Raw genomic sequence first — 121896 nt, forward strand, 5'->3', positions numbered from 1 at the left:
CCGGGTCCCATACTCGGTAGCCGAACTCGTCGTCGCCGTAACCGAGGAATATGCATGGCCGGGTCTTTGGATCTAGCTTTCCTCTCCGGTCCTTTGCCACATGCACGTATGCGAGACACCCGAACACCTTCAGATGCCGGTAGGACACTTCCTTACCGGTCCACACTTTCTGCGGCGTGTCTCCGTCCAGAGGTACTGAGGGTGATCTATTTATCACATACGTCGCCGTCGACATTGCCTCAGCCCAAAACCCCTTGGGTAATTTCGCATGCGCCAGCATACTCCGGACCCTCTCCATTATGGTCCGGTTCATCCTCTCGGCCAGCCCGTTCAGTTCCGGCGTCTTCGGCACAGTAAACTCGAGCTGGATCCCCTTCGAGCGACAGTACTCCTGGAACTGCCCCCGGTATTCCCCTCCGTTATCCGCTCGTATCGCTTTCAGCTTCTTGCCGGATTCTCTTTCCACTCTCGCGTGGAGTTCTTTGAAGACGGACAACACTTGGTCCTTTGTCTTCATCGGTGCCGTCCACAGTCTTCGGCTATGATCATCTATGAATGTTATGAAGTACTGGGCTCCGCCATGTGACTTCGTTTCTACCTGACACACATCGGTGTGCACCAACTCCAATGGTGCGCTACGTCTCGTCGGTGGCCTTGAGTGGAAGGAGGTTCGGTTCTGCTTACCGGCCAGGCAATCGGTGCACTTCTCCAGGTGCACATGCTTCACTGGAATAAGGTTGTCTTCTGCAAGCCTCTTCATCCCCTTCTCACTCATGTGGCACAGTCTTTTGTGCCACAGCTCACCGGCAGTGTCGGCTGCCACATTCAGCTCTTCCGGACATAGCCGGGAGTTCATCAGGTACAGTGTGTTGACCTTCCGGGCCCGAGCCACTATCAGGCTTCCCTTGCTGAACTTCATGACACCGTTCCGGATGCTACCCATGTAGCCTTCATCATCTAGCCTCCCGGCCGAGATCAGGTTCAATCGGACCTCCGGAACGTGTCGCACATCCTTCAGCAGCATCTTGCATCCGGTTGATGTCATCAGCCACACGTCTCCTATGCCGGCTATCCGGCACGTACCTTCATTTCCCATCCGGACACAGCCGTGCTCACCGGCTGTGTAGGATGAGAAGTATTTCTTCTCCGGGGTCAGGTGGAACGACGCTCCGGAATCGACCACCCAGGTCATCTCTTCACCGGCAAGGTTCAGCTCCCTCTCTTCGGTAATGAGCATTATCTCTTCTTCACTTGCCGCAAGTGCCGTCGTTCCTTTCCGGTCCTGCCCTTGCCGATCCGAACCTCTCCGGTCCGTGGCTCCCCGGTATGCACCGTTTCTCTCCGGTGACTTCTTCGAATCGGTGTCGTCGGCTCCGTTGTCCTTTCGGTAATGCCGACAATTCTTCCGGAAGTGCCCCGGCTTCCCACAGTGGAAGCATGTGGGTCTTCCTCTTGACTGCGACCGGGTCCCCGACTTCTCCCGTCTTTGCGGACTCCGGTTCCATTGTCTTCCCCGTTCCGATTCGGTGAGCAGCGCCTTCGAGTCGGAGGCCGGTTCTTTATCTCTCCGACGCGCTTCTTCGTTCAAAATACTTGTCTTTACCGTTTGTAGGGACAAGTTATCTTCGGTGCAGGAGGTGCTGAGAGTCACCACCAGGTTCTCCCAGCTTTCCGGCAATGTACACATCAGGATGATGGCTTGCATTGCATCCTCCAACGGGAACTTGATCGCCGCAAGCTGGTTCACGAATCCCATGAACGTGCTTACGTGTTCCACCATACTCTCGCCGTCCCGGTACTTGAGGTTCACTATCTTTCTCATCAGGGAGGTCCGGTTCAACGCATTCTTCCTCTCGTAGAGGCCCGACAGCTTCCTCCACATCTCATATGCGTTGGTGTCGTTCGCCACGTGTTGTAGAACGCTCACGTCGACGTATTGCCGAATGGTTGCAACGGCTTTCCGGTTCAGAAGCCTCCACTCCGTCTCAAGTACCCCCTTGGGTATTTCCGACCTGTCGATCGGTTCATACAGGTCCCGAACAATGAGCAGATCCTCCATCTTTATCTTCCAGTCGGCGTAGTTCTGCGCATTCAGCACCATCATCCCCGGCTGCCCGCTGCTGCCGCCTTCCATTTTCTGTGTTACCGTCGCTCTGATACCAGTTTGTTGAAAAAAGCGTGCTCGGCCACAACCAAGGAATGGGATCAACTCACAGAAAAACAGGAAATACAAAATGCACAAAACAATAGAGAGAAAGGTACACTGGATGTTTTACGTGGAAAACCCTAAATGGGAAAAACCACGGGAGTCCTCAAACTCCAACTATCACTATGAACAGGGATGTACACTGGTGAAGCTACAAGGCAACAACCTTGAGCTCACTGTCTTCGCCACAGGCGGCGGCAATACACAGAGGCAACGACCTCTTCGTCTCTCTCTCTCTCTCTCTTTCTCGGCTGCTCTCACTTCGCATGAGAATTAAGCAACAACGTAAAACTGTTTGCCCTAAGTCATATTTATACACATATGACTTTCGGGCTATTTACAAATATGGCCTCAAGGGCCCTTGGCAAACATATTCACAAATATGTCCCCGCATCCGGATCTCTCTCCGGGTACATTCATCATCCGGCTCCGTAGCCGGGTCTTCGTCATCCGGCTCCGTAGCCGGGGTCTTCATCACCCGTCTCCGTAACCGGGCACTCTTCATCCTCCGGTTCCGTAACCGCAACCGGGCTTGCCGTCATTCATCTCCGGACATCCCATCTGGAGGGACCGAAATCCCAACAGTCGACACATACGAGGACCAAACCCCATATTATACATCACACCTAAGAGGAAAGACCAATTAACATGATCATATGCTTTTTCCAAATCTAATTGCATAATAACCATTTTCTTGATGTGTATGTCAAGCATAATTGGTAGCCATTTGAACATTCAAAACATTATGCAATATATTTCTACCTGTAATAAAACCATATTGAGATGGATGAATAAGTTGAGGTAAGAACTTCTTAACTCTATTGGATAATAACTTTGCAAACACTTTGTACAACCCTCTTCTAAAGAATCGGATATGATTCTTGTCCAGCGGAAGAGATGTGTGTTATGTGTGAGAGACAAGAGAGAAGAGAAGAGAAACACAAGATAGATAAGCTAGAGAAATGAAATACTCAAGAAGAAGAAGATGTATATTCACAAGTAAAATAGAAAATACAAAATGTAGCATTACAAGGAGTCACAACCGACTTAGTATGAAGTATATGGAGGGTGCTTTTTATATAGTCACCCTCTCTCTTCATTAACTAACTACAACAACCACTCTCTCTTGGGGAATGTGAAGACTCATAGTCATGGGGAATATGTAACTCATTAGTTATGTGTCATAGAATCTGATTCTATGACAGATAGTTAATGTGTAGAGAGTGGTGGTATGACTCTTGACGTTTAAGTAATCATAGATTCTCAAAAGGTGTGTTCACATGTTGCACTATGTTGAGCTTGGTTCTCAACACACCCCCTCAAGCTCAACTCGGGTCGGTTTCTTTCGATTGACGTCCGTTTCGGCTAGTATCCGGTTCGGACGATCTCCAGTGTCCGATTCGGCTCGTACCCCGTTCGGACAATATCTGGTTCTCGATTGTACTCCCCCTCAAGCTTCGCAAGTCAAGGATCGTCAATCCAAAGTCTGACATGAATTGCCAAAACTTGGCGGCTCCTAGGGCCTTGGTGAAGATGTCGATTGTCTAAAGATTTGTGTTTATGTGTAGAAGATCTACATCTCCGGCTTGAACACGCTCTCGAATGAAGTGGTAGTGCACTTCGATATGTTTTGTGCATGCGTGAAACACGAGGTTCCGAGACAGATATATACTGCTCATGTTGTCGTAGTAAATGGGAATAAGATCCTCGATGGGAACGCTCAGATCCTTCAAAATCCTCTTAAACCATACGACTTCACATGCAGCTACAACTGCGCCCCTGTATTCGGCCTCCGTACTCGGAAGTGTGACGGTAGGTAGCTTCTTACTACTCCAAGATATTGCTCTGCTACCGTTCGAGAAGACAAATCCAGAGCATTCTTCGAACATGTGCGTGTCAAGCTGATCTTCGGCTTCTATCTCTATTTCGAAGAATTCCAGGTCTAGCAGAATCGGAGTCGAAGTTGTCTTTGGTGCATACTAGCATGCGAACTCGTCGAAAATGACCTCTCGACTTACTCGATATTTTCGAGTTGAGTGGTTATGGCACTTGTACCCCTTTTTCTCCAGTGAGTATCCTACGAGGATACATTTCTCCAACTTCGGGTCGAGCTTTTGTCGTTTCTCGTTGGGGATCTGCACATATGCAATGGAGCCGAATATCCAAACATGTGATAGGTCCAACTTCTTTCCGAAAAACTTCTTGTGCGGAGTAAGTTCGTGCACACTCGATGTTGTACACCGATTCATGAGGTATACGACCGTGTTAGCTGCTTCTGCCCAGTATGACTTCGGCATGTGCTTTTCGTTCATCATGGTCCGTGCTACTTCGACGATGAGCCGGTTCTTTCTTTCGGCAACTCCATTTTGTTGTGGCATATGTCGACACGAAAACTCTCACTGAATTCCTTCTTTCCATTGAAACGCCGAAAATTCGTCGGAGAAGTATCCGACTGAAGACATCGTACATGTCGGCCCGTGGCTTTCTCGACTTCATTCATGAATATTTGGAAGTGTCCGAACACTTCGCTCTTTTGTTGCATCGGGTAGATCCAAGTGTGCCTAGAGAAGTCGTCGATGAAGGTCACATAGTATCGGCTTCCGCCGAATGTAGCCGTCTGAGCCGGACCCCATACATCAGAATGAATTACGTCGAGTACATCTTTGCTCACATTCCGCTCCTCTGGAAATGGTTACCGATGTTGCTTGCCGAATTGGCAAGCAGCACACACGCCCCTCTGGAAATGGTTACCGATGTTGCTTGAATGTCGGGAGCCCAAGGGTGACTCATTTCAATTGTATTGCCTTGAGCTTTTGGAGGTTGATATGGCCAATCCGCTTGTGCCATATGTCAGAATCGGCTTTCGTGCCCTTTGCGAACATGTTCGATTTCATCTCGTGTGAGTCGAGAATGAACATTCGGCCCTCTCTTCGTCCACGAGCGATGAGTCAACCCTCTTTTATGATGAAGCAAACACATTGATTAAATCATGCTTGGATCCCTTACTCAACACTTTGGCCAACCGAGACCAAATCTTCGTAATGGTTGGTACATGCAAGACATTCTTAATAAAAGTTTGGTTACCTTCTTTGACAAATGGGACATTGCCGATGTCTCGAATTGGATGCGTAGTGTTGTCTCTAGTTTCGACATAGCCGGGTTGGTCCGGCTCTCGAAGTTCTTGGAACCATTCTTGATGAGACCTCATATGGTTCCAGGCATCAGAGTCGACGAACCATACGTCTTCCGGACTAGATGCGCTATTCGAAGTAGAAGCCGACATAGAATTTGCTCTATATCTCATCACGAACATTCAAGATGATCGTCATAGTCGGAGTTGGTGGCGTAATTGGTGAGTTGTCAGCTTATGGAAACCAACTCCCGCATCTTCTTGTGGTGATCGATTTTTCCGCAATAGCCGCATTCGACCACGTTTTGTCAGCTCGGACCGGAATGGAAGCTCCCCCTTCTTCCGAAGGTTCCTCGATGGCTTCCGTCTTGATGCTGAAATTGGGAGTTGTTTTCTTAAGTCGGGCCTTGTCCACCTTGTCCTTGGACGAATCGGCCTCTTCTTGTACGACCACGCCCTCTTCGTTCGTCCGAGTGTGAGTAAAGCATGTGGCCTTCCGAGGCGTTGCTCCTTGTTCAAACATGGTTTTCTTCGACCAACAACATGGATTGAAGATCTAAGAAGGAGGGCGGATTCTCCCGTGCTAATATGGCAATCCTCATCCCGCCGAATCGTAGTCGAAGGCCGCCGAGGCATATTTGCACCATCTCATCATCGTCTACATTGATGCTTATCATATCGAGTGAGTCGCAAAGCTCCTTGATCTTCAAGGCGTAGCTCGTGATGGACATATCCCTTTGTTGGATGTTGTTCAACTCTTGGCGGAGTTGAAGCTTTCTCGTGGTTGTGTTGGTGACGAAAATATTTCGTAGATTCTCCCACGCTTCCTTTGGCATCTCAGCTACTCGAATGTAGCCGAGCATGTGGTCGTGAACATATGTCGCCAAGCAATAGATCACTTGGCTTGCCGCTTGCTCCCATGTTGCGCAGTCGGCGTCTTTTGGGTCGGGTCGATTTTCTTGTGCTCCTGTGATGTAACCCCAATAGCCTTTGGCTAACAAGGTATTGGTGCATCTTGTACTCCCAAGATGCAAAGTTGTTTCAATCTAGCTTCTCCCTAGGGAGAGCGCTCCCCATTTGAGTATTCATTGTCGATGAAGATTTCGTCCTTCTTTTCTTTTCCTTCTCTCCTGAATACGAGCTATGTAGTCGCACTACGATAACGATGGACCAGTTCTTCTCGAACATTGGCGTAGAACACAACAAATGCGGATGGGCTAGATTGAGCTGCCAAACCACTCTGATACCATGTAGAGAATCGGATATGATTCTTGTGTAGCCGAAGAGATGTGTGTTATGTGAGAGAAAAGAGAGAAGAGAAGAGAAACACAAGATAGATAAGCTAGAGAAATGAAATACTTAAGAAGAAGAAGATGTATATTCACAAGTAAAATAGGAAATACAAAATGTAGCATTACAAGGAGTCAACACCGACTTAGTATGAAGTATGAGGAGGGTGCTTTAAATACAATCACCCTCTCTCTTCATTAACTAAGTACAACCACCACTCTCTCTTGGGGAATGTGAAGACTCATAGTCATGAGGAATATGTAACTCATTAGTTATGTGTCATAGAATCTAATTCTATGACACATAGTTAATGTGTAGAGAGTAGTGGTATGACTCTTGACCTTTAAGTAATCATAGATTCTCAAAAGGTGTATTCACACGTTGCACTATGTTGAGCTTGATTCTCAACACCTCCCATCAATGAAATAGGTCTCTATTGATGAAATGACTCCGGAGATGGTGCCTTTGGTATCTATTTGATTAATCCCACCTTCCAGCTCTCATGCATGAAACCAGAATCCCAACATTGTTGAAACATTTGTGTGAATGGACTCTTAAGCATGCCAACATACTTCTTAAAACCCTCATCTTTAACACCATCCTAATCAAGGTTTTTACTATTTGGAAGGTGTAACAATATTTTTTCCACCGTAGCTTCTTCAAAATCTGCATCCAATTCTTGACAAATATTTTTATTCATGGCACTCCCAATTACATTATAAAACTCTTATCGTGCTTGCAAAACATCCTCATTAATTATGAACTTTGGCCCAATCAAATTCTTAACGAAGTAATACATAACTCAATAACCTTGATTGGGTCTACAACAATGTCATCCCTTATCTTAATTTGTACCACATTTGAATGAGCATATGGTGGTCTTAATCCTTGAAAAAACATATGAGATTGTGATTGATTATCTATAAATCCCTCCTTTAATTGACGTAGTCTTGTCTATTAATAACTTTGACAAGACAAATTCTTCAAAATGTCCTGTACTTGAACTTGAACATCCAAAAGCTCTTCATCATCCTGATTATCCATCAATAGTACATTGCATCGCGTAAGAATATATGAAAAGTTATCAATCAATTTCTTACGTGTTTTAGCATTAGTCATACCATACATACGATGAATATCATTGATGTTTTGTAGTGTTGTATCCCATGCATACCATCCTTTTGAAGTAACTTGTTCAGAAAACATTCCAAAATTTTGTTGCATACAACCATCAAATAAGGAATGTAATAATAAAGAAGAATTAAACCTCAAAGGAACTCGATGAAGCAATGTTTTGCACATATCTACCCCATGTTTATTAAACTCAAAACATTTGGGAAAATTATCCAATGTCACAACCTCTTGCATAATTGACATATTAAGCATCTCCAGCAAAAAGCACTTATCATGCATAACATACATTCTATCTAACCTACTCCATGTTTCCTTATATTGGATAGACTGAAATGTAAACCCAACCTCATCTTGATGCAACCATTTCCATACATCTAACTTCAAAACCTCTGATGCCAATTTGTCCCAAACTGCTTGCTGAGGAGAATCCATCAAGGAGAATCGTGAAGTAGATTGTGAAGCATCAACACACATATTAAATTCACCCATTAACAAACCAACACGGCCTACTAATAACCGTGGATACATTGAAGACCATAACTCAATGTGTTGATTAGCATTATTGGGTGCATAGATTCTAACCAACCATATCAAATCCTCAAAATACTTGACTTTCATCACCAAAAAACATTCATATGGATCATTCTAGACTATATGTGGACAAAACAAACACGAATAATCATGACAACCCTCGAATAATGATGTGATAACTGTCCTGCATAATATGCGGAATATCCAAGCAAATGTAACACAGATCCTGCTAAATCATGACACTTATGTTCAACTACACATAAAACATCCTATTGTTTATCAAATAAATTATTCCATAATATATATTTCTTATGAGGAGAAAATTGTCCCTCGCACATTCCATGATACCACTTTCATTTAACACCTTTAGTAAGAACTTGCTTTTCTGAGCAACTGTATTCATGAATGTACTAACTACTTGTTCAAGAGCTGTATAAGGATTTATATGTACTACATCCCCTCCAACAATATTAGGGTTTTGTTGTCTAGCTCCACGAGCACGAAGTCCTTGATTTAATTGAGGTCGTACCACCTTTCCTGAAGAATCAAATTTTAATTGGTTGGACAATCTCTGATTTCACACTTGTTTCTACCAAAGATTTTTCTTAAACTCCTCATTCAATCTCAAGTTATCTTTTGGTAATGCCTTACCGTTAGTATTTTTTGTGTCCCTTTGTATGGCAACACCCTTCCCCTTCCCTTTTATCTTATGCTTCACTTGATGCCACTCTCCATCTTCAACATTTGGGTCATCATTAATGCATACTCCATTCTCCTCCCCAACACCTCTAACATGACCATGAACTTTTGGATCTCGATCTAACCCATGAGATGTTCCCTCATCCATGACCATATCAACCATTGAGACAATATCATTCTCAACATCTTCCTTATTTTTCCCTTTGAAATGATTTTCTGGGGATAGTTCACCATGATATTGGCATTCAGCCATAAAATGCCCCAATTTACCACAATTAAAACAATATCCTGCAAAAGTTTCCCATTGAAGCTTAAAACGAAATTGACGAAATCGAGATGTATCTATACTCAACCATCCTAGAAGTTTACAACTTGTATCCCATAACATGCAAAATCTACATTTGTTTAACAAATTAACATGAGGAGCAACCAAAACTTTACCAATTTGAGACATCAATCTTGGTAGTAAATCCCAAAAGAATGAGTTATTGCAATCAACGGTCACCCAAATTGGACATTGTTGTTTTAATAAATCTTTATAATTCACCACCGGAGCCCATTCCATCACATGCACTAATCTTCTATCAAAAAAGATTGGTACCTTTGCCATCAAAGTCATACAGTGTTCTGAGGATCGAAAAACCACATCATAGAAACCTCTTGGACCACATAGACATCCTCAACACAATTAGGCACTATGAATGAATTCAATCACTGCTTAATCCATGATACTAAAGGACGTTTGCTAGTGAAAGACAAAATAACACCATGATCATAGAACTTGTCAAAATTTGCTAATATAGACTTGGTCCTCATCACCACCTCTACACAATCTTTAGCATCTTTCTCAATTTTTTCCATAAAATCGGAAAGCAAAGCCTTAACAAAATCACGACGACTATCAATATTATAATCATATCCAATAACATCTTTCCCACCAAGAATAGTTGAATATGATTTTTTCTAGAGATAGAACTTGTGTTATATCTCTTTGGTGATAATGGATTGGTTTTGGATTTTGTCTCGTGGTTGTTTCCCTCATTGAGGGTTTTTCCGTTAAATCTTGTGTCATCTTTATTGTGTCATTGTGTGTGCTTTGTAGTCCTTTTATTTTGATCTTTACCTCATTATAATCGAGCACAAAAGTGACATGAGTGACACTCTTGTGTGTCTATACCTCCTCAAGCGGTATCAGACCAAAGGTTGTGTTTTTTTTGCTCGATTATAAATGGAGGCCGGTGACAATTTTTCTTGTAGATTCTTGTAAAGATAACTAAACTTAACGTCCAAATAATCCTTGGAAAGCTCTCTAAACGAGCTTTGCAAGGCACCAAAAATCATAAACAACGGAGTTGTGAGTACAAAGTTACATGAGGAGCATGTTTCAACACTATTCTTGGAACGTCATCACTCCTCTCTCTCTCTCTCTATATATATATATATATATATATTGTGAAATGCACATAAGAGATCAAAACCAGCCTAGTTAGCTTCTTACTTCTTACTCAATTTATAATTGATACAAAGGTACCCATTTGGGTTGGCTTAGCTAAAAAGGGTGTGCTAAAAGGGTGGGTCGGCTTAGGTACATGCATCCTAAAAAGGTATGCTTAAAGGGTGGCACAAAGGAACTCATGCACACCACATTTCCCTCCTGAGAGAAACAAGAGACTGAGGAGCAGGAACCGGAATAGGAACAAGAACAAGAACAATGACTTTTCGAAGGAGGGGGAGCATGTTGAAGACGAGTCGTCAGTGCGGAAGATCAAGGAGCATTCGAGTCTTGCTGAATACCTGCGTATGACAGATTGTAGGTCGTGCACAGAGAGAGAGAGAGAGAGAGAGAGAGAGAGACAAAAGACTTTCTTATTTCACAAAGAGACAATACAACAACCAACCTTACAAAAAGGTTGCAAGGTCACTATATATAGTGACCGACTTAGGGCAACTACCCTTTATGCTAATTACATAAATGGCCAAAAACGGGATAGTATGAATACGTCCATTATACACATGTATTCGACACTCCCCCGTAATGGGCGTATACATGGGTTATCTAAGATTACAGGTATAGACTTAGGTTCTCGGACATATCAGCTTTGTTCGAGTCGGCAGGGTCCGAAGGCAGAAGACCGAACTGGTCGGGTCGGGACAGTTGAAGCCGATCATTAAGGAACTGATGTCGGTTGTCGGGAACCATCCTGCTCTGTGTCCGAGTCTAACCGGACTGGTTTGTCATTACGCCCATCTGATGCCGAAGAGACCGAAAACGGTCTGCCGAAAGACACTTGGTCATTCCATCTGCGACATTGTCGGTTGTGGATATTTTCTCTAGACCGATTTTCCCTGAGATGACGCAGTCCCGAACGAAGTGATATCGAACGTCGATATGTTTGGAGGCGTTGTGGTGAACCGGATTTTTCGACAAGGCAACAGCACCTTGACTGTCGCTGTAGACAACTGGAGCCGAGTCATGGTCGACTTGTCGAAACGTGTGCGCCAGCCGACCGAGCCACAAAGCTTCTTTTGCTGCGTCGGACGCAGCTACATATTCTGCTTCGGTCGTTGAGGTCGTTGTGCACTCCTGAAGTTTCGACTTCCACGAGATTGCTCCATTGCCGAATTTGAAGCAGTATCCGGTTGTTGATTTCCGACTGTCTATACAGCCGGCGAAGTCCGAGTCGGTGTAACCGACTACGCCTGAGGTTCGGTTCGGACCGAAAAGAATGCCGTGGTCTTTTGTGCCAGCCAGATATCTGAACACATGCTTGACTGCGTTCCAATGCGATCGGCCAGGATTGTGCATAAATCTGCTAACGACTCCTACGGCATGAGAGATATCAGGCCGTGTCGCGACCATCAGGTACATAAGGGAGCCGACTGCCGGTGCATACGGTACCGACTTCATATCTGCCCCCTCCGGACCGGATGTCGGGCAGTCTCGCTGAGAGAGCCGAAGATTCATAGGGAGCGGGGTTGAAGCAGATTTGGTTGATTGCATGTTGAAGCGTTCTAAGACACGTCGGATATAGTCGGTCTGAGACAGAAAAAGATGTCGTTTATCGCGATGCCGACTAATCTTCATGCCGAGTATGTGTCGTGCCGGACCGAGGTCCTTCATGGCAAACTTCAACCGCAGTTGCCGAATGAGATCGGCAAGTTCGCCCGCGTGGCGCCCAGAAATTAGCATGTCGTCCACGTAAATGATGAGGAAGATGGGTGATCCATCTTGAGCTGTGTTGGTGAAGAGACAATGGTCCTCATCGCTTTTGGAGAAGCCGATCGATTGGATGAAGTCGTCGAACTTCTTGTACCATTGTCGTGGTGCCTGTTTGAGGCCGTATAGACTCTTCCTGAGTCGGCAGACTAGATGTTCTTGGCCAGTTGCCACGAAGCCTTTTGGCTGCTCCATATAGATTTCCTCCTCGAGATCACCATGGAGGAAGGCTGTTTTGACATCTAGCTGAATCAGCTCCAAGTTGTCGGCTGCCACTACGCCGAGTAGAAAACGAAGGGTTGTCATTTTCACCACTGGTGAAAAAATCTCGTCGAAGTCGACGCCATATTCTTGTCGGAAGCCCTTCGCAACTAATCTAGCCTTGTACTTTGGGGTGGTCGAATCAGACGTCTCTTTGAGTCGATAGACCCACTTGCAAGGAAGAGCACGTTGGTTCCTAGGTAATTCGACCAGATCCCAGGTCTTGTTTGCCCGAATGGAGTGCATTTCCGACTCCATCGCCAGATGCCAGGTGGCGGAATCGACAGATGTCGATGCTTCTTCGTAAGACGTCGGTTCGCCGGCGTCGGTGAAGAAAATTCCAGGAGAATACCTCTCCGGAGGTTGCGACACTCTCTCGGATCGTCGAGGTATGATTGGACTGGTCGCATCAGGTATCGAGGTCGGATGGTCCGAAAGCGGATTGTTCTGCTGTGCCGAGTTGGAGTTGTCCGAGTCGGTAGTGTAAGGTTCAGCTACCCGTGAAGTTGACCGTGTGTTGAGAGCAGGGCCTTCTTGAAGGGTCGGCACATCGGAGAATGTTACCCTTCGGACTTCGATCGGTTTTTCGACTGATGGATTCATAGCCGACTCGTTGAACACAACGTCCGAACTTCGAACGATTTGTCTGCGTTCGGGGTCCCAGAGTCGGTATCCCATTTCGCCGTCGGATCCATATCCAAGGAAAATGCATTTCCTGGACCGAGGTGCAAGTTTTCGGCGATCATCTTTCGGAATAAGGGCGTACGCCTCGCATCCGAAGATCCTCAGCTTGTCGTAATTCGGCTTACTGCCGATCCATAGTTCCTGAGGAATTTGAAGTCCTAGAGGTCTACTTGGCGACATATTGATTATGTGTACTGCCGTGAGTAGAGCCTCTGCCCAGAAGCCATCCGACAGTCCGGAGTGTTGAAGCATGGAAACTATCCGTTCTTGGATTGTCCGATTCATGCGTTCGGCAATCCCGTTTTGCTCCGGGCTGTGTGGTGCCGTAAATTCACGTCGGATGCCGCGTTGTCGGCAGAATTTGACGAATTCTTCTGATTTGAACTCTCCCCCATTGTCTGTCCGAAAGCATTTCAGCTTTCGGTCGGTTTGATTTTCTACCATAGCGAGCCAATCGGTGAAGATCGAGAAGACCCGGTCTTTGGTGCGAATTGGATAAGCCCACACCTTTCGAGTCGAATCGTCAATAAAAGTGACGAAGTAAGAGGCACCGCCGAGAGACTGATGCGGCATTGGGCCACAGACGTCCGAGTGGACCAAATCAAGAGGTCTCGTTTCTCTGGGTGCTGATGTCGGGTGTGATGCGGCTGCTTGTTTGCCATACTGGCAATGCTCGCAGAATTGATGGTCCGAGAAGGAGAGTTTGGGGATGTATCCGGCTCTAGATAGGTGCGTGATGCCGGCCTTGCTGAGGTGTCCTAATCTTCGGTGCCATAATGATGACACAGGAATATCCACCAAAAACAGGTTACCCTCTCTGAGCGTAACATGTAGCGGATACAGGGAGTGTATCTTGGGTCCTCTAGCAAGCAGGAGGTTCCCCCTGTGGAGTGTCCACCCTCCCGAAGAAAAACCGGCACGAATGCCGTCTTCATCTAGTTGTCCGACTGAGATCAATGGCCTTGAGAGCTCGGGTACATGTCGGACATTGTGGAGTACAAGTGTAGAGCCACCTGCAAGGTTGAGCTCTACTGTGCCGATTCCGATGATGTCACAGTGTTGCGAGTTACCGACTCGAACTGAGTCGGAGTGACGGATCGTATATTGCCGAAATTGGGATCGATGAGGAGTCACGTGAAATGACACGCCCGAATCTAAGAGCCATGTGCTCGATTCTTCAGTCGTGAGTAGAACTTCTGATCCGACTGGATTTTCGATTGATAGTATATTCGGGTCGTCCGGTAGTACATCAGCTGAGAAGCTGACGTAATTGAGCTCCTCATGCCGGCCACTCTTCTTGTTGTTCTTGTTCTTGAGTGCGCGGCAGTCGGCTTTGATGTGTCCGGGTTTCTTGCAATAGTTGCAGATTCGGTTATCCCGTGACTGGCTCCGTCTTCGCTGATTGTTCGGCGGCCGTGAGGAATCTCTTCCTCGTATATTCGATCGGTCTGTCGAACCTTGTACTACGTAAGCGTCTTCTGTTGAGTCTTTGGCGAAAGACTTTCTCCGAGCTGCTTCGGTCAGGATTGCGCTCGTGACTTCGGAGTATTTAACAGCCGTGGTTGACGCGTTGCACACGGTTGTGACGAAAGTTTCCCATGATGAGGGAAGGCTGCTCATGAGTATCATTGCTCTGAGTTCATCCTCGATTGCCGTCCCCTGTGACGAGATTTGGGAGCTTATGCTTTCGTACTCATTGAGGTGTGCTTGAACCGAATCGGATTCTTTCATCCGCAAGTTGTAGAGGCGCCGGATCAGAAACATCTTCGTTGCGGCGACCTTCTTTTCGTAAGTGTCCGACAGTGTTTTCCACAGTTCGAATGCTGTCGTACACGATTGCACCGTAAAGTATACCGATTCCGATAGGTGCATCCGTATCGTGGCGCGGACAATTCTGTCCAGCTTCTGCCACTCAATTGGTTTGTATCCTTCTGGAGGTTCTTCATTTTCGATGGGATCCATTTGCCCCTTGACTATGAGATAGTCCTGCATTTGCTCCTTCCAGAAGTTGAAGTTCGATCCATCGAACTTTCGTAGACTCATTTCTGACGAGCCGGATGTTGATGCCATCAAATTCGGTTTCGGTTGACGAAGCTCGGTTCGGAGTTGACTTCGAACCTTGTTGGGATGCAGCCGGTTGGCTCACCTGATATCGTTCTAGTCGGATTTGAACCCGAGTCGGTTCGGCTTCGGAACTTGCTCGAATTGACTTCGGTAGCTTGAGGGACAGAACCGACTGGTCTTCCCGAATGTTGCCGAATACCAATTATTGAAACCGATTATCTGGACCGATTCTGCTTCGGGTGGCTGCAGCGACGAGAGAGACAGATCCAACTGATCCTCTCGAATGTCGATCAGCCGGATGAAGCGCGAATTGGGGTTGTTGTCTTGAGACCGATCTGCACCGAGTGGTTACAACGAGCAGCGAGCAGCGTTTAATGACCTTTTCGGATGCCGTTTAACCGAATGGAGCACGATCATGTCAATGATGCACAAGGGGATTTCACCTCGAGCGGTTACGATCACAAGGAACAGAGTACAACCTGATGGCTTACTCCAAGCAAGAGGATCTAACGCGATGAGGTGCAAACCTCGTTTTTGTTCTTCTTCTCTCTTTCTTCGAATGACGCGAATACTGTGCAGGCCGTGATGAAGTGAAGAACCGAATGCTGTGCAGGCGGTGACGACGGCCGACAGCGGATTGAAGGACCGAATGCTGTGCAAGCTCTGATACCAGATGTTGAAGACGAGTCGTCAGTGCGGAAGATCAAGGAGCATTCGAGTCTTGCTGAATACCTGCGTATGACAGATTGTAGGTCGTGCACAGAGAGAGAGAGAGAGAGAGAGAGAGACACAAAAGATTTTCTTATTTCACAAAGAGACAATACAACAACCAACCTTACAAAAAGGTTGCAAGGTCACTATATATAGTGACCGACTTAGGGCAACTACCCTTTATGCTAATTACATAAATGGCCAAAAACGGGATAGTATGAATACGTCCATTATACACATGTATTCGACAGAGCATCTGTTGGAGGTAGAGCTCCCAAGTGGCACTATCCATGTTGGCAGGTTTCGAATGGACATCAATGGACACTTGTGGTGGGTGACGGTGGCATGGATCGATGTAAGCGGCAATGTCCTTCTTGAGGGTCTTGTTGAGGCGTTTAGTGAGGCCATTTGTCTAATGATGGTATGGGGACGTAAACATTTGCTAGACACCGAATTGATCTGCAACGGCATTGACGACATCCCCATGGAACTACCAGACCTTATAGCTGGATGAGGTTAGTGACGGAAAACGAGATAGCAATCGACGAATAAATATCAATCGCTCCTGTGGACTAAGGACCCCCTAGACTTTGTTGAGGTGGGGGACATGAGGGCTATCGTGTACGAGCTGGCAATTGGCGGATGGAGATCAATCACTCATGTGGACTGAGGGCTACCACAACTTGTCTAAGGTGGGGGACATGAGGGCTATCATGTAGGAGGGGGATCAGAGAAACTCGTGGGACAAGAAGTTAATGGGCAACCTAAGATGAGGGGGAAGAGGTGGATGCTTGAACGTGGAGGACTGGTACCCCGCATCTCAACCAATATGTGAAATGCACATAAGAGATCAAAACCAACCTAGTTAGCTTCTTACTTCTTACTCAATTTATAGTTGATACAAAGGTACCCATTTGGGTTGCCTTAGCTAAAAAGGGTGTGCTAAAAGGGTGGGTCAGCTTAGGTACATGCATCCTAAAAAGGTATGCTAAAAAGGTGGCACAAAGGAACTCATGCACACCACAATATATATATATGTTTTTATTGATATATTGTGCGCACTTACGGCTTTTTACACACGAAACCGTTTTCCCCCAATTTTACTTTTCTCTGCACATTTGAGTAAGCATAGCCCCAACAACCACCGATTAGATCCTCTTTGCTCCTTAATCAATCCCATACAACTCCTCACGAGGTTTCCGCTTCACCACGTTGCTGCTCACGACATTATTGTGCTCCTATAGTCTTCTTTGGGCATGTAGACTTTCTGTGCGTTTCTGGGTTTTCTAAGGCATAGGGTTTAGGGAATTCAAAAATAATTGATTGTAAAGAGTATGTGATGCATTGGTCTAGTTTTTATGTCTGAATTGGAGCAAATATTCCTATTAGGTTCACAAATTAGGGGTTTCTTACTCTGAGGGTTAGGGAATTCAAAAATAATTGACTATAGAAGAGTATGTGATGTATTTGTCTGGTTGTTATGGCTGAATTGGAGTCCATATGTCGATATGGTTCACAAGTTATGGGTTTCTTAGACCGAGGGTTTAGGGAACTCAAAAATAATAGATAAGTCAATGTGAAATTAGTTAATTAGCTTTATTAAGACTTAGAAATCATATTTTTGTTGAATTTTTGCTCTTGTTTCTAAGCTATCGCTAAAAGTAGGCAAATGAACTTATATGATTTAGGTATGAAATTGCAAAAGAACTTTGAAATCTTATTTTTATTGATGATTTTGTTGTTTTTTTGAAATTTTGGAACATAATTTCAATTTGGTTTGACGTATTTTGTCATGAAACAATGTAAATTTTTTGATCAGGATTTTGACATCTATAGTAATAAAAAATGCACTTAATATAATGACGCACTTAACCAGACACACAGTTAACCAAATGGTTATTGATATATATATATATATATATATAACTTGCTTAAGCTTAAAACAATCCTACGGATCCTCGATTGGATGTGGAAGACTCACTTGGCTGATCGGATGGTCTCGTTTGACCTTGAGGACGTCTTGAGTTCCAAGAATTTCAAAAATGTTGTAAAAACCTAAAAGTTCTTACATCCATAGAACCTAAAAGAATTTCAACACAGTTCTTACATCCATAGAACCTAAAAGAATTTCAACACAGGGGACAACTTGTGTATGTACGTGTATGTGTACGTGTATTGTGATGACAAGTCATATTGACATAAGGTATATGTAGAAAATGGCTCCCACACATTTAGGGACATGCACATACACTCCCTCCCCTGCCACCATCACTACTACTAAGATGGGGGGAATATTCTCCTCTCGTCGAACCAGCAGGGACACAGAAGTGGGTGACAATGCAGAATTTTGACAGCTCCCATTTTCGACATCTCAAAGTCGCTTTGGACATGGAGGGGGTTTCTGATTTTAAAGCAAGTCCTACATTGCCAAAAACAGGGATTGGGTGTTAAATATTAAGTACTAACTAACTAATATACAGCAGCAGCTTCATTAGTTAGTATTTGGTCCAAAAGCAAAAGAATTAAACATGAAGTGGTGTTGCTGTCTAAGCGTCAAACCTGAAGAATCAAAACCGGCAGATCAACAAACAAGAGAACGATCAGCAGACCCAAAACCGGCAGATCAACATACAAGGGAAGGATCAACAGGCCCAAAACCGGCAGATCAAGATACAAGGAAAGGATCAACAGACCCAAAACCAGGAGATGAACATACAAGAGAACGATCAGCAGACCCAAAACCGGCAGATCAAGATACAAGGGAAGGATCAACAGACCCAAAACCGGTAGATCAATATCCAAGAGAACGATCAGCAGACCCAAAAACGGCAGATCAACATACAAAGGAAGGATCAACAGCCCCAAAACAGGCAGATCAATATACAAAGATAGGATCGACAGACCAATATACACGTAGGGAACAATTGAAGATTATATACAACAAACACTTCCGATCAGCAGATCTGTATAGGACCGTTCGCATCCTGGTAGTGGGACGTTCGGGCAGTGGCAAGACCACCCTCATTCGCTTGATCGTTGGCAAGGAGGGGCCCTGCAATCTTGGGGATAAAGCTGTGGCTGGTGTCCAGGACATCCGCAAAGAATGGCGGTGCCTGCAGGACGAGGGCCTCCCAGAGCTTGTCATCCATGACAGCAATGGCATGGACGTGCGTGGTGAAGAGAATCTCCAAACCGTGAAACAGTTCATCGAGGAGCGGCAGAAGAGAAATGAGGAGTCGGAACGGATCAACCTCATATGGTATGTGTTCAACGCATCCGACAACAGATTCGCGGATGATTGCAATCTCATGCAGATCGTCGCGGACAGTGCCATTCCAATGCTTCTCATCATGACATACAACGATATCCCTCAATTGGTGGATCAACACGTTACGGATGACAATGTGAATCGGCTTCTAAAAGACATCAAAAATAAGAGCAACAGGGACAAAATAAAGGCTCAAATGGTGAGGATCGGCAACAGTGTGAAATTGAACAAAAACACAAATGAAATCACTGGTCTGGAAGACGAGAAAGGGCTGAAGGAGATCTCGAAGAAGTCCATGAACCTTCTGGACGACAAATTGAAGTACACTTGGATTGTAGCACAGGTAGTGGATCTAGAGGCGAAGATGGATGCGAGCATCACACTGATCCTGGAGTCTGCCAAGTCTGCACTACACATCCCAAACCTTCTGGAGGATGATCAGGAGCTGGAACCCATACTGTACATCATACATAGCAATGTATGTAGCATTTGGAGGGTGCCTGAATACCTTAGCTCCTGTCTCTTTTATGAACTGCTACTTGTCGAACGCAATCACGGAATCAAGGTGACACAGAGAGAGAACACGGCCTTCCTGATTCACATGCTGGGAATCCTCATTACAGCCAGGGTAAATCACGAGCTCACAAAAAGGCTAAGCCCTGAAGATGAAGAGAAGGCACACAAGGCAAGCAAGGTGGTGATTACCTACGAGTTACAGCTCCTGTTGGCCATCCTCTTCATCAAGTCCCGGCAAACGAGAGAGAATCGAAATCTCTACAGCTGGGACACCTCGGCGACTTGGGAACATTACCGAGACTTGTGTGCCGAGTTTATGGATCGGTCCGAGGACCACATGCCCGAGTCGGGATTGAACCTGATTAATGTGTTACAGAAATGGACGACCTCGCCCGAGACAATCGCGGACCTCATCAGTGACTTCGCGTTCGAGAACTACAAGCTCTACCTGTTGGACAGACCCTCTAGTCTGAAGTCTCTTTTCGGAAGGACGAATGAGAATGAGACGAATCCGAGATTACATGAAAAAGTTGATGAGGAGGTACGCCCACCTATATATATTTAACTTTCAATTCAATGTCTCCTTGTACATCTAAGTTTGTCTCGTAAATATTCATCCCTATGATATATATATATATATATACATATGTATATCATGTATGCCAAAGTTGTATGCCTGTTGTTTTCCTTGTTCAAGCACACTTATTGGTCGACTCCAAATGTTTCATTTACAACCAATTATGTAAGTTTATTTGACTAAGTATACATAGAAACATGATGAAAACAAAATTTGACTCCCTAGATTCGGTGAATTTGTCTACCCAATGACACTTACTTTCTTAACCTTACTTATAATAATTTACATCATGACTACTAAATCTTCCGTCTTGTAAATTAGGGTGCTCGTCACACCAAAGGAAAGAATGTACTCATCGAACAACATATTGAACCGAAGACAACAATATTGTTTGATCATATGCGTAAGTTATTGTGCTTAATATTGGTTTTATTTCTATAAAGTGCTTACACACATTTGCTTGTGTTTGTTTTATTTCTCAACATCCAAATTTAATTCAGCCCATAACATATAAATAGATTCCTACTCGGTTTTTTGTGGAAAGTATAATTTGGATTAATCTACATGTACTAACCTAATGTGTGCAAATAGCACCCTTATATAAGCTTCTACGTAAAATAAATATATCATTCACATGATACTTGTTTTTTATTTATGTTGTAGTGACTAATAAATGGATTCTACCGAATCAAAATATGGATGACCACGAACTAAGAGATCTTAAAATATCGTCTCAAGCTATCAAAACCTATCAAGGCATTGCGCTCACTGATCTTTACAACAAAATTTTGAATAAATGGAAAGAATATTCTCCTCGGCTTTCTCAGAGCATAGATTATATATTGCTCCCCTAATATTAAACCTTTTTTTTCCCAAACATTGTTCAACTTTATATGTTTGAATTGTTACTTTGCATTGTTGATTTTATGTAATGATTTTACAACCCCAGTATTCAAAACCTTTATATTATAATAAGACTTTAGAATGAAAGCAAAGTGTGATAAATTCCATTAGCAAGATCCCGAGTGCTTGGTACTGATGGAAAGATACCATGCACGGGGATGGCCTGGATTCCCCTAAACCATTCTGCCTCAATGCTTATATTTGGTTAACACATTAGCAACCATTGTTCATCTTGTTCTTGCTCTTACAAACCCATTCAACACTATTTCTTGTCTTCTATTGATGGGAACATAATGTTCTTTGGTATTAATATTTTATTGTGGATGTTTGAACTCGGTCTCCTTTTCCCGACAATAGACTTTATGTATTATGTAAATCATTTACTCTTTTATCATCATTGATATTTATTGTGGATCTTTGGACTTGGTCTCCTTTTCCCTACGACACACTTTATGTATTATATCCTTGTTCTTATGCTATTTACAACTTCTCGCGTAAACCGTCTCAAGTTTAAATCATATTGTAACATTATGGTGAAAGTTTATGACTTCAAATCATTTAGTAACATTTGCATTTAAAGGGCTCCAATTTGAATCATACTCTAGACTATGTTGCATTGCTCCTTACCCTAATGTTTCGTAACACTATAGTTTAATGAAATTATTCTTGTCGAATCGTGTGCTTCATTCATCTCTTGATCCAAAACTAGCCTCTTCAGCTTCAACACCCAAACGCAACAATTATCTAAGGCACATCCACACCAACATTACAAAAATACATCTTTTAGTTGTGTTTCAATTCAATGCATTTATATAATATATCGTGCAAATTTGTTCCATATAAAGTGGGAATGGTTTATAAGGATTCCATATCCTTCAATCTTGGTAAATGATCTAGAAATAGCCAAAGTTATATCTTTGGAGGTTATGTAGACACTCATTTCGACATATGTTACATAACTCTATGGAAACATAGGAGAACAACATTGTGAACAATAAGCTCTTCGAATATACTTCTTGTGCTTTTTCCAACTTGCCACACTTTGCATACAAGTCAAACAATGCAAGGCCAAGCACAATATTCTTTTCCAATAATCCTCTCTTCCGAACTTCCAGATGTATCTCTTTCTCCATCTCGAGGCCTTTCAGGTTTCCACAAGCTTTCAAGATGGAAACAAAACTTATTGCATTAGGAACTATTCGCTCATCACACATTTGCTTGAAACATTTCACGCCTTCATCCCCAAATCCATGTTTGGCATATCTAGCAATCAAGGAAGTCCAAGCCACAACATTTCGCACCGAAAGCTCTTCGAACACTTCTTATGCCTTCTCAAGCATTCCAAACTTGCAATACATTTTCAAAGACAAGACTACCGTTTGACCATTCGTGTAAGTTATTTTCTTAATATTGGTTTTATTTCTATAAAGTGCTTACACACATTTGCCTATTTGTTTCATTGCTCAACATCCAAATTTGATCTTCCCCATTACATGTGAATAGTTTTCTATTTCGTTAATTGTAGAAAGTATAATTTGGATTAATCTATATACTAAGCTTCTACATAAAATATATAATTCACATGATACTTTTTATTTATGTTGTAGTGAATAATAAATGGATCCTATAGAATCAAAAGATGGATGATCACAAATTAAGAGATGTTAAAATATTGTTGGAAGCTATAGAAACCTATCAAAGCATTACGTCTAACCTATATTTGCAAGTGGTGATGAGTAAGGATTCGAGATCAAGTAGCAAAAAAAAAACTATGATGATGTTTTGTAGAGATTAATATTAAACCCGAAACCTTTTAGATTAGAATAGATAACCTTTACTAGTTCACCTCAAGACAAATGTAGCTTCTCGTCTAGTTTATCAATATACTCAAGCCTAAATATATCTTACCCAGCTACCAGCAGAGGACATTCTCCTAGTCGATCTAACTAGGAAATCTTGTTACTCTATTTACCTCTTTTCTAAATACATTCTGTCCTACTCATCGATGATTTCCCACATTGATATCTCATCAGCCCATACGGCCTAGTTGCACAATAGTTCTTCCTCCTTGGGGGTGAAACCATAAAATGTACACTGTACGAATACATGTGGGGAAAAGTGATAATGTGGGATGTGTAAGTGAAAGAGACTGAGTATTTATAGTATACATTGCTCTTGTTCACATATTAAATGTGCTATTTGATTTATGGTAGCGGGGATATTCCTTTTTTGTCAACTAACTTGTTATTTAATATCACTCAAGTCCCTAGATTTAAGCTAAACCCAAATTGTACATAAAAAGTCAATGGAACATACTCAAGACCATAGATTGACACATGCGTGATATTTGTAATATTCGAGAATACAAAATGGCCCAAAGAATATTATAAAACCATTTGTTTTAAGTTTAAATAATAAAAACTATTTAATTCACTAAAACATTAATTAAAGCACTAATAGTTATCTAATTAGGGTTTCATCCAAAAGTAGGGCTTCAACAAAACCAAGTTGAGAATAGGAAATATGGTTAAAATTAGGGTTTTCAACCAAATCCCTAATTGTAGGCCAAGAATAGGATGGGGGGGAGGCAAGGGTGTAATCATCATGCACAGGAGCAAGGTGAAGCTTCTTTGTTGGCTGTTGGCTTGCCTACTAGCAGATTTAAAACAAATCGATTTTTTTAAAAAGAAAAGAAAAGAAAAGGAATACTTGAACATGTATTCGTATTCGTATTTGCATTCATTTGCTTTCATGGGGGAGGGCCCACTAATGCTAATATGTCAATCTATGCTCAAGACTAAATACATCTTAACCAACTACCAACAAAGAACCTTATTCAAGTCGAACTAGCTAGGCAATCAAATTATTCCACTTCCTTGTTTCCTAAATACATTCTGTCCAACTCATCTATGGTTCCCGACATTGACATCTCATCGACCCATATGTCTTGCTTGCACAATAGTTATTCATCCTTTTGGATGCTATCACAAAATGTGCACTCTAAGAATAGAAGTGGGGATTTATTACCAAGAGATTTATCGACACTTCCCCGCATAAAAATGACACTAGATTTTTGTGGGCTAGCCTTTGACATTTTTGTGGGCTATCCTTGCAATGTTTAGTATTGTCTTCTTATTACAAATGGCACCATATATATGTCCCTTTATGCATTAATGGATCCAATCTCTAAGACATTGCACACTTGGATTGAAAAAGGAAAATCAATGAAGTTGACTCTAAGAATGAGTTGCTAGTTCGATATAACCATGTAATTTTGGATTCTCTTGAATTTGTTTTTCTTTGGATCTCAAATATTTAGTTTAAGCCTCGAGAATGTTTTGTCATGGAGGTTTAAACATCGGGTCATTTGAAATAGGTAATATGTCGCATTCTCTTTTTCATATCTTAGTGAGATGTTAAAAAATGCCTTATTTAAGCAGAATTTCGAAAAGGCACGACACATGCGTGTGTGGTTTATGAAAACATAGTGAAAAATAGAACTAACTAATATCACATCAACAAAATCATCCGACGTATATTCTATCTACCATGTTTTTGTCCAAATCTTAGACAAGGGTATATTCGTCAATGCAAGTATAATAGTAACACGAGTCAATGTGCATATTCTAAAATGCATACCCCACTAAATAAGTGACTTCTTCTAATTATGTGTGTGTACATATATTGTCACCCATTTCTGTGTCCTTGCTGGTTCTACGAGAGGAGAATATTCCCCCCATCTTAGTAGTGGAGGTGGCAAGGGAGGGAGGGTATGTGCATGTCCCTAAATGTGTAGGAGCCATTTTCTAAAATATATGATGTTCATATGACTTGTCATGACAACACAATACACGTACAACTAAATTGTCCTCCTATCTTGAATTTTAGTTAGGTTCTGTGGACAATAACAACTTTCGGGCTTTACATCCTACGTACGCTCGATCTAATGTGGTACATGTGAAGCAAGGGGGATGAATATATAGTGGATCCTGCTACAATAATTGACATATTATATGTTCACTACTTTAAGGACTTGATTGGCCCACAAGTGTTAATGACAAATGAGGTGAGTAGAGCATGCTCTGAGTTTTATGATGTGGCTGGATGTATTCTGCATGACCTCATTAGTCATGAATTGGATGCGAATTTCACTGAGGATGAGATGGACACGGTTTTTGAGGCATCTTCCCAGTGATAAGAGCCTTGGTTGGAATGGCTTCACAAATGAACTTTTTAAGTGATATTCGAACATTCTAAAGGGGCCCTTAACGTTGTCGTTTCAACATTCTTGGGATTTTTTTTGGTTGTCTGCCTCAACCTTAGAACGTTGGTCTAATTAAATTAGTTCTGAAGGTGGCATCTCTCGAGTCAATTACAAAAGTATTTACCGAAGTTGCCAAATATGGTTTTATTGAATGTAGGAATATATTGCATAATGTGTTTTCATGTTCTATTATCGGCTTAGGATAACACGGTGTCGAATTTTCGGTCCTTTGGTGATTCGACTCAAGGTCTTGTGGTCGGGGATAAAGCGGGGTTTGCTTTGCTTTGAACTGGTTCGATGATTTCGAACTACAGACTTAAACGGGGATCGAAACTGAGACTGTGCGATTGTGGAGGTGACAGGCCGGCTACAACCGATTGTACACACATGATATGTAGATGTGTACTCAACACAAATGAAAGACAACACAATACTCAGATATTGCCATCACAAGATCTGTTCATTAAGGATCCCAATTAGCCCATTATTGTTTCCTATTGTTACTCATTCCTTGTTAGTGATGCTGTCAAGGCTTACAACAAATGGTGACATTGGGGGCCTACACCTTTGGTAACTAGCAGCACAAGCTTTGGCAGATGATTATTTCATGTTTCTACAAGTCTCATGTTAAGAGAATCTTGAGAAGGGGATGATTATGCAGAACCAATTTACATTCGCTTCCGGATTACATATTAATTGGAGGAAGTCTAGTCTCATATCATGTACTAAAAAGGATTTGGAATGTTTAGGATGGCAAGGGTCCGTGGTGAAGAAAGACTCTATTTTTCTACACTTGGGTATCCATTGTGAATGAATGTTACAAATGGTCAATTGATTGAATGGATGTCTAGTAATTTTAGGGATATTAAGTTCATATATTGGAAGTTACAATCTTGCCCATTTCATGTATGCTTGAAGGTTGCACAATGTATTATGGAACCCATGATATTATATTACTTATCGTTTTTGCCATCATGGACAAAGAAGGCTTTGCATTTTGTTTTACAACCTCTTCGATATTTGTTGTCACAGAAGACGAGGGATAAGATGGGAGTCACATGGGTTGTGTGGAATCATCTAGCAACAACCCATGAGCGCTTGGGGGTAGCTAGCATATTGGACTTATCTATGCATATGATGGCTTGTAGCTTTTCATTATTACAAGATATGTGTTCAAACTCACATCCATGGATATCTATTGCTCAATATTTAATTGAGAACAAGGGTTTAGCACATGGGAATACAACGATTAAGGATTCATGGTGGCAATCACTAAATGGCTATATTTCATTTATGATTCCAAGCTCTTCATGTGTTCAACAGTTCAATGGTTATCTCATGGCAAGAAGCTCTCTTATTATGTGCATGGAGACCATCACCTAGTAGAGAGCGTTGTATAATTCTCTACCTATGGACTGACTCAGAGTCTATCGAGAGAATACAAGACTGACAGATTTCCTCCCACAGGAGTGAAGGGGGAGTTTGTTGGGATATGTCCCTCCAGTGGGAGGAAGATCTGGCCGTCTGGAAAGCCGATAGTCAAGGAGCCGAGTTGACGAGAAACCGGAATCGTGTAAATAGCCAACTCGGGAGACTATGCTCATAAATAGGCTAAGTGTGCGCCCCATGAGGGCTACGTATTTAAATAGCCAGAAAAGTTGTGTAAGTATATATGCAACTAGGAAAAACTTTAACTAGGTGATGAACATAGTTAAAAGTGTGTACTGGAGTTGTAATGCACGAGAGAGAGAGTGAGAGAGAGAGTGTGTGTGAGCCGCGCCATAGTTGTGTGTGTAACAGCAGACGCGAAGAGCCCTGTGCGGCTGATGCACTCGACAAAGTGTTGTATTCCTCTCGGTGTTGTATATCCACTATTTTGTATAGTGAAGTTTCTGTCCCCATGGTTTTCCCCATTTTAGGGTTTCCACGTAAATCTCTGTGCACCATTCATCTTGTCTTTTCTGGCATTTTTTGTAAACCGTATTTCAGTGTGTAGTTCGTCTATTGTGATCTATTCCACATCGATTTCTTGACAGTTACAAGTATTTATACATGTTTGTGGGCTCTACATTTAGTTCCATGCATCGACCCATTTTCATGCAGAAGCTTTTGGAGCTTTCTAGAAGCTTCTAAAAACTCCTAGAACTTGGAATAGATAATTTACTAATAATCTACTAAGATATGGATAACAAGACCATGTATTTGGATGTGTTGTTTAAAACATAACACTTGATTAGATACAAGAGGTGAAGAGCTCGAATCTTGACATGACTATTGTCACATCCGTGACATAAACACCAATAACTTGGCAATAAATAGCATTGTGATAAAACTTGTCAAATTTTAGAAATATCACTCAAAATAGCAATTCGATATTGTATGAAATGATGAGTATTATCTTCCATTTGAACAATATAGGAAACACAATTGTCCATTGCTAGTCCAAGTCGCTTTAGAGCTAATCCCAAAGGCAAATTCCCAATCAAACTCTCGAAATGATGACTTTTGCTAGAAGTGGCAATTTAGATTGCCAACTACGTTTTAAGATTTGCTAATGTCTGTGATCAAAGTTATATATTTTCTATTCTTGTTTGGCCTCAGATAATAGCCATCGAAGAGACTTAACAGAGCAATGATACAAAATATTAGTAGTATATTATAAACATGACGTCTAATTCCGTAAACACCAATCAATTCATGGTTGGTCTTCTACTTGTAAAGGTAAAGGACCTTGTATCAATGAAATATTTTGTACTTGTTGTCATATAAACCCATAATTGGGCGTGATGTGGAATAATTGTCACAGTTCAATAAACTCTAAAATTCTTCAAGATGGAGCCTCAACTATATCTCCCGCCTCGACCCCCAAACGAATCAAGCAATTAAATTGAGAGTGTAATCTCTCCTTTCCAGATTAACAGAATAACTGAAAAGACACAAACACAAGCTCCTTTCGAGGATTAGTAGAGCAAATTCATCAAAAGTAACATCTCTACTAATTACGAATTTAGGTGACTTAGGATCAGGACACCACAACCTATATCCTTTCACCCCAGAAGCATAACCAAGAAAAATACATTTTCTAGCTCGAGGCTCCAATTTTCCTTCACTAACATGCATATAAGCAGGACATCCAAATATTCTCAAATTTGAATAATTAGCAGGTTTACCAGACCATACCTCTTCAGGAGTTTTAAACTCAATTGTCGTCGATGGTGAACAATTCACTAGGAAACATGTTGTGGAAACTGCTTCAGCCCAAAAGTGTTTGGACAACCGAGCATTGGAAAGCATACAACGAGCCATCTCCAAAAGAGTTCGGTTCATACACTCAGCTACGGTGTTTTAACTACTGTGCGATGTCTGGAAATTCCTTCAAACTCGCAAAACTTGTTAAAATCTCCTCCGCAAAATACCAAACCATTATCAGTTCGAAGTCTTCTAATCTGCTTTCCCGTCTGCTTCTCGATCAGAATTTTCCACTTCTTGAAAGTATCAAACACATCACTTTGTGTTTAAGAAAATAAACCTAGACTTTTCTTGAAAAATCATCAATAAAAGTCAAAAGATATCGAGTTCCTCCTTTCGATGGAACTGGTGCTGGTCCCCACAAATCAGAGTGAATATAATCCAAAGAACCTCTAGTCTTATGGATTCCAGTGCCAAAGTTGAGTCTCTTCTGCTTTCCGAATACACAATGCTCACAAAAATCCATCTTTCTGGTACATTGGCCACAAAGTAGTCCTCGTTTGCTCAACAAGGTTAAACCTTTCTCGCTCATATGCCCGAGCCTCATGTGCCATAACTTCGTAGCATTAGAATCTGACATAGATGATGAAGAAACTGCTATAGAAGCCGTCACTGTCGAGCCATGTAATACGTACAAGCTTCCTACTTTTCTAGCCTTCATCACAACCAACGCACCTTTGCTAACTTTTAATACTCCACCTTCAGCTAAGAACTTGCACCCGTTGGCGTCAAGGGTGCCCAATGAGATGAGATTCTTCTTCAGATCAGGAACATGCCTCACATCAGTCAATGTTCTGACAGTCCCATCAGCCATCCGGATCCGTACTGTTCCTATTCCAATAGTTTTGCATGGAGCATTATTCCCCATCAAAACTACTCCTCCATTAATAGACTTGTATGATGAAAACCAATTCTGATTGGGACACATATGATAAGAACAACTAGTATTCATAATCCACTCATCATTCAGCTTGATTGACTTTTCTGTCACAAGGAGCACATCAACATCGCCTCCCACTTCAGCAACAATAGCCTTACCTGCATCCTCATTTCTATCTTGTGGAGTATTCTTTTTTCTATGCAACTTATCACAATTCTTGTGAACGTGCCATGGTTCTTTACAGTGCCAACACACAACAGATCTACTTCTGGATTTAGATCTAGATTTAGGCCTATCTCTATTGTTCCCTTTTTGTTTAGATCTACCCCTTACATATAAACCCTGTGCCTAACTATCACTAGTTTGTCCAGTGATATCGTGATCAATCTTTTCTTTAGTTTCCAAAGAAAATTTAACATCTTTTAGAGAAATAGTATTTTTTCCATACAACATAGTTTCTCTAAAATGTCTATATGAATGGGGTAACAAACACAACAACAACAATGCCTTATCTTCTGTTGGGATTTCGGTCCCTCCGGATGGGATGTCCGGAGATGAATGACGGCAAGCCCGGAGGCTGTTACGGAACCGTAGGATGAAGAGTACCCGGTTACGGAGCCGGATGCTGTAGACCCCGGCTACGGAGCCGGATGACGAAGACCCGGCTACGGAGCCGGATGATGAATGTACCCGGAGAGAGATCCGGATGCGGGGACATATTTGTGAATATGTTTGCCAAGGGCCCTTGTGGCTATATTTGTAAATGGCCCGAAAAGTCATATGTGTATAAATATGACTTAGGGCAAACAGTTTTTTAGTTGTTGCTCATTTTCTGTTTTCCACGAAGAGGGAGCGAAGTGAGAGCAGCCGAGAGAGAGAGAGGAAGGAAGAGGTCGACGCCTCTGTGTAATACCGCCGCCTGTGGCGAGGACAGTGAGCTCAAGGTTGTTGCCTTGTAGCTTCACCATTGTACATCCCTGTTCATAGTGATAGTTGGAGTTTGAGGACTCCCGTGGTTTTTTCCCATTTAGGGTTTTTCCACGTAAAACATCCAGTGTATCCTTCTCTCTATTGTTTTCGTGCATTTCTTTGTATTTCCTGTTTTCTGTGAATCGATCCTGTTCCTCGGTTGTGGCCGAGCACGGACTTTCAACAAAGTGGTATCAGAGCACCGTAACACAGAAAATGGAAGGCGGCGGCAGTGGGCCTCCGGGCATGATGGTGTTGAACTCACAGAACTACGCCGACTGGAAGATCAAGATGGAGGACCTTCTGATTGTTCGGGACCTGTACGAACCGATTGACAGGTCGGAAATACCGAAAGGGGTACTTGAGTCGGAGTGGAAGCTCCTGAACCGGAAAGCCGTAGCGACGATCCGACAATATGTCGATGTAAGCGTCCTACAACATGTGGCGAACGACACCAACGCATACGAAATGTGGAAGAAGCTGTCGGGCCTCTATGAGAGGAAGAATGCGTTGAACCGGACCTCGCTGATGAGGAAGATAGTGAATCTCAAGTACCGGGACGGCGAGAGTATGGTGGAACACGTAAGCACGTTCATGGGATTCGTGAACCAGCTTGCGGCGATCAAGTTCCCGTTGGAGGATGCAATGCAAGCCATCATCCTGATGTGTACATTGCCGGACAGCTGGGAGAACTTGGTAGTGACTCTCAGCACCTCCTGCACCGAAGATAACTTGTCTCTACAAACGGTAAAGACAAGTATTTTGAACGAAGAAGCGCGTCGGAGAGATAAAGAACCGGCCTCCGACACGAAGGCGCTGCTTACCGAATCGGATCGGGGAAGACAATGGAACCGGAGTCCGCAAAGACGGGAGAAGTCGGGGACCCGGTCGCAGTCAAGAGGAAGGCCCACATGCTTCCACTGTGGGAAGCCGGGGCACTTCCGAAAGAATTGTCGGCATTACCGAAAAGACAACGGAGCCGACGATACCGATTCGAAGAAGTCACCGGAGAGAAACGGTGCATACCGGGGAGCCACGGACCGGAGAGGTTCGGATCGGCGAGGGCAGGACCGGAAAGGAACAACGACACTCGCGGCAAGTGAGGAAGAAATCATGCTCATCACCGAAGAAGGTGAGCTAAACGTTGCCGGCGATGAGACGACCTGGGTGGTCGATTCCGGAGCATCGTTCCACCTGACCCCGGAGAGAAGATACTTCTCATCCTACACAGCCGGTGAGCATGGCTGTGTTCGGATGGGAAATGAAGGTACGTGCCGGATTGCCGGCATAGGAGACGTGTGGTTGACAACCCCGACCGGATGCAAAATGCTGCTGAAGGATGTCCGACACGTTCCGGAGGTTCGATTGAACCTGATTTCGGCCGGGAGGCTAGACGATGAAGGCTACACAGGTAGCATCCAGAACGGCGTCATGAAGTTCAGCAAAGGGAGCCTGATAGTGGCTCGGGCCCGGAAAGACAACACATTGTACCTGATGAATGCCCGGTTATGTCCGGAAGAGTTGAATGTGGCGGCCGACACTGCCGGTGAGCTGTGGCACAAGAGATTGTGCCACATGAGTGAGAAGGGGATGAAGAGGCTTGCAGAAGACAACCTTATCCCAGTGAAGCATGTGCACCTGGAGAAGTGCACCGATTGCCTGGCCGGTAAGCAGAACCGAACCTCCTTCCACTCAAGGCCACCGACGAGACGTAGCGCACCATTGGAGTTGGTGCACACCGATGTGTGTCAGGTAGAAACGAAGTCACATGGCGGAGCCCAGTACTTCGTAACTTTTATAGATGATCATAGCCGAAGACTGTGGACGGCACCGTTGAAGACAAAGGACCAAGTGTTGTGCGTCTTCAAAGAACTCCACGCGAGAGTGGAAAGGGAATCCGGCAAGAAGCTGAAAGCGATACGAGCGGATAACGGAGGGGAATACCGGGGGCAGTTCCAGGAGTACTGTCGCTCGAAGGGAATCCGACTCGAGTTTAATGTGCCGAAGACGCCGGAACTGAACGGGCTCGCCGAGAGGATGAACCGGACAATAATGGAGCGGGTCCGGAGTATGCTGGCGCATGCGAAATTACCCAAGGGGTTTTGGGCTGAGGCAATGTCGACGGCGACATATGTGATAAACAGATCACCCTCAGTACCTTTGGACGGAGACACGCCGCAGAGAGTGTGGACCGGTAGGGAAGTATCCTACCGGCATCTGAAGGTGTTCGGGTGTCTCGCATTTGTACATGTGGCAAAGGACCGGAGAGGAAAGCTAGATCCAAAGACCCGGCCATGCATATTCCTCGGTTACGGCGACGACGAGTTCGGCTACCGAGTATGGGACCCGGTCGACAAGAAGATATTCAGGAGTCGAGACATCATCTTCATGGAGGACAAGACACTCGCCGACTGGGAGTCGGAGAAGAAGATGAAGAGCTCCAAGTCGACCGGTGAGGATCAACTCTACAAGGAGCAGTCCCGACCGGCAAGGGACCGGTTAGCACTCGAGGATCCGGCCGAAGACGGTGAAGAAACAGAACCGGCCGAAGAAGATGAAAATGATACCGGAACCGGCCCCGATCCCGAAATGGATTCGGATGAAGAAGAATCGGAAGAACCGGTTACCGAAGTTCCGGAACGGAGATATCCTCTAAGAGAGAGAAGGCCCCCCCGGAGATTTCCGGAACCAGAGCACGTGCTGCTAACCGACGAGGGGGAGCCGGAGAGCTTTGAAGAAGCAAAACATGACACCCAGAGCCGCAGGTGGTTGAGTGCCATGCAGGACGAGATGGATTCCCTGCATGAGAACCACACATATGAACTTGTGGAGTTGCCGAAAGGAAAGCGGGCACTTCGAAACAAGTGGGTGTTCAAGCTGAAACCGGGAGATGCCGGAAACCCCCCGAGATACAAAGCCAGGATCGTGGTGAAGGGGTTCCAGCAGAAGAAGGGCGTCGACTTCGACGAGATATTTGCCCCGGTAGTGAAGATGACCTCCATCCGGACGGTGCTGAGCATAGCGGCAAGCATGGACCTCGAGGTAGAACAGATGGACGTGAAGACGGCATTCCTTCACGGCGACCTCGAAGAAGAGATCTACATGCAGCAACCGGAAGGATTCGAGAAGAAAGGGAAGGAGCACCTGGTATGCCGGTTGAAGAAGAGCCTTTACGGACTGAAGCAGGCTCCCCGGCAATGGTACCGGAAGTTCGACTCCTTCATGACCGACGAAGGGTACCTCAAAACGCAGTCTGACCACTGCGTGTTTGTGAAGAAGTTCGAAGGAGGAGACTCTCTAATACTCCTCCTGTACGTGGACGACATGTTGATCGTCGGACGGGACCAGGTCAAGATACGGATGCTGAAGAAAGCTCTTCACCGAACCTTCTCAATGAAGGACCTGGGTCCGGCAAGGCAAATACTGGGGATGCACATCATCCGGGACCGGAAGAAGAAGCAGTTGTGGCTGTCACAGGAGAAGTACGTGACAAAGGTGCTTCACCGGTTCAACATGTCGGAAGCAAGACCGGTCGGGTCAACCCTCCCGGCAAACTGCAAGCTGTCCAGCAAGCAAAGCCCCAAGACAAAGGCTGAGAAGGAGGACATGATGAAAGTGCCATATGCCTCTGCCGTCGGAAGCTTGATGTACGCAATGGTGTGTACAAGACCGGACATTGGATACGCAGTCGGAGTGGTGAGCCGGTACATGAGCAATCCCGGTAAAGAGCATTGGAACGCGGCCAAGTGGATACTCCGATACCTGAAGGACACGGCAAACGTGTGCCTCCGATTCGGCTCCGGTAAGCCCGAACTCGACGGCTTCACCGATTCGGATATGTCAGCTGATGCAGATACCAGCCGGTCCACATCAGGGTATGTGATGACGTATGCAGGGGGAGCTGTTTCATGGCAGTCGAGGCTGCAGAAGACGGTTGCGTTGTCAACCACGGAGGCGGAGTACATGGCGGCTGTTGAAGCCGGCAAAGAAATGATATGGATGAAGGACTTCATTAGAGAGCTCGGTATCCGGCAGGAGGAGTACCGACTCTACTGCGACAGTCAGAGTGCCATCCACCTTGCGAAGAACGCAGCCTATCACTCCCGGACGAAGCACATCCAGCGAAGATATCACTGGATCCGAGAGAGGATAGAAGACGAGGAGTTCGTGCTGACGAAGATCCACACGGACGAGAACGGGTTGGATATGCTGACCAAGGTGCTCACACCCGACAAGCTGGAAGCATGCCGGAAGAGGATCGGGTTGGAGAGACATCCCATGCCGAAGTGAAGGGGGAGTTTGTTGGGATTTCGGTCCCTCCGGATGGGATGTCCGGAGATGAATGACGGCAAGCCCGGAGGCTGTTACGGAACCGTAGGATGAAGAGTACCCGGTTACGGAGCCGGATGCTGTAGACCCCGGCTACGGAGCCGGATGACGAAGACCCGGCTACGGAGCCGGATGATGAATGTACCCGGAGAGAGATCCGGATGCGGGGACATATTTGTGAATATGTTTGCCAAGGGCCCTTGTGGCTATATTTGTAAATGGCCCGAAAAGTCATATGTGTATAAATATGACTTAGGGCAAACAGTTTTTTAGTTGTTGCTCATTTTCTGTTTTCCACGAAGAGGGAGCGAAGTGAGAGCAGCCGAGAGAGAGAGAGGAAGGAAGAGGTCGACGCCTCTGTGTAATACCGCCGCCTGTGGCGAGGACAGTGAGCTCAAGGTTGTTGCCTTGTAGCTTCACCATTGTACATCCCTGTTCATAGTGATAGTTGGAGTTTGAGGACTCCCGTGGTTTTTTCCCATTTAGGGTTTTTCCACGTAAAACATCCAGTGTATCCTTCTCTCTATTGTTTTCGTGCATTTCTTTGTATTTCCCGTTTTCTGTGAATCGATCCTGTTCCTCGGTTGTGGCCGAGCACGGACTTTCAACATCTTCATCATCAATAGTAACATTGAGATTTTGCAAATCCATGATAATAGATTCAAATTCATCAATATGAGAACTGAGAGATGTACCTTCACTCATCCGTAGTGAATACAAGCATTGTTTCCTATAAAGCTTGTTCGTCAGAGTCTTTTTCAGATAGAGAGACTCCAAATTTTCCCATAGTGCCTTCGCTGTCTTCTCAGAGATTACCTCTCGCAAAACTTCATTTGCCAAAGACAGTTGAATCGCTGAGCGGGCCTTCTTGTCTATATCCTCCCACCTAATGTCCGTCATACCGTCGGGCCTTATGTCTAAAGCCTTCTGAACTCCGTTCTGCACAAGGATTGCGCGCATCCTTACTTGCCAAAGAGAAAAGTTGATTTTTCGATCGAACTTCTCGACATCAAATTTTGTTGTCGACATCTTGACTTAACAAGAAAATACCAAAACTAATGTACTAACAACCAGGGCTCTGATACCAATTTGTTAGGGTGACACTTGGATCAAATAGTACATTAGATTAAATAGAAGACAATAATATGATAATATAGGAGCGGAGAAATAAATGACACGAGTATTTACGTGGTTCGGTTAAATTAGCCTACGTCCACGGAAAGGAGAGTGATTCCACTATAAGAAAATGTAAGAGAGAGTTTACAACAATTAGAGAAATTGTTCTCTAATTAAACCCAACACCCAAGAGAATAACCTCACAATTCTCTCTAAGGAATTCTCTCTCTAAAATGGTGTTCCCAACTCTCTAATTCTCTCAAATATCACAAGCCTACAACTCTTGGTGGTCTCTCATCAAATGACTAAGGCTGCCTATATTTATAGCCCTCACTTCACTAACTTTTGCATGATAATGATGCATGCATGGACCACTATATATATATCCCTCACTTTACTAACTTTTTCATGGACCTTTCTATATACTTCATGTAGTTGAGAGACGTGGCTTTTCATAAACCACAAAAAATAATTCAAGTCATTTAACAGGAAGAATGGTGAGTCCTCAAGACGGAGGGCCTTCCACAGCTCGTCTTCCATGACAACAATGGGATGGGTGTACGCGGCAGCAAGAGCCTCACCGAAGTGAAGAATTTCAACGATTCACGAAACGATTTGAGCCACTTACCAGATAGAATCCACCTGATCTGGTACATCATCAGCGCAGTCGATAACAGATTCGCAAACGATGGTGACCTTATGCGTGTGGTGCGGGAGAGCAACATCCCCATGCTGGTCATCATGACCTACAATGATATCCGCGAGGAAGACCGCGAGCAATATGTCAATGAAGACAATCTAGACTTGCTTCTCAAATTGGTCACAGACGAGAAGGAGAGGTCAAAGATCAAACGACAGATCGTGCGGATCACTAACAAAGTGCAGATCGATGAAAAGACATGTGAAATAATTGGAGAATCAGACACCCAAGGGCTACGGAACGTGTCGAGGCAAATCGAGATGCTTCTGCACAAGACCGCCAAGTTCACATGGATCGCGGCGCAAGCCGTGGACATATGCACCAAGATCCACGCGACGACCACATTGATTTTGCGAATGACCAAGGCGGCTCTTATTGCCAAGGTATTGACGTTTTCCATGAATTCCTTCTCCCTCCTCGTCGTGCTCGGCACCTTGGAGACGAACATCTGCAAGATATGGAGGGTTTCGATTGAGCTCCAGAAGGCATTGTGGAGCATGTATTTTCACAACGAAGGATATCGGATGTTTCTTGGCGAGGCATGTCACGACATGGTGAAGGTAATGAAAGCGTTGGGTGCTCTCATAATGTCGGTAGGGTCCACCGCCATCGTTCCGGTGCCAACTCTACTTAATGTGTGTTAAGATTACCTGTTTACACCACAAATGATAAAACATGAGTTATGAGAATAAAGACAAAATATGAGTTACAAAGAACAATAAGAAAAAGACAAAACAACAGTTACAAAGAAGTAACGGCTAGTTGTTACTTCTTTGTATATATATATGTATGAAGTATTGTTTAGTGATGTGTGTGATACTACATCTAGAGTTGTTACCGTAGGTTCTCACATTGTAATACACTTGTCTTAATATAATATCTTACCTTGTTCTACATTCTTTGAAAACTCTCTTTCTTTCTCTGTTGTCAATCCAACCCATTATGTTCTGAACTTTACTACATGGTATCAGAGCTTAGTTGCACGATCTGAATCTCATACTCCCCTATAACCAACAAAACTTACCACAGATTATTTCAATTAAACAAATCTTAGTACTACCACTATGGCAAGCTCAAGCAGAAAATATACCTTAGAAAAATTAACGGACAAAAACTACAAAACCTGGAAGACTCAAATGGAGTTGTTACTTGATGTTGAGGAGCTCCTTGACATCACAACGGGCGCTAGTCCAGAACTTGTAAAACGAGAGTCAGAAGGATGGCATGAGTGGCGAAAGCTGGATAAAAGAGCTAGACTAGAGATAATGTTAAATGTAGATGAAAAGCAGTCAGAAATTATTCGCAAACTCACATCTGCAACTACGATGTGGGCAAAACTGAAGGAACTATACGAACCTCAAGATGGTACAAATAAACTCCACACCTTAGCTACCCTGTTTAATATGTGTGTTTTACAGGAAGAAGAAGATGTTCCTACCTTCTTATCAACTTGGGAGGCAGCCATGGATGATGCAACTACCGTCGGCAACTGCATCTCAGAAGACATCAAGATTGGATTAGTGCTAAGCAAACTCCCTGAATCTTGGGGATCATTCATCACTACGCATAGTAGCACGGCAACATTGTCTGAGCTACTTACTAAGATCTGCCATGAAGACATTCGACGACTGAAGAAGAATAATGCTCAACCGATCGCAATGGCAGTCTCCATCAATCGATTCCAAAGGGGTCATCCAACAAACCAATAAAGGTACAGACCTGGTAAAGTAAGAAATAATGAGTCTAATAATAACAAAACATACATTAAGAGTGAAGCACAAAAATACTATGGGAACAACTCATGACAAAATGGAAGCTTTAGAATCATCTGTAGATATTGCAAGAAGGAAGGACATACCGATCGAGTATGTTGCCTCAAGCAAGCAGAGAAGAACTCCAACCGACCCCAGGCATATAATGTGGTTATCCAACAAGAAGATGATAGAAATCCAGAATACTCTTTTGAAGAAGCACCTGAACAAAATGGAGAACATGATGAAGAAGAGTACATTCAAGCATATAATGCAAACACATTTGAAGAAAATCAAAATAAGGATGATTGCACCTGGTTCTTGGATACCGGGGCTACTCACCATCTAACATACTGAAAAGACCGGTTGGACAACTATCAAGAGCTCCCAATACCATTGAAGGTCACCTTTGGAGACAAAGATCAAAAAGTGATAGTTGGGAAAGGTAATATCAAATTAAGACTCATTAGTAATCATGTTGTACAAATTTCAGATATATACTTTGTACTTGGAATTGCAAAAAATCTATTATTTGTGGGACAAGTTACTGCAAAAGGAATGATAATCAAATTCAGCAAACAACAAGCTACCCTATACATCCAAGATGATCAACATGAGATAAAAATTGTATGTCCAAAACAAGGGCAACTATATCCTGTCAAGGCAAATATAGGAGAAGCATTAGCTGTTGAAGTACATCGAGGAGTAGACAATGTGTCCCCCACCTATCTATGGCATTGTCGGTTCGGTCATCTACATACACCAACACTCAAGTTGTGTCAAAATTAGAACCTAGTAAGAGGTTTACCTTCCACAATCTTTAAATCTATTGATATTTGCGAAGGATGCATGTATGGGAAAATGGCTCAAAAATCATTCCCACTAAGTAACTCAAAGAGAAAGGAACTACTTCAACTTGTTCACATGGATGTATGTGGACCGATAACTCCCAACTCACTCTCCGAAGCAAGGTACTTTATAATGTTCATTGATAACACTTCGCGATTCACAATGGTTAACTTTCTTAAACAAAAGGGAAATGCTTTCAAAGCATTTTGTGCATATAAGAGCTTTGTTGAAAATCAAACACAACTTAAAGTTAAAGTAATAAGAAGTGACAATGGTGGGGAGTTTGTTTCACAAGAATGGGAAGCCTTTAACGAAAAAAATGGTATATTTCATCAAAAGTCAACTGTCTACACACCTCAACAAAATGGGATAGCCGAGAGAAAGAATCGCACCTTATTAAATGTTGCTAGGAGTATGCTGAAGACGAGTGGAATGACCTCGAGATTCTGGGAAGAAGCAGTAGCCACAGCTTGTTACCTACAAAACAGAACTCCTCACCAAGGTATAGAAGGACAAGTGCCATACATCATGTGGTATGGGTACCCACCTGAGATATCACATCTTCGAGTATTTGGAACAACCGCATTTGCATACATACAACCTGCCAAGAGGACAAAACTTGAGGATCGATGCATCAAAGGAAAACTTTATTGGATATGGGGAGCCATATGGAGTAAAAGCATACAAAATGTACCTTTCCGATACAGGTAAAATAATTTTTAGTCATTCTGTGGAGTTTGATGAGAAAAGTCTTTTTTCTAGGTCATCATATGTAATGAAAGAAACCGGGAGTGAACACCTTACCAAGGAAATCACAAAGTTAAGACTTCCTCAAGCAACAACAATGGAATCTGAAAATGGTGGGACGAACATCATCAACACCGAACTACACAACAATCATGATGCGCCAACAACTAATGCAACAAAAAACAGAGGAGAGAAACTCAACCAACTACCTCATTCTCAGATCTTAACCACTCAAGATGAGGGGTTGGAAACCTCTACTGCAAAAACCGCCACCAAGCCTATGGCCACAAAATTAGCCACGCGAAGTCTCGAACCCAAGGATGTGCTAGTGCACCGCCAACAACCCAACAACTCTTCCTCATCATCCGAATGTTGAAATTGTGAATCTGAACATACAAGTTCAGGTCACCTACAACCCTACACCTTAGAGTATCCTCAAAATCTCAAATTTGGTAGTCAATTTGTCCGCCAATCTGATGCTCGGAGCTCCGAAGGTGAACAAGTGTATGACCGAAGCCTCGAAAGCAACGATCAGTCCATTGCCCAATATATTACTCGAAGCCTTGAACCTGAGCATACGATTGGCAACCACATCCAACCATGTGCATCCTCCATGACTACAAGAAAACAAAGCTCCAGATCTGAGAATATGGATCTCAGCCGCCTAAAAACCTACAATCTCTCCAAAACAACCTTAAAAGACAAAGAAATTAGGGCAAAAAAGTCTAAGGTAAGGTTACTTAGTGATATCTACGCTGCAACTAAGGACGAGGTGCTTGAAAAGTCGACATGTCACTTCGTAACAGAGACAGAGTTTGACATATCCATCTTTGCAGCCATCATCGAAGGAGACAACTATGACACGGCTCCAATTCTCACCTTCAAGCAAGCATTAAAAAGTAAAGAAAAAGACAATTTTGTTGCGGCAATTAAATCTGAATTCTCATCACTCCAAAAGAATCTCACATGGACCCAAAAGAATCACACATGGACATTAGTACCGCGGCCTTGTCACTCCAATGTCATCACTTGTAAGTGGCTTTTTACAAAGAAATATGATGCCCTAGGTACTCTCATGAGGTTCAAGGAGAGATTAGTAGCTCGAGGATTCTCACAAATACCAGGTGTGGACTACCATGAAACTTTTTCACCCACTCTAAAGATGACTGCACTTCGATTGATTCTTGCCATTACAGCATATTTAACTCTTGAACTTCATCATGTTGATGTTGAAACAACGTTTTTACATGGTGATTTAGAAGAAGATATATATATGGAACAACACCAAATATTAGATAATAATATAGACCCTAATTATGTGTGTAAACTTAACAAACCTTTATATGGCCTAAAATAATCCCCTAGACAATGGTATGCCAAGTTTCATAAGTTCCTCTTATCAATCAAATTTCAACAACTTCAATCGGAACCTAATCTATATATAAGGAAAACAAAAACAGAATTCTTACTCTTGGGAGTCTATGTGGATGATTTACCTATTGCTAGGACATCGGAAGACTTGGTAATGGAATTTATTGCAGAGTTATGACAACAATTCCCTATCAAACATCTTGGGCCACTAGAACATTTTCCTAGGATTCATGTAAAAAGGAATCGAACTCTAGGTACACTCTCCCTATCACAAGAAAACTTTGTTGATAATATACTAACCAAGTTTGATATGTTTGAGTGTTCTCCAATCTCCACTCCCCTCACAGTACCATGCAAATTATCATCCAAAGATTCACCACATACAATCAAAGAAACTTACTTTATGAAGAATATCCCGTATCGCCAAATGTTGGGGAGCATTTGATACCTTGTCAGCTACACTCGACCCGACTTATCTTTTGCCGCTGGATACCTGTCAAGATTCATGGAGAATCCAGGAGTTAACCATTGGAAAGCACTTAAAAGAGTATTATGGTATTTGAAGTACACAAGGGATATGACACTTACTTACACATCAAACTCTAAAGCCCAACATTCAGATATCCAAGGTTGGCTATCAACACCACTACATGGTTGGACGGATGCAGATTGGGGGGGGGGGGGGGGGACAAGGATACCTCTCAATCCACCTCTGGCTATGTATTCCTATTTGCAGGTGGTGCCATTTCATGGCGAACAAAGAAACAAGCTACCGTCACCCTCTCTTCCATTGAAGCAGAATACATAGCAGCTACTCTCACTACAAAGGAAGGATTATGGTTGAAGTCCATCATTGATAAACTTGCCATCCTGAAAATTTCTGAATTCAAGTTATGGTGTGACAACCAATCCTGCATCAAAATCACTAAGGACCCCAAGATCACAGAGCAAAACAAGCATATCCGCGCACGCCATCACTTCATCTCAGAACTTCTTGAAGAATCTAACCTCTCTATTGGACATACTTCAACACAAGCTATGTGGGCTGATTTTCTTACCAAGCCAGTACCCAATGCAAAACATTGGAGTTGCTGCCACCATATTGGATTAAGTATTCATCCAAATAGATGAGTTGGTAGTGTCACAACTAAGGGGGGGGGTGTTAAGATTACCTATTTACACCACAAATGATAAAACATGAGTATGAGAATAAAGACAAAATATGAGTTACAAAGAACAATAAGAAAAAGACAAAACAACAGTTACAAAGAAGTAACGGCTAGTTGTTACTTCTTTGTATATATATATGTATGAAGTATTGTTTAGTGATGTGTGTGATACTACATCTAGAGTTGTTACTGTAGGTTCTTACATTGTAATACACCTATCTTAATATAATATCTTACCTTGTTCTACATTCTTTGAAAACTCTCTTTCTTTCTCTGTTGTCAATCCAACCCATTATGTTCTGAACTTTACTACAATGTGTCTGTCACTAGTGGACTCCTTCTCACATGGAATCCTGGTGTAAAGGATCCCAATGAGCAACGTTGTAGCAAGACGACCGTCATGATCATCACATACGCGCTACATCTCCTCTTGGCCATCCTCTTCATGAAGGCACAGCAATGGATTAAGAAGCAAGCCGGCCAAGGCCAAGGCCAGCACCAGACCCAGCCGCATGAGCCATGGGATCCGGCACTCACACAAAACCATTACATGAGGCTCTGTGAAGAGTTCTTGAAGAATATGGAGACCCACGTCCCAGTTTTAGAACAAGGTGGTAGTAGTAGTGGTGGCCCCGCCATTAGCTCCACATGGGACATCGTGTTTAGATCGGACAACGTGGTGCGTTTCATCGACAACTTTGAATTGAAACGATATAAGATGTACTGCCGAGATGCCCACGATCACGATGACAGCCATGTGGTGTCCACTAGACCCATGAACCACCAGGTACCATTCCTCCTCTCCGTCATTCTAGTACTACTAACTTGTCAACTTCGTAGGGTTACATCCCCGATATTAAGGTCCCCCCCCCCCCCGCTAAATGCCTCACATCCACTTATATCATTAAAATGTTATTTAGGTCAATCCAGAGCCTGAGCCTGGATCAAGGAACAATACAAATAACCCACAAAACGAAGATCAAGAGATTCGCGACTACGAACCTTATTATTGTAAGATTCTTGTAAAGAATCGGGTATGATTCTTGTGAAGCGGAAGAGATGTGAGTTATATGTGTGTATGAGAGAGAGAGAGAGATTGAGAGAGACAAGGAGTAAGACACAGAGAATACGCAAGGTAAAAGTATATTAACACAAGAGAAAGACTTAACTTAATACAAGGTGGGAGGAGGGTGCTTTATATAGTCACCCTCTTTCTTCATTAACTACAAGACTCATGGAGCATGGGGAATGTGAAAGGTCATAAGTTATGTGTCATAGAATATGATTCTATGACTCATACTAAATGCTAGAATACAAAGAGGTGGCATAATGGTGACTCTTGACCGTTGGAGTGTCTATTCACTCTCAAGCTGAGTTCACACACTAGACCAACTTTAGCTTGATTCTCAACACGCCCCCTTAAGCTCAAGTCGGGTCGGTTTTAGACGGTATCTGAAATCCGCTTCGACTCGCGTTCCGGAGTCCACGTCGACTCGCATTTACGCGGAGGCTCGGAATCCGTGCTCCAGCTTGCATTGTTGGTAGTTGCGATGGCTGTGCTTCGGCTTGCGGCTTCGCGCGGTAGATCGGCTCTTCGTGGCTTCGTTGCGCAGTTGCGTAATCCACGCGCTATTGCGTAGTGTGCACGGTTTGCGGAATCCACGCGTTATTGCGTAAACTACGCGGTTTGCGGAATCCACGCGTTATTGCATAATGTCTTCAGTACTCCCCCTCAAGCTTGGCTGGTCAGGGATCGTCAATCCAAGATCGATCATGAATTGCCATAGCTTGTCGGCTCCTAAGGCTTTAGTGAAGATGTCGGTTGTTTGAAGATTGGTGCTAATGTGTTGTAGGTCGACATCGCCCGCTAGAACGCGCTCTCGAATGAAGTGATAGTGACTTTGATGTGCTTTGTTTGCGCGTGGAACACCGGATTCTCTGCCAAATAGATACTACTCATGTTGTCGCAGTAAAGGGAAGTTGGATCCTTGATGGGTACACCCAGATCTTTGAGTATCCTTTTGAGCCATACGGCTTCATATGCGGCCATTGCCGCGCCCCTGTATTCTGTCTCTATGCTCGAAAGAGCGACGGTTGGTTGCTTTTTGCTGCTCCACGATATTGCTCCGCTGCCGAGGGAGAAAACAAATCTGGAGGTTGATCTTCTATCGGCTTTGTAGCCGGCCCAATCGGCGTCTGTGTACCCCTCGAGTCGTATTGGCATCGCGGTCTTGTAGAGGATGCCGCAATCCATTGTGCCACTCACGTATCGTAGAATTCGCTTAGCGCAACCCAAGTGAGTATCACGTGGTGTTTCCATGAATTGACTAAGGAGACCGACCGGATAACTGAGATCGGGTCGAGTGATCGTGAGGTAGATGAGACTCCCAATGAGTTGCCGATATTGAGTCCGCTCACACGCTTTGGTGCCGGAGTTCACATCCAGTTTGAGATTGCGATCCAGTTGGGTTGCCGCGGATTTGCACTCAGCCATCCTGAACTTGTATAACAAGTTGAGGATGTAGTGCCGTTGAGAGATCATGATTCCAGCCGGAGTCCGAATTACCTCGATGCCGAGGAAGTAGTGGAGCTCCTTCATGTCCGTCATCTCGAACTTGCAGAAAGCAGGGATTTGACCTTATTGATTTCGACGAGATGCTCACCTCCAATGACTAAGTCATCCACATATAAGATGATGATGATCGGACTAGCAGAATTGATTCGTATGTAGAGGGAGTTGTCCGATTTTGACATACGGAAGCTGATTTGATGAAGATATTGCGTTATCTTCGAATGCCAAGCACGCTGTCGTAGTGTATTTCGTACACTACGTGAAAATAATATAAAATAACCGATTGAATAAATATGAAAAAAACAAGAAGAAGAAGAAGAAAATATCAAAAAATATATAACATGCATAGGGCAAGATTCAAACCTTGCACCTCCATGTTAATAATGTAATGTCTTACCATTACACTAGCATTTCATTAGTGTTAAAAAGTAGATGTTCCACATAGAAAGGTAAGTTCACGCTAGGATAAACTTTAGAAAAACGCATGATAAAAGAAAATGCTACACATGCACATGTAGCGTGCATGAACACTATAGTCAATAAAAAAACGCACAAGTTAGAAAAAGCATGATCACTTTAAATAAAGCATATAGTCTATCTATAGAAAAAGCATGTTGCAAAAGACTCTCTTATCTCTATATAAGGATGAGGAGCACAATGTAATAGTGTGTGAAAAATATTTGGGAAATTGGATATATTTCCTAAAACACCAATTAATATAATTGTGGGATTCACGAAGTTTTATATAATCTATCTCTTTCAATCTAAATTCATATTCTTACATAAATATTGATTAATGTAATACTTGTGGGATTCACAAGGTTTGATCTCTTTTCTATTTCTACTCTAAACTATTCTAAACTATTTCAATTTATTACTATGATTAAGACAAACTAAAACAACTCTACTTGTGGGATTCACAAGCTTCTAATAATCTATACTTAATTAAAATCGCCTCAAATTCTTCCTCTTCCTAGTCCATAACCCCAGCGGTTCCCACCCGACTCACGTAACGATCCGGAGCCGAAAGGCACGACAACACGGTGCTTGCTTGAGGCCGTAGAGTGGCTTCTTGAGTCAGCATACAGCTTTCGGATGGGTGCTCGAGTTGAAGCCGGGTGGTTGTATCATGTACACCTCTTCCAATTCGCCTTGGAGAAAGGCGTTCTTGACGTCCATTTGATGGAGGTGCCACCCTTTCGCCGCGGCAAGCGCAATCACGGTCCGTACTGTCGTCATCTTTGCCACCGGGGCAAAGGTCTCTTTGTAGTCAACTTCGTGCGTTTGTGCTTAGCCTTTTGCTACGAGTCGCGCTTTGTAGCGGTTGACAGAACCGCCAGCGTTGTACTTCACTTTGTAAATCCATCTGCATCCAATCGCCTTTTTGTGTGGTGAGGTGGGAACGAGATCCCACGTCTCGTTCTTGCATAGTGCCTGCATCTCCTCGTTCATGGCTTCGATCCATCGCGGATCCTTGGTTGCTTCGGAAAATGTTTCCGGCTCGCGTACTGTTGCCACCTTCATCATTAAGGCATAGTGATATGCCATATAATCATTGTAGTCGAATCGGCTTACGGGGTCCTTTTCACGAGTGGATCGGCAAAGCTTTTCATTTGCAGAGATGAGGGCTTTCTTAGCTCCGATTGGTACATCGAAGCCGCTAAACTCACTGTCGAGAGAGTGAGTCGACTCATCGTCGTCGAAGCGATCGTGTTCGTATTCCGCCATTTTCGCCTTGCCTTTTTCCATCTTCGGGCTAGGCCATGATGTGCTTTGATCGCTCAAAGGCTATTGTGGTCTACTCAGTCGGGTTGTGATCGGACTTTCTTCGAACATGCGTGTAAGGCGATCTTCATCCTCTATGTCTTGTTCGGCGGATTCCGGGTCGAGCGGAGTCGGAGTCGAAGTTGTCTCTGGTGCATACCAGGATGCGGACTCGTCAAAACCAACGTTTCAACTTACTCGAGATTTTCGAGTTAAAGGGTTGTAGCACTTGTACCCCTTTTGCTCCAGTGAGTATCCTACGACGATACATTTCTCCGACTTCAGGTCAAGCTTTTGACGCTTCTCGTCGGGGATGTGCACGTACGTTATCGTGCCGAATATCCGGGTGCGCGATAAGCCAAGCTTCTTTCCAAAGTATTTTTCGTGTAGAGTGACCTCATGCACGCCGGATGTTGTGCATCGGTTCATTAGGTAGACGGTCGTATTTGTAGCTTCGGCCCAATATGACTTGGGCATATGCTTCTCGTTCATCATGGCCCGTGCTACTTCAAGGATGTGCCTGTTGAAGACAAGGCCGTCAATGCGGAAGATCAAGTAGCATTCGATTGGGGTTGAGTACCTGCGTATGACAGTTTCCAAGATCGTGCACAGAGATAGAGAGAGAGAGAGAGAGGAGGCACAAAAGACTCTTTCTATTCAATAGAAACAATAATACAACCAACCTTACAAAGAGGTTACTAGGTCACTTTATATAGTGACCAACTTAGGGCAACTACCATTTATGCTAATTACACAAATGGCCCAAACTTGAGCTATACAAAGGGATAGTGTGAATACGTCCATTATACACTTGTATTCGACACTCCCCCGTAATGGGCGTATACATGGGTTATCTAAGATTACAGGTACAAACCTAGGTTCTCGGACATATCAGTTTTGTTCGAGTCGGCAGGGTCCGAAGGCAGAAGGCCGGACTGGTCGGGTCGGAAGAGTTGAAGCCGATCATTAAGGAACTGATGTCGGTTGTCTGAAACCATCCTGCGCTGTGTCCGGCTCTAACCGGACTGGTTTGTCGTTACGCCCATCTGATGCCGAAGGGACCGAAAGCGGTCTGCCGAAAGACACTTGGTCATTCCATCTGCGACATTGTCGGTTGTGGATATTTTCTCTAGACCGATTTTCCCTGAAATGACGCAGTCCCGAACGAAGTGATATCGAACGTCGATATGTTTGGAGGCGTTGTGGTGAGCCGGATTTTTCGACAAGGCAACAACACCTTGACTGTCGCTATAGACAATTGGGGCCGAGTCATGGTCGACTTGTCGAAACGTGTGCGCCAGCCGGCCGAGCCACAAAGCTTCTTTTGCAGCGTCGGACGCAGCTACATATTCTGCTTCGGTCGTTGAGGTCGTTGTGCACTCCTGAAGTTTCGACTTCCACGAAATTGCTCCATTGCCGAATTTGAAGCAGTATCCAGTTTTTGATTTCCGACTGTCTATACAGCCGGCGAAGTCCGAGTCGGTGTAACCGACTACGCCTGAGGTTGAGTTCGGACCGAAAAGAATGCCGTGGTCTTTTGTGCCAGCCAGATATTTGAACACATGCTTGACTGCGTTCCAATGCGATCGGCCAGGATTGTGCATAAATCTGCTAACGACTCCTACGGCATGAGAAATATCAGGCCGTGTCGCGACCATCAGGTACATAAGGGAGCCGACTGCCGGTGCATACGGTACCGACTTCATATCTTCCCCCTCCGGACCGGATGTCGGGCAGTCTCGCTGAGAGAGCCGAAGATTCATGGGGAGCGGGGTTGAAGCAGATTTGGCTGATTGCATGTTGAAGCGTTCCAAGACACGTCCGATATAGTCGGTCTGAGACAAAAAAAGATGTCGTTTATCGCGATGCCAACTAATCTTCATGCCAAGTATGTGTCGTGCCGGACCGAGGTCCTTCATGGCAAACTTCAACCGCAATTGCCGAATGAGATCGGCAAGTTCGCCCGCGTGGCGTCCAGAAATTAGCATGTTGTCCATGTAAATGATGAGGAAGATGGGTGATCCATCTTGAGCTGTGTTGGTAAAAAGACAATGGTCCTCATCGCTTTTTGAGAAGCCGATCGATTGGATGAAGTTGTCGAACTTCTTGTACCATTGTCGCGGTGCCTGTTTGAGGCCGTATAGACTCTTCTTGAGTCGGCAGACTAGATGTTCTTGGCCAGTTGCCACGAAGCCTTTTGGCTGCTCCATATAAATTTCCTCTTCAAGATCACCATGGAGGAAGGCTGTTTTGACATCTAGCTGAATCAACTCCATGTTGTCGGCTGCCACTACGCCGAGTAGAAAACGAAGGGTTGTCATTTTCACCACTGGTGAAAAAATCTCGTCGAAGTCGACGCCATATTCTTGTCGGAAGCCCTTCACAACTAATCTGGCCTTGTACTTTGGGGTGGTCGAATCAGACGTCTCTTTTAGTCGATAAACCCACTTGCAAGGAAGAGCACGTCGATTCTTAGGTAATTTGACCAAATCCCAAGTCTTGTTTGCCCGAATGGAGTGCATTTCCGACTCCATCGCCAGATGCCAGGTGGCTGAATCGACAGATGTCGATGCTTCTTCGTAAGACGTCGGTTCGCCGGCGTCGGTGAAGAAAATTCCAGGAGAATACCTCTCCGGAGGTTGCGACAGTCTGTCGGATCGTCGAGGTATGATTGGACTGGTCGTATCGGGTATCGAGGTCGGATGGTCCGAAAGCGAATTATTCTGCTGTGCCGAGTCAGAGTTGTCCGAGTCGGTAGTGTAAGGTTCAGCTACCCGTGAAGCTGACCGTGTGTTAAGAGCGGGGCCTTCTTGAAGGGTCGGCACATCGGAAAATGTTACCCTTCGGACTTCGATCGGTGTTTTGACTGATGGATTCATAGCCGACTCGTTGAACACAACGTCCGAACTTCGAACGATTTGTCTACGTTCGGGGTCCCAGAGTCGGTATCCCATTTCGCCGTCTGATCCATATCCAAGGAAAATGCATTTCCTGGACCGAGGTGCAAGTTTTCGGCGATCATATTTCGGAATGAGGGCGTACGCCTCGCATCCGAAGATCCTCAGCTTGTCGTAATTCGGCTTACTGCCGATCCATAGTTCCTGAGGAATTTGAAGTCCTAGAGGTCTGCTTGGCAACATATTGATTATGTGTACTGCCGTGAGTAGAGCCTCTGCCCAGAAGCCATCCGACAGTCCGGAGTGTTGGAGCATGGAAACTATCCGTTCTTGGATTGTCTGATTCATGCGTTCTGCAATCCCGTTTTGCTCCGGACTGTGTGGTGCCGTAAATTCACGTCGGATGCCGCGTTGTCGGCAGAATTTGACAAATTCTTCTGATTTGAACTCTCCCCCATTGTCGGTCCGAAAGCATTTCAGTTTTCGGTCAGTTTGATTTTCTACCATAGCGAGCCAATCGGAGAAGATCGAGAAGACACAATCTTTGGTGCGAATTGGATAAGCCCACACCTTTCGAGTCGAATCGTCAATAAAACTGACGAAGTAAGAGGCACCGCCGAGAGACTGATGCGGCATTGGGCCACAGACGTCCGAGTGGACTAAATCGAGAGGTCTCGTTTCTCTTGGTGCTAATGTCGGGTGTGATGCGGCTGCTTGTTTGCCATACTGGCAATGTTCGCAGAATTGATGGTCCGAGAAGGAGAGTTTAGGGATGTATCCGGCTCTAGATAGGTGCGTAATGCCGGCCTTGCTGAGGTGTCCTAATCTTCTGTGCCATAGTGATGACACAGGAATATCCACCAAAAACAGGTTACCCTCTCTGAGCGTAACATGTAACGGATACAGTGAGTGTATCTTGGGTCCTCTAGCAAGTAGGAGGTTCCCCCTGTGGAGTGTCCACCCTCCCGAAGAAAAACCGGCACGAATGCCGTCTTCATCTAGTTGTCCGACTGAGATCAATAGCCTTGAGAGCTCGGGTACATGTCGGACATTGTGAAGTACAAGTGTAGAGCCACCTGCAAGGTTGAGCTCTACTGTGCCGATTCCAATGATGTCACAGTGTTGCGAGTTGCCGACTCTAACTGAGTCGGAGTGACGGATCGTATATTGTCGAAATTGGGATCGATGAGGAGTCACGTGAAATGACGCGCCCGAATCTAAGAGCCATGTGCTCGATTCTTCAGTCGTGAGCAGAACTTCTGATCCGACTGGATTTTCGATTGATAGTATATTCGGGTCGTTTGGTAGCACATCAGCTGAGAAGCTGACGTAATTGATCTCCTCATGCCAGCCACTCTTCTTGTCTGATTTCTGAGACTTGTCGTTCTTGTTCTTGAGTGCGCGACAGTCGGCTTTGATGTGTCCGGGTTTCTTGCAATAGTTGCAGATTCGATTATCCCGTGACTGGCTCCGTCTTCGCTGATTGTTCGGCTGCCGTGAGGAATCTCTTCCTCGTATGTTCGATCGGTCTGTCGAACCTTGTATTACATAAGCGTCGTCTGTTGAGTCTTTGGCGAAAGACTTTCTCCGAGCTGCTTCGGTCAGGATTGCGCTCGTGACTTCGGAGTATTTAACAGCTGTGGTTGACGCGCGTTGCACACGGTTGTGACGAAAGTTTCCCATGATGAGGGAAGGCTGCTCATGAGTATCATTGCTCTGAGTTCATCCTCGATTGCCGTCCCCTGAGATGAGATTTGGGAGCTTATGCTTTCGTACTCATTGAGATGTGCTTGAACCGAATCTGATTCTTTCATCCGCAAGTTGTAGAGGCGCCGGATCAGAAACATCTTCGTTGCAGCGACCTTCTTTTCGTAGGTGTCCGACAGTGTTTTCCACAGTTCGAATGCTGTCGTACACGATTGCACCGTAAAGTATACCGATTCCGATAGGTGCATCCGAATCGTGGCGCGGACGATTCTGTCCAGCTTCTGCCACTCAATTGGTTTGTATCCTTCTGGAGGTTCTTCATTTTCGATGGGATCGATTTGCCCCTTGACTATGAGATAGTCCTGCATTTGCCCCTTCCAGAAGTTGAAGTTCGATCCATCGAACTTTCGTAGACTCATTTCTGACGAGCCGGATGTTGATGTCATGACTCTGCCCTAAGTCGGCTACGAACTTTGGTGAAGTGCAGCGGTTTGGCCCACTCAGTGTCGTTCTAGCCGAAGTTGGACACAAGTGATGTTGATTACGGAGAATCGGGGATTTGGTTCGGATTGACTACCGACAACTGTCTTAGTCGAGTTGAACCTAGATTTAACGATCCGACAGTACTTCAAGCCGATTCGGTTTCGGTTGACTGCAACGGTGAGAGCAATGGAACCGACTGGTCCTTCCGATTATTGTCCAATCGAATGAAACACGAACTGGGGTTGTCCTTGAAGTCGTCGTTGTGCAGGAAGCCCACCTCAAGCAGTTACGATCAAGGAAGTAGAGTACAGCCGACTGGCTTACTCCGAGTGATGATCTAACGCAGCGAGATTCAAGCTTGTGTTTGCCTACTTTCTTCTCTTTTTCTTCGAATGACGCAGGAAACCGAATGCTTTGCAGACTAGGATGAAGCGAAAGGCCGAATACTGTGCAGGCTGTGATGACGGCCGACAGCGGGTTGAGGGACCTCGGCTCTGATACCAAATGTTGAAGACAAGGCCGTCAATGCGGAAGATCAAGTAGCATTCGATTGGGGTTGAGTACCTGCGTATGACAGTTTCCAAGATCGTGCACAGAGATAGAGAGAGAGAGAGAGAGGAGGCACAAAAGACTCTTTCTATTCAATAGAAACAATAATACAACCAACCTTACAAAGAGGTTACTAGGTCACTTTATATAGTGACCAACTTAGGGCAACTACCATTTATGCTAATTACACAAATGGCCCAAACTTGAGCTATACAAAGGGATAGTGTGAATACGTCCATTATACACTTGTATTCGACAGTGCCGAATTTTCCCAGACTCCGTTTTGTTGCAGAGTGTGTTGGCAAGTGAATTCTTGCTAAATTCCTTCCTTTCGGAGATACGCCGTGAAATCGTCCGAGAAGTACTCCTTGCCGCCATCTGATCGAAGACAACGTACATGTCGGCCCGTGGCTTTCTCGACTTCATTCTTGAATGTTTGGAAGTGTCCAAACACTTCGCTTTTTTGCCGCATCGGGTAGATCCAAGTGTGCATGGAGAAGTCGTCGATGAAGAGCACGTAATATCGGCATTCTCCGAAACGAGCCGTCAACGCCGATCCCCATACGTCGAGTAGACCTTTGCTCACGTTCCGCTCTTTCGGGAATGGGTGTCAGTGTTGCTTGCCGAATTGGCACGCTTCACATACACCTTCAATCTCCTTCTCTTTGAATGTCGGGAGTCTGATAACGACTCCTTTCGATTTCATTGCTTTGAGTTTGTTAAGATTGATGTGGTCGATTCGCTTGTGCCACAACTCTATGTCGGAGTCGGCTTTCATGCCCTTTGCGAACATGGCCGATTTCCTCTCATGTGAGTCGAGAATGAACATTCGGCCCTCTCTTCGTCCGCGTGCGATGAGTCGGCCCTCTTTTTCGATGAAGCAACCGCCTTGATTAAATCGAATTTGCATCCCTTGCTCTACAATTTGGCCGACGGAGACCAAATTCTTCGTAATGGTCGGTATATGCAAGACATTTTTAATGTAATTTTGTTTACCTTCTTTTCCGAATGGAACATTGCTGATGTGCCGAATCGGGTGTGTAGTGTCGTCTCCGACATAGTCGGGTCGGTCCGGCTCTCGAAGTTCTCAGAACCATTCTTGATGCGATGTCATATGGTTCGAGGCACCAGAATCGACGAACCATACGTCTTCCGGACCGGAGGCACTAGTTGAGGTAGAGGCCGACATAGTGTTTGCTCTATGTTTCATCATGAACATTTTGCCATGGTTGGAGTTGTGTGCATACATTCTGCCAAAATCTTCGTAGTCAGAGTTGTGCCCATACATTCCACCACGGTTGGAGTTGTGTGCATACATTCCACCACGATCTTCGTAGTCGGAGTTGTGCACGTAATTCGTGAGTTATCGGATTGTGGAAGCCATTTCACGCATCTTCTTTCGGCACTCTTCTTCGTGGTGGCCGAGCTTTCCGCAATATCCGCATTCCCTTGCGTTTTGACAGCTCGGGCCAGAGTGGAAGCTCCCCCTTCTTGCGGAGGTTCCTCGTTAGCTTCCGTTTTGCGGCCGAAATTGGGAGTTGTCGTCGTAGGTCGGACCTTGTTCACCTTGTCATTGGCCGAATCGGCCTCTCGCTCGTCCGCATCTTCTTCTTCCGTTCGAGTGCGTGTAGAGCATGTGGCCTTCCAACTCGTTGCTCCTTGTACGCACGTGGTTTTCTTCGACCAATGGCACTGATTGGAGCTCGAAAAAGGAGGGAGATTTCTCCCTTGTTAGAACGGTAGTTCGCATCGCACCAAACCGTGGTGCGAGGCCGCCGAGGCATATTTGCACCATCTCATCATCATCTATACTTACGCTTATCGAGCCGAGCGAGTCGCAAAGCTCCTTGATCTTCATGGTGTATGTTGTGATGGACATGTCCCTTTGTTGAATGTCGTTCAACTCTTGGCAGAGTTGAAGCTTTCTTGCGGTTATGTTCGCCGCGAAAATCTTTCGTACATTTTCCCATGCCTCCTTCGGCGTCTTGGCTTCGCGAATGTAGCCGAGCATGTGATCGTGAACACATGTCGCCAAGCATTACATCACGCGGCTTGCAGCTTGCTCCCATGTCGCGTATCCGGGAGCCTCTTCGGCGGGTTGGTCTTCGTGCTCTCCTTTGATGTAGCTCCAATAGCCTTGTCTGACAAGGTATTGGTGCATCTTGTACTCCCAAGATGTGAAGTTGTTTCGATCCAACTTCTCGGTAGGGAGAGCGCTCCCCATTCGAGTATTCATTATGTCGATTCTTCTTCTTCTTCTTCGTCTCTCTTCGAATGCGAGTTATGTAGCGAAGCTATGATCGCGATGCGCCGGTTCTTGGTCGTCGGCGTGGAGAACAACACACGATCACGATGAGGAGAATGGGCTAGATCGAGCTACCAAATCGCTCTGATACCATGTAAAGAATCAGGTATGATTCTTGTGAAGCGGAAGAGATGTGAGTTATGTGTGTGTATGAGAGAGAGGGAGATTGAGTGAGAGAGATAAGGAGTAAGACACAGAGAATACGCAAGGTAAAAGTATATTAACACAAGAGAAAGACAACTTAATACAAGGTGGGAGGAGGGTGTTTTATATAGTCACCCTCTCCCTTCATTAACTACAAGACTCATGGAGCATGGGGAATGTGAAAGGTCATAAGTTATGTGTCATAGAATATGATTCTATGACTCATACTAAATGCTAGAATTTAAAGAGGTGACATAATGGTGACTCTTGACCGTTGGAGTGTCTATTCACTCTCAAGCTGAGTTCACACACTAGACCAACTTGAGCTTGATTCTCAACAATTCTTAAGCATTCGTTGTTGTTTTTTATCTTCTTTAGTGAACATGCTAATGATATATGCCCTAAATATTAAACGAGGGAGCAAACTATAATCCGTTATCTTATAATTATCATAGCATGCAAAAAATAAGAATGGGATTTATAGAAAAAGGATCTCTAAAAGTAGGCGTTTATTATAAGTTACCCCATCATACCTACAATTTTAATGTTGTTGTATACGGTCTAGACTACTTGGAATGGAGGTCAAATAGATTTACACTACCTATAAAAGGCTTTTGACATGGATAAAACACTAGAGGGCAAACTCTAGATCACCAAAAACCCCTCTTGCTTTTGAGTTGTGGTTTGAAAACTCTTCCGATTTCTCTGTGCAAAGGACCTCAACAAATATAGACTCTCTCCTAATAGTTAGGAGGTATCCTTTATGAATATTCTAAATGCTTAAGATTGGGTACAAAGCTATTGCAATTGTTACACTCCTACCTCTTAAGTCCTCAATTACCTCTACGTTAAAATAATTTTTACGTCCTCAATTACCTCTCCCTAAAGTAATTCTCCATTTGATTTGTTGGGCCTTTATCTTGAGTACTCAACATTTCTAACAAAATGTCAACATTAATTAAGATCATCGTCTAAACTAGAAGCCCTTGTTCCATGAAAACCCTATCAAGGACCCATTACTATGAGGGGGATGTCATCCACTTCTCCTTCATTGCATGTGAAACATAATTACGCTCTTAGAAATATATCGTAGTAGTTACAACCATTGTGACGAGTTTCGTCATTTAATGCACCATTCAAATGCTCGCATGCATGTGCCTCACATTATATGGGCCTTCTAATTAGTTCTTAAGTTTCCTTCGTACAGTGTCATTCTCAAAATGATTGGTATCTTTCAATGTTAATTAATAGGGAAGTTATTTATCACCGATGATTAAGTTTTAGGATTTTCAAAACTCTCAACTATGAATAAACCATTTTAAATGGAAACTTTACCTCATATTTTCATAGTTTTAGCTTTATCAAACATGTACACATGTCAAACCGTTTACTTCTTCGAAGTTCTTCTTCTTAGTCATTTTGATGGGAGTTGGTCCTTTGAGAAAGCACGTAGAGCATAGTGTTATACCACCTTATAACTTGTTTAGTCACAAAGAAGGTGATTTTTTATTTGGTATTGTTAATTTAATCCTTACGAGTAAGTCTATGGGAAGTAACGTTTCTTTCTTGTGAACCAAAAGGAAATGCCAATAATACTTAAGGGAGTTATACAACACACATGAAGTTCAAATGGGTTCCATCCTAATATTTGTCCTGTGGCTCATGATCGAAGATTGTCTTCAAGTAGGACATCAATCTCTAGCATGAAGTGTTCCCTTTACCTTATCTCCACGTTGTTTGGTCGTTTATAATATGCTAGAGAAGAGTATCAAATGTGTTTATGTTGGGGAGTAGAACCAAAATGACATCAAGCTCAAAGATTTTGTGGCTCATGATGATATTTTGTCTTTTGACAAGCACAAAAACTCAAATATAAATAGATTTGTTAGCCAACATGACCACATATTTAACAATTATGGATGATGTGATGTACCCACAATTTCTTACCTAGTTGGTCTTGTAATCAATTATTGTAGTGATGTATAACCCCATGCCCATTTTTATTCTTGGTTGTACCCACGGATTTCCCATTTCTCAAGAATGGCCACAACCACAATTGAATTCATTGTGCTTATTAGAAATAGTATATTTCCCGCCTTTTTGTGTGCTCCACATGATGTGGTGGAAAAAGTGAACTTCACAACTATCTTTGTGCATCTAGAGTAAATTCACTTGAATCATCCTTTTTTGGAATTGTCCATGAAACATATATTTCATCCATAGAGGTAAATAAATGTCTGTGTAATGGTTGTTACTATAAATCAGGGCATCTACATTTTGCCAATCCCCTAATAATTTGACCTTGTTCACATGTTTGTCTTTAATTTTATTTGGTTAGTGCATCTCCTTATTTGGTGCATCGAGAATGTGTACTTCATCAAAATATAGTGAACACTTTATTACCTCTCTACTTTTTCGAATGGCTTACCATACTTGAAAATTCAAACTCCTTGTAGTTACTTTTCCTAATCACATCAAGATGTTCATAGAAATCATGGTAGTATAAAAATGTTGTCGTATAGTCCATTAACGAATTCAGAAATGTTCCTGGAAGGGTTGTGACATAGATTTACAAGGCTTATACATGGTTTGAGATATTGAGAACAATGTTGTCTCGTAAACGAGCATGCATCTGCCACTTGAGAGGAAACACGACAGTCTTGGACCAGCGTGTCAAATGGGATTAGTAAGTCAAAGAAAAGTGTGCATTGAAGAAAAGACTAGTTGAAGTGTTGAGAATCAAACTCAATTCCCCTAGTGTGGGAACACACCTTTGGAATACCCAAGCGTGTGAACATCGCACCTCCTTGTATCATAAACTAAGTGTCATAGAAGTTAAGTCCTATGACACATATTTAGTATGTGGTTAATTCTACACCTCTTTTTCAAGTGGTGGTTGTAGTGAGAGAACATAGAGAGAAGGTGTCTACATAAGGACCTTCTCCTCCTCTTTGTAACTATTGGTTATTTTATTATCTTGTCAATATAGTTTTACCATTTTCTCTCCCTCTCACTCACACACACATACATACACCTTCCGCTACACAGAATAATATCCTATTCTTTACATTATATAAGGGTGATTGGTAACTTGATCCAAATTCATCCTCACATCTTGTGTGTACGCTCACGTTCACGGAGAACCGACTGATCGTTGTAGCAACAAACCGCACAGTTCGTATCAAGAGAAGCAAGACAAGAAAAGTAGCTCCAACGAAGTCACATCAACATGAACACTCAGATGGGAAGCACTCTTCCTACAAAGAAACTCGATAGAAACAACTTCGCATCTTGGGAGTACAAGAGGCACCAATACCTTGTGGGTCAAGGCTATTGGAGCTATGTCAAAGGAGCAAAAGGAAATCAACCCAACCCCGCACATGCCAACCACCTAGCTTGGGAGCAAGTGGCGAGTCGCATCGGCTACATCCGAGAGGCGAAAACGCCAAAAGAGGTGTTGTGGAACCTCAAAAAGATATTCGTTTCCAACACAACCACACGAAAACTTCAACTCCGTCAAGAGCTGAATAACATACAACAAAGGGTTATGTCAGTCAGCAACTACACCTTGAAGATGAAGGAGTTGTGTGACTTCCTCGGGTCGATCAATGTCAACATTGACGACAATGAAATGGTGCAAATATGCCTCGGCTACCTTGCACCTCAGTTCCGTGCAATAAGGTTGGCCATCCTCGCGAGAGAGAATCCTCCCTCATTCTTCAATCTCCAATTGATGATATTGTCAAAGAAAACCATGTCTGAACAAGAGGCAATAAATTAGACGAACAAATGCTCTACACGAACTCAGATGGAGGAAACGGGCAAGTCCTTGAAGAACAAATTAGACGAAACGATCAAAGGCTGTCCCATGAGCACAACTTCTATCGGCAAGATGCCAAAAACTGACAACCAAGAGCGTTTGGAAGAAGGGGGAGCAATCATTCCGAACCAAGCCGACAAAACAATTCCTTTTAGTGTGGATATTGTGGCAAATTCGGCCACTACGAGGCAAGGTGTTGGAGCAAGAAGACAACTCACCAACTACGCCTCCATCTCCGACTACGATGATCATGGAAAAATGTTTGTAATGAGGCACAGAGTGAACTCAATGTCAGTCTCCTGCCCAACCAACACCTCCAAGTCTAAAGATGTATGGTTTGTTGACTCGGGTGTATCCAATCACATGACGTCTCATAAACATTGGTTCAGAGAGCTACGAAAGCTTGAATGACCCGGTTATGTGGAAACTACGGATGAAACAATTCGCGCCATTCAACATGTTGGTAATGTCCCATTCGATGAAGAGGGCTACATCAAGAACGTCTTGCATGTTTTGACAATAACTAATAATCTGTTCTCTATCGACTAGATTGTGGAACTAGGCATCCAAGTTCAGTTCAATAACAAAGGATGCTTCATGGATAAGGAAGGCCGAATTATCACTCGTGGTCGAAGAGAAGGTTAGATGTTCATCCTCAATTCTCACGAGATGAAATCAGCAATGTTTGCCAAGGGCCATAGAGCAAACGTCAATATACAATTGTGGCACAAAAGGATCGGCCACTTCAAGCTCCAAAAACTCAAAGGAATGCAATCGGAAGGAGTCATCATCGGACTCCCAACCTTTACTAAGAATGAGATTGTAGGTGTATGCGAAGCCTACCGATTCCGTAAACAACACCGACAACCGTTCCCAATGGAGAGGAACGTGAGCAAAGGGATCCTGGATGTAATATAATCAAACGTATGGGGACCAGCCCAAACGGCAACATCCAATGGTTGCCGATATTATGTGACATTCATTGACAACTTCTCTAGGCACACCTAAATATTCCCTATGCGGGAAAAGAGTGGTGTTCTTGCACTTCCAAAAGTTTAAAAACAAAGTAAAAAAGGCAACCGATCGTCATGTACAATGCCTTCGATCGGATGACAGCAAAGAGTACTTCTCCGACGCCTTTACAACATACCTTCGACAAGAAGGAGTCCAACGGGAGTTTACTTGCCGACACATACCTCAACAGAACGGAGTAGCTGAACGAAAGAACATGCATATACTCGATGTGGCAAGGGCAATGATGAATGAGAAACATCTACGGAAATCATACTAAGTTGAAGTGACGAACCCGACCGTCTATCGAATGAATCATTGCATAGCATCCGGAGTGCACAATATTACCTCCCATGAGAGGTTCTATGGAAAGAAGCCAGATCTATCCCACGTCAGTATATTAGGCTCGATCGTGTACGTTTGTATTCCTGACGAGAAGTGGCAGAAGCTTGATCCTAAGTTAGAGAGATGTATCCTCGTGGGGTACTCGCTCGAACAAAAGGGGTATAGGTGCTTCAACCCCTCTACCAAGGAGGTACGAGTGAGTAGGGATGTCATATTTGACGAATCGGCATCTTGATACATCACCGACTCAACTCCATCCGATCTAACCGAAACCGATTTCGACATAGATTCAGAGGAGGTTGATCATCTAAGGCTCACAACAGAGGGAAGTCCAATCTCAACCAGGTTGAGTGGACCATAGGAGCCTCTGAGCGACCACAAGATCATGCATGTCACGACCAAGTTCAAAATTGGACAAAGGAAAGGCCAAAATGCCTGAGTACAAAGACTTAGATGGAAACGAATAATCTCACTCACTCGACAGTGAGTATGGTGGATTGGATGTTCCTATCATGAGGACACCAGGAGCCAAGAAAGTGTTCACGAAGACAAGGGAACCACTACGTTGCTCCACCCAAGTAAAGAACATAGTTAGCCGATTTGGCGACAACAACTACATGGCATATTACTATGCCTTTGTGATGAAGGTGGTGACAATTCTAGAACCAGAAAACTTTTCCGAAGCTGCTAAGGACCCGCGATGGGTTGAAGCGATGAATGAGGAGATGCAAGCACTCTCCAAAAACGAGACTTGCGATCTCTTGCCCTCTTCACCCCACCAAAAGGTAATTGGATGCCGGTGGATATTCAAGGTGAAGCACAATGTTGGCAACACTGTCAATTGGTATAAGGCTCGACTTGTAGCGAAAGGATATGCACACACACATGGGGTCGATTATGAAGAGACCTTTGCCCAAGTGGCAAAGATGACCACCATGCGGACCTTGATATCTTCACGAAGGCCCTAGGGTTGACAAGTTGCACTAGTTTACGAAGAACCTAGGTCTTTCGGCCGCCAACCAACCGAGCTTAAGGGGGAGTAAAGAGTAAGGAATGGGCCAGGAGCCCGCTTCCAGAATAGAGCAGTACAATCCAACTTGAACCCGACCCGAAGACCAATGTGAACCAACTATTCAGCGATTGAAAGTTGCATTTCAAGGGGCTTGTTGAGAATCAAACTGAACTTCCCTAGTGTGGGATCACACCTTTGGAATACCCAAACGTGTGAACATTCCACCTCGGATCATAAACTAAGTGTCATAGAAGTTAAGTTCTATGACACATATTTAGTATGTAGTTAAGTCTCCACCTCTTTTTCAAGTGGTGGTTGTAGTGAGAGAACATAGAGAGAATGTGACTACATAAACACCTTCTCCTGGTCATTGTAATTGTTGGTCATTTTATTTTCTTGTCAATATAGTTTTACCATTTTCTCTCCCTCTCACACACACATACACACACTTTCTGCTAGACAGAATCATATTTGATTCTTTACATGAAGAAACCACTCGAAGAAAGAAGATGTTGAAGAAACTAGTCAAAGAAAGAAGATGTCAAAGAAACTAGTCGAAGTGTTGAGAGATCAAGCTCAACTTAGTTTAGTTATTTAGTCAACCATGTAACTTCGTAGTTACCTAGATAGAATCGAGTTAGGCCTTAAATAGGACCTTGTACTTAAGTGGGATATTCTAGATCCTCCACTCCTAAGTACATTTAATATAGGACTTACACCTTAGTACCTATATTCTAATCACACATGTGCACCTTTGCACATAAGATGTATATATACCTCATTGTGGGTATTTTTGTATTTGATGATGATGATGATGCTAATTTAATATAGAGTTAATCATCCCCCATCTTGTGTTGTTCATAAAGTGTTAACTTCTTCTCTCTCTCTTCCTCTAACACACATACACACACATATCACTTAATCTTCCGCTTATCAACTAATCACATAATTAGGTACTAATTAACCCGTAGTTAATCACCTAATTCTTAACATGGTATCAGAGCATGTAGTTTAGTATATCCACTAAGCCCACCCGACTTTGTGATTGTGTGTTCGAGACGCCGACGAGAAAATCCGGCTATCGGCTACCTTAATGCTGGTACGTAGTACGTCTACGTGACCGAAGGAAGGAAAGTAAAAACAGAAGACACGACAATCAACATGAACACGCAAATGGGTAGCTCGCTCCCTAGTGAAAAGCTAGACCGGAGCAATTATTCATCTTGGGAGTACAAGATGAACCAATACCTTGTCGGCCAAGGGTATTGGAGCTACATCAACGGCTCTCAAGAAAATCGACCCGACCCAAAGAACGCCGACTACTCAACATGGGAGCAAGAGGCTAGTCGAGTCATGTATTACTTGGCAACATGTGTCCACGACAACATGCTTAGACACATTCTAGACACCAAGACGCCTAAAGAAGTGTGGGCGAACTTAAAGAAAATTTTCGCCGCCAACATGACCGCCCGAAAGCTTCAACTCCGACAAGAGTTGAACAGCATTCGGAAAAAAGATATGTCTGTGTCGGACTACACCGCCAAGATCAAGAGCATTTGCGACTCTCTTGGCTCCATCAACATAATCATCGACAAAGATGAGATGGTTCAAGTATGCTTGGGCAGCCTTGCACAACGATTCGACTCGTTAAGGATGACAATCTTGGCAAGGGAAAACCCTCCTTCGTTCTTCAACCTTCAATAAATGCGAATGGTCAAACAGAACCACATCCAAACCAATACGAAGATGTCGGAAGGACAAATATTCTTCTCAAGTTATGACAGTGGCCAAGAACGAGGTCACGGCGGTAGAAGAGGTCAATTCGGCCCATCACACGAAGGGAGCTCAAACCTTCACGGAAGCCATCGAGGAACCTTTGGAAGAAGGGGGAGCTTCCATGCCGAACAAGGTCGGCAAACGAGGCTTGCAACATGCAACTATTGCGGCAAAATCGGCCACCGTGAATAGGAGTGTTAAAAAAGAAGAAGCGAGTCAAATTCAAGAAGTCAACAACGCACGAATTACGCCACCAACTCCGAATACGATGACTACGGCGGACTATTCGTAATGAGGCATAGAGCGAACTCTGTATCGGCCTCCGACTCCACAAGCACCTGCAATTCGGAAGATATGTGGTTCGTCGATTCCGGCGCCTCACATCACATGACATCCCACAAAGAGTGGTTTAATGACTTGCGTACACCAGATGGACCCGGCTACATAGAGACTGTAAAAAGTAGCGTGCGGAAACAAGTATGAAGACCGAACAGAAGGAAGGAAACTCAGGTTTAATGGAGAGCTTGAGCTTACGCAGTATACGCGGGAGAGACAGAGAGAGAGAAAAACACAAAAAAACTATATTCAACACTCTATTCACCACTCTGTATACATATATGTGTTCCATGAACACTTCTATATAAGTCCTCGAACGACTGACCGTACTTCAATGCTCTTTAAGAGCTCCTACACTAACTCCCAAATATATTCCTCACGGAATATCTTTCCTAACGGCCTCCCGGTTTACGCACTCGGCCTAATCGATCGGTCCCAACCGATCCAGCCGATGTTGAGCTTGTCTCTCAACACTCCCCCTCAAGCTCAACTCGAGGCTCTTCGGGATCCTCGGGCTCACAACTCTGGTTCCTCCTGGCTTCACGCCTCGCTCGCGCTCCTCGACCTATTCGACTCCGCCCACTTCGACACTTCCGGTCGGCTTATCTGCTCATGCGGCCCTTATCAGCTCTTCTACTGTTGCGGTGTTGACGCTTCTCCTGCTGCCTTTTCTTCCGCTTGGGCCTCGGTTGATTCAACGTATCTAAATCAAACATCCGAACCGACTCGGCTACCTCCGATCGGTTTTCGCTCTCGTCCGAGTTGGCTGTCTCCAACTCATCTTCGGTCTTTTCGCCCTCCATGGCGTCATCTTCCCCATGCGTGGTTGGCTTCGGCTCTCTCCTTCGACTGCTCCCCTTCTGTCCGCTTCCGGACTTTTGCGCGGGTCCGCCCTTGGCTTCTTCAGCCGATCCGAAGTCGAACTGGACAACCGAGTTAACAACCGAGTCAACCGACTCAGTGTCGCAGCCTCCGCTCCTTTCCTGTTGCTTTACTTGGTCGTTCAGGACTGTTCTCCCCCTCAAGTTGGGCACGTCGAGGTGACACAATCCGAGCGCACTCGAGAATTGCCGCAACTTGTCCAGACCAAGAGGCTTTGTGAAGATGTCGGGAGTCTGCCGATCTGTCGGCACATACTGAAGTTCGACTTCACCGGAAAGGACACGCTCACGGACGAAATGGTAATGCACCTCAATGTGCTTGGTCCGTGCGTGGAAAACGGGGTTTTTCGCGAGCTGGATGCTGTTGACATTGTCCCAGTAGATCGTCGTCGGATCTGACACCTCCACCTGTAGGTCCTTAAGTAGCCGCTTCAACCATATGGCTTCGCATGTCGCGACAGCTGCTCCTCGGTACTCAGCTTCGGTGCTCGACAGTGCAACTGTCGGCTGCTTCTTACTGCTCCACGCGATCGCGGCACTCCCGAGGGAGAACGCGTATTCGGACGTGGATCGGCGATCGGCGGCGTTGCCAGCCCAATCAGCATCGGTGTAGTCGACTAACTGCACGGCTGCACCGGTCCGATATAGCAGTCCCCGGTCCTTAGTGTCGTTGACATACCGAAGTATGCGTTGCGCACACTGAAGGTGCTCCTCGGTACGTCGCGCCATGAACTGACTGATCACTCCGACCGGATAACTGAGGTCGGGTCGGGTGATGGTCAAGTACATGAGGCTTCCGACAATTTGTCGGAAACTCGTCGGGTCGCATACCTTTCCCGTATCGGGACGAAGCTTGACGGTTCTGTCCAGAGGAGTCGAGACGGACTTACAGTCGGCCATCCCGAATTTGAAGAGCATACTCAGCACGTAATGACGTTGGCTGATCAATATGTCTTTGAGGGTACGGATCACTTCGATCCCGAGGAAGTAATGAAGGTCCCCCAGATCCTTCATGTCGAACGATGCCGCAAGCTGGAGCTTCACGCGGTCGATTTCACCTAGGTCGGCGCCGGTGATGACCAAGTCATCAACATATAGTAAAATACTAACCGGTCCGAGTCGACCTTTCCGGATGAACAGGGAAGAGTCCGATTTTGACATGACGAAGCCCATCCAATGCAGTTGTTACGCGATCTTCGCGTTCCAGGCACGCAGGGCTTGCTTCAGTCCGTAAAGGGACTTCTTCAGTCGGCATACTGCCGAGGAGTTCGTTCCGGAGTGAAATCCGGGCGGTTGTACCATGTACACTTGTTCCTCAAGGTCACCTTGCAGGAACACATTCTTTACATCCATTTGATGTAGGTGCCACCCCTTGGCCGCGGCTACGGCGAGCAAAACACGGACGGTCGTCATTTTCGCGACCGGCGCAAATGTCTCATCGTAGTCGATGCCGTGTTTCTGTGCATAGCCCTTTGCCACTAGCCGAGCCTTGTACCGGTTGACCGAGCCATCGGTGTTGTACTTGACTTTGTACACCCACCTACACCCGATCGGTTTTACCCCTCTTGGTGCATCAACCAGGTCCCAGGTCTCGTTCTCCGCCAATGCGTGCATCTCTTCCTCCATCGCGGCACGCCAATTCGGGTCTTTAGCCGCTTCTGCGTAGCTCTCCGGCTCACGCACTTCTGCTACACGGGTCATGTACGCATAATGATGCACCATGTACTCGTTGTATCCGAACAGCAAAACAGGATTCTTTTGGCGGGTAGATCGGCGTAATCTCACATTAGCCGATGTCGAGGCCTTCTCGGTCGAAGCGGTCTTCATCTTTAAAGACCCATCACCGGTTCTCTCGGATTCAGACTCAAGTCGGTCTGACTCGTTCCTTTCCGTGCCGGAATCCGACACCTTCTTCCTCCCTTTCTCTTTGCACGTAATCCGTCTCCTCGGCTTCCTACGCGGGGAATGCACGGCCGAGTCTCCACTACTCGCCGGCTCTTCATCGGACTAGTCGTACCGACTCAGTCGTCCAATCGGTCCACTTAACCGGAGTGAAATCAGACTCTCTTCGCGGGTCTCGATTTCGGGCTCATCCGGAGGCATCTCGGCCTCGCTGACCTCATCGTCAGAGCTCGGATTGGAGTCGAGTTTCGTAGTCGGGGGCAGGTACCAGGACGCGGACTCGTCAAACACAATGTCGCGGCTGACACGCGCTTGTTTGGTGCGAGGGTTATAGCACTTATAACCCTTCTGCTCGTCCGAGTAACCGACCAAGATGCATTTCTCGGCCTTTGCGTCCAGCTTCCTCCTTTTCTCCTTCGGTATATGCACATACGCAATGCTACCGAACACCCTCAAGTGTCGCAAGTTCGGCTTCGTTCCGAAATATAGCTCGTGTGCCGACACTTTGTCTCCGATCCGGTTCTGGATGTATACCGCGGTCCTTACCGCCTCGGCCCAATAGAACTTGGGCAAGCTCTTCTCCTCCAGCATTGCCCGTGCCGCTTCCAGAACTGACCGATTCTTCCTCTCGCCAACGTTGTTCTGCTCCGGCATGTATCTGCAACTGAATTCGCGCCGAATTCCCATTTGTTGTAGATAACCGTTGAATTGACCGGAAAAGTACTCTTTCCCACCATCCGACCGCAGGCACTTGATCTTTCATCCCGTTTCCATTTCCACGAACCCTTTGAGGTTCCGGAAACAGTCGAAGACTTCGCTCTTCCTCTCAATGAGGTAGATCCACGTGTGCTGCGTGTGGTCGTCGATGAAGGAGACGAAATATCGGCTCCCGGCAAGACTAACGTTTTGTGCCGGCCCCCATACATCGGAGTGTATAAGGTCGAGCTTGTTCCGGCTCCGGTTTCGCTCGTTGGGGAAGGGAAGTCGGTGTTGCTTCCCGAGCTGGCAGGCTTCACAAATTTGTGCCTTTCGGCCACTAAATTTGGGCAATCCGAACACTACCTGTTTCGATTGCAGATCTTGAAGCCGCTGGTAGTTGACGTGGCCTATCCGTTTGTGCCACAAGTCGATGTCCGACTCGGCTTTTCTTCCCTTCGCGAACATTGCGGTGCCGCCGTCAGTGGAGTCGAGGATGAACATCCTCCCATCTCTGCGCCCTTGCGCAATCACACGGCCTTCTTCCTCAATGAGGCACCCGAGACCATTCTCCGTCTCTCCCGGAATTTCGGCGTACTGCGATCGCTGCCGATTTCCCTTGTCGGTATGTCCGGAACCGTTCCCGGAACCGGTTCTCTCCGAATTGGCGCGCTTTTTCCAGCACTCACTTTCCCTGTGGCCTTTCTTGCCACAGTACCAGCACTCCGTGATGGCCTTCCCTTGCCGGTTCTCATCGCTTCGACTCCCCCTATTTCCGGAGGGTCCGGAGTTGCTGTCGGCATCACTTCGATGCCTTCTTCCTTGATCTCGTCGGCCGCTTCCATTGTGTACCAACTCGCCTCGTCCGCCACGACCATGGGGCCTTTCTCCCTCCGTGTACAACATCTTGCTATCGGTGTGCGTGCTTGTCGACGCACCCGCGTGGTTCTCCTCTACCGGGAGTATCGGCTGTAAGTAGAAAAAGGACGGCGTATTCTCCCGGCTACACACAGCCGTTCGGAACGCTCCGAACTTCGACGCCAAACCTCCGAGACAGATCTGGACCATCTCGCTCTCCTCAATGTTCACCTCTATGGAGGCGAGGGAGTCGCAGATATCCTTGATCTTCGAGGTATAGTCCGCCACCGACAAGTCGCGTTGTCGTAGGTTGCTCAACTCCTGTCGGAGCTGAAGCTTCCTAGCTGTGGTGCTCGCGGCAAAAATCTTCTTCAGATTTTCCCACGCACCCTTCGGCGTCTTTGCATCCCGAACATAGCTCAATAGCTGTTCGCCCACACATGACGCGAAGCAGTATAAAACCCTGCTTGCCGATTGTTCCCACGACGGGAAGTCTCTGTGTGTCGATTCGGGTGCCGCGTCATTAGCTCCTTCGACATAACTCCAATAGGCATGGCCGAGCAGGTACTGGTGCATCTTGTAGGAGGAAGACGCGTAGTTGGTTCTGTCGAGCTTCTCTGTTGGAAGCGAGGTCGCCATGCCTCTATCCATCGTTCTTCTTGTTCTTCTTCGTCAAGCTGTGTCGGCTGCAGAGAGGTTCTCAACCCTCGCGCTCTGATACCATGTAGAAAGTAGCGTGCAGAAGCAGGTATGAAGACAGAACAGAGGAAGGAAACTCAGGTTCAATGGAGAGCTTGGGCTTACACGGTATATGCGGGAGAGACAGAGAGAGTAGACACAAAAAACTATATTCAATAATAATACTCAAGTCTGTACATAAGACGTGCTCAATGAACACTTTTATACAAGTCCTGGAAGGACTGACCGAAGTACTGACAGTACTTCAATGCTCATTAAGAGCTCCTACACTAACTCCCAAATATATTCCTCACGGAATATCTTTCCTAACGACCTCCCGGTTTACGCACTCGGCCTAACCGATCGGTCCCAACCGATCCGGTCCTCGGCTTCTTCAGCCGATCTGGCCGATGTTGAGCTTGTGTCTCAACAGTTCTCATGCAGGGAATCCATCTCATCCTACATGGCACTTAACCATTTGCGGTTGTGGGTGTCATCCTTCGCTTCTTCGAAGCTTTCCGGCTCTCCCTCATCGATCAACAACACATGCTCTGAATCCGGAAATCTTCGGGGGCCCTTCTCTCTCTGAGGGGATATCTCCGTCTTTGGCCTTCGGCAACCGGCTCCACTATTTGATCTTCATCCAAATCCTATTCGGGGTCCTGGCCGGTTCCAGTTCCAGCTTCCTCTGCTTCTTCTTCTGCCGGTTCGGTATCCTCACCGCTCCGGCATGTGACTTCGTGTCCACTTGACATACATCAGTATGCACCAACTCCAGTGGTGCATTACATCTCATCGGTGGCCTCGATCGGAAGGAGGTCCGGTTTTGTTTACCGGCCAGACAATCAGTGCACTTCTCCAAGTGCACGTTCTTCACTGGAATGAGATTGTCGTCTGCAAGCCTCTTCATCCCCTCCTCACCGTAACCGGCTAGTTACTCGAGTGTCAACCGGTCTCTTGCCGGTTGGGTCTGCTCATCGTAGAATCGATCCTTACCGGTCGACTCGGAGTTCATTATCTTCTTCTCCGACTCCCAGTCGGCGAGAGTCTTGTCCTCCATGAAGATAATATCTCGACTCCGGAATACCTTCTTGTCGGCCGGGTTCCACACTCAGTAGCCAAACTCATCGTCGCCGTAACCGAGGAATATGCATGGCCGGGTCTTCGGATCTAGTTTTCCTCTCCGGTCCTTAGCTACATGCACATATGCAAGACACCCGAATACCTTCATATACCGGTAGGACACTTCCTTACCGGTCCAGACTCTCTGTGGTGTGTCTCCGTCCAAGGGTACTGAGGGTGATCTGTTTATCACATATGTCGCCGTCGACAGTGCCTCAGCCCAAAAAGTCTTGGGTAATTTTGCATGTGTCAGCATACTCCAGACCCTCTCCATTATGGTCCGGTTCATCCTCTCGGCCAGCCCGTTCAGTTCCAGCGTCTTCGGCACGCTAAATTCGAGCCGGATTCCCTTCGAGCGACAATACTCCCTGAATTGCCCCTGGTATTCTCCTTTGTTATCTGCTCGAACCGCCTTCAGCTTCCGGCCGGTTTCTCTTTCCACTCTCGCGTGGAGCTCTTTGAAGACGGATAACACCTGATCCATTGTCTTCAACGGTGTGGCCCACAGCTTCCGGTTGTGGTCATCTATGAACGTCACAAAGTACTACGCTCCGGCATGTGACTTCGTGTCCACTTGACATACATCAGTATGCACCAACTCCAGTGGTGCATTACATCTCATCGGTGGCCTCGATCGGAAGGAGGTCCGGTTTTGTTTACCGGCCAGACAATCAGTGCACTTCTCCAAGTGCACGTTCTTCACTGGAATGAGATTGTCGTCTGCAAGCCTCTTCATCCCCTTCTCGCTCATGTGGCACAACCTCTTGTGCCACAGCTCACCGGCAATGTCGGAAGCCACGTTCACTTCTTCCGGGCATAACCGGGCATTCATCAGGAGAAGAGTGTTGACCTTCCGGGCCCGAGCCACAATCAGGCTCCTTTTGTTGAACTTCATGCCTCCGTTCTGGATGCTACCCATGTAGCCTTCATCATCTAGCCGACCGACTGATATCAGGTTCAGTCGAACCTCCGGAACGTGTCGAACATCCTTTAGCAGTAGTTTGCATCCGGTTGGCTTTGTCAACCACACGTCTCCTATGCCGACAATTCGGCGTGTACCTTCATTCCCCATCCGGACACATCCGTGATCACCGGCTGTGTAGGATGAGAAGTATTTCCGGTCTGGGGTAAGGTGGAACGACGCACAAGAATCGACAACCCACGTTGTCTCGTCACCGGCAAGGTTCAACTCACTCTCCTCGGTGATGAGCATCAACTCTTCTTCACTTGCCGCGATTGCCATCGTTCCCTTCCGGTTTGGCCCCCTCCAGTCTTTACCGTTTCGGTCCGGTGTCCGCTTCGAATCGGTACCGTCGGTTTCCTTGTCTTTTCGGAGATGTCGACAGTTTTTCTGGAAGTGCCCCGGCTTGCCGCAGTAAAAGCACGTGGGCCTCCCCCTTGACTTTGACTGAGTCCCCGACTTATCCCGGTTCTGGGGACTCCGGTTCCTTTGTCTTCCGCATTCCGATTCGGTAAGGAGTGCATTCACGTCGGGTATCGGTTCCTTGTCCCTCCGACGCGCCTCCTCATTTAAGATGCTTGTCTTTACCGTCTGTAAAGACAAGTTCTCTTCTTGGCAGGAGGTACTGAGAGTAACCACCAAGTTCTCCCAGCTCTCCGGCAAGGTACACATCAGCATGATCGCCTGCATTGCGTCATCCAGGGGAAACTTGATCGCTGCAAGTTGATTCACATACCCCATGAACGTGCTGACGTGTTCTACCATGTTGTTACCGTCCCGGTACTTGAGGTTCACTATTTTCCTCATCAATGAGGTTTGGTTCGGCGCATTCTTCCTCTCATAAAGACCCGATAGCTTCTGCCACATCTTGTGGGCATTCGTGTCGTTTGCCACGTGCTGAAGGACACTTACATCGACGCATTGCCGGATGGTGGCCACGGCCTTTCGGTTCAGTAGCTTTCACTCCGACTCCACTACCCCCTTGGGTATCTTGGCTCTGTCGATCGGTTCGTACAGGTCTTTCACAATGAGAAGGTCCTCCATTTTTATCTTCCAGTCAACGTAGTTCTGCGCATTGAGAACCATCATGCCCGGGAATCCGCTACCACTTCCTTCCATTTTTCTATGTTGTTTGCTCGGATACCACTTTGACAGGTACTACACGCTCGGAGAAGTTCCCCTTAGCCATGTCGGGCAGAAAGGGAAACTCATGAACGTGCTGCACGTTCCGACAATCACGAAAAACTTGGTCTCGGTCGGACAGATCGTCGACCAAGGAATGGAGGTTCGGTTAACACACCTAGGGTGCTTCATTGAGGAAGAAGGCCGTGTGATTGCGCAAGGGCGCAGAGACGGGAGGATGTTCATCCTCAACTCCACTGACGGCGGCACCGCAATGTTCGCGAAGGGACAAAAGACCGAGTCGGACATCGACTTGTGGCACAAGCGGATAGGCCACGTCAACTACCAGCGGCTTCAAGATCTGCAATCGAAACAGGTAGTGTTCGGATTGCCCAAATTTAGTGGACGAAAGGCACAAATTTGTGAAGCCTGCTAGCTCGGGAAGCAACACCGACTTCCTTTCCCCAACGAGCGAAATCTGAGCCGGAATAAGCTCGACCTTATACACTCCGATGTATAGGGGCTGACACAAAACGTTAGTCTTGGCGGGAGCCGATATTTCGTCTCCTTCATTGACGACCACATGCGGCACACGTGGATCTACCTCATTGAGAGGAAGAGCGAAGTCTTCGACTATTTCCGGGACCTCAAAGGGTTCGTGGAAACGGAAACGGGACGAAAGATCAAGTGCCTGCAGTCGGATGCCGGAAAAGAGTATTTTTCCAGTCAATTCAACGGTTATCTACAACAAATGGGAATTCGGCACGAATTCAGTTGTAGATACACGTCGGAGCAGAACGGCGTGGCCGAGAGGAAGAATCGGTCAGTTGTGGAAGCGGCACGGGCAATGCTAGAGGAGAAGAGCTTGCCCAAGTTCTACTGGGCCGAGGCGGTAAAGACCGCGGTATACATCCAGAACCGGATCGGAGACAAAGTGTCGACACACGAGCTATATTTCGGAACGAAGCCGAACTTGCGACACTTGAGGGTGTTCGGTAGCATTGCGTATGTGCATGTACCGAAGGAGAAAAGGAGGAAGCTGGACGCAAAGGCCGAGAAGTGCATCTTGGTCGGTTACTCGAACGAGCAGAAGGGTTATAAATGCTATAACCCTCGCACCAAACAAGCCCGTGTCAGCCGCGACGTTGTGTTCGACGAGTCCGCGTCCTGGTACCGGCCCCCGACTCGGAACCCCGACTCCAATCCGATCTCTGACGATGAGGTCAGCGAGGCCGAGATGCCTCCGGATGAGCCCGAAATCGAGACCCGCGAAGAGAGTTCGATTTCACTCCGGTTAAGTGGACCGATTGGACGACTCAGTTGGTATGACCAGTCCGATGAAGAGCCGGCGAGTAGTGGAGACTCGGCCGTGCATTCCCCGCGCAGGAAGCCGAGGAGACGACTTACGCGCAAAGAGAAAGGGAAGAAGAAGGTGTCGGATTCCGGCACGGAAAGGAACGAGTTAGACCAACGCTAGTCCGACTCCGAGGGAACCGGTGACGGGTCTTTAAAGGTGAAGACCGCGTCGACCGAGAAGGCCTCGACATCGGCTAATGTGAGATTACGCCGATCTACCCGCCAAAAGAACCCAATTGTGCGGTTCGGATACAACGAGTACATGGCACATCATTATGCGTACATGACCCGTCTAGCGGAAGTGCGTGAGCCGGAGAGCTACGCAGAAGCGGCTAAAGACGTGAATTGGCGTGCCGTGATGGAGGAAGAGATGCACGCATTGGCGGAGAACGAGATCTGGGACCTGGTTGACGCACCGAAGGGTGTGAAGCCGATCGGGTGTAGATGGGTGTACAAAGTCAAGTACAACACCGATGGCTCAGTCACCCGGTACAAGGCTCGGCTAGTGGCAAAGGGCTACGCGCAGAAGCACGGCATCGACTACGATGAGACATTTGCGCCGGTCGCGAAAATGACGACCGTCTGTGTTTTGCTCGCTATAGTTGCGGTGAAGGGGTGGCATTTACATTAGATGGATGTGAAGAATGCGTTCCTGCAAGGTGACCTTGAGGAACAGGTGTACATGGTACAGCCCCCCGGATTTCACTCCGGAACGAACTCCTCAGCAGTATGCCGACTAAAGAAGTCCCTTTACGGACTGAAGCAAGCCCCGCGTGCCTGGAACGCGAAGATCACGCAACAACTGCGTCGGATGGGCTTTGTCACATCAAAATCGGACTCTTCCCTGTTCATCCGGCAAGGTCGACTTGGACCGGTTAGTATTTTACTATATGTTGATGACTTGGTCATCACCGGCGCTGACCTAGGTGAAATCGACCGCGTGAAGCTCCAGCTTGCGGCATCGTTCGACATGAAGGATCTAGGGGACCTTCATTACTTCCTCGGGATCGAAGTGATCCGTAACCCCCGACGGCATATTGATCAGCCAACGTCACTACGTGCTGAGTATGCTCTTCAAATTCGGGATGGCCGACTGTAAGACCGACTCGACTCCTCTAGACAGAACCATCAAGCTTCGTCCTGATACGGGAAAGGTATGCGACCCGACGAGGTTCCGACAAATTGTCGGAAGCCTCATATATTTGACCATCACCCGACCCGACCTCAGTTATCCGGTCGGGGTGATCAGTTAGTTAATGGCGTGACCTACCGAGGAGCACCTTCAGTGTGCGCAACGCATACTTCGGTATGTCAACGGCACTAAGGACCGTGGACTGCTATATCGGACCGGTGCAGCCGCGCAGTTAGTCGGCTACACCGATGCTGATTGGGCTGGCAATGCCGCCGATCGCCGATCCACGTCTGGATACGCGTTCTCCCTTAGGACTGCCACGATAGCGTGGAGCAATAAGAAGCAGCCGACAGTTGCGTTGTCGAGCACCGAAGCTGAGTACCGAGGAGCGGCTGTCGCGACATGCGAAGCCATATGGTTGAAGCGGCTACTTAAGGACCTGCAAGAGGAAGTGTTAGATCCGACGACGATCTACTGCGACAACCTCAGCAGCATCCACGCACGGACCAAGCACAGACCAAGCACATTGAGGTGCACTACCATTTCGTCCGTGAGCGTGTCCTTTCCGGTGAAGTCGAACTTCAATATGTTCCGACGGATCGGCAGACTGCCGACATCTTCACCAAGCCTCTTGGTCTGGACAAGTTGCGGCAATTCTCAGGTGCGCTCGGATTGCGTCACCTCGACGTGCCTAACTTGAGTGGGAGAACAGTCCCGAACGACCAAGCAAAGCAGCAGGAAAGGAGCGGAGACCGCGACACTGAGTCGGTTGACTCGTTTGTTGACTCGGTTGAAAACCGATCGGCTGAAGAAGCTGAGGGCGACTTCGGATCGGCTGAAGAAGCCGAGGGCGGACCCGTGGTAAAGTTCGGAAGAGGACAGAAGGGGAGCAACCGAAGGAGAGAGCTGAAGCCAACCACACATGGGGAAGATGACGCCATTAAGGGCGAGAAGACCAAAGACGAGTTGGAGAAAGCCAACTCGGACGAGAGCGAAAACCGATCGGAGGTAGCTGAGTCGGTTCGGATGTTTGATTCAGACACGTTGAATAAACTGAGGCGCAAGCGGAAGAAAAGGTAGCAAGAGAAGTGTCAACACCGCAACAGCAGAAGAGCTGATAAGGGCCGCATGAGCATACAAGCCAACCAGAAGGGTCGAAGCGCGCGGAGTCGAACAGGTCGAGGAGCGCGAGCGAGGCGTGAAGCCAGGAGGAACCGGAGCCGTGAGCCCGAGGAGCCGTGAACCTGAGGATCCCGAAGAGCCTCGAGTTGAGCTTGAGGGGGATTGTTGAGAGACAAGCTCAACATCGGCCGGATCGGCTGAAGAAGCCGAGGACCGGATCGGTTGGGACCGATCAGTTAGGCTGAGTTCGTAAACCGGGAGGTCGTTAGGAAAGATATTCCGTGAGGAATATATTTGGGAGTTAGTGTAGGAGCTCTTAATGAGCATTGAAGTATTGTCAGTACTTCGGTCAGTCCTTCCAGAACTTGTATAAAAGTGTTCATTGAGCACGTCTTATGTACAGACTTGAGTATTATTATTGAATATAGTTTTTTGTGTCTACTCTCTCTGTCTCTCCCGCGTATACCATGTAAGCCCAAGCTCTCCATTGAACCTGATTTTCCTTCCTCTGTTCTGTCTTCATACCTGCTTCCGCACGCTACTTTCTACAAGAACCATACGTACGAATTGGTGGAGTTGCCGAAAGGAAAGCGGGCACTCTGAAACTAGTGGGTGTACAAGTTGAAACCGGGAGATGCCGGCAACCCCCCGAGATACAAAGCCAGGATCGTGGTGAAGGGGTTCCAGCAAAAGAAGGGCGTGGACTTCGACGAGATATTTGCGCCGGTGGTAAAGATGACCTCCATTCGGACGGTGCTGAGTATAGTGGCAAGCATGGACCTCGAGGTAGAGCAGCTGGACGTGAAGACGACATTCCTTCACGGTGACCTCGAAGAGGAGATCTACATGTAGCAACCGGAAGGATTCGTGGAGAAAGGGAAGGAGCACCTGGTTTGCCGATTGAAGAAGATCCTGTACGGACTGAAGCAGGCTCCCCGACAATGGTACCGGAAGTTCGACTCCTTCATGACTGATCAAGGGTACCACAAGACGCAGGCCGATCACTGTGTGTTTGTGAAGAAGTTCGAAGGAGGCGACTTCTTGATACTCCTTCTGTACGTGGACGACATGTTGATCGTCGGACGGGACCAAGCCAAAATACGGATGCTGAAGAAGGCTCTCAACCGAACTTTCGTGATGAAAGACTTGGGTCCGGCAAGACAGATGCTGGGGATGCATATCATCTGGAGCCGGTCAACGAAGCAACTGTGGCTGTCACAAGAGAAATACGTGACAAAGGTGCTTCAACGGTTCAACATGTCAGAAGCGAAACCGGTCGGATCGACACTCCCAGCAAACTGCAGATTATCTTGTAAGCAAAGCCCAAAGACGAAAGTAGAGAAGGCTGATATGACGAAGGTACCATATGCCTCTATCGTCGGGAGCTTAATGTACGCAGTGGTGTGTACCCGACCAGATATAGGATACGCAGTTAGAGTGGTGAGCCGGTTTATGAGCAATCCTAGCAAGGAGCACTGGAACACGATAAAATGGATACTTCGGTACTTGAAGGGCACTTCGGATATGTGTCTCCGATTCGGCTCCGGTAAACCTCAACTTGACAGTTTTAGCGACTCAGACATGTCGGCTGATATGGATACCAACCGGTCTACATCCGGGTATGTAATGACATATGCAGGGGGAGCCGTTTCGTTGTAGTCGAGGCTGCAGAAGACGGTGGCGTTATCAACCACGGAGGCGGAGCAGAGTACATGGCGGCTGTGGAAGCCGGCAAGGAAATACTATGGATGAAAGACATCATCGGAGAGCTCGGTATCCGGCAAGATGAATACTGGCTCTATTGCGACAGTCAAAGTGCCATCCACCTTGCTAAGAATGCGGCCTACCATTCCCGGACGAAGCATATCTAGCGAAGGTATCACTGGATCCGGGAAAGAGTAGATTACCAGGAGTTCACGATGACAAAGATCCACACGGCCGAGAACGGGTCAAATATGCTGACCAAAGTACTGATACCCGACAAGCTGGATGCATGTCGGAAGCGGATCGGACTTGTAAGACATCCCATGCCGGAGTGAAGGGGGAGTTTGTTAGGAAACAGGTCCCTCCGGATGGGAAGTGAGAAGAACAGTGTTGATGAGCAAACTCTCGGCAACGGAAGACCCGGTGGGAAACCGGATGTGGAGTACCTGGCAACGGAAGACCCGGTGAGAATCGGATGTGGAGTACCCGGCAACGGAAGACCCGGTGAGAATCGGATGTGGAGTACCCGGCAACGGAAGACCCAGTGAGAACCGGATGACGAGTACCCGGCAAGAGCCGGATGGTGAAGGCCCGGTGAGAAGTACTCACCGGATGAAGGGACATATTTGTAAATATGTTTTCTGAGAGTCCATCGGGACTATATTTGTAAATAGCCGAAAAGTCATATGAGTATAAATATGACTTAGGGCAAACTTAGTGATTCAGTTGTGGTCATTCTTGTTGGCGCAAGATTAGAGCGCAACACTGTACAGAGAGTGAGAGAGAGAAAGAGATGAAGTGTTCGTATCTCTGTTGTAACCGCCGCATGTGGCGAAGACAGTGAACAAGAGGTCGTTGCCTCTGTGTTCATTTATTGTATATTGTTACATAGTGATAGTTAGCAGTCAGTGGACTGCCGTGGTTTTTCCCGTGTTTGGGTTTTCCACGTAAACATCCTGTGTACTCTTCTCTCCATTTTGTCGTGCATTCATTCCCCATTTTTTTCTGTGCTTGATTCTAAGCTCGGTTGTGGCTGAGCGTTGTTCATCGGAGCGTGTAGTTCCTGTCAAATACATCTTAGCCAACTACCAACAGAGAATATTCTTCTAGTGAAACTAAGTAGTCTAGACTCAATCCCATTACTCTACTTCCCTCTTCTCTTAAATACATTTTGTCATACTCATCTACGGTTTCCCACATTGACACCTCATCGAACTAGGTGGGCAAGTTGCACAATAGTTAATCCTCATTGGGGGTGCTATCACCAAATGTGCATTCTAAGAATACATGTGGGGATAAAGTGACAAAGTGGGCTTGATCATTGTTTATATCTAATGCATTTATTACCAAGACATTTATCATAACTTTCTAGTATAAAAATGACACTACATTCTTGTAGGCTATGCTTAATTTTAAATGGTTATTAGCATTGCATGTTTTTTGCAATGTTTAATATCCACTTTTTATTAAAAAACGGCAAAATATACATGCCCCTTTATGCATTAATGAATCCCTGATTCCGAAACATTGCAGTCTTGTAGTAAAATAGTAAACTCCATGAAGTTAAATTTAAGAAGGTGCTCATAGTTTAGAATTTTCGTCTTGTAATCCACAGTTCAGATTTGAAAACCTGGTTATTTGGCGTACTATTACATTGTTGGCTGTTTGGATAATATGGAAAGCGAGATGTGATTCTGTTTTTAACAATGCTCACATACATCTCCACACTATGCTTATTGAATTTTGGATGTTATTTGTCCACACACTACGTGGTCGATAAGATGATCAACAGGGTTCTACTGATGTTCTGTGGCAACGTCATTTGGCCTTTTAAGAAATGATGGCAAGGGCTTCACTTATTTTCAGATACAACTTCTGGTTTGAACTATAATTATGCCATACCTTCTTTTATGTTGCATTGTTGATAGTTATTGCTCCACTTGTATCATATACGACATCATCTGTTTGATCAGATGCTTGTACTAGCCTTTGTATCACAATAGAAGTAAGATGAAATGCCTCCTTTTGTTTTCTCTACGTACAATTGTCAAGTAATATACTAAGGTGCATCTTTCTATAAAACTAAATAAATAGAAGTACTCATAGTTCAGAATAACCATCTAATTTTGAATTCACGTGGATTTCTTTTCATCTCAAATGTTTAGTTTGAGCATCGAGAATGTTTTGTCACCAAGGTTTAATATTACGAATGTGAAATGACATTCAACACTACAATAGAAAGGGGTGTTGACGATGCTAAAACTCATCACTAACAATGTCCCTTTCATACTATCATTGTGTGATACGGTTTTGACGCATGTAGGGCATCGCAAAGAAATGTTCTAATGTTATAAAGAGTTGTAGAGCAATGTGCTAGTGCCAAAAGCAATGTTACCGATGCCAAACTCACTAATTGTCTTGCTTTCGTATTGTTGTTGTGCAACATGGTTTTGACGCATGTAGGGCATCGCAAAGAAAACTTCTAATGTCACTGAGCGAAGTGCTAGTGTCGATGCCTATAAATGGCTATTTTTTTCTTGTAAAAAAAACGGGGTTGAACCCATGACTTTCTAGTCTCCATTGGGCAACCTTAACCAAAAAAGCTACATCCATCTGGGTTGTGTGTGTGTGTGTGTGTGTTCTCTCTCTCACTTTCGTTGTATGACTTGGTCATACTTACAACAATCCCACCTAATTCTCAGTTGGATGTGGAAGACTCACTTGGCTAATTTGTTGACGTTGTTTGGCCTCAAGAACGTCTTGAGTTCCATGAATTTCTTGAACATGTAAAAGCTCAAAAGTTGTTACATCCATAGAACCCAACAAAAATTCAACATGGGAAGACAATTTGTGTATGTGATCGCTAGTGTGTGTGTATGTGTATTTGTGTGTATGTGAATGACAAAGTAAGTGAGACTGGCTACCAAAACAAGAACTAATAATGAACCCTATCCTTATCCCCTTAAGAGTGAGTTAGGATATTCTGCAAGCAATAATAGTGTCAGGTTCCTAGTGGTAAACTATGTAAGTTTCATGGATGGTAGGTAGCTATGGCAACGCCAATAGATCTAAAAAGACTCAAACCTCTAATTATCAAGGTCTCAAAGTCGCTTTGGACATGGAGAGGGTTTCTGATTTTAAAGCAAGTCCTACACTACCAAAAACAGGGATTGGTTAGTATTTGGTCCAAAAGCAAAAGAATTAAACATGAAATGGTGTTGATGTCTAGGGGGGCAAACCTGAAGGATCAACGTATGTTTCCTCACCTCCGGACAGGAAGAATCCTTCCCATATTCACAGATGATTGAAGAAAATATACAACCAAATGCTTCCGATTGGCAGATCTATATAGGACGATTCGCATCCTGGTAGTGGTACGTTCGGGCATGACATACAACGATTTCCCTCAATTGGTGGAGCAACATGTTACGGATAACAATGTGAATCGGCTTCTAAAAGACATCAGGAATGAGAGGAAGAAGGACAAAATCAAGGCTCAAATGGTGAGGATCAGCAACAAAGTGAGAGTGGACCCAATCACACATGAAATCAATGGTGACCAAGACAAAGGAAGGGCTGAAGGAGATCTCGAAGAAGTCCATGAAGCTTCTGGATGGCAAATTGAAGTACACATTGAAAAGATTTCACTCAGGCAAAATTACGAAATCAACTTAGACATAAATAGAAATAAAGAGTAGCACACAATTTACGTGGAAAACCCTGATTTTAGGGAAAAAACCACGGAACAGAACTTTCCACTAGAATAGAAAACAAAATACAACCATGGAATGAAAGAACCTGATCTAGTCTGAATGTTCTCTGAAACCACAATTTCAGATGAGAACACCAAACCCTAGCACGTAGATCTCTTTCCTATTCGAAACTTCCTTAGCTTCTCTATTTTAATCTCTCTCTCTTGTTTTCTGTTTCACTCAACTTTTCTTCTCACTCTCAGCTTCTGAGATATGGCACTCACACAGCCGCTATTGTGATCTCTCAGAGTCGTTCTCTGTTCATCTCTTCTCTTGCACTATATACACATATATATATCTCACGCGCTCACTATTTCATTTAAGTATACTTTCACGCCTTTTTCACTATTTTTACTCCTAGTGAGTTATCCCACATGCAGACGCACTACTACGCCAGTCAGTATATATATACTAAGTCATTTCATACACATATATATGAAGACATACATATATATGTATATGTGTGTTTGAACTTCTAATCAGTTGAATTTGAATTCGGTCAACTGACTCTTCTTTCAGTGTTTTGGTTCTTCGGCCAACCAATTATTCTTTTAGCTCTCTGACCGATTCCAACTAGCCGACTCTCATTTTGGCTCTTTTGACCGAATTCAGTCAGCAGACTCTTTTCGGCTTTTCGGCTAATTTCGGTCAGCCAACTCATTTTGGCCTCTTAGCCGACTCTCAAGTCGACTTTTCTGCCGACTCCCATGCAAGGAGGGACTCCTTTGCATAACAAACTCCCCCTTCACTCCTGTAGGGGGAGAGTCAACCAAACCAATCTTTTGCCGGCACGCAACAAGTTTTTCCATCGGCAAGACTTTAGTAAGCATATCTGATCCATTTTCGTCAATATGGATCTTTGCTAAGGTGAACTCATTTTCTTCCACTCTCTCTCGCAACCAATGATACCTCCTTTGAATGTGCCTTGTACGAGAGTGATAGGCAACATTCTTCGCGAGGTGTATTGCAATCTGGTTATCACAATGAAGTAGGAATGTTCCTTGTTTCATTCCTAGTTCACTTAAAAAATCTCTCATCCAAATTAATTCTTTTCCGGCTTCCACTGCAGCCATATATTCAGCCTTTGTGGTTGACAAAGCCACAACCTTCTGCAATCTTGATTGCCATGACATGGCTCCCCCTAAATAAGTCATCACATACCCTGATGTGGATCGGCTGGAATCTACATCCCTCGACATATCAGAGTCTGTAAAACCTTCTAGCATAGGTTTTCCGGAGCCATATCTAAGGCATACCCTCGAAGTTCCTTTGAGGCATCTAAGTATCCATTTTACGGCTGCCCAATGCTCCTTTCCTGGATTACTCATGTACCGACTAACTGTCCCAACAACAAATGCAATGTCCGGCCTTGTGTAGACCATAGCATACATTAAGCTACCAACAGCTGATGCGTACAGCACCCTCCTCATCTCTGCCTTATCTTTCTCAGCTTTCGGACATTGTCTTGAATTTAGCTTACAATCCACCGGCAATGGAGATCCAACGGATTTTGCATTGTCCATGTTGAACCTTTGCAACACTTTCGTCACATATTTCTCTTGTGACAGCCATAACATGTTTTTAGTCCTGTCCCAGACTATATGCATCCCCAAAATCTATTTTGCCGGCCCTAAGTCTTTCATGGCGAAAGATTTGCTCAATGCTTTCTTCAAGCTTGTAATCTTTTTGCCATCCTATCCAACAACCAACATATCGTCCACATATAACAAATGAATAAGAAAATCACCTTCATCATACCTTTTCACAAATACACAATGATCAGCTTGTGTTTTGTGGAATCCATGTTCCAACATGAAGGGCTCAAATTTCTTATACCATTGTCGTGGGGCTTGCTTTATCCCATACAGACTTTTCTTCAACTTACATACAAGATTCTCTTTTCCTTTCACCTCAAAACCTTCCGGCTGTTGCATATAGATTTCCTCTTCCAACTCACCATGCAAGAATGTTGTTTTAACATCCAACTGTTCAATTTCCAAATTCATATTGGCGGCCATACTCAAAACACTCTGGATGGAAGTCATCTTGACAACTGGAGCAAAAATCTCATCAAAATCAACACCCTTTTTCTGTTGGAAACCCTTCATGACAATGTGAGCCTTATACCTAAGTGTACTTCCATCTTCTCCAATCTTTAATTTGTAGACCCATTTGTTTCTAAGTGCCTTTTTACCATCACGCAACTCTATTAACTCATAGGTGAAGTTCTCATGCAAGGAATCCATTTCCTCTTGCATGGCATTATACCACTTCTCCTTATGTACATCAGTCATGACCTCTTCATAGCATTATGGTTCCCCTTCATCAGTCAAGAGAATATATTGACTGGCTGGATACTGAGAGGATGTCTTCCTTCGTCTTTGGGGATATCTTCTTCCTTCACCAACCGACTCAGATTCGGTTTCTTCTGCCAACTCATCTTCCGACTCAGTTTCGTGAGCATCTGTTTGCTATTGATTGCCGGCCGACTCAGATTCGGCTTCATCAACCGACTGTTGTCTTCCAACTGGTTGTGTGGGAGTGGGATTGATTAGTGTCGGCTCCATAACAGTAGTCGATTGGGAAGACACCTTTGGTCTTTGTTGCTTCCAGTCTTCGATGAATATAACATCGCGACTTCTTATCACCTTCTTATCATGGAGATCCCACATCCTATATCCAAATTCTTCTTCTAAGTATCCTAAGAATATAGAAGATCCTTTTCCGCAAGGATATGCATTCCCCTTTCGCTCATGTGTCTGAGCCTTTTATGCCACAACTCACCATCTGAGCCAACCACTACATTTGCTTCATCTCGGCACAACTTTGCATACATCACATACAATGTGTTCTGTTTTTGGGCTCGAGCCACAATCAGGCTCCCTTTACAAAACTTCCATGTACCATTTCGAAAGCTACCACTATCCCCTTCATCATCAAGCCGTACAGCCGATATCATATTCAATCTGACATTCGGAACATGGCTTAAATCCTTCAATATCAATTTGCAGCCAGTAGATGTTAGCAAACACACAGTTCCTATGCCCAAAATCTTCCATTCACCGTCATTTCCCATCTTTACGTGGCCATAGTTACCGGTCGTGTCGAGTAATGCTTTTGGGGTACGGATATCTTGATGATTTTCGGACGAGTAACGAGTTCCTTTGAGGTTTAATTCTTCTTTATTATTGTACATTCTTTATTTGATGCCTATATGCAACAAATTTTTGGCATGTTTACAGACCAAGTTATTTCAAAAGGATAGCATGCATGGAATACAACAGTACAAAACATCAATGATATTCATCGTATGTATGGTATGACTAATGCTAAAAGACGCAAGAAATTGATTGATAAGTTTTCATATATTCTTACGCGGTGCAATGTACTATTGATGAATAATCCACATGATTAAGAGCTTTTGGATGTTCAAGTACAGTACATTGTGAAGAATTTGTCTTCGCAAAGTTATGAATAGACAAGAATACATCAATTAAAGGAGGCATTTATAGATAATCAATCACAATCTCATATGTTTTCTTTTCAAGGATTATGATCACTATATGCTCGTTCAAATGTGGTAAAAATTAAGATAGGGGATGACATTGTTGTAGACCAAGTCAAGGCTATTGAGTTATGTATTATTCATTTTATGAATTTGATTGGGCCAAAGTTGATTATTAATGAGGATCTCTCTCTCTCTCTCTCTCATGATTGGATGTGGAAGACTGACTTGGTCGATCTCGTGGTCTCTTTTGATGTCAAGAACGTCCTGACTTCCATGAATTTCTTGAACATTGTAATCCATAGAACCTAAAAGAAATTATAATTACGAGGACAATTCATTTGTGTATGTGTGTGTGTGTGTGTGAATGTACGTGTGCTTGTGATGACAAGTCATTCCGACATAATACATTTAAAAAATGGCTCCCACCACCACTTGGATGGGAATAGTTTCCTCTCGTCAAACCAGCCAGGAAACAGAAGTGGGTGACAATACATAATTTTGACAACTCTCATTATCGACATCTCAAAGTTCCTTTCAACATGGAGAGGGTTTCTAATTTTAAAGCAAGTCCTACATTGCCAAAAACAGGGATTGGTGTTAAATATTAAGTACTACCTAATAATATACAGTAACAACATCATTAGTTAGTATTTGGTCCAAAAGCAAAAGAATTAAACATGAAGTGGTGTTGTTGTCTAAGAGGCAAACCTGAATAATCAAAACCGGCAAATCAAGATACAAGGGAAGGATCAATAGACCCAAAACCGGCAGATCAATATACAAGGAAAGGATCAACAGACCAATATACACGTAGGGAACAATTGAAGATTATCTACAACAAACACTTCCGATCAGCAGATCTGTATAGCACCGTTCGCATCATGGTAGTGGGCTTACGCACATTTGCCTATTTGTTTCATTGCTCAACATCCAAATTTGATCTTCCCCATTACATGTGAATAGTTTTCTATTTGGTTAATTGTAGAAAGTATAATTTGGATTAATCTACATACTAAGCTTCTACGTAAAATATATAATTCACATGATACTTTTTATTTATGTTGTAGTGAATAATAAATGGATCCTACAGAATCAAAAGATGGATGATCACAAACTAAGAGATGTTAAAATATCATTTGAAGCTATAGAAACCTATCAAAGCATTACATCTAACCTCTATCTGCAATGATGAGTAAGGATTCGAGATCAAGTAGTAGAAAAATAAACTATGAAGATGTTTTGTAGAGATTAATATCAAACCTGAAACCTTTTATATTAGAATAGATAACCTTTATTAGTTCACCTCAAGAAAAATGTAGCTTCTCGTATAGTTTATCAATATACTAAAACTTTCATTGATGTATTCTAAGGAAATAACTTATGTCATTCACCTTACCAATGGACCAATGTTTAGGGAACAAATTCTTTTGGATAGCTAGAGTACCTAGTCAATTGGTTGGAGTAATATGTGTACGCCTCGTTATTGGACTTAGGAGCTTGTAGAGAATTTGGGTAATGCCCCAACTATTAGACGAAAACAGTGTACCCATTATCGTGATGAGCCTTGCAAGTTGTTCAACTCATCAATCATCACAAAAGGATTGTTGCTCTACAATTGTGATCGATCTACAAAATTGAGTCATGAACAATAAAAATTAGTGGAGCCTATTTACACTTTGTCTTCCTCTCAAAAGGCAATAATTAATGGCACTGCTGGAAAGTAAACGTCCTTCTCCATGTTAGCATATCCATGGCCACATCACGAGTCGTGCGCATTGATCATACAACCGCTTTTTGTCGAGTAATGCTTTTGGGGTACGGATATCTTGATGATTTTTGAATAGGTAATGAGTTCCTTTGACGTTTAATTCTTCTTTATTATTGTACATTCTTTATTTGATGCCTATATGCAACAAAAAGGCCAACCAAAGGGAGAAGTCACTATTTGAGTACTCTACCGGTCGCAAATGTTCCAAATGTGGTCAAGCTGGTCACAATGGACGCACTTGCAATATGTGAGAATCACAGCTATGCTGAGTTTATTAATTAATTAATAAACAATTTCATTTGGTTATATTACTTTCTATAAATTTAGGGAGGGGAGGATAGCCAAAATGGGGGGGCAAATTGCGCTTTCCTAAACATAAATGACGTACACATATGTATACTTTGTGGCTCCCCTTTCTTTGCCCCTTTTCCCATGTGCTACACATTCTCCCTGTTTTACTTTTTCACACATGCTTTCACTCCATTCCGTATCTCCAATTTAGCATCACGAAAACATAAGTAACAAGTTTACCACCTTAACAAAAATCCAAAGACAATTATGCTAGCATCTTCCTAGTCTTGTCTTGCTTTCTCCTATGAGATTGAAAAGTTGATGATGTGGTCAGAGATGAGATGGTGAGTACAACAATTTGAAATCATGTTTTACCTTCTTTTTTCTTTAAATGAAAATATGTGTGTCATATCTACTAAATTAATATTATTTTATTGTACATTCTTATTTATTATTTTATTTTATTGTAACGAGTTCCTTTGAGGTTTAATTCTTATTTATTATTGTACATTCTTTATTTGATGCCTATATGCAACAAATTTTTGGCATGTTTTCAGAACAAGTTATTTCAAAAGGATGGCATGCGTGGGATACAACAGTACAAAACATCAATGATATTCATCGTATGGATTGTATGATTAATGCTAAAAGACGCAAGAAATTGATTGATAAGTTTTCATATATCCTTACGCGGTGCAATGCACTATTGATGAATAATCCACATGATGAAGAGCTTTTGGATGTTCAAGTTCGTTCAAGTACAAGACATTATGAAGAATTTGTCTTGTCAAAGTTATCAATAGACAAGAGTACGTCAATTAAAGGAGGCATTTATAGATAATCAATCACAATCTCATATGTTTTCTTTTCAAGGACTAAGACCACCATATGCTCGTTCAAGTGTGGTACAAATTAAGATAAGGGATGACATTGTTGTAGACCCAGTCAAGGTTATTGAATTATGTTATACTCATTTGATGAATTTGATTGGGCCAAAGTTGATTATTAATGAGGATCTCTCTCTCTCTCTCTCTCTCTCTCTCTCTCTCTCTCCTCTCTCTCTCTCTCTCTCTCTCTCTCTCTCTCTCTCTCTATTGTATGTGGAAGACTCACTTGGCCGATCTCTTGGTCTCGTTTGATGTCAAGAACATCCTGACTTCCATGAATTTCTTGAACATTGTAATCCATAGAACCTAAAAGAAATTATACTTGCGAGGACAATTCATTTGTGTGTGTGTGTGTGTACATGTGAATGTACGTGTGCTTCTCATGACAAGTCAATTGGACATAATACATTTAGAAAATGGCTCCCACCAGCACTTGGATGGGAATAGTTTCCTGTCTTCGAACCAGCCAGGAAACAGAAGTGGGTGACAATACATAATTTTGACAGCTCAAAGTCCCTTTCGACATGGAGAGGGTTTCTGATTTTAAAGCAAGTCCTACATTGCTGAAAACAGGGATTGGTGTTAAATAGTAAGTACTAACTAATAATATACAGTAGCAGCTTCATTAGTTAGTATTTGGTCCAAAAGCAAAAGAATTAAACATGAAGTGGTGTCGCTGTCTAAGAGGCAAACCTGAAGAATCAAAACCGGCAGATCAAGATACAAGGGAAGTATCCGTAGACCCAAAACCGGCAGATCAACATACAAAGGAAGGATCAACAGGCCCAAAACCGGCAGATCAAGATACAAGGAAAGGATCAACAGACCCAAAACCAGGAGATGAACATACAAGAGAACGATCAGCTTACCCTACAAGCCTATATACAAGCGATCTAGGTCTATCTCTCTCTCTCTCCATTGTAATTAGGTTACCCTAGTGGTAAGTTGTTACACTATAAGTATTACGTTTTGGGTTTAAAACCTAATTTCCCATTACATGTGAATAGTTTTCTATTTGGTTAATTGTAGAAAGTATAATTTGGATTAATCTACATACTAAGCTTCTACGTAAAATATATAATTCACATGATACTTTTTATTTATGTTGTAGAGAATAATAAATGGATCCTATAGAATCAAAAGATGGATGATCACAAACTAAGAGCTATTAAAATATCGTTTGAAGCTATAGAAACCTATCAAAGCATTACATCTAACCTCTATCTGCAATGATGAGTAAGGATTTGAGATCAAGTAGTAGAAAAATAAACTATGAAAATGTTTTGTAGAGATTAATATCAAACCCGAAACCTTTTAGATTAGAATTGATAACACTTACCAGTTCACCTCAAGACAAATCTAGCTTCTCGTCTAGTTTATCAATATACTAAAACTTTCATTGATGTACTCTAAGGAAATAACTTATGTCGTTCACCTTACCAATGGACCAATGTTTAGGGAACAAGTTCTTTTGGATAGCTAGAGTACCTAGTCAATTGGTTGGAGTAATATGTGTACGCCTAGTTATTGGACTTGGGAGCTTGTAGAGAATCTGGGTAATGCCCCAACTATTAGAGGAAAACAGTGTACCCATTATCGTGATAAGCCTTGCAAGTTGTTCAACTCATCAATCATCACAAAAGGATTGTTGCTCTACAGTTGCGATCGATCTACAAAATTGAGTCATGAACAATAAAAATTAGTGGAGCCTATTTACACTTCGTCTTCCTCTCAAAAGGCAATAATTAATGGCACTACTAGAAAGTAAACGTCCTTCTCCATGTTAGCATATCCATGGCCACATCATGAGTCGTGCCATTGATCATACAACCGCTTTTTGTCGAGTAATGCTTTTGGGGTACGGATATCTTGATGATTTTTGAACAGGTAATGAGTTCTTTTGAGGTTTAATTCTTCTTTATTATTGTACATTCTTTATTTGATGCCTATATGTAACAAAATTTTGGCATGTTTTCAGAATAAGTTATTTAAAAAGGATGGCATGCATGGGATACAACAGTACAAAACATCAATGATATTCATCGTATGGATGGTATGATTAATGCTAAAAGACGCAAGAAATTGATTGATAAGTTTTCATATATTCTTACGCGATGCAATGTACTATTGATGAATAATCCACATGATGAAGAGCTTTTGGATGTTCAAGTTCGTTCAAGTACAGGACATTGTGAAGAATTTGTCTTGTCAAAGTTATCAACAGACAAGAGATAAGACTACGTGAATTAAAGGAGGCATTTATAGATAATCAATCACAATCTCATATGTTTTCTTTTCAAGGATTAAGACCACCATATGCTCGTTCAAATGTGGTACAACAAATTAAGATAGGGGATGCCATTGTTATAGACCCGTTATAGACCCAGTCAAGGTTATTGAGTTATGTATTACTCATTTTATGAATTTGATTGGGCCAAAGTTGATTATTAATGAGGATCTCTCTCTCTCTCTCTCTCTCTCTCTCTCTCAATTGGATATGGAAGACTCACTTGGCCGATTTCTTGGTCTCGTTTGATGTCAAGAACGTCCTGACTTCCATGAATTTCTTGAACATTGTAATCCATAGAACCTAAAAGAAATTATACTTACGATGACAATTCATTTGTGTATGTGTGTGTGTGTGTGTGTGTGTGCATGTGAATGTACGTGTGCTTGTGATGACAAGTCATTCGGACATAATACATTTAGAAAATGGCTCCCACCACAACTTGGATGGGAATAGTTTCCTGTCGTCTAACCAGCCAGGAAACAGAAGTGGGTGACAATACATCATTTTGACAGCTCTCATTATCGACATCTCAAAGTCCCTTTCCACATGGAGAGGGTTTCTGATTTTAAAGTAAGTCCTACATTGCCAAAAACAGGGATTGGTGTTAAATATTAAGTACTAACTAATAACATACAGCAGCAGCTTCATTAGTTAGTATTTGGTCCAAAAGCAAAAGAATTAAACATGAAGTGGTGTTGCTGTCTAAGAGGCAAACCTGAAGAATCAAAACCGGCAGATCAAGATACAAGGGAAGCATCAACAGACCCAAAACCGGTAGATCAATATACAAGAGAACGATCAGTAGACCCAAAAACGGCAGATCAACATACAAAGGAAGGATCAACAGCCCCAAAACCGGCAGATCAATATACAAAGAAAGGATCGACAGACCAATATACACGTAGGGAACAATTGAAGATTATATACAACAAACACTTCCGATCAGCAGATCTGTATAGGACCGTTCGCATCCTGGTAGTGGGACGTTCGGGCTGTGGCAAGACCACCCTCATCCGCTTGATCGTTGGCAAGGAGGGGCCCTGCAATCTTGGGGATAAAGCTGTGGCCGGTGTCCAGGACATCCGCAAAGAATGGCGGTGCCTGCAGGACGAGGGCCTCCCAGAGCTTGTCATCCATGACAGCAATGGCATGGACGTGCGTGGTGAAGAGAATCTCCAAACCGTGAAACAGTTCATCGAGGAGCGGCAGAAGAGAAATGAGGAGTCGGAACGGATCAACCTCATATGGTATGTGTTCAGTGCATCCGACAACAGATTCGCGGATGATTGCAATCTCATGGGGATCGTCGCGGACAGCGCCATTCCGGTGCTTCTCATCATGACATACAACGATATCCCTGAATTGGTGGAGCAACACGTTACGGATGACAATGTGAATCGGCTTCTAAAAGACATCAGGAATGAGAGGAAGAGGGACAAAATCAAGGCTCAAATGGTGAGGATCGGCAACAAAGTGAAATTGAACAAAAACACAAATGAAATCACTGGTCTCCAAGACAAGGAACGGCTGAAGGAGATCTCGAAGAAGTCCATGAAGCTTCTGGACGACAAATTGAAGTACACATGGATTGCAGCACAGGTGGTGGATCTAGAGGCGAAGCTGGATGCGACCATCACACTGATCCTGGAGTCTGCCAAGTCTGCACTACACCTCCCAAACCTTCTGGAGGATGATCAGGAGGTCCAATCCAGACTGTACACCATACATACCAATGTATGTAGCATTTGGAGGGTGCCTGAAGACCTTAACTCTTGTCTCTTTTACGAACTGCTACTTCGTGAAAGTGATCTTGGAATCAAGGTGACACAGGCAGAGAACACCACATTCCTCATTCATATGCTGGGAATCCTCATAACAGCCGGGGTAAATTACAAGCTCAGGAAAATGCTGAGCCCTGATGATGAAAGGAAGGCACACAAGGCAAGTAAGGTAGTCACAACCTACGAGCTACGAATCCTTTTGGCCATCCTCTTCATCAAGTCCCGGCAAACGAGAGAGAATCGAAGTCTCAACAGCTGGGACACCTCGGCGACTTGGGAACATTACAGAGACTTGTGTGCCGAGTTTATGGATCGGTCCAAGGACCACATGCCCGAGTCGGGATTGAACCTGATTAATGTGTTTCGGAAATGGACGACCTCGCCCGAGACAATCGCGGACCTCATAAGTGACTTCGCGGTCGAGAACTACGAGCTCTACCTTATGGACAGACCCTCTAGTCTGAAGTCTCTTCTCGGAATGTCGAATGAGACGAATCCGAGACCACATGAAGAAGTTGATGAGGAGGTATGCCCACCTATATATATATATATATATGTATGTATATATAACTTTCAATTCAATGTCTCCTTGTGCATCTAAGTTTGTCTCATAAATATTCATCCCTATGATATATATATATATACATATGTATATCATGTATGCCTGTTGTTTTCCTTGTTCAAGCACACTTATTGGTCGACTCCAAATGTTTCATTTACAACCAATTATGCAAGTTTATTTGACTAAGAAATACATAGAAACATGATGAAAACAAAATTTGACTCCCTAGATTCGGTGAATTTGTCTACCCAATGACACTTACTTTCTTAACCTTACTTATAATAATTACATCACGACTACTAAATCTTCCTTCTTGTAAATTAGGGTGCCCGTCACACCAAAGGAAAGAATGTACTCATCGAACAAGATATTCAACCGAAGACAAGAATATTGTTTGATCATATGCGTAAGTTATTGTGCTTAATAATTGATTTTGTTTCTATAAAGTGCTTACACACATTTGCCTGTTTGTTTTATTTCCCAACATCCAAATATAATCCAGCCCATAACATATAAATAGATTCCTACTCGGTTATTTGTGGAAAGTATAATTTGGATTAATCTACATGTACTAACCTAATGTGTGCAAATAGCACCCTTATATAAGCTTCTACGTAAAATAAATATATCATTCACATGATACTTGTTTTTTATTTATGTTGTAGTGACTAATAAATGGATTCTACCGAATCAAAAGATGGATGACCACGAACTAAGAGATCTTAAAATATCGTCTCAAGCTATCAAAACCTATCAAGGCATTACGTACACTTATCTTTACGACAATATTTTGAACCAATGGAAAGCATATTCTCCGCGGCTTTCTGAGAGCATAGATTATATATTGTTCCCCTAATATTAAACATATTTTTGCCAAACATTGTTCAGCTTTATATGTTTGAATTGTTACTTTGCATTGTTGATTTTATGTAATGATTTTACAACCCCATTATTGAAAACCTATATATTATAATAAAACTTTAGAATGAAAGCAAAGTGTGATAAATTCAATTAACAAGATCCCGAGTGCTTGGTACTAATGGAAAGATACCATGGACGAGGATGGTTTGGATGCCCTCAAACCATTCTGCCTCAATGCTTATATTTGATTAACACATTAGCAACCATTGTTCATCTTGTTCTTGCTCTTACAAACCCATTCAAAATTGTTTCTTGTTTTCTATTGATGGGAACATAATGGTCTTTGGTATTAATATTTTATTGCAGATCTTTGGACTCGGTCTCCTTTTCCCGACAATAGACTTTATGTATTATATAAATCATTTACTCTTTCATCATCATTGATATTTATTGTGGATCTTTGGACTTGCTCTCCTTTTCCCTACAATACACTTTATGTATTATATCCTTGTTCTTATGCTATTTACAACTTCTCACATAAACCATCTCAAGTTTAAATCATATTGTAACATTATGGTGAAAGTTTATGACTTCAAATCATTTAGTAACATTGGCATTTAAAGGTCTCCAATTTGAATCATACTCTAGACTATGTTGCATTGCTCCTTACCCTAATCTTTCGTAACACTATAGTTTAATGAAATTATTCTTGTCAAATCTTGTGCTTCATTCATTTCTTGATCCAAAACTAGCCACTTGAGCGTCAACACCCAAACGCAACAATTATCTAAGGCACATCCACACCAACATTACAAAAATATATCTTTTAGTTGTGTTTCAATTCAACACATTTATATAATATAATGTGCAAATTTGTTCCATATAAATTGGCAATGGTTTTATAAGGATTCCATATCCTTCAATCTTGGTAAATGATCTAGAAATAGCCAAAGTTATATCTTTGGAGGTTATGTAGACACTCATTTCGACATATGTTACATAACTCTATGGAAACATAGGAGAACAACATTGTGAACAATAAGCTCTTCGAATACTTCTTGTGCTTTTTCCAACTTGCCACACTTTGCATACAAGTCAAACAATGCAATGCCAAGCACAATATTCTTTTCCAATAATCCTCTCTTTCGAACTTCCAAATGTATCTCTTTCTCCATCTCGAGGCCTTTCAGGCTTCCACAAGCTTTCAAGATGGAAACAAAACTTATTGCATTAGGAACTATTCGCTCATCACACATTTGCTTGAAACATTTCACGCCTTCATCCCCAAATCCATGTTGGGCATATCTAGCAATCAGGGAAGTCCTAGCCACAACATTTCGCACCGAAAGCTCTTCAAACACTTCTTATGCCTTCTCAAGCATTCCAAACTTGCAATACATTTTCAAAGACAAGACTACCGTTTGACCATCCGTGTAAGTTATTTTCTTAATATTGGTTTTATTTCTATAATGTGCTTACACACATTTGCCTATTTGTTTCATTGCTCAACATCCAAATTTTATCTTCCCCATTACATGTGAATAGTTTTCTATTTGGTTAATTGTAGAAAGTATAATTTGGATTAATCTACATACTAAGCTTCTACGTAAAATATATAATTCACATGATACTTTTTATTTATGTTGTAGTGAATAATAAATGGATCCTACAAAATCAAAAGATGGATGATCACAAACTAAGAGATGTTAAAATATCGTTTGAAGCTATAGAAACCTATCAAAGCATTACATCTAACCTCTATCTGCAATGATGACTAAGGATTCGAGATCAAGTAGTAGAAAAATAAACTATGAAGATGTCTTGTAGAGATTAATATCAAACCTGAAACCTTTTAGATTAGAATAGATAACCTTTATTAGTTCACCTCAAGCCAAAGTAGCCTCTCGTATAGTTTATCAATATACTAAAACTTTCATTGATGTATTCTAAGGAAATAACTTATGTCGTTCACCTTACCAATGGACCAATGTTTAGGGAACAAATTCTTTTGGATAGCTAGAGTACCTAGTCAATTGGTTGGAGTAATATGTGTACGCCTAGTTATTGGAATTGGGAGCTTGTAGAGAATCTGGGTAATGCCCCAACTATTGGAGGAAAAAAGTGTCACCATTATCGTGATGAGCCTTGCAAATTGTTCAACTCATCAATCATCACAAAAGGATTGTTGCTCTACAGTTGCGATCGATCTACAAAATTGAGTCATGAACAATAAAAATTAGTGGAGCCTATTTACACTTCTGTCTTCCTCTCAAAAGGCAATAATTAATGGCACTGCTGGAAAGTAAACGTCCTTCTCCATGTTAGCATATCCATGGCCACATCATGAGTCGTGCCATTGATCATACAGCCGCTTTTTGTCGAGTAATGCTTTTGGGGTACGGATATCTTGATGATTTTTTAAAGGCGGAAACCATTTGCCAGAATGAAAGTGTGTAAGAAAGCAATCAGATAGATTAGAGTTCACAGAAAATCTTAATAATACAATTATCATGGTCGATTTGATCTGTTCTTGCTTTGATTGTACTTGCGGAAGGAAGAATTTGGGAGATCAATGCGTGACAACCCCTCCTCCCAATGGTCAGAATTCCTCGGGGGGAGATCATTGCACGGCCCCAGTTCACCATTATGAGAAGAGCCATCCAGGGACGAAGCAAATGACATCGGATTTGGCTAATACAGTCATTAGCAACTCTGCACAGGCATCTTCATCGAAGACGGAGGAGTATAGCCATTACTTATATGACACACTCCGAATCCTGGTGGTCGGGCGGTCGGGTGCTGGCAAGACCACGCTCATCCGGCTCCTGGTCGGCAAAGGCGGCCCCCAAAAGCTTGGCACCGACGCAGTGGCCAGCATTCAGAACATTGAGAAAGAATGGCAAGTCCTCAAGACGGAGGGCCTTCCGCAGCTCGTCTTCCATGACAGCAATGGGATGGGTGTACGCGGCAGCAAGAGCCTCACCGAAGTGAAGAATTTCATCGATTCACGGAATGATTCGAGCCACTTACCAGATAGAATCCATCTGATCTGGTACATCATCAGCGCAGCCGATAACAGATTCGCAGACGATGGTGACCTTATGCGTGTGGTGCGGGAGAGCAACATCCCCATGCTGCTCATCATGACCTACAATGATATCCCCGAGGAAGCCCGCAAGCAACATGTCAGTGACGACAATCTAGACTTGCTTCTCAAATCGGTCGTGGACGAGAAGGAGAAGTCGAAGATCAAACGACAGATGGTGCGGATCGGTAACAAAGTGAAGATCGATAAAGATACATGTGAAATAATTGGAGAACCAGACACCCAAGGGCTACGGAACATGTCGAGGCAGACCGAGATGCTTCTGCACAAGACCGCCAAGTTCACATGGATCGCGGCGCAAGCTGTGGACATATGCACCAAGATCCACGCGACGACCACATTGATTCTGCGAATGACCAAGGCGGCTCTTATTGCCAAGGGATTCACGTTTTCCATGAATTCCTTGTCCCTCCTCGTCGTGCTCAACACCTTGGAGACGAACATCTGCAAGATATGGAGGGTTCCGACTGAGCTCCGGAAGTCATTGTGGAGCATGTATTTTCGCAACAAAGGATATCGGATGTTTCTTGGCGAGGCATGTCGCGACATGGAGAAGGTAATGAAAGCGTTGGGTGCTCTCATAATGTTGGTAGTGTCCACCCTTCCGGTGCCAGCAGTACTTACTGTGTCTGTCGTTGGTGGACTACTTCTCAAATGGAATCCTGGTGTAAAGGATCCCAATGAGCAGCGCCGTAGCAAAACGACCGTCATGATCATCACATACGCGCTACATCTCCTCTTGGCCATCCTCTTCATGAAGGCACAGCAATGGATTAAGAAGCAAGCCGGCCAAGGCCAAGGCCAGCACCAGACCCAGCTCCTGCATGAGCCATGGAATCCGGCACTCACACAAAACGATTACATGAGGCTGTGTGAAGAGTTCTTGAAGAATATGGAGACCCACTTCCCTGGTTTAGAACAAGGTGGTAATAGTGGTGGTGGGTCGGCCATTAGCTCCACATGGGACATCATGTTTAGATCGGACAATGTGGTGCGTTTCATCGACAACTTTGCACTGGAACGATATAAGATGTACTTCCGAGATGCCCACGGTCACGATGACAGCCACGTGGTGTCCACTAGACCCACAAACCACCAGGTACCATTCCTCCTCTTCCTCATTCTAGTACTACTAACTTGTCGACGTCGTAGGGTTACATCCCCGACATTAAGGTTTCCCCCCGCCCCGCTAAATGCCCCACATCCACTTATATCATTAAAATGTTATTTAGGTCAATCCTGAGCTTGAGCCTGAGCCTGAGCCTGAGCCTGAGCCTGAGCCTGAGCCTGGATCAAGCAACGATACAAATAACCCACAACACGAAGATCAAGAGATTCTCAACTACGAACAATATGAGTGTAAGGTTCTTAAGCATTCATTGTTGTTTTTTATCTTATTTCGTGAACATGCTAATGATATATGCACTAAATATTATATGAGGGAGCAAACTACAAACCGTTATCTTATAATTATCACAGCATGCAAAAAATAAGAATTGGATTTATAGAAAAAGGATCTCTAAAAGTAGGCGTATAAGTTACCACATCATACATACAATGTTGTCGTATAGAGTCTAGACTACTTGGAAGGGAGGTGAAATAGATTTACACTACCTATAAAAGGCTTTTGACATGGATAAAACACTAGAGGGTAGACTCTAGATCACCAATAACCCCTCTTGCTTTTGAGTTGTGGTTCGAAAACTCTTCCAATTTCTCCTTGCAAAGCACCTCAACAAATATAGACTCTTTCCTAATAGTTGGGAGGTAACCTTTATAAATATTCTAAATGCTTAAGATTGGGTTTCAAAGCTATTGCAATTGTTACACTCCTACCTCTTAAGTCCTCAATTACCTCTCCTTTAAAATAATTTTTACGTCCTCAATTACCTCTACCTAAAGTAATTCTCCATTTGATTTGTTGGGCCTTTATCTTGAGTACTCAACATTTCTAACAAAATGTCAACATTAATTAAGATCATCGTCTAAACTAGAAGCCCTTGTTCCATGAAAACCCTATCAAGGCCCCATTACTATGAGGGGGATGTCATCCACTTCTCCTTCATTGCCTATGAAACATAATTAGGCTCTTAGCAATATATTGTAGTAGTTACAACCATCGTGACGAGTTTCCTCATGTAATGCACCATTCAAATCCTCGCATGCATGTGCCTCACATTATATGGGCCTTCTAATTAGTTCTTAAGTTTCCTTCGTACAGTGTTGTTGTCAAAATGATTGGTATATTTCAATGCTAATTAATAGGGAAGTTATTTATCACCAATGATTAAGTTTTAGGATTTTCAAAACTCTCAACTATGAATAAACCATTTTAAATGGAAACTTTACCTCATATTTTCATAGTTTTAGCTTTATCAAACATGTACACATGTCAAACCGCTTACTTCTTCGAAGTTCTTCTTCTTAGTCATTTTGATGGGAGTTGGTCCTTTGAGAAAGCACGTAGAGCATAGTGTTATACCACCTTATAACTTGTTTAGTCACAAAGAAGGTGATGTTTTATCAATCAATTAGTTACACCGTTCGAATTCTATTTGGTATTGTTAATTTAATCCTTACCAGTAAGTCTATGGGGAAGTAAGGTTTCTTTCTTGTGAACCAAAAGGAAATGCCAATAATACTTAAGGGAGTTATACAACACACATGAAGTCCAAATGGGTTCCATCCAAATATTTGTCCTATGGCTCATGATCGAAGGTTGTCTTCAAGTAGGACATCAATCTCTAGCATGAAGTGTTCCCTTTACCTTATCTCCACGTTGTTTGGTCATTTATAATATGCTAGAGAAGAGTATCAAATGTGTTTAGGTTGGGGAGTAGAACCAAAATGACATCAAGCTCAAAGATTTTGTGGCTCATGATGATATTTTGTCTTTTGACAAGCACAAAAACTCAAATATAAATAGATTTGTTAGCCAACGTGACCACATATTTAACAATTATGGATGATGTACCCACAATTTCTTACCTAGTTGGTGTTGTAATCAATTATTGTAGTGATGTATAACCCCATGGCCATTTTTATTCTTGGTTGTACCCACGGATTTCCCATTTCTCAAGAGTGGCCACAACCACAATTGAATTCATGGTGCTTACTAGAAATAGTATATTTCCCGCCATTTTGTGTGCTCCACATGATGTGGTGGAAAAAGTGAACTTCACAAGTATGTTTGTGCATCTAGAGTAAATTCACTTGAATCATCCTTTTTTGGAATTGTCCATAAAACATATATTTCCTCCATATAAGTAGATCAATGTATTTGTAATGGTTGTTACTTTAAATCAGGGCATCTACATTTTGGCAATCCCCTAATAATTTGACCTTGTTCACATGTTTGTCTTTAATTTTATTTCGTTAGTGCATTTCCTTATTTGGTGCATCGAGAATTTGTACTTCATCAAAATATAGTGAACCCTTTGATACCTCTCTACTTTTTCGAATGGCTTACCATACTTGAAAATTCAAACTTCTTGTAGTTACTTTTCCTTGTAGAAATCGTGGTAGTATAAAAATGTTGTTGTATAGTCCATTAACGAATTCGGAAACGTGCCGGGAAGGGTTGTGACATAGATTTACAAGGCTTATACATGGTTTGAGATATTGAGAACAATGTTGTCTCATAAACGAGCGTGCATCTGCTACTTGAGAGGGACCACGACAGTCTTGGTCCAGGGAGTCAAAAAGATGGGGGAGTCAAATGGGATTAGTAAGTAAAAGAAAACTGTCCATTGAAGAAAAGACTAGTTGATGTGTTGAGAAACAAACTCAATTCCTCTAGTGTGGAAACACACCTTTGGAATACCCAAGCGTGTGAACATCGATCGCACCTCCTTGTATCATAAACTAAGTGTCATAGAAGTTAAGTCCTATGACACATATTTAGTATGTAGTTAAGTCACCACCTCTTTTTCAAGTGGTGGTTGTAGTGAGAGAACATAGAGAGAAGGTGACTACATAAGGATCTTCACCTCCTCTTTGTAATTATTGGTTATTTTATTATCTTGTCAATATAGTTTTACCATTTTCTCTCCCTCTCTCTCTCTCACACATACACCTTCTGCTACACAGAATAATATTCGCTTCTTTACATGATATAAGAGTGATTGGTAACTTGATCCAAACTCATCCTCACATGTTGTGTATACGCTGACTTTCACGGAAAACCGATTGATCGCTATAGCAACAACCTGCATAGTTTGTATCAAGAGAAGCAGGACAAGAAAACTAGCTCCAACCAAAACACTTCAACATGAACACTCAAATGGGAAGCGCTCTTCCTATAGAGAAACTCGATAGAAACAACTTCGCATCTTGGGAGTACAAGATGCACCAATACCTTGTGGGTCAAGGCTATTGGAGCTATGTCGAAGGAGCACAAGAAAATCAACCCAACCCCGCACATGCCGACCACCTAGCTTGGGAGCAAGTGGCGAGTTGCGTCGGCTACATCCGAGAGGAGTGGGGGAGCCTCAAAAAGATATTTGCGGCCAACACAACCACACGAAAACTTCAACTCTGCCAAGCGCTGAATAACATACAACAAAGTGATATGTCAATAGGCAACTACATCTTGAAGATCAAGGAGCTGTGCGACTTCCTCGGGTCGATCAATGTCAACATTGACGACAATGAAATGGTGCAGATATGCCTCGGCGGCATAGCACCTCAGTTCGGCGCAATAAGGTCGGTCGTCCTCGCGAGAGAAAATCCTCCCTCATTCTTCGATCTCCAATCGATGATACTGGTCGAAGAAAGCCATGTCCAAACAAGAGGCAACAAATCAGACGAACAAATACTCTACACGAACTCAAATAGAGGAAGAGGGCAAGTCCATGGAAGAAGGGGCCAATCAGGCCGAGGCCGAAACGATGAAAGAATGTCCCATGAGCACAACTTTTATCGGCAAGAAGTCGAATACTCACGACCAAGAGCGTTTGGAAGAAGGGGGAGCAATCATGCCAAACCAAGCCAATAGAAAAATTCCATCTAGTGCGGATATTGTGGTAAATTTGGCCACTAGGAGGCAAAGTGTTGGAGAAAGAAGAGTGAGTCGGCCTTCCCAAGCTGACAACTCACCAACTACACCTCCAACTCTGGCTACGATGATCATGGCAGAATGTTTGTAATGAGGCACAGAGCAAACTCAATGTCAGCCTCCTACCTGACCAACACCTCCAACTCTAAAGATGTATGGTTTGTCGACTCGGGTGCATCCAATCACATGACCTCTCATAAAAATTGGTTCCAAGAGCTACGAAAGCTTGAATGACCCGGCTATGTGGAAATTGGGGATGACACAATTCACCCCATTCAGCATGTCGATAATGTCCCATTCGATGAAGAGGGCTACATCAAGAACGTCTTGCATGTTTTGACAAATAACTTTAAGAATCTATTCTTTGTCGACTAGATTGTGGAACCAGGCATGCAAGTTCGGGTCAACAATAGAGGATGCTTCATGGAAAAGGAAGACCGAATTATGACTCATGGTCGAAGAGAAGGTCAGATGTTCATCCTTGATTCTCACGAGATGAAATTAGCAATGTTTGCCAAGGGCCATAGAGCCAACGTCAATATACAATTGTGGTACAAAAAGATCTGCCACATCTAGGTCCAGAAGCTCAAAGGAATGCAATCGAAAGGAGTCATCATCAAACTCCCAACCTTTACCAAGAATGGGATTGTAGGTGTATGCGAAGCCTGCCGATTCCGTAAACAACACCGACAACCGTTCCCCAAGGAGAGGAATGTGAGCAAAAGGATTCTGGATGTAATATAATCAGACGTATGGGGACAAGCCCAAATGGCAACATTCGATGGTTGCCGATACTATGTGACGTTCATCGACGACTTCTCTAGACACACATAGATATTCCCTATGCGGCAAAAGAGTGAAGTGTTCTTGCACTTCCAAAAGTTTAAAAACGAAGTCGAAAAGGCAATCGGTCATCATGTATGGTGCCTTAGATCGGATGGCAACAAAGAGTACTTCTCTGATGCCTTTACAACATACATTCGACAAGAAGGAATCCAACAGGAGTTTACTTGCCGACACATACCTCAACAAAACGGAGTAGTTGAACGAAAGAACAAGCATATACTCGAGGTGGCATGGGCAATGATGAATGAAAAACATCTACGGAAATCATACTAAGTTGAAGCGATGAACACAACCGTCTATCTAATGAATCGTTGCACAACATCCGGAGTGCACAATATTACCTCCCACGAGAAGTTCTATGGAAAGATGAACAAATCTATCCCACGTTAGGATATTCGGCTCGATCGCGTACGTTTTTATTCCCGACGAGAAGTGGTAGAAGCTTGATCCTAAGTCAGAGAAATTTATAAGTGCTTCAACCTCTCTACCAAGGAGGTACGAGTGAGTAGGGATGTCATATTTGATGAATCAACATCTTGGTACATAAACGACTCAACTCCATCTGATCTAACCGAAACCGATTTCGACATAGATTTAGAGGAGGTTGATCGTCTAAGGCTCACAACAGAGAGAAGTCCAATCTCAACTAGGTTGAGTGGACCACAGGAGCCTCTAAGCGACCACAACATCATGCATGTCACGACCAAGTTCAAAATTGGACAAAGGAAAGGCTAAAATGCCTGAGTACAAAGACTTAGATGGAAACGAATCAACTCACTCACTCGACAGTGAGTATGGTGGATTAGATGTTCCTATCATGAGGACACCAGGAGCCAAGAAAGTGTTCACGAAGACAAGTGAACCACTACGTTGCTCCACCCAAGTAAAGAACATAGTTAACCGATTTGGTGACAACAACTACATGGCATATCACTATGCCTTTGGGATGAAGGTGGTGACAATTCAGAAACCAGAAAACTTTAAGGACCCGTGATGGGTCAAATTGATGAATGAGGAGATGCAAGCACTCTCCAAAAATGAGACTTGGGATCTCCTGCCCTCTTCACCCCACCAAAAGGCAATTGGATGCCGGTGGATATTCAAGGTGAAGCACAATGCTGGCAGCACTGCCAATTGGTATAAGGCTCGACTTGTGGCGAAAGGGTATGCATAGACTCATGGGGTCGATTGTGAAGAGACCTTTGCCCAAGTGGCAAAAATGACTACCATTCAGACCTTGATATCTTCACGAAGGCCCTGGGGTCGACAAGTTGCGATAGTTCGTGAAGACACGAAGACTCAACCCACACGACGATGACGATGAAGAAGAAGAAGAACCCTAATAGGAAACAAGAAAGTAAGAAGAAGAAGAAGAACTAACACACCTTCGACCTAAGTGGTATACCCTCCTAACTCAAAATGGGCAACCCTTTTACAACGGACACTCCCTTCCTTTTATAGAAAAAGGAGAGGGATACGTAATAATGTGGGATAAATCCCTTATTACATGGGGTTCTCTGTCCCAACTTAACTCCTATTCGGCGCCATAAAGGCACCCCTATTATTCACATGTTTATACAAGGGTAGGTGCACATGATGCGCTCCGCCGATTCCTCCAATATCTCCCGGTTTCTCACAGTAGCCCAAAATCTTCACGACAACGGTATGTTGATGATGGTATTGTTGATGGTGTGATGGCAGAGACGTTGTGGGGTTGGTAAATGTTGCGGGGTGGGGGTTGGCACCTAGAATGACTCTACCCCCTCCCCAAGTGGGGTTATTCATTATCGTCAATGGCATTCTCACAATCAAACCTATGCATACATTTGAGGTCAATACATTAAGCCCTATAATTGGATTCTAGTGTCCATTCACCGAGTAAGAACTTATGTATACGATCCAAAATACCTTCTGAAAGTAGCACATAGTCAATTACACTATTTCCATTGTGTTTTCTACATGTAAGACTATTAGTGTTGGTCCATAAAGGGACACCATTTGCAATAAGAAATTTGGTACTATTATACATTTGTAGGAGTAACTTCCCAAATTGGTTCAGATCTTTTTCATTGCTAGAAGAACGGCTATACATTTGTATACCCGCTTGCATCCTTGAGATATGTAGCATGAAATATTGGTGTGCACCAAGTTGGAAACTTCTTGTACGAGCATTCATGTCACCAAAGATAATAACTTCCCCTTTGGATTTGAAATAAGCAATATCATCTTCTAGATTTTGGCAAAAGGTTGATCTTTATCCAAACAAGCATAAAAGTTAAAATCTTGATGAGGAATGTATCGTCCAACTACAAAAGTGGGCAAATCATTATGTGTTTCTATTTTGAGCCATATGTAGCATTTATGTTCATCATTTTTTTACGATTGACACATATTTCTCTATTTCCTTCTTAATCAAACATGCCACCCCTACTTGTCCTCTTTTTTATCTTTGATTTTTCTCCCATATCAAAGAGTATACATTATAGTTTCCTAAACCTTCATTGCTTTGAGTATTATGCTCGCATGTTTCAACAAGTGTAATATCCAAGTCATTGGTGAACTCCTTTATGCCAAATCCTGCATTCTATGGGTATCCATTGCAATTCCAAAAGCATAGTCGTAAAAGACGTGGGTTAGTCTCATAGGTCATGTGTCCCTACTTGCCTACATTTCCATCTTTAGGCACACCCTTAACCTTATTTTTCAATCTTTCTTCATATGCTTTACAGGGGGCATTTTGTTGTGAGATAGTACGATCTTCACTCACAAAGCATTGTGTACCTTTGAGGTGTACCTGCCGCTTTGTACATCCGTCATTGTGCATACAATAGGCTTTTCTCTTGAGCAAGTAACACCATGTTTCCCAACTCGGTGTGTCCCAAATACATTCACATTGGAGATACCATAATGCATACTAGAAAATTCACCAATGGCCTTTCCGAGGTATGCGGATGTTTCCACACTCTCCTCTTTAATCCCACGAATGACAATGTTCTTTGATCGTCGTTCACGTTCTTTCAATTCTCGGGCATCTATGCTTTCTATATTCTTCTCTTGATTCATCGCATGCATAATAGATGAGTTTGATACCACATCCCCACCACATACATCGGCCCATGACTTCGTTGTGCATACATTTTTCATCTCACTTACATCCCGCCGCATCGTATCCATTTTTTCTTCTTTTAGTGCTTCCTTTAACTCAATCTTGTTGAGGCACTCATTTGTTTTGAAAGCTCTTTTACATTCTTGAATCTCTTCTTCAAGTTTTGTAACCATTTTCTTAAGGCCTTCATTCTCAATGACAACTATTTGGAGCTTAACATTCTCTTTCATTAGTATCCTAATCCCTTCACCTTACTTGTTTATGGTTACTTGAAGAGAAATCAAGTGACTCATAATCATTTTGTTCATTGTGGCTTATTTTATTGCATTGGCATCAAGAACCGTTGGTGATCTTGGCCCATTATCAATACACCACCTAGAGCATTGAGCTCATATGTGCATACCTTATTCATGCATAGACACGTTGTGCTTCATTGTATGGATACCTCTTTTTAGGAAGGAGACACATATCAAGAACACATGTATACTCTAGTCCCATAGGTCAAAACTGGCCTCTTTATGGACAATAAAAAAATTCTAAATTCTAAACTCTCTCTCAATGGTACCTTTTTCTCTCTATTATTGAAAATATATAAATGACTTAACCAGATTGAGTCGGTTAAGAAAGGCTCAAGCCAAACCAAACCAAGCGCAAATCAGTTACGAAAGCTCAAGCCTTAAACGAACCAAACCACCAAACTGTTAAATGGCTTGGTTTAAGTTTGAACCGAACCATTGCTGACTCCTAGAAAGTGGGATGGACAAATTGAATTGGAACAATTTTTTATATTTTAAAAGAATGGTGTTTAATGCTCCATTAAGTAATTTTTCCTAAGAGCACATTCAAGGTGTTTTCTATTAATATACACGCAAGCGGTGGGCCTAGACCTTTATAAGATCCACATAATTAATTCATATGATAGATGGTTCACCCAACCATGGTATCCTCTCATTTCCAAGGCATGCCTTATTTGGGTTCATTTATCATCCTATCAATTCATCCTCTCATGAACAATTTAAAAATCACACAACTTTGAAACGTGAATCAACATATGAAGAAATCAACAAGACAAGAGAAACTAATGTTTGAGAAGGAAATCATTGTACCTTTATGTGGCTATTAGAAAGTAAATAGGGCGATTTCAGAATAATATATTGTGATATGTCTATTTTAGGTAATGGTATAACATTATTAAAGTTTCATCAAGCTTTCTAGTTGTTAAGTATGTACTTGTTAGTAAGTAAAAAACTCCTAGTTAAAGTATGGGTTTTAGATTGACTAAAACATATATTTAAAACTATTAAATGAAACACAAAAGCTAAACCATGTATGACATGCATTAACTGATACACATCCAAGAGAGTGAAAGTGTATGTGTGTTGAGCTACCATATTTTATGTCGTTATGGATTTATTTCTAGGCGGCAATAACAATTTACAATAAACATTCAGTTGAGTGAGAAATTATGGGTGAATATGAGGATCATGTTGATGTGGGATGCATATGAGACACCAGACAACTCCATTATCTTCTTTGCCTTAAATTGAAGGGTTAGGAGAATGGCAAACTAATATAGGGCCTAGAAGGAAATGGTTCTCCACTTGACATTGGAGATGAGGGGTTCTTTCCACCAAACTAGAGGCATGTTAGTAGGTTATTGGTGGATTGCTCTATAGTGAGCGCCAATGCTCCCAACGTGTCCATGATCAAATTTGTCCATAGTAACAAGATGGTAGTTAGTTGCTGTCATCGGAAGACATTGCTTGACTTCAGACATTGGAATTAGTTGATAAAGTGATCTCATTACAGGATTTATGAAGCTGGTTGATTTTGTAGGCATTTTTGTTGTCAAAGGTTGAGGGCTAATGTGGAAAAAACTCTGAGATGTTGTTTATATGTTGACTATGGTCTTCAATACTTTTGTCTACAACATGAAGTTTTTAGAAACCATGACAAGGGGCAAACGAAAATGTGTTTCAGACGCTTCTAACTACAAATGTGGCCATTTGGAATGTAATCATGATAAAATGGATTTGTTTTTACATGATGGATATTGTTTTTTCCTTTACATGTGGTCTCCTAGCTTGCCGTAGCTATTGACAAGGGAAAATAAATTCGCGGTGACATTGCGGATATGGCTCTTGTGGATAATGATATGATGGTATTGGGCAATGCTTCGATGGACATGTATGACAAATGTGGTAGGTTTGGAACAGCCAAGGAAGTGCTGGAAAAGTTTGTTTTTCAAGATTTGAATAGCTTGGAATGCACTCATTATAACATATGTCTAGCATGGACAAGGCCACAAAGCATTCAATTCATTTGAATAAGTGCAAAGCATGGGCATTTCTCTGATTTGGATAATGGTATGACAAGCTCTCATATTCTCCAAAAAGGTTTTCTAGCAAAGAATAACCATCTTGGAAGTAGTTTAGTATAGATGTATGCAAAATGTGTTGACCTAGTAAAAGTTGAACAAGTATTCACTGAACTACCCAGGAAGACTATTGTTGCTTGGAATGCGTGCATCACAGGATGCATTGAATGCGGCCAACCTTATGATGCCATAAAATGGATTATTTTATTCCACCTTATGTGTCTTTGCTCAAGGCTTGCACTATGTTGCAAGATCTTGAGACTATAAATACGAAATGCGACTTTTTCGCAGAGGCACTCAATGTGTTCAAAAGACTTCCATTACAGAATATAGTCTCTTGGAAAACACTAGTTTCAGGATATGCTCGAAATGAGCGTCGGGAGGATGCTCTTATATGCCATTCACGTATGGATTCAAAAGGAATATCTCTGAATGTCGTGGCCTTTGTTTGGGGCTTGAAAACATGTGGAAGTATTTGAGCAATAGAAAAAGGACAAGAGAGTGCACAACATTATCTGCAAATAGGGTTTGAAACATGGTCTTGTATGGTTTATTTCCTAAGTGGACAACACTTATTTCAGGGTATGCTGAGCAGGACTACCAGCTTGATCAATTATATAGTCTTCTGGAACACACTGCTTCCAAGATATGTTGAGTTTGGGCCAATAACAAAGTGCTCCATTGTTTTACACAGATTCAGTTAGATGGTTTATTTTCTGAGTGGACAACATTTATCTAAGGGTAATGTAGTATCTTGAACTGCATTAATTTGTGAATATGATGAGTATGTTATGTTGAAGAGCTTCAAGATATGCTAATCTAGATGCAAATGGAGGGTGTAGCCCCAAATCTTTCAATCATCTCTCATTTTGGTAAAACAAGGGCTCAACAGTTTTGGTCTTACGTGGTGTAATGGATTTCAATTGTTATGTTGGCTTCATGCATTTTGGCATTTTCTTGAAGTATACAATCTTTTTGAAGACAACACTTAACTTTCACTTGACTCAAACAGTTTGTGGTATGGTTTGGTGTGGACCCATAGTAGCAGTATGGGCAATTTTAAATGGAGATTTAGAGAGAACCATGTCATCCTCGAATATTTGAAATAGGATTTCAATTGTTGTGTTGGCTTCATGCAGTTTGGCATGCTTCTTGAATTATACAATCTTTTTGAAGACAACAATGAACTCTTCTTGGACTCAAACAATGTGTGGGAATCTGAAGGACTTGCTTACTATGGTATTAGAGATATGTGGAACATGGATTTAGTGAGACAACACTCTCCCTCTTTGTGCAAATGCAAAGACTTGTGTCACACTTGTTTGCTGCCTGAAAGCATGTGGCAGCATTAGAGCTACATTAGCAGGCAATGAAATTCACAAGGATATTGCACAAAAAGTTGTTGAAATATATTAAATTATTGGCAATACATTAGTAGATGTGTATGTGAAATGTGGGTCACTTGCCAAGGCACAGGTAGTATTTCACAGGCTTTCAGTCTCGGAACAAGTCTCTTGGAATGCATGATTGCAAGATATGCTGAGAATGGGAAACTTTAGGAAATGCTCAATCAATTTCATCAAACGAAGGATCCATGGCTAGCCACTGTCTTACACAAGATGGGCTTGGGAAGGATAGTCACTTCCTTTCCAACTATTTTGTATTTTGTCGTTGATATGCCCTTTTTAAAACTAATGGAAGGATATGTTGTCTAAAAAAAAAACAAGATGGTAGTTAATGGCACCTTCATCTAGTCATGCTGCTACAACAAAGTTTATGGAGAGTTGTGCCAAATTAATATTCAATTGGAATTAGATGAATTTCACAATTGACAAAGATGCATTGCAAATGCCGTTTTCTTTCCTCATTTAATAGTTACGGAATTCTCTTCCTTCAGTAACAAGATCCCCATCCTAATGGATCCCACACTCTACGTCACTTCATACCTTGATACAAGTTGCCTAGTAGCGTTTCTCAACATACTGGACCTCAAGTGGACAAGGATCCTTGATCCTAACAATACAAAAAAGGCTCAAGTTAGGACAACTAGAAATATCTCCATCTTCCATCATAGTTTCAATTTGATTTTTATTGATGATAAGGTTGTTTTTAATGTTTGGAACATAATTTCAATTTGGTTTGATATAATTTTAGATTTTGGCCTCCCAAAAAGCGCACATCATAGAATGGAACATTTTAATGAACATGCACTTAACCAAATGTTTATTCTATTGGTTTCATCACTAACTAAATTTATTTATATGTATCTATAAAACATATTATAAAATGCTTACACTCGTTTTGCAGTGGAGGATTCCACAATGGATTATGATAAAATAACGGAAAATGAAAATAACTCTAGTGATCTTGTCAATGACATTCAAGCTTCTATGGACAATTCCTCCCCTGAAGAGAAATTACCGACAAGTTTGTTAGAGTATTTTAATTATAAATGATGATTACAATAAGAAAAATAGTTGTACATTTTCAACTTAACTATGATGCCAAATTATGTTTTAATGATGCATGATTATATCTTTAATCTAATAATGGTTACAAAACAAAAATTTACGATCATTGGTTAGTAATGTTCTCTTATATCCTTTTTATAACGGCTTATGCATATTGAACTATTTTTCAATCATGCTAGAAATGCTACCATTTCTTTCAAATCTAGTATTTCTCAATATTTCATGCATTACTATACATGACATTAATGTCGTGACTTATATGATTCTAGCATTTCCCATATCACGTTATTTTGGGTACTTCAAGTCGTTAATGTAAGAAATTCTGCCAATTAAGAATTAGTATGGTGCATGACTGCTAGAGAATGTTACTTCCATTCTTTGGCAATGGTTGATTTTCCGTATTTTATGAACATATTTCAAAAGTGTCGAAAGCATCTATGTTGAAAGCATCTCATTCTATAGTAGTGACATTCGTCAAACTTGAAATAAGTAAGGGTAGATTAATAATGTTGTGGGAATGGATCTTATATCATCCTTATAACTTATATGTCCCATCAAACAACATGGACATAATGATTTATTGCTATAGAATACTACAATATCGAGAAAAGAAAACCTTGTAAATTATTGGAAAAAAGTGCACATTCATTATGGGTGATATTGATGTGGGCGATATATACGGAATTGGTAATAATATTATGTCACTTTTGTGGCACTAATTGTCTATCCCTAATTAGAACATTAATCTAAGACCAAGTCCAAAAGCAGTTGTACATTTTTCAATGCACATGCAACAAGATCACATTAAAGTTAATAACGATATGGGCCATACATTGCAAATTTGTCCACCCATAACTAGAACGTTTTAGCAATTGCATATGTTTAATCGTATACATATAAGATTGCATGTATGTATTATTGTATGCATCTATGTTTGTGACACTAAACATGTATTGTTAGAAATATTAAGAATTGACTAGATAAACATATAGCATTAGACTCATAGAGATGTATACTGCATCAATGAATTCCGGAACATGCCTAGAAGGGTTGTGACATAGATTTACAAAGCTTATACATGGTTTGACATGTTGAGAAAAATGTCGTCACATAAACGCGCATGTGTCTGCTACTTGGGAGGGACCAATAGGTTCTTGGACTAGGGTGTCGAATGATGGAGGAGGAGTCAAATGGGAGTAGTAAGTTGAAGAAAAGTGTATATTGAAGAAATGCCTAGTCGAAGAGACAAGGATGCTAGAGAAACTTGTCGAAGAAAGAAGATGTCAATGAGACGACAACTCAAAGAAAGGACTACTCGAAGAAAGAACATGTCGAAGAAACTAATAGAAGAAACGACTAGTCAAAGAAAAGACCAGTGAAGGAAACCACTAGAAAAATAAAGATGAAGAAGAATCAGAGCGAATGCTCATGGAGCTTGGAGTAGTTAGAGTCCGTCAATGCTAACTAGGTCATCTCTAATGCTTGATGGAGAGTTTAAACACATGATTAATGTGATGAGCATGAGTTTAAGACAAAATAACCTTGTATTAAGAAGTAGACGCTAGATTACATAAAAAAAGGCCCTTTATAAAATAAGGTTACAATTAGAAAGGGGATGGATTACATTGGTGCCAAGCTCAAGTTAACCACGAGCTCAAACAAGAGAAGAAAATGAGAGGAGTCAACCTTCTTCTGTAGGTCATTGAGACAACAACTACCTCCGACGGCTACGATGCCTCGAATCGGGGTAGAGCTCTTGTGCCGCTCCATCCTCCCTACGAACAAACAGTGTGCTAACTTGCCGCCTCCTTGTTGCCTCCACTAGAGCGTCGAAAACCCCAGACAAAGAAGAGTCAAAGAAAAAAAGAAAATCGAAGGCGCCACACAAAACAAAGAAGACTTCACGCAACTCCAATAAGACTCCCCGCAAACTTCAGAAGATGAACATGAACACTCCCGAGCTCCCAAAACCACTGAAGAAGACCACCAAAAAAACGATGACTAACGAAAAAGACCCAAAATAAGCCTCATTTGCATTAAATGCAAATGTCCCTTTCCCTATAAAAAATGAAATATATTTTAATGTGGTCACTCCTACACATATTGAATGGCCTTAACCACTAGCTCATTCATGTTTATTGAGGAATTAATAAACATAAATGAACTACACATATGTATACTTTGTGGATCCTCTTTCTTTGCCCCTTTTCCCACATGTTACACATTCTCCCTCTTTTACTTTTTCACACGTGCTTTCACTCCATTCTGTATCCCCTTTTTAGCATCACGACAACGTTAGTAACAAGTTTACCATGTTAACAAAAATTCAAAGACAATTATGCTAGCATCTTCATAGTCTTATCTTGCTTTCTCCTATGAGATTGAAAAGTTGATGATGTGGTCAGAGATAAGTTGGTGAGTACAACAATTTGAAATCATGTTTTACTTCTTTTTTCTTTATATAAAAATATGTGTGTCATATCTACTAAATTAATATTATTTTATGGGCTTATATGCCCACCTATTAACTAGAATGTGTAGGGTTATTAACTTAAATGCATGTGTAAAAGTGTTTTTAGAAGCTAAGCCATTGAACATTAGAAGAATATAAAGTATGGATAATTCACATTTGGAGGCTAAGAACACGAACCAAGACCTTAGGAAGAAGTCAAAAGTAAAAGTAAGAGACCAAGAGAAAAGTAAAAAGAGAAAATTTAAGCGGACCATAAAAAACAATAAAAAAAGGAATGGTCATAACTCCTTCGTTTTTCACCCAAATATTATGTTTAAATATGGATTAGAAATCTTGTAATGAGAGCTATCTATAGCGTTTTAAATCACTAAATTCGGAGCTCTGAGGAAGGAGATATGACGATTAGAAGGTCGTTGGGTCTTAGCTTAAAATAGGAGATAAAAAGCTTCTAAAAATAGCGTGAACGAGGAGGAAGAATAAAATTATAAAAGAAGAAGTGGAAGGACAAATAAAAAAAAGAACTAATAGGGAGAGGATCCTAATAGAGGAGAGGGAATCTTAGGAAGAGAAGTCTTAGTGAAAGAGGAAGGGTCTTAATTGTGGTTTTTGAGTGATTGGTAATAAGAAGGTCTTTGGTTTCTTAGTTGAATGTGGAGTTTATCTCCTTTGTATTGTCTTGATGTTGGAATATCATAACAATATTATCTCTTTCTCATCTTCTCTATCTTTTTTTCTTAATTCCTTGAGCCTCTCTTGATCTATATAATATATTATGAGTCACAACTCCATCTAACCGGTTTGGTCAAGCCCTCATATAGTGTAAGATTATCCTTTGTCTTAAACACCTCATCAGCATGCAAGGTTGTATGTATGTACGTATTATTATATGCATTTATTTTTATGTGATTATATTTATACACATATACATTTTGATCATTAACTTTAGCTATATACAAACTATCTACCTACATTTGTCTATCTATCTCTCTAATTGACTTTAACTATGTACAAACTATTTGTGCCTATCTCTCTCTGTATCGTAATTAGCTTACCTTAGTGGGCTATATACAAGCTAGGGAAAAGTACCAGGATACCCCTGGAAGTTCTTCTATTTACCATAATGCCCTTGGAAGTTCCAAATTTACCAAACTACCCCTATGTCTAAAAAAATACACTATATGAAGTAATTATACACTCAAATCTACAAGCCCTATTTACCAGAATACCCTTAAAACACACATTTCTTTACTTAAGAGATTCTTTGGGTCCTTTGTACTTACTTTATAAAGTGTATTTGTTTGGACATAGGGGTAGTTTGGTAAATTTGGAACTTCCAAGGGCATTTTGGTAAATAGTCAAACTTCCAGGGGTATCTTGGTACTTTTCCCTACAAGCTATCTAGGTCTATCTCTCTCTCTCTCTCTCCATTGTAATTAGGTTACCCTAGTGGTAAGTTGTTACACTATAAGTATTACGTTTTGGGTTTAAAACCTAATTTCCTTACTTCTCTATTATTTCATACATATCTCTTAATTCACTTCTCTATAAGTATTACGTTTTGGGTTTAAAACCTAATGTAGGGGTTGAACCCATGATCTCTTAGTACCTTTCTCACTCTCAATGGTACCATTTTCTCTTTATTATTGAAAATAAATAAATGACTTAACTAGATTGAGCCGGTTAAGCAAGGTTCAAGCCGAAGCAAAGCTAAACCATGTATGATATGTGTTAAGTGATGCACATATCTGAGCGAGTGAATGTGTATGCATGTTGAGCTACCATATTTTACACCGGATTTAGTTCTAGGCAGCAATAACCATGTACAATAAACATTCAGTTGAGTAAGCACTTTGATCTTGGGAAAAACGTGTGCATTTAGGGATGACTATGAGGATCATGTTGAATATAAGCACCAAACAACTCTAGTATCTTCTCTCCCTTCAACTAAAGGGTTAGGAGAATAGCAAACTAATAGAGGGCCTGGACAAAAATGATCCTCCATGTGACATTGGAGATTAGGGGCTCTGTCCAGCAAACCATGGGCATGTTAGTAGGATATTGGCAGATTGCTCTATAACGAGCACCAATGCTCCCAATGTGTCCATGATCAAATTTGTTCATAGTAGTAAAACAATAGTAAATGGCACCTTCATCTGGCCATATTGTTTACCACAAAGTTTATGGAGAGTGGTGCCCAATTCCTAGTCGATTGGAACTGGATGAATTTCTTTATGTTCTAGTAAATCATCAACTTCACCATACCACTTTCACAATTAACAAAGATGCTTATCAAATTTGTCCATAGTAGCAAGATGACAATTAATGGCGTCTTCATTTGGCCATATTGTTTGCCACAAAGTTTATGGAGAGTGGTGCCAAATTCATAGTCGATTGGAACTCGATGAATTTCTCTATGTTCTAGTAAATCATCGACCCCACTATACCACTTTTACAACTAACAAAGATGATTTTCAAATGTCCCTTTCTTTCCATGTTTGAATAGTGATAGAAGTCTCTTCCTTCAGTAACAAAATCCCCATCTCGATGGATCCCACACTCTACATCACCATTCATACATTGATACTAAATGTCTAGTAGCATTTCTCAACATAATGGACCTTGAATGGACAAGGATCCTTCATCCTAACAATACCAAAAAGGCTCAAGTTAGGACGACTAGACATATTGGTTTTTTCACTAACTGGATTTATTTATATATATCCATAAAACACATTATAAAATGCTTACATTCATTTTACAATGGAGGATTCCATGATGGATGATGATGAAATAAAGTAAAATGAAAATAACTCTAGTGTTGCCTTCAATGACATTCAAGCTTCTATGGACAATTGTTCCCGTGACAAATATGAATGGAAATTACCAACAAGTTCGTTAGAGTACTGTAATTACAATGATGATTACAATAAGAGAAATAGTTGTATATTTTCAACTTAACTATGATGCCAAATTATGTTTTAATGATGCATGATTATTTCTTTAATGTAATAATGGTTACAAAAAATTATGATCATTGGTTAGTAATCTTATCTTATATCCTTTTTATAACGTCTTATGCATATTGAACTATTTTTCAATCATGCTAGAAATACTACCATTTCTTTCAAATCTAGTATTTCGCAATATTTCATGCATTACTATACATGACATTAATGTCGTGACTTATACGATTCTAGCATTTCCCATATCATGTTATTTTGGGTACTTCAAGTCGTTAATGTAATAAATTCCACCAGTTAAGAACTGGTATAGTGCATGATTGCTGGAGAATGTTACTCCCATTCTTTGGCAATGGTTGATTTTCCTTATTCTATGAACATAATTCAAAAGTGTTGAAAACATCTCGTTCTATAGTAGTGAGTCATGACATTCTTCAAACTTGAAATAAATGAGGATAGATTAATAATGTTATGGGAATAGATATTATATCATCCTTATAGCTTATATGTCCCATCAAACCACATGGATATGATGATTTATACCGAGAGTTGTGTACAGAGTTTTGGGATTTGTCCGAGGACCACATGCCCGAGCCGGGATTGAACCTCATCAGCGACTTCGCGGTCGAGAACTACGAGCTCTACCTTATGGACAGACCCTCTAGTCTGAAGTCTCTTCTCGGATATGATATATATATATCATGTATACATGGCATGTATTTGGCCATTCCAAATCGTCAGAGCTCATTTGTTCAATGCCGCAAAGTTTGAGCAACTCTATTTATTAATTCTCAATTAGATGAGCCCCAACCATTTTTGTTAAAAAATAAGCAGCACCTAACCTAGGCAATTGTCAATGGAGTTGTATAACCATTGCCTAATTTCCTACCTTAATTTCACCAACCATATTGCTCTATGCATATTGTTTCAATTGTTATTCTATGTTCTAACAAATTTGGTTTGTAAGGAAATTTGTGTCTCAACATTGATTTCTCTATGTATATATGTAAACATGATAAAAACACATTTATTGGTCGACCCCAATTGTTTCATTTATAGCCAATGCCGCAAGTTTATTTGACTGCGTGTGTATAGAAACATGATGAAAATAAAAAAGACTCCTAGTTTCAGTCAATTTGTCTAGACCCAATAACAACTTTGTTAACCTTCTGCTAAATCTTCCTTCTTGTAAATTAGGGCGTTCTTCACACCAAAGGAAAGAATATACTCATTGAACAAGATATTGAACTGAAGATAGCACTACCATTTGATCATTTGTGTAAGTTATTTTGCTTAATATTGGTATTATTTCCATAAAGTGCTTACACACATTTGCCTGTTTGTCTCATTGCTCAACATCCAAAATTTATCTAGCCTATAACATATAAATAAATTCCTATTTGGTTATTTGTGGAAATTATAATCTGGTAATCTACATACTAACATAATGTGTGCGACTAGCACCTTATATAAGCTTCTAAGTAAAATATATAATTCACATGATACTTGTTTTTAATTTATGTTGTAGGGAATAGTAAATGGATTCTACCGAATCAAAAGATGGATGACCACAACCAAAAAGCTATTAAAATATCGTCTCAAGCTATTGAAACCTATAAAAGCATTACGTTCACTTATCTTTTTCACAATATTTTGAACCAGTGGAAAGCATATTCTCCTCGGTTTTCTCAAAGCATAGATTATATATTGCTCCCCTAATATTAATTATATTCCTGCCAAAATTGAAGCTTTATATGTTTGAATTGTTACTTGGCATTGTCGATTTTATGTAATGAAAACCTATATTATAATAAGACTTTAGAATGAAAGCAAAGTGTGGTTAATTCAATTAACAAGATCCTAAGTGAGCCTTGATACCAATAGAAAGATACCATGCATGGGGATGGTCTCGATGCCCTCAAACCATTCCGCCTCAATGCTAATATTTGGTTAACACATTAGCAAACATTGTTAGCCTTGTTCTTATTCTTAGAAACCCGTTCAAAAGTTGTTTCTTGTCTTGTATTGATCGGAACATGTTGGTCTTTCATTTTGATCCTTTACTCTTTTATCATTATTGATATTATTGTGGATCTTTGGACTCTGTCTCCTTTTGCATCCATCTCAAATTATTCTTCTGAAATCGTGTGTTTCATCCATCTCTTGATCCAATACCAGCCAAGAGGTTCAACACCCGAATGCAACTATCTAAGGCACATTCATGCAACACTAGAAAAATATATTTTAGTTGTGTTTTAATTCAACAAGTTTATATAATATAATGTGCAAATTTGTTCCACATAAAGTGGCAATGGTTTTATAAGGGTTCCATATCATTCAATCTTGGTTAATCATCTAGAAATAGCGAAAGTTATATCTTTGGAGGTTAAAGTAGACACTCAATTCCACATATGTTACATAAATCTGCGGAAACATAGGAGCGAAACTTTGGCAGAATCGTTGCTCTATAGTTGTAATCTACAATTGTGTCATGTACAGTAAAATTAGTGAACCTCTTTATTTCTTGCTGCCAGCGTGGGATTCTATTTACACTTTGAGAAAAGCCAACCTCAAAAATTTGCCTTGATGCTCCCTCGCGGGAGCTAAGACCTTAAGTTTGATCTCTAATTAAATTGTTTCTTATTAAAGTTTTCCCATTGTGTATGAATGCCCCATCCATATGCTACGCAAGCTTTCCAGATGCATTTCTTGGCATTATCACCTCTTAAGTACGAGAATAACTTGAATATAAATTATAAGAACATTTCAAGGCTCCATTCACAAACCATGTTTCACATACCTAGTTCTCTACATTCACTGAAACATTATTCATCATAGGGTGATCTTCAAACGACATGATTCCTCAAGTGCCCCTCTTACTTCGCGTACATGTTAAGTACCACTGCGGCAACATAGATATAGTTTCTTATTTGCCCATGCTTCAAGACTATAGCATCCCTTACGTGTGCATGAAGGGTAATCTTTTTTTCCATACGAATGAATTCAACCAGAATATTCAACAAGTCATGTATGATTGCCTCAAATAGTGGTCTATTTCACACATGACATCTAAGTATGATATTGGTGATATATCACAACTATTTCAATAACAATCTCAACATCTAAACAAAGATCCAATCCATGATAGCCAAATATTAACATTATTAATTGCATGATTACCACTTGAAATACATCACTAATAACATGAAGCCAAAGATCCATGTAATCAGTTTTATTACTGTCGCAGTTAATTTCCAGGGAGGTGTGTTACCCATTATGAGGGCACACAAAAATTAGCAACAGCATTATTTTAAAGAATCTGAACACTGCATACCAATCACTGTGATTTCCCATGGCAGCCATAAATAAGTTCAGCATCAAGGCCCTTCACTCTCACATGTTCCCAACTTATCTGACCACCGTTTACATGAACAAATCAATCCATTCTTTGAAGCTTCAATTTGGCTTTCAGAGAGCAAGAATGACAATTGTTTTCTTCACTTGAGTTTGATTTCCAGTTGGGGCAATGTGGATTTAGCTTATATGCTCATTCCGCTTCTCTTGATATTCATGCTTCTGTTTATCGATTTTGACCACATTTGGCTAATCAGAAGACAAAATCCAAGTGCATTGATACCTTAATATATTGAGCTAGAACTCAAGAGAGCTGAATGGGAAAGAATACCAAACTTCAGTAGCACAAAATGTCTGTCTAGAATAACATTCTTTGCATCTATTGTAAATAGTCATTCTCGCAAACACAAATTCCATCCTCAAGCACATGTAGAATATTTGAATCTTTAATTAGAATCTTTCGTTTCTCCACCCTTGATGTAAGCGCTGCTGAGAAATGGCAGTCAGCACAAATTCGCATGTTCTGTATAACATGTATAGGCATATCAAGAGGTGTATTAATCAATGCACATGCAATTGCCAGCATCACAGCATGACCACATTGGTCATCTTTTCCATCATCAAGAATAGCTTGTGACTCCCAAGCAGGGAGTAGAGAATACCCTTCCAATGATAGCTTTTCTAAAACATCCTGTAACTTAGCATAGATAGATGTTCTTTGGGGATGCCTCTTATCACTCGCAACGAATAAATGCACATTCATTCTTCCATCAATCCACCAACAACTTCCTGTTGTCTTCAATGTCTTGGTTTTTTCTCTCAAATTGATTATTTCGCCAGCCATTGCTTGCATACTGGCAGCGGCATATATATTTCTCATGCTAACATATGCTGAAGCTGCATACTTTCGATCAATCTTTAGTAATTGTGCAAACACCCATCTTGCAAGATCAACATTTACCCATTTGTGACAAGCTCCGAGCAGAGCCATAAATAGTGGAAGGTGATCAGAAGAGGGCACATTGTCAAGCACATGTTTCGCTTTGTCTAATTGCCCAGATCGACCGAAAAGATCGACCATGCACGTGTAGTGCTCTAGAGATGGAGAGAGAGAATATGTCAAACACATGTCATAAAAAATAAACTGCCCCTCTTCCACTAAACCTGCATGACTACATGATGTGATAAGAACAAGCAAGGTAACAACATTCGGCTCGACCTTTTCTACCCTCATCTGTCTGAGCAATTCCAGAACAATTTTAGTTTCACCCATTTGGGCATAACCAGACATCAGTGCATTCCAAGAGACGGCATCACGCAATAGTAGAGCTTCGAATGCTTCGCGAGATTTCACAAGAAATCCACATTTACCATACATATCCACCAACCCATTGCTAAGCACAAGGTCCTTTTCTAATAAACCCCGCTTCTTGAGCTCAATATGTATCTTTTCTCCCATTGTGTGATATCCTATGCTTCCACAAGCTTTCATGATCGAAATAAAGGTTACTGAATCTGGAGATATGTCCTTGATTTTCATCTGCTCAAAACATCGAATTGCTTCATAGCCGAGGCCATGTTGGGCATATCCAGCTATCAATGCATTCCACGACACAACATCCTGAATAATAAGCTCTTCAAATACTTCTTGTGCTTTTTCCAGCTTGCCACATTTTGCATACAAGTCAAGCAATGCAGTGCCAAGCACAATATCCTTTTCCAATAATCCTCTCTTCCGAACTTCCAGGTGTATCTCTTTTCCCATCTCAAGGCCTCCCATGCTTCCACAAGCTTTCAAGATGGAAACAAAAGTTATTGCATTAGGAACTATCCCCTCAGCACACATTTGCTTGAAACATTTCACGCCTTCATCTCCGAAGCCATGCTGGGCATATCCAGCAATCAAGGAAGTCCAAGCCACAACATTTCGCACTGAAAGCTCTTCAAACACTTCTCGTGCCTTCTCAAGCATTCCGCACTTGCAATACATATCCACCAACGCATTTCCTAGCACTATGTCTTTACCCAATAAACCTTGCCTCTTGACCTCATTATGTATCTCTTCTCCAAACTCAAGAGACCCGATGCTGCCACAAGCTTTCAAGACACAAACAAAAGTCACCGCATTCGGGTAGACTCCTTCGGTCCTCATTCTTTTGAAGCATTTTAATGCTTCATCACTGAATCCATGTTGGACATATCCATCGATGAGTGCAGTCCAAGACACAATATTCCGCACTGGAAGCTCTTCAAAAATTTCCCGAGCTTTTTCAAGCCAACCAACCTTAGCATACATATCCACAAACGAAGTGCCGAGAACAATATCCTTTTCCAAAAATCCACGTCTTTTAGCATCCGCATGGATTTGTTCTCCCAGTTCAATGCTTTCCAAAGTACCACAAGCTTTCAAAATGCATACAAAAGTGACCGCATTCGGGGATATACCCTCAGCTTGCATCTCTTGGAAACATTCCATAGCTTGATGAACAAGGCCCTGCCGTGAATAAGAGCCAATGAGGGAGGTCCAAGATACAACATTTCGTTCGGGTAGCTCTTCAAATGCTTTTTGTGCTTTTCCAGGGGCACCACACTTCCCATACATATCCACCACGGCTCCACCGAGCACAACATCCTTTTCTACCACCAGCAGTTTCCTTACTTGAGCATGTATCTCTTCCCCTCTCACGATATTGCCTATGCTTCCACAAACTTTCATCAAACAAAGAAAACTTATTGCATCTGGGGGTACCCCTCCTTCTTGCATCTTTTTGAAGCTTTCTATAGCTTCATGATCGTGGCCATGGTTGGCATAACCAGACATAAGTGCATTCCATGAAACAGTGTCTCTAACAAGAAGCTCTTTAAACACATTTTCTGCTTCTTTGATGGATCCACACTTCAGGTATGTACTAAGCAAAGCAGTCGTGACATATATATCATTAGGAATAAAATTTTTGTGGATAGCTTCACTATGTAACCTTCTTGCTTTAGGCATATCTCTCTCTTTCCCACACGATTTGATGAATTCTAACAGCGTATTTCTGCCTCTGTTTCCCTCCTTCTTCGTCTTCATCTCTTGTTTCTCTAGAAGCCATGGTTGTGGATTGTTTCCTTCGCCAGAGAAATTTGGATTCTCTGAAAACCAGAAAAAGAGAAAAGAAATCAATAAAATAGAAATAAGTAAGACTTTTCCAAGAGAAAGAAACAAAACCTTTTTTTCTGTGTTCTGTTAGAATTGGGAGGGATCCACGACAGAGTGTTTCCATGGAGATTTTGCATATTTGAGAACAGAGAAGAAGAAGAAGGGATTAGAGGGGAGGGTTTTTCAAAATTCCCAAAAAATGCCCCTCTAATTTACCTTAACCCCCAAAATGCCATTCACTCTAAAATAGTTTAGGTCACAGCCTTACCTTCTCTCAAAGCCTCACCTTCTCTACTTTGCTTGATCACTCTTCTATCCGACATGTTCGTAAGCCGGGTTTCCATCCAAGAACCGTTTCATCTATTTCCTGTGGGCAACTGTAGAAAAGGGCTCTTATTGAATCAGAAATGGTCATGATAGTTCCAACATCAAGACTACGGGTAAAGTCACATCAAGAGAATGTGC

At 42.9% G+C, this 121896-nt stretch overlaps 3 protein-coding genes and 1 long non-coding RNA gene across 4 annotated transcripts; 2 read left to right on the forward strand and 2 right to left on the reverse strand.

Annotated features, from left to right (window-relative positions):
• The first annotated feature begins 18411 nt into the window (after positions 1-18411).
• LOC147856494 (uncharacterized) lies at positions 18412-116749 on the forward strand. Its single transcript, XM_087329842.1, has 4 exons — positions 18412-19889; positions 91233-91643; positions 116133-116214; positions 116464-116749. Exons 1-4 carry the CDS (start codon positions 18456-18458, stop codon positions 116652-116654), a joined length of 2118 nt encoding a protein of 705 aa, XP_087185968.1. The 5' UTR covers positions 18412-18455; the 3' UTR covers positions 116655-116749.
• LOC147856495 (uncharacterized) lies at positions 39036-40311 on the reverse strand. The gene is made up of 5 exons (XR_015530707.1): positions 40255-40311; positions 39993-40149; positions 39846-39899; positions 39691-39744; positions 39036-39104 (listed from the first exon to the last, which is right to left on the reverse strand). It is a non-coding gene; the product is annotated as an uncharacterized LOC147856495 (long non-coding RNA).
• Positions 95020-97139, forward strand: LOC147856496 (uncharacterized). The gene is made up of 2 exons (XM_087329572.1): positions 95020-96745; positions 96879-97139. Exons 1-2 carry the CDS (start codon positions 95051-95053, stop codon positions 97137-97139), a joined length of 1956 nt encoding a protein of 651 aa, XP_087185698.1. The 5' UTR covers positions 95020-95050.
• Positions 116750-117429: 680 nt separating the features above from the next.
• On the reverse strand, positions 117430-121597 carry LOC147856497 (pentatricopeptide repeat-containing protein At2g27610-like). The gene is made up of 2 exons (XM_087329841.1): positions 121501-121597; positions 117430-121424 (listed from the first exon to the last, which is right to left on the reverse strand). Exons 1-2 carry the CDS (start codon positions 121553-121555, stop codon positions 118669-118671), a joined length of 2811 nt encoding a protein of 936 aa, XP_087185967.1. The 5' UTR covers positions 121556-121597; the 3' UTR covers positions 117430-118668.
• Between the last annotated feature and the right edge of the window lie 299 nt (positions 121598-121896).

Source organism: Azolla caroliniana, unplaced genomic scaffold (genome assembly GCF_043228905.1).
Source record: "Azolla caroliniana isolate FFs.n. ecotype wild unplaced genomic scaffold, voAzoCaro1.0.p SCAF_13, whole genome shotgun sequence".
Taxonomy (NCBI): Eukaryota; Viridiplantae; Streptophyta; class Polypodiopsida; order Salviniales; family Salviniaceae; genus Azolla; species Azolla caroliniana.

What these genes read in the sequence shown, in the direction of transcription:
- LOC147856497 (XM_087329841.1), bottom strand. Translation starts at nt 121,555, where the DNA reads ATGGAAACACTCTGTCGTGGATCCCTCCCAATTCTAACAGAACACAGA. An exon ending in AACAGAACACAGAAAAAAAG is followed by an intron (nt 121,425 to 121,500) that starts GTTTTGTTTCTT and finishes TCTGGTTTTCAG; the next exon opens with AGAATCCAAATTTCTCTGGC.
- LOC147856496 (XM_087329572.1), top strand. Translation starts at nt 95,051, where the DNA reads ATGGTCGATTTGATCTGTTCTTGCTTTGATTGTACTTGCGGAAGGAAG. An exon ending in CTAGACCCACAAACCACCAG is followed by an intron (nt 96,746 to 96,878) that starts GTACCATTCCTC and finishes AATGTTATTTAG; the next exon opens with GTCAATCCTGAGCTTGAGCC.
- LOC147856494 (XM_087329842.1), top strand. Translation starts at nt 18,456, where the DNA reads ATGAAGTGGTGTTGCTGTCTAAGCGTCAAACCTGAAGAATCAAAACCG. An exon ending in AGGCACACAAGGCAAGCAAG is followed by an intron (nt 19,890 to 91,232) that starts GTGGTGATTACC and finishes GTAAATTACAAG; the next exon opens with CTCAGGAAAATGCTGAGCCC. An exon ending in ACTACCATTTGATCATTTGT is followed by an intron (nt 116,215 to 116,463) that starts GTAAGTTATTTT and finishes TTTATGTTGTAG; the next exon opens with GGAATAGTAAATGGATTCTA.